The sequence below is a fragment of the Dipteris shenzhenensis genome, chromosome 17, assembly GCF_047967505.1.
Source record: "Dipteris shenzhenensis isolate YYH24624 ecotype China chromosome 17, Dip_SZ_1.0, whole genome shotgun sequence".
Taxonomy (NCBI): Eukaryota; Viridiplantae; Streptophyta; class Polypodiopsida; order Gleicheniales; family Dipteridaceae; genus Dipteris; species Dipteris shenzhenensis.
In genome coordinates this window covers 47,756,501-47,900,679 of record NC_141612.1, presented here as the reverse complement: position 1 = coordinate 47,900,679, position 144,179 = coordinate 47,756,501, and the positions used below count along the sequence as shown (strand labels likewise).

Sequence of the window (144,179 nt, the reverse complement as noted above, 5' to 3'; positions counted from 1 at the left end):
TGTGTGGATGAAGCTCGATCAAGCGACTTCAGAAAAAGAAAGAAAAGAAGAGCCTAACAAATTAATAAATGCAACTATGCCACCCAGTACACATGACACATGTCAAGCTAGTTCAACCCCATCAGAGGCCGACGAGAAGTGCCAGAATACTTCAAGAATTATACAAGTCACGGCAGTGCGCCAGTAGCAATGCCACGACCACTCAGAGAATTTGAAGTTCAAGAACCTGATAGCATTGAAGAAACTCCAATCTATGAGGGACCGGCAAAAACATGCACAATAAACCTCGCCCTTGAAGGGGAGGAAGAAAAATTGGATTTCATTGGGAAACAGCTCCGTCAAGAAGATGAAACCAAACTCAAAGACCTCCTAATGGAATACCATGACTGCCTAGCATGGTCATACAAAGAGATGAAAGGAATTTCACCAGAAGCGGCAATACACACGATACTTATAAGGGAAGGTGCTCACCCTAAGATATGTGGACCTTATCGCACAAATCCTAAATATGGCACCATGGTTTATGACGAGGTGGAAAAACTCCTAGATGCCGGATTCATTTATGAGATAGAGCACACTGATTGGGTTTCACCCATTGTCATTGTACATAAATGCAACAAGAAGCTCAGAATATGCGTAAAGTTAAAAAATATGAATGCCGCCACAATTAGGGATCACCTCTTGCTGCAAGAATTCAACTTCAAAATTGTGGTCCGCAAAGGTGCCCAACACTACATCATCGATCACATGTCTCGAGTCAAGTTAGGAGAAGAAGCCACTGGAGTAGAAGACAACTTACCAGATGCCACACTATTTCAAATAGATGCTGTTCTAGAGTGGTGTGGAGATATCATTGGGTACTTGATGGCAAGAAGACAACCCCCTGACATGAAAGCAGTAGATGCCAGAAAATTGATTCTAAAGGTTGCACCCTATCAACTCATTGCAGGACAACTGTACAAGATGGGCAAGGACCAGATATTAAGAAGATGTGTAATGCCTCATGAGATCATGCCAATCTTGAGTGAAGTCCATGAAGGCATTGCAGGAGGACACTTCCAAGGGGAAGCCAAAACAAGAAAAGTTCTCCTCGCAGGCTACTGGTGGCCAACACTATGGGCAGATGCCTATGAATATGTAAAAGGCTGTGATGTATGCCAACAGACTATTAAACCACAACACAAAGACTTCAATCCCCTAACACCAATTGTTGCACAACAACCATTTGAAAAATGGGGGATTGACTATGTGGGTCCCATACATCCAGCAGCAAAAGGAACACAGGCACGCTACATCATTGTGGCCACTGATTACTTTACAAAATGGGATGAAGCTAAAGTAGTCAAAAAGGCAGATGCCAGAAGCCATGCCAGAAGCACAGCAAGGTTCTTATATGAAAATGTGATCACCTGATTTGGATGCCCCATTGAAATTGTGTCAGATAGAGGCACACATTTTGTCAATGAGGTAATCCAAGAACTCTTGTCTGGCTTCATGGTAATCCATAGAAAAAGCACACCCTACTACCCCCAAGGGAATGGACTAGCAGAATCCACAAACAAAATCATATGCAATATCCTCACCAAGGTAGTAGAACCATAATGTTCTGATTGGGCAGAGAAACTGAATGCAGCCTTATGGGCATATAGAACCACATTCAAGATCAGTACAGGAAACACACCTTTTCAATTGGTGTAAGGCCTTGAAGCCGTGGTCCCACTCGAATTTGTAATACCAAGTCTACGCATCGCAGTACAGGAACACAAGGAACACAGTACAGGAACACAGTACAGGAACGCATGGGTGATCATGAGTCCTTGAAAGAAAGGCTTTGTCAGTTGGAAAAGCATACAGAGACAAGACTAGTCACCTACCATGCCATGACAACAGAAAAACGCAGAAGAAAGGCATGGTTTGATAGGAATCTGAAAGCCAAAGACATCAAGGAAGGCGACTTAGTCCTGTTATACAATGCCAAAGTACACAAGGGGAAACTGAAGTATCTAGGTCAAGGACCATGCAGAGTATGAAAGATGAATCCCATCAGAGCTATGCTACTTGAAACATTGGATGGAGTCCAATTCAACACAACAATAAACGGGAGCCGATTGAAGCACTACTACATCAACACGCAAGCCATCCCCGACAAAAACGAAGATTTGGGAAACCAAGTCTTCCTTAGTTAGGATTAGATTGTATCACAAGCACTCACTCGCATATGCACATTTTTGCACATATAGTTTGCACTAGCTTGTTATATGCACACTCATTGCATATGCATGTTTTTTGCACATTAGGGATGTTTGAGTCTTAGTTTCCCTATCAAATCCCACAAATAAGCATATAGCTAGACACATCACATGCACTCACATGATTTTGCATAGGCACATAATAGATTACATAAAAAATAGTATCACACACTTTCATTCCATACTCCTAAAGCATGCAATGAATTCACAAGCAGTACACGAAACTATGCCAAAACTCAAGATGAATTGGCAAAAGAGTCTGCAGCCTCCACAATGAGACCCCCGCCAAACATCACAGCCGTCTCCTATATGCAAAAATATCAAACTTGCATACTAATTATCTACAAGCTCAATGCTATGGGTGCAATCTCATCCAACATGTATGCAAGATAGCAAGAAATGCCAGCCTCAACAACGAGACCCCCGCCAAACCTCTTCCCAAGAAGATTCGATGGCAGAGTCTGCAACCTTAGCAACGAGATCCTCTCTGACATTCATAGTCATCTACCCCTCATTAAGAAGAGATAAGCTTCTTGACCAACATCCTTTTATACCAATCCTCCACAACGAGACCCCCGCCAAACATCACAGCTGTCTCCTATATGCAAAAATATCAGACTTGCATACTAATTATCTACAAGCTCAATGCTACGGGTGCAATCGCATCCAACATGTATGCAAGATAGCAAGAAATGCCAGCCTCAACAATGAGACCCTGGCAAAACCTCTTCCTAAGAAGCTTCGATGGCAGAGTCCACAACCTCAGCAATGAGATCCCCTCTGACATTCGCAGTCATCTACCCCTCCTTAAGAGGAGATAAGCTTCTTGACTATTGACTACAAATTGTATGGTGCAAAAGCATTACAGCAGGAACGACTTGCATGCCACAAGCTAAACAACCACTGGATTACACACATGGCATCCCAACTCTGAAACCAAAATAAGCCATAACCTGAGGACGGGTAATAAAATGGATCCGAGAGTATGTTGACTCTGTGCCAACATGAACTTATGTAGAAAGGGAAGGTGATACAACTTTGTGATACAACTTTGTGTTACAACTTCTAGATACAACTTTGTGTTACGACTTTGTGACACAACTTTGTGTAACAACTTTGTGTTACAACTTTGTGTTATAACTTCTACATGTAGAGAGATAATGTGTTACAACTTTGTGTTACAACTTTGTGATACAACTTTGTGTTACAACTTTGTGATACGACTTTGTGTTACAACTTTGTGTTACATGCAGAGAGAGAAGCTCTCGAACTTGTATAAATACCCCATAATGGAATGAAGCCCAGATTCTTTGGGGCATTGTGTTGAGTCTACTTTAGTATTCCAAGCATTTGTCTCAAGTGTCCATGCTTCCTTGCACTGCACGTTCAAAAGCATGTCCTAACCTTGCAACTCCTCCTCCCCTCTCCTCCAACCTTGCAACCCATCCTCTCCCTCTCCTCTTCCCTCCTCCTCCTTCCTCCTCCTCCTCCCTCCTCCTCCTCCTCCTCCCTCCTCCTCCTCCTCTCTCCTCCTCCTCCCTCCTCTCTCTTCTTTCCCCCATGCTCTTACACCTTCTTCCTCTCCCACTCCTATGCTCCCCTAAACCCTTTGTTCCTCAACCCTTAAAACTCCATGATCTACGAGGGAGACGAGTTCTCCACCATGTACTCTACCCTAACCTTGGAACCTTCTTCTAAACCCTGGAACCTCCTTCTGAACCCTGGAATGTCCTTCTAAACCCTGGAACTCTTTCTAAACCCTGGAACCCCCTTCTGAACCCTGGAATCTCCTTCTAACCCCTGGAACCTCCTTCTAAACCCTGGAACTCTTTCTAGACCCTGGAACCTCCTTCTGAACCCTGGAACCTCCTTCTAACCCTTAAACTCCTCCTAAACCCTACAACCCCCAATGAAGGCAAATGCCTTCATTACCTCAACAAAGATGATTTACGTTCCTTTTACACATGCATGCACTTTGTTTGCTTACCACACTTAAGCCTACGTCTCTCATCGGAATATGAGTCAAGGTCCTAAGCTACACATATACTACAACCGACAATCCCAATATATTTGTAGGTGACAAAAAGCCTCAGAACCCTGCAAACATAGAAAACCCAACTCTTCCTATGAAAGCAGTAGGAAAGAGCCAACAGCTACATATTCTACTGGGGGCTCAAGGCACCCACCAACTTTCACCCACTAGCGGATGAGGTGCCTAGAGAAGAGTTTTGGTTGATTTTATTTTGACTAGCATCTTGTATGAATATAGCTAGTCTTGATAGAATCTTGTATGCATATAGCCATCTATTGGCTTATTTTTTTGTTGGGGAAATTTTGTATCGATATTGCCATATACTCGATATTGTATGAATATTTCCATGTTTTGGCTTCTTTTCTTGATGGGCTCACTTTGTATGGATATTGCCAGGTCCATTTTTTATAACAATAATATTTCCTGACAACGGAGGCGCAATCTCCAAGTCACTAATAAACATCATATAACTTGAAATATATAACAATGTGTTGCTCCTTATAATAACACGTTTTGTCAAATTATTATTGTAAAAAGGCTGAAGTGCTCCATGTTGAATTGCCATACATTTTAAGTAAAATTGTAAAAGATGCAATGATTGTTGAAAATTGTTGAAGTAATTAACGTGGATGAATTATTATTGTCATACTTTGAAGTGGAACTTTAAATAATGCAACATCTACTCCACTTAAACAGGGACTACTCGAGGAACTTTAATAAGGGATCATAGTTTGCAAATGATAATTTTGTTACATCCTGTGGTCAACTTGCAAAATTAGGAATAAGTGCAATTGTTGAAGTAATTATTATTGTCATACTTTGAAGTAGAAGTGTAATAATGCAAAATTAGTTTCACCATACGTCAATTAAAAGGAAGATTTACAATGCCTCAAAACACTAATGTTGGACAAGAAGCCCCAAAATGGTAGCCACAATGGTTTGCAGGGCCCTAAGCTCTTAACCCCTTGCATTTTGCAATTCCTCTATGCACATCACCCAAGAAATGCAACCTCATTCTTAAGTGAGAGCCAAGGTATACATGTGGCAAAAATTACATCACCATCTACCGTCTAGCATCATAACATTATTCTTCACGTTTACACAACTTCAACCACATCTATAGACTATGTTGTTATCTCAACGTCAATACTAGTAGGTTGCTGCAAGATGGCCCCCACTCTTTGTGCGTTGTTGCCTCTGCATTGTGGCATTGCCCTATTAATATCTCCCACGAAGTGCCATAACATTCTCACTAGCGAGGCTCAGAATTCTTGATGGTAGATATCACATCTCCAACAATTACCTGCTATCATCATAATGTATTTGCATGCCACTATTGAATGTGTAGTTCTCTCTGGAGCCATTGGGTGTTTTCAAATTAAGGATTGCAGTTAATTCAATTGCTTTCAGAATCATAAAATTTTTTTGAACCCTTTGAAATGCATTGTAGTCCTAACTTCCAACATGTGAGTACTGCATGCAAGCTTGCTAGACCGAGAGAGAGAGAGAGAGAGAGAGAGAGAGAGAGAGAAATCATCCAATTGTATTGCCCCCTCCCAACGTAGTTGGATGATTCTGAATGTGGTAATCTATCTATTAAAACTGGTGTGGGATGGCAAATCACCTTTTCCCACATTCTTCTCTCTCCTAAGTAAGCATCTATCTACACTATGATCATATGCACGACATCATGCCCTATTGATGGATGCCGGTATATCACACACACTAGTACAATAGCTAGTGTCACTTACACAAGTACATACATGTGCAAGCAATTGGATAATACTTTCCAAGTTTGACCATGGAAATAAAACAATTGTAATACCATCTAAATGCTTTAACATAACTTCCAATTGGTATGACGTCAATCAACAAAATTGAAATGGCACAATATTTAATAATTCAGAATGTAAGCATGACTAGCAGTGTATATACTATTTCAAGCCTATGCATTTTAATACATCACAAAGTTTCCCCATCCTCATCCTCATCATCACTAGAGCTTGCTTTGGCTGTGACTTGCACTTGTTTACCAACAATGGGAGGATCATGCAATGGGTCTGGGAGATCACAATGTACCCACTTGGCTAAATCTCCATCATTACTTTCTCCCTTGACATCATCCAAAACTCTACCATTTGCATAAACATATACCGATTTCTCTACTCTTTCTATCTTCACGCGATTTCTTGTGAGTGACTGAATGAACAAACTTGTAATTACTCCAATTTCATTCACTTGATGAATTGCTACAAGGCTAGGATAGCACTTCAAAGCCAAGGTTTGCAAATTAGGTGTCAAGGCTCTACACTTTTCCCACCATCTCCATGCAGGCATCTCCTTTGCAAGGTCTTGTATTCTTGTTTATGCAAACAACCCTTCCCTATTTCAAAAAGTGGATAATTCCCTGACACTAGCATCATATTCAAATCCATCCTCAAAATATGGTCCCAAGAGATTATGCCAAGGCTGCATTATGCGTTCCAATGTTTCCAGACAATACTCTTCCTATTGAGGATCTAAAATATGACCAGCATAGTGAAGGTCATTGTGAGCATGATTCCATTGCTTTCAAAACATCTTTTTCAAAGTGACACGACGATCGGCACTGTAGCCAACGCCATCACTTGTGGATCTTCTATTTTCTTTTAATCGGTATCGTTCAGCAGTCCACCAAGCCATGTAAGCATTGCCCAAACTTGGACCTTTCACGTCTAGTTTTTGAATGGCAAACCCTACCGGCCTCATTGCATCAGTCGCACTAGCTACTCTCTTCCAAAAGCTAGCAATGTGAGCGATTTGCTTCATCTCTATGAATTCATTACGGGCATTTTGTGAGGTTGACTCAGCTATCCACTCGCTAGCTTCTACACTAAATAATGTCTCCATTACAACTCCCTATAGCTTGAGCAAATGGTCCAACATTATATAGTTTGTTTCAAAATGTAGTTTGCCAAGTTTCAAAAATTCTAGTGGATGCTCAGCAGGTTGGTGGTTTCTGAATATGCTCAACAATCTCTCATGGTTGAGGAAGTATAACACCAATATTCTTCCTTCATCTACAGTTGTTTTGACCTAAATTAAAACAACTTAAATACTAAAGAAGGAAGCATGCAACCTAAAAATTCAAAAGTGCTAAGGACAAAGGTGGGTTGTGATGTATTGAAACCTAAAGTTTTATGGGAGTCGCAAAATGGGGTGAAATTTGAAAGGGGGGAGATAAAATTTAAGGGACTAGAGATTAATTTTTAATAGGGTGAAGGATAAAAATTCATAGGGGGGGAGAAAAGCAATGTTAAATTTCATAGGGGGGGAGAAAAGCAAGAGGGGGGGGGAAATCCCTACCCTAGCTCCACCTACCTAGCCTACCTCCTACCAACCCCTAACTCACCTCCTACCCTAATCCTCATGCCTACCCTAAATATCTTCTTCCTCCTACTTGCTGCCTCCTTTCCCCTACCTTACCTGCTACCTCCCCCCTCACTGCCCTCGCTCCCTCACTTGCCCGCTCCTAAACTCAGCAATTGTTGAGAGCCTTAGAGGCCAAAAGATTGCACACGTGTGCATCTCTCTCTCTCTCACACACACACACACACACACACACACTTTTTTTTTTTTTTGGTAAAATCCATTGTATTTATATCCTCATAAATTTACAATATGGGAAGTCTCCCACACACTAGCAATGAACTCCGAAAGAGAGCCCAATAGAAGAACTCAAAAACAAGTAGAGAACACTTCAAGGCTAGTAGCATCCAAATCCCTTGCAGCAAGACTGTCATGTAAGGATTGCTTGAGGGACATTCTGAAGAAAATATATGCCTGAGGAAACTGTTGACCCATCCTAGAATGCAGTCTCTATGTCCAAATGGTCCATAATACCCAAAAGCGAGTCCAGTGAAAGAAAAGGAGTAATGGAGACATCTGAGATGAGAGGCATCCAAACATCCAGAAAAGTTTCCCAAATCTGATAGAAGGGAACCGAAGCCGCAGTAAATGAGAGACATGAGTGATCAATGTGCGAGAGTGCGGGCAAAACCATAATAAGTGAGGAACTGTCTCGCGGGGATGAGAGCAACGGGGGCAGAAAGGAGAAGCAATGCGGCATGCTGCCAATTTCACCCCAATGGAAAAGGCTCCCACTATACATCTCCAAAAGAAAAGCCTCTGTTTCAATGGCAATTTGGCTTTCCAGATTTTCATGAGTCGGGATTGCCACCAAGATAAAGGCCTATCCAAATTCCAAAGAGTGTTGGCATGCTTGTCAATCCATGGCTGTGGAAGAAGAAATCTGTAAACCTTCGAGGAGGTCAGATTGTGTATTGAGAGCGTATGGGTAGCAGGAGGTATGGAAGTCAAATTCCAGTCCATTAATCTGTCCTGTGCAAACAGTTGAGGAACCGGAACAAATGGCTGCAACATAGTTGAAAGTGTTCTCCAAATGGATCTATGATGCAGACCCAAGGAGAATGTCCTGCAAGCTTGTGGAAATGAAAGTATATAGCCTTGTTGATCCACAACATCACCAACAAATCTTATGCCCAATTTCATGAGATTGTATGCTTTGATAGGTGCCTGTAAAGCGAGAGGCGATGCAAACACCTTGCTCCAATGGATGCTTTCCAATCGAAAAGAATTACCATGATAAGAGGAAGCACCTGTCCATTTTGCATATGAAAGAATTCTCTTCCAATCATGAAGAAAAGCAGTAGAAACAGGGCAACCAGGAATTTTTCCCTGAAAGGAAGACAAAACTGCTTCCCAGTGATCTGTAATCCAATGCCCATATGCATGGGAAGCCATGTTTCCACACATAGCTGCTAACATAATAGCCCATGGTTGTTTTTGCTGAAAAAAATCAGCAATCATAGTGCTCTTTCTTGCCAACATATGAACCTGGAGATTGAGAATATTCAGCCCCCCATGAGTCTTGGGTGAACAAATAGACTGCATAGGTAGTAGTCGCAAAGCTTTTTTATGAGATTTGCTTTTCCAAAATATCTCCATAGCTTGGGACATATAGGAAGCCAAATGCTTGAAAGACCAAGGAAGAAGAGGCAAATAAAATTGCACATATGCCATAATGATGGACTGTACTATCCGGAGTCGAACATGTAGAGGCCAAGTGGACAAATGCCAGTATTCCAGCTTCTTGTTGATCTTTTGAAGCACCCATTTGAGCTGTTGTTGCGGAGTAATATTCCAGCCAATGGGGTATCCTAGATGTCTGACAATAGTAAGGGAAGAGATAATGTGGCCTGGCCAAAAAAGTGCATGCCAATCAGCTTCTTTCAAAGCTAGAAGTTTTGATTTCTAAAAATTGATATGCAATCCAGCAGCTATGCCAAAATCATTCAGTGTATGCATCAAATGAGAAAGATCACTTTGAGAATTCCTTGGCATGAAGTATGAATCATCAGCATAGGCCTGTGCAAGAAAAGACTGTGCCGTTGGAATTTGCAAGCCATGAAGCTGTCCTGTATCTGCCAGATAGTCCATATGCAAGAGTAACGGATGGGTAGCAATGGCATACAGTAAGGAACTAAGAGGGCAACCCTGTCTCACTGAGCGAGTCATAGTCCAGGTTCTTGACAACCCGCCACCAAGCAAGCACTGTGCCGTGGCGTGAGAATAAAGCCAGTAAATGATGTGGACGAGCCGAGGGCCAAATCCCAATTTTTGCATAGTTTGAGAGATGAAATCCCAATGGACAGTATCAAAAGCTTTCGCAATGTCTACTTGCAGAATGAGAACATCTTGTTTAGAATATTTGGCATACTCAATCGCAAGCAAGGCATTGGAGATATTGTCAGTGATCTGCCTTCTGGGGACAAACCCATACTGCCTAGGATGAAGTCCTGCTTGCAAGAGGAAGCGAACCCTGAGGACAATCATTTTAGCAATGAGTTTGTAAATGACAGGCATGAGGGATATAGGCCGCCAATCAGCCATCGTCTCACACAACCTTTTTTTGGGAATCAATTTTACTAGGCCATGTTTCCAGGATGGAGGAAGAGATTGTTCTGCCCAAGCATGATTGATCATTAGAAGGAGAGTGTTCTTGAGATCACCCCAAAATGCACGGAACAATTCAACAGTCAGTCCATCCCAACCAGGGGAGCTGCTTTTGCGTAGATGACTCAAAGCATCTTCCAGTTCACTAAGCATAAAAGGCTGCTCCAATGCATGGGCCTGTTCCCGAGATAATATGGGCTGAACATGCATAAGGAATTGAGACCTGGCTGCATTAACTTGCATCAAATGATCAGGTTGAGAAGAAAGGAGATGCTGAAAATGACTAGAACATTGCAATTCCAAGTCTGATTTGGAAGTGGTCCAGGTGCCATCATCTTTTTTGATCCTGCAAATATCCTCCTTTCGCCTATCCGCATGGAGACTTTTAAAAAAGGCTTTGGAGGAGCAGCCCTTATCCAAAAGGGGTTTTATACGAGCTCGGATTTGCCACTTCTTTAATTTGCGAAGATCATTTTGGTGGATGATATGAACCGCATAAGCACAAGAATCCTGTTCAGAAGAAGTAAGCTGCCTATGAGAACTGATTGCATCCATTTGCTGCTTGTGAGATTGAGCCCATTTTATCTTAAGCCGAAGGTTTTCCATGTAACTCCATCCGTAGTCTTGAATAACAGCCTGTAAGCGATGAGCAAGACTGATCCAAGCAAAATCCATATCCTCCTGAGCATGTAAGAGGAGGGGACGGACAGCCACTCTCACCATGTTCTGAAATTGTTGATGAAGCAAGTAGGCACTATTAACATGGAGCAGGCGATGACCAAAAAACGGCATATCATCTGTCAGACGTGCTATTGATAATGTCAAGCATACTGAAAAATGATAAGATAGCAGGAGGGAGTGATCAATCCGCAATGTACATGTAAAATCAGCATACTGCTGAGCATGCAGCAAATACCATCTGTCAAGTCGAGCCCAGTAATGAGTAAAGGCATTGTGATGATATGTATAACCCATATCTGTGTCCCTTGTTGAGAGCCATAGATCTTCTGCATGCAGAGATGACAGCATATCTTCCCAATGTCGGGACTCAGTGGGGATCATGTGAGAGCGATGAGTAGTATTGTCTTGGGAGGCAGGCGAATTGTTAAAGTCTCCACACAAAAAAGCATTGGAAAGCCATGGGTATTGTTTGAGGGAGGCCCACATTTGAGCTCTAGTCGCAGAAGTTTGTGAGGCATAAACAGATGCTATTTCATAGAGAGTATCCTGCCAGGTGCACCTGATCACTATCCATCGACCCTGAGGATCATTGTGGGCCACCGTGGGCTGTATATCATGTTTTACCAGCATGCAAACCCCCGAAAAGTGCATTGTACCAGCATAAAAAATATCATAACCAGCATAGTGGCCTTGCTGGCCAGCCAAGAAGTGTTGGTTGTGTTCTTGTAAGGAGATCACATCGGGATGCATTCTATGTACATAATGCCAGAAAAGTCTCCACTTATTGACATTGCAAAGACCCTGAACATTGTATGTAATGCAAGTAATTGAAGTAGACATAAAAGATATGTACAGTCAAACCAAAAGGCAGAATAGAGTATAAACTGTCAGGCCTCAGCCATGACATCAACATCCACCTGGGCTCTTGGATCATTAGCTCTATGATCCTCATCATTATCACATACAGGGATGCCTCTTTTTAGCACATCAACCCACAGTTGAGAAGCAAGGCTGTCAGCAGGGGAAGAGGTCTGACCAGGGGTAGAAATTGAAGCATCCCAATGGCGAGATTGTAGTGGACGTGGTTTGAGAGCAAATACCTTTTTGGGTTGCTGCCAGGCACCCTGGGGAGAGACATGAGATTCTGAAATTTTGCCCTTACCCTTATCCTTTTGCTTAGCTGAAACCTGAAGTACATTTTCTTTGGAAGGGACAGATTTGAGAGCCACATCACCCAGTTTGGTAGGCATTGCCTTAGACCCCGAGGCATAAGTCGGAGGGGGAGTATTTTCTGGAGCAATAGCTGTGGGTGGGAGCTGATGCAGAACTGCAGGACACTGTGAGGCTAAGTGGCCAAACTTATGGCATGTGAAACAAGCACCTGCAAAAACTCCCCATTTCAAGTCAAAATATTTTTCACCAAGGGGAACATCCTCCACTTCTACCGCAATGGAAGGAGGGGTTGGGTGATCTGTATCCCAAAGAATACAAAAGCGATTGCGATTACCCGAAGGGCGGGGTGGGCATACAACTTGCCCCAAAGTGGCTGCCAAACTTGGTAACTCAGCCCTCATATAGTCTGGAAAATCCACTACCTCAACCCATACGGGGCAGTGATGTCGAATGAGGCTGTGGTAATCTTTGTTTGGCGACCATGGCATGACATGCACCATTTGTCTGCCATAGAAAAGGGGCGACATCTCCAAAATCTGCTAGCGATATGAGGCATCCGAAAAGTGCACCTCATAAAAACCCCTAGAAGCAAAATATACCCCTTCAACAAAGCAGCCTCCCAACAATGCCTGAACCCACTGAGCCACATCATTTGCTGAAGGTAACTTTCCTGGAAAGAAGATGATAACTGCTTGCTGAGAGAATTTTCGAAGAGGAGCAACCAATGATGGAAGCTTCAACTTGTATTTGATGGCCGGGGGAGGTTTGGCCCACTCCTTCCGGCTGTATTGAAATTCATCTTTAAGCATATCAAAAACATAGTGAGCGTCGACAGAATCTGTAGTAGAAAAATCAACTTGTTGTCTTTTGGAGTCCCGGGTCGACTCCTTGCGAGAGTAGCTTTTGAACTGATCTTCCATGAAGAGAAACAGGGCAGGATTGAAGGAAGGGCAGAGACAAAGAAGGGCTGTACGGACGAAGAACAGGCTAGAGATGCGAGGTGTACGGAATGAAGGAGGAGGCAGGGAGAGTAAAGACTGTACGGATTTCAGAGGTGGAAAGGGCGGCTGACGCAGCAGGCAAGACTATATGTACGGAAAAGGACGAGTGGTACGGCTGTGCAACGGGGAAGATGGCGTAGGGCAAGCAGACGCGACGGAGCAATGCAGAGAAAGAGAGGTGTGGCTGTACGGCGTCCGTACAAAAGTACGGCGTCCGTACAGTTGTACGGGCAGAACGCAGGAGCGAGCGGAATAACGCAGGGATGAACGGAAACGTGACGCGGGCATGTACGGAGAGCGCAGGGATGAGCGGAGACCCTCGACTCGTGTCTTCTCCTCGACTCGTCGCCTTCGTCTCTCTCGCACACTTCGTCTCTCTCGCCGTCGTCTCTCCTCCTCGACTCGTCGCCTCACCTCCTCACCCACACACACCAACGTGCGCTGTCTCTCTCTCTCTCCACAGACACACACACACACTACACACACACACACACACACACACTCACACACACAGAGACACACACATTGACATTAGTAGGCTTACGAATTAACACACACACACACACACACACACACACACACACACACACACACACACACACACTGGGGGGGGTTCACTAAGAAATATGTAAGATAGCACGTGCGATGAATGGAAGAGGTTTTATATTTTTATGGAGCTACCAAAATATACATACATAAGGGTTTTTTAAATTCAAAGAGTGAATATTTTCATACATAAGGGATACTTTAATCATCTCAAAATTTACAAAAGGGGTGTATTTAGGATATAAAAGTCCATAGGTAGGGGGTTTTTTAATACCCCTTGATCGCACATGCTATATGCTACTTTTACATAGTGGCCCCCACCAGGACACCAACACCTTGAGAGGTGGGAAGTAAGTTCCACATGGTGGGTTTACTCCCCACCATGTGAGTCTTACCCTTTGGGTTGGAGGTGGGGGCCACACACACACACACACACACACACACACACACACACACACTCACATTTTGATAAGTAAACTAATTTCTTCTTTAATCAATTTACTCCTTCTTTAAATGCAACTTTAGTCTATTGGTACATTTTGTTTAAAACTAAGTTAATCCATTATTTATTAGTGCTTTCAATTTTTTTGGATATCACTCAGGCAATCTATTTATGATTGCCTCTATGTTCATGAGATAGATTCCTCTGTCTACTTGTCTTATGTTGAAATTTCTTGATGTTGTAATTGCATGTTTCCTCTTTGGGGACTACTTCTTGTAATATAGAAAGACATGTATTTCACTATTTAAAAAAAAGTGTGTGTGTGTGTGTGTGTATATACATACATACATACATACATATATATATATATATATATGTATGTATGTATGTATGTATGTATGTATATGTGTATGTGTGTGTGTGTGTATATATATACATACATATATATATATATATATATATATATATATATGTACACACACACACACACGCACACACACACACACACACACACACACACACACACACACACACACACACACACACACACACACATACATACATACATACATACATACATACATACATACATACATACATACATACATATATATCCCCATGAACCACTTCTCCTCCTTTTTCTCATTTACTGAGCATTTACTCCCTATAACTACTTTGAAACTATTATTTTTAACGTTTTACCACAAGCTAATTACAATACTATATGTTAATAACCCACCCTTGTTAGAAATGGTGGAATAGAATAGATGCATGATGACTCAAGGCAAGAGGACACAAGATAACGCCAAATAGTGTTCCATCCATTGTCAGAGAGGTAACTCTCTTTTATAGAGTGTGTGGGAGGTTGGCCTAAATCAAAGTCTCCTCTCCTACATCAAAGGAGATCACTCACAACAACACAAAGCAACTATAGACGCACTTGGTAGATGCGCAAAATAGCGGGCGCATCTATAGGCGTTGCTTTAGTAGAGAAATTACAGGCGCGTCTATAGGTGCGGCTAAACGCTCATCTATTTGCGCGTAAATCACTGCGTCTATTTGCGCGTTTGACGTGAGAAAATACGGGCCCATTTAACATCCAGTTTATTAGCGCATCTATTTGCACGTGTATTTGCGCATTTATTTGCGTGTTTACACTGAGACTCAAACGCGCATTTAGATGCGTAAATAGACGCGCTCCATAGAATACAGAAAGTGAGATTTTGGTGTACATCATTGCTTTCCAAACATTGCCCATGATTACCAAAGCACATAATTTTTTGCAAGCCCACATATACAAGAATTAAGTGAAATGAGGAGAATGAGACAATATGTAAAATAGTTTTGCCAATATCAATTGTGGGGCTACGGTTCAATCTCATCCTCAATGAGATCAACCCTTGCCAAACTATCTACTTCAAAATCCAAACAAGTGTTTAGATCTACAAATACATTCAACCCACTACTACTTGTGCCACTCATGTGCTCATCGAAATCAACATCTCCAATGGTAGGCTCGTCCTCACGGGTAATGCCGGCCTCAATATCTATATCTCCTATCTCATGATCATCCTCCTCTCTTGTATCACGGTCATCATCACGTCCATGGCCATGATCATCCTCCATACGCTCCATATTAGTAAATGTACTATACATCACTTTGGAACGTGGCATAATAGGTATGACATGCCACCATCTGTTATTATCCACCATTGGTTGATAAACAACCTAATTCAAACACAAATACAATCATGTTACTTTTCTTGCATCAAATATTTAAAAGCGAGTATTTTTATGTGTGTGCACAGTACCTGTTCACATTGTTGCGGTAGTACTAGTGTGTCCTTCCTACTTTGCCAAAACTTTGTGGAGTCAATAGTTACAAAGCCACTTGCATGGCGTTTGATTGTTGCATTAGGGCCTCTTTCGACCACGTCCTTAAACCACTTTACATCCAAAACATACACAAAGAAGCGTCGAAAGTCAAGCATAATGAAATCTTGGATTATGCCACAATAATCATCCATGGCTCCATTGGCTCCCTCAAAGCTAGCAATGATGCCGCAATCTTGTGTGTTTCTCTTATGATCAATCCGTTGTGTTCGAAAATGCTTGCCCTCACACCATATAGCATTGAACATAGTGCACTACACCAAGAAAAAATCAATTAAATAAGGAATCTAAATTATAAAAAGCTCCTAACTTATGCATAACATTCTATATACCGACCTTGCTCATGCATCCCCTAGCATACTCCCATTCTTCCATTGTGATATGCATCCCCTCGTCTTTCTCTGCTTTCTCCATTTCATCAAGTAGCCAATCCACATGAATATCCTTTGGAAGTGCTCTTAGATGCTGAGGGTATGGCACACGAGATCCGTGGTGTGTACGAAAGAGGGCCCTTTCTTCTTGTCTTCTTGCCTTTGCATCCTCGTATCTTGTCACCCATCTTTTCATCACATCACTATTAAGCACGCAAAAGGAGGTTGATACTATTATGCAACTCCGTGTCTATTACTTTGTTGCGTCCTTTTCCTTGAGGCACAATAGAGGTCATCCTTAGGTCTTCATCATCTCTCCATAGTCGTGGGAGAGAGCTATCCACATCAACAAGAAACTCAGAAATATATACAAGTGACTCTTGTACCAACCAACCCTCGGCCATGCTACCTTCAGGTCTTGCATTTTGTCTCACGAAGCCCTTCAACGTCTTCATGAAGCGCTCGAGGAAGAACAACCATCGTGCATGTATAGTACCGCATATAGCAATCTCATCCACCAAATGTACTATGAGATGTAGTTGGCTTGTGAGAATAGAACGTGGAAATGTCTCCTCCACTAAACAAACCGCCTCCATTGACATAACTCGAGCATTCTTAAGCATGGTGGGATCTATTTCCTTTGAGCTCACATACCTCACAAGCTCGCCCATCTTGTAAATACAATCTTTCATGTCCTTTAATGCACTACGTGAAATGCTAGTAGGTAGTATGAACTGAACCCGCGAGGAGGTGGTTGATTAGGTGCTTATAGCTATTCACTCACAAATTTGAAAGGAAAAAGATATTATGCATATAAAATACTTACTTGGAGCATCTTGTGCCAATCATGAGATTTCAAGCCATATAATTGCTCTACACCTCTTTTCTTGCTCTTTGTAAAGGCTCCCTTCAAACACCTCATGCATCCAGTGGGAGTACGAATTGTAGTAATAGCACGCTTCACCGTCGCCATCTCTAGCTTTGATAACATCCACAGTGCACGAGGTAAAAAAACACGCCCATTTGGTCTCTCTTGAGGCCAAGCTTCACGCATCCTCCCTGTGGTACGTAGATCCTCCCTTATGCCTATCTCGTGTCCCATTCAAATGCTCCCAAATGGTAGATGCCACATTCTTGAAGATATGCATGGGATCGAGTAGGTGATTGATCTTGAGGTGGGACCAATATGGTAAACGACAAAAGTGGAGTATCTAAACAAAATAAAGTGTTAGCGTGCAATCTTTACTTTCAACCAATATAGCCAATCTTTACTTCCAGCCAATAGTTACAAATCCTTACCGGCTCATGCCAAGTGGTGGAGGAGTCGTGGAACCATCCCAAATTCTCATCCAATCTCCCACGGTGAGTGATTGTGGGAGGACTTCATTCCAAGGGGCAACATATCTAGGATGCATCATCCACAACTGCTTTGTAGTTGAAGTCTCGAGATGAGGGAGGCCTGCTCACATCATGCACCTCGATACCTCTCCAAAGTATCTCTAGCTCATCAATCAAAGGCTCCAAATAAACATCAGGGTTTTTGACTTTATGTTTCTCTGGAATTAGAAGGGACAGCATGACATGTCCTTTCTTAATAGCCATAGAGGGTGGAAGATTGTAATTCACCAATACCACTAGCCATACACTGTAAGACGTGCTTTTGAGACCAAAATGGGTTCACACCGTCCATACCCAATCCAAGTCTCAAGCTCCTAGGTTCTTCCTTGAAGCTTGGCCATGTGTCTTCAATATGCTTCCACGCAGTAGAGTCCGCAGGAGTTCTCCACTTGCCATCGGTTGATCGATGGGAGGAATGCCATGACATGAGCTCTGCAATAGATTTGCGCTTGAACATATGTTGGATGCGAGGGATTATGGGAAAATGTCGCAATACCTTATGAGGCACGTCCAAGGTTTTGAGATCTGCTCTATATCTTGCCTCTCCACAAGTAGGACACTCTCTTGCATCCTTATGTAGTCCACGAAACAAAACGCAATCGTTGACACATGCATGGATGTGCTTGTAATCTAATCCTCCAAGAGAGGTCACATGTTGCCTTGCCATATCTCTTGAGGTCGGTAATTTATTCTCCCTTGGAAGCATTTTACACAATAGCCTGCACGTGAAGACCATAAATGAGGAAAAGCATTCGAGTAATTGACCCACGCGCATAATTCACCATGTACTTTAAAGCTTACTTGAGTAATGCATTCAAACTTGCATTGCTCCATCCATAGATGGTTTGCAAGTTTAGTAACTCAAGGGAGGCACGTAGAACAGAGAATGTGCACCCCTCAAACAGTGGAGTCGATGCTGCGGTAAAAAGATCATCCTGCTCCATGCTATTATCCCTCCCTTGATGGACATATAAATCCCGCACCATATCATCAAACACCTCCTCCTCCATGGCTTCATGAGGTAATGGCGGAGGGCTACTATCACCATCACTCTATGCATCCGTAATGGTCCCTCCTGAAGATCCCACCTCATATCGCCGATGCGCATAGGGTAACATGTGCGGGTGTGGCACTGCATCCTGTATCAAATTAAAACGGGATCATAACTCAAACATATGAACACCCATAGGTATCTCAATCAACCTTAACTTACAAACCGGAGCGCGTCTATAGGCGCGTCTCAGAGCACGTCTAAAAGCGCATCTGCAGGCGCGTCTATCCGCACGTCTGGCTTGTTGCAGACACACACAGACGCATCTGTAGATGCTCACACAGACGCCCTGTTAAACGGACTTTTAAACGCATTGTTAGATGCGCTTTTAAACGCACTGTTAGACGGACTATTAGACGCGATTTTAAACGAATTGTTAAACGCTCTGTTAGACGCGTCTATAGACGCACAAATCAGACGGGTCTATAGATGCGCTCTGACAGAGCCTCTTTTTTCTTCCCCTTTCTTCTCAGCTCCCAAAGTAATAGATTTGTTTTCTTTTTTCCAGTTCAACATGTGGGGAGGAAGTGCTTCTAGCTCACCTGATCCGCGGGAATCGATTTGGAAGGACTTATATAATCTTTTAGGACACCCTCCTAGTCCTGCGGAGTTATACGGGTATATGACGGGTACCCTTAACACTCCCTAGGAGTCAGCACTACAGACTCTGAGCCACCCCACACCGCCTGAGATCACCCCAGCGGAGTCCGCACAGCCATCTTATGCCCCTTCCCCCGTACCGTCTTATGCCCCTTTCCCCATGCCGTCTTATGTCCCTTCTGCCATCCCATCTTATGCCGCTTCCCCCATGCCGTCAGGAGGTCCTTCTATCTCAGCGAGCCGTCGACGTACTCCCCAGCCATCGAGACTCGGTTCTCCAGCTACGAGTGGTCAGCGTAGTCCCGTGCAGTCCCCAGCTACGAGTGGCCAGCGTACGAGCTCGACACGATAGGGTAGCAGGCGTAGTAGCAGGGAGAGCGGTAGCGGATGCATGGCAGTGTGCTTTGGGCCATGTGGCGGTGAGGAGGAGGATGATTCAGATGATTTAGACGTGCCTCTGGGTGATGGTACGATTTATTATGACATCACTCAGACAGGAGGCATCTTGATGGATGCGCGGGGGAAGGACATCATGGCCTTCATGCGCTCTGTAATTGCTAACAATTACAGAGATTGCTTTATCCACTATAAAGACCACCCAAAGAGGTTGGCTGATGAGACCCTCGCTACTGTTCGCTCTAGGTATCCTAACCCCCCCAATCGCCAGTTCACAGATAAATGGGGGAAGTCAAAGATTGTTACGATACTTAGCAATAAAAGATCTTCCCTTAAGAGGCAGGCACTAGCGGAGCTTGCCAGGGGGCTCGCCCCACACCGCTCACAAGCATGAGTGGAAGAAGGCAATGAAGTCAGCGAGGGAGGAGCCCAGTCTGTAGCACGTCGTGGAGGCACGGAGGATCTAGATGGAGGAATATGGAAGCGCACATTTTGGAGCAGGGGGTGTTGAATCATGGGAGGCCCAATTTGTAAGTATCGATCTCAAATTATATTGCTTATGTAGTTTATTAGGAGGTTGGTTGTTTCTTTGTACTAATCCCTCCACAAAGTGTATCGTGGTCATGCAGCTTGAGATCGTGGGCAGATACCCTACTCCAGTGGAGACAGCCTACCACCGCCACCATCGCAGAGGAGATACATGGAGGCACTTCTATGATGATGGGTTGATTACTGAGGAGCAGTATACCCGAGCTACTGGACAGCCCCCCAGGTATTTGAAAGTAATTAAATAATGCCAAAATTATAAGTAAAGATTTGATTTTTCATACATTGATATATGTTGTCCCTTGTTTACAGGCCCATGCACAAGACGACGAGGAAGACGAGGAAGGAGGTGCAGAAGGGAGCGCAGAAGGGAGCGTGGAAGGCAGCGAGGATTAGTCGTAGAAGTAGTGCTACTATTCTTTTTTGTACTTAAAGCCACTGGCTTGGCTTCGTGCCTCTTGTATATAGACTCCTCTTATTTTTTGTACTTGAAGCCACATGACATGGCTTAGCTTCCTTATTTTTTGTACTTGAAGCCACATGATGTGGCTTAGCTTCGTCCTATATGTATATACAAGCACTTTTTGAGCTTTCAATTTTATTGCGTTTTGGAGTTGTAATATTTTATTTGGAATTGTAATTAAAATGCGGTTGGCTGTAAGAATTGAATTACAGAATGTGGATATAAGATTCTTGTAACTATATAGCATACACAACATACACAGTATTCTGTAAAATTTAAATTAAAAGAAAGGCGCGTCTATCAGTGCGTTTAAAAACGTGTTTATATTCGCGTCTGTCTGTTCGACTTGCGTCTATACGCATGTCTATAAAAGCGTTTATAAGCGTGTCTATTTATGCATCTTTGTGCGCATCTATACGCGCATAAGTCTGATATATAGACGCGCAATTAGACGTGGGTCTCCAGACATGCAAATAGACATGCAAATAGATGCGCCCGTAAGTTTTTTATTTAGTTCATGAAACGCATCTGTGCGCGCGTCTATGGGTGCTTTGTCTTGTTGTGACTCCTATATCATAGGCACCTCCTTAAGAGGAGGCCTTGCATTACATCATCACCTATGTCGTGGTCCATAGTAGTAAGTGTGCTTCACTACATGCACACACACACACACACACACACTCAATCATAGTTTACTACCAGTGTCTTGCTCGGTCAGATATATAAGGTAATATGTATTTATACAACATATATACCATCACATGAGTACTCATAACTATTAACCCTTCTCCCATATGACACTGATTGGACTTACAACTTAATTCCTATGTTTGCAACCAAGTCTAACTCCTTAGTTTCACCTCACTCTTACCATAGATGTAGTAAGTTTCTTAGGATTTATCCTCAGTTAATGTCACCATATCTTGTCAATCTATTAAAATGACTATTTTTACCTATCCTCCAAAAGAAATAATCTTCTTCTTCCCCCGTAATTAGTCTTTAGCCAATAATGAGACATCGTTGAGAACCTTTGAGTGAGTATAGCACTTATTTGTCTTTTCTTCCCTTGGATTCCCATCATTCTCTTAGATAGACTAAGTAGAGTGTTCTCTAAGGCTCTTTTAAATTGCTAGTTAGGAAGTATGCTTGGACATATGGTACATGGCAGTTAACTGATAATAGTTAGCTAGAGGCCATAATTGGAATTTATGGTAATGGCCTTCCCATGGCGTATACCCAGCCTATATCTGACCCTAAACTCCTCACCTTATGACTCATAATCTAACGGCTACTCTTCTCTCCACTGAGCATCTATCTATGGCAATTTTCTCTATGATCTATCTATGAAGGTCGCTTCTTCAGATGCCATATGCAACCCTCTAAGACCCGCAACTCCCTACTAGTCTCCACCTCGTGACTCCCTACTAGTCTCTACCTCGCGACTCCCTACTAGTCTCCACCTCTAGCAAAGTTGTTTGAAATCACCTCTAGATTCTTCTTCCTCTCATATACCATTTGCCTCTACTGTCCCCTTACCTCTCTTCTCTTTACTTTGTTACTCTATCAAGCATTCTCATCCCTATTCCTTAAGAGAACACATCAGTATCAGATAATGTCATCTGTGGAGGTTTACCCCATTGAAGCAACTGAGCAATATAGCACAACTGGCAGCATTCCTTCCTCCTCTTCTCAGGTCCGCTTCCTTGATCTCTCTACGCATGCACTACTGATTAATGGTGGCTACACTGCGATTTGGTTGTGAGGTCGTGCTTTTCAAAGAGGCTAATGATAAAGTCATGATGGCCATCCTCACGTTTGATATGAACATCTCTTGGCTTGATACTTCAATCATTTGATTCAATCTGCTTCTAACATTTGTTTATTTATTGCTGTAGTACAGTTATATCTCACTTTCCTAGATCAGTTTAGAATTGCATGTGTATGCTCGATTCTCTCCTTTCAGTTATACTTAGTGATACCAAGAAGACGGTAGATGATGTTTGTTCAATGCTACAACCTTTAGACTTGGATGGCATGCTAGACGTCTTTATGCCATATTATGAGAAGTATCATTTCAATCTTTCTTTTACTCTTTTATTTGTAATATTTTGTCAATTAATACTTAATACTGTCATAAATCTCATCGCTCTTTATGTAGCTCACATTGGAGCTTGATGGTATGGGATCTTGATGACAACCATTGTTGGTTTGTCAATTCATTTACAGGCTTTCACGAGGTATTCAAGTAAGTGTTCTTTTATCATATCATTATGAACATGCATCTTACTATTTACTACACAAATTCACTTTGTCATATGTCATGATGGATAGGTCTACAAATAAGTTAGTATTTGCGATTATGAAAATCAGGGAGCATCAAGACCAACCAAATTTCCAGACACGCCTTGCAGTGGAGCAGAAAGACAAGTTTAGTAGTGGGTGGAGAGTTGCCGATAGCTTCATGTTGTTCCTCAATGAAATTTTTGAACATGTCTCAATAGAAGCATATACAAAGCTCGAGCTACATTTAGAACTTGCATATAGAAGTTGCATGTTGCATGTTGCATGTAGGAGATTGTTCACTACTAATTGCTACCATTGGGAAACAACATGATGGACACAATGAAGAACCTGAGGGAGCCAAAGAAAAACAAGAGACAATTCAGTCTCCTTCTACATCACAGCCTCAAGCAGAAGCATTACAGTCTCCACTTGAATAAAAGACTCAATGAATCCTTCCTACACAAGAAGTAGAGGCTCAATGTGCATTTACAACATCACATCTTGCAAAGGAGGAAGAGATTGAGTCTATCCCGATTGCACCAGAAGTAGAAACTCAATGTACACCATCCACACAAGAAGTAGAGACTCCATGTACACTTAGAGCATCATAGCCTCAAGAGGACTCATCTGACTCTATTCAATTGTAAAGCATGCAGAAAGAAACACGAGTCCTTGAATATTTTTATCTTGTTTGTGTTGACCTCGTGTTGACTAATGATAGTGTTTCTTTAACTTATGTTAAATGTTACAATACATTAGGATATTTACTTATGATGTTTATTCAATTTGTATTATTATTGTATTAGCAATTCTAAAAAAATAAATTGTATTAGCAATTCTAATATGATCTGCTTAACCCTACCAGGCTTGTTGCAGAGAATACAAAACTATTATAAGCCAGAGAGGCTGAGATCACACTAGAAGATCTCATCATTAGTATCTCTTATCTTCTCAACAATCCAATCTTCCATAGACTCCACATCCATATCCTCAACATAATTATAATGAGGGAAGAAATTCAAGCAGTCATGATGGATAGGCCACAGAGGCCGATATCACACTAGAAGATCTCATCATTAGTATCTCTTATCTTCTCAACAATCCAATCTTCATGGACTCCACTTCCGTATTCTCAAAATAATTACAATGAAGGAAGAAATTCAAGCAGTCACAAATTGTTTCTTTATAATCTCTTTGGGAGGCCTTTATTGTTCTTTCAGCATCCCGATCAAATCGGCCATATCAAGTGCTTTGATAACGTAGGTTGCTTAAGAAGTCCAAGAGATCTTGTCGTGCTTTTATAATACATTGTAAAAGTCTTTTGCTCTCTACTATCTCCTAATCAGTGGAGAGCCTTGTCGAATTCTTGCATCTCTCCTTGCTCCTTAGTCAGCAATCCATTGTTTGAGATTGTCGATTCCAAACTCCACGTCTCCGACGATGCCAAGGACATCCATAGTGGGTGGAGAGATGATAAATTAAAGGTGATAAACGAAGAATATGCTTGTAGAAGGACTAGGATGGATGAAAGAAGGGAGTCTAATTATATTATTATTGTCTTCAATCACTTTATTTCATAGATTTAAACCGATTTAAAATCTATCATCTCATGTGTCTCTCACATTTACGGTCTTTTATTTTTTACTTCACTCAATGGACAACTCACCTCTCTAAATTTATTAAATCGGTTTTACTTTTTTTGAAGTCTAACTAATAATATACAATAAATATCTTATGACGAGAATGTAATAATTATATCATTCTTGTGTTCCATCACTTTATTTTATAGATTTCAATGTACTCAAAATCTATCATCTCACATGTCTCGCATTACGGTCTTGCATCAGCAAGTCTAACTTATTATATTAAAAAAATATCTCATGATGAGATTCTAATAATTATACCATTCTTGTGTTCCATCATTTTATTTTATAGATTTCAATGTACTCACTGTCTTACATGTCTCACATGTCTTGCATTACGGTCTTGCATTGCATCATTTTATTTTATAGATTTCAATGTACTCATTGTCTTACATGTCTCGCATTACGGTCTTGCATCTATTACTTCAGATAATCTAGTCATCTTAGCCTCTACCAATTCTTTATTCTAAATCTTTTATCTCAGATTATGAGTCTGCAGTTCTATAAATCCCTTAGTAGTTGTTCATCTTCTATATCTCACTCGTAGCAAACACTTCTTCCACTTTGCTCTTCTTACCTTACTCCTCTCCTCAAGCTTACTCCTTTCATCTCACATTATGAGTTTGCAGTTCTATAAACCCCTTAGTAGTCATTCATCTTCTATATCTCGCCTGTAGCAAACACTTCTTCCACTTTGCTCTTCTTACCTTACTCCTCTCCTCAAGCTTACTCCTTCCATCTTCCCCGCAGCCTTACCTCCTCTCCTTAAGCATACTCCTTCCATCTTGCCTTACCTCCTCTAGTTACCTTCCTCACTCTCGTTACCTTCCTCCTCTCATTTCCATGGATCTTTTTGAAGTAATTGATTCCGTCGAGGAAGCCATTGGCAACACCAAACTATGGATTGCCGAGAACCAGGGAAAGAGAGAGGAGAGAAAGCAAAATCCAGCTCCGTTAACCCAGTACAAGAAGGATGACTTTGCTTGTCAGAAGGGATTAGAGAAGGAGGAGAAAAGAAAAATAAGTATGGCTACTAGTGAAATAGATAAATTGTAGTCATAGAGGAGAGAGCTGACAGAATTTCAAAGTGAGATATCTTTGCGTGTGGCTCATTATGGAAGATTTCCACCCCAGGAAGTGCAAACCATTCGGAATCAACAAAGTGTTATGTAGGAGAAAATTCATCAATCCTTACTTCTCTTCTGTAATTTTAACTACATCAATGAGGGTGAGATGAGCTAAGAATGGGTTGAATTTAGGATAGAGAGAGAAAATAGATTTGCCTTCCAGTGAGAGGCTTATTGTAACTTTTGGTGTAGGACTACCCCTGGTCCGACTCCTCTTGGACCTAGCACTACGACTACCCCTGGTCCGACTCCTCTTCCATGTAGCACTGCAACTACCCCTCGAGGAACTCCTTTGCTAGCCATGCAAAGCTTTGTCGGGAGTCCCGACGAGCTTGTAGCGCAGATGAGTGATGAGGAGGCAGCGAGATTCTTCTCTCTGCTATCTCAGAGGACCTCAGCAATTCCCTCCCCTACACTGATGGGTGGACGTACTGCCCAAAAGTCCCCTCGTGCCCCTTTGACCGTGGGGTCATCACCTGCACATGCCTCTCATAAGGGAAGGAAGAGTAGGAAGGGCGGCTCATGTTGTGTTGACTCAAGAGATGTAGATGAGTCAGCACACTCACATTCCTATAGGTCTCCACTTGGTCTAGAGACACAATACCAGTTAGGTCCCTTTCCCTCTCCTACTCCCACTGCTACTCGTCGCTCCGAAAGCGCTCATGCAGCTTCCACTCCTTCTGACTCTGCTACCGTCAGTCCTCCTTACTCATCAGGGGATCTCTCCTATCAAAACACAACTGCCAGAGAGATAATAGAAGATAGAAAGGGCAAAGCAGTGATGGCCACCATGAGGAGGTTGATGAGTTATCACTTCAAGAGCGGCATTGCTACCGATTGGCGGTATCAAGATGGCCAAAAGAAGCAGGCGGTCATCGATGAGTTAAAACAAAGATACCCTAACCCGCCAAATGTGGAGTTTAATCAGGATTATATGTGAGAGCGCATGGGTTTGGTCTTGAAGCATTGTAGATCAACCTTGCGTACTTCCATCACAAAGGGTTTGGCTAAACCCAGCTGGGCAGACAAAGCTGATTGGAAGTACTTCAAGAAGTAAAATAGGGACCATCTCAAATTGTTCGAGGGTCAGAGGAGGGCTGCGAAGAGACGGATGGACGTCGTAGGTACTTTGCACTTTGGTGCAGGCGGACGGTATGCGTTCGAGGCAACTGTGGTAAGTCTACTTCTTCTCATTTAATGTATTGTTCTATTTGTTTTACTACATATTACATGCACTTTAGCTAACTCTAACTCTTGTAAATTGGATCCATAGCAAGCTGCGATGGGTCGTCTTCCTACAGATGCAGAGACGCGATGTGCATTTCAGATAGGAACAAAGCTATAATTCATTGAGCAAGAGGCAATGGGAGCGACGGTCGATTGGGCTGAGGTGGCTGCTCACACGGTATAAGTTTACTCCTACTTGTAATCTCACTTTTTAATTTAAGTTCCAATCTAATTTTCGATTTATATGGTTCACTCTTAGGATCAAAGCTTAAGCGTCCCATCATCAGAGGCAAGTGATCAACAGGGCCAAGGATCAAACACATGTGACAAGGAATAGGCCAACAAGATGAGGACGATTTGGATTCAGATGAGTAGTAGTGGTAGTAGCATTTTCTTCGCCCTGTATGTTATTTTGTATATCCGCTCGTTTGAGCAATTTTGTATTGCCCTTTCGAAAGGGTAATTTTGTTACATATGTCCGACATGTATATGCTTTTGTTGCTTATCATTTCACAAGAGCGATTTTGTATCACCCTTTTCACAAGGGAAATTTTGTTATAAAAAAACTTTGTAATGTAATTACCAAAAAAAAAAAGGGTTAGTGGGGCTAAACAGGGCCATAGCAAGCCCTGTTTAGCCCCACTAACCCTTTTTTTTAGTTCTGTTAATCGTCGCTATATAGCGACGTTTACCAGTGTCGCTATATAGCGACGATTAACAGTGTCTCTATATAGCCACGCTTTCCCCTCTTCCAATCTCTCTTTCCTTTCCCTCTTCTTCTCTCTTCCCCTCTTTTCCCTCTTTCATGCTCATGCTCTTATGCTCATGCATAAGCATAAGCATGAGCATATGTCTCATTCTCTTATGCGTATGCTTATGCTTATGCATAGGTCTCCTCTTATGCATAAGCATAAGCATAAGCATAAGAGAAGGAGACATATGCTCATGCTTATGCTTAATATGCATGAGCATAAGAGAAGGAGACATATGCTCATGCATAAACATGAGCATATGTCTCTTTTTCCCTCTTCTTCTCTCTTTCCCCCCCTCTTTCCCCTCTTCCAATCTCTCTTTCCTAAATTCCCTCTTCTTCTCTCTTCCCCTCTTTCCCCCCCTCTTTTCCCTCTTTCATGCTCATGCTCTGATGCTCATGCATAAGCATAAGCATGAGCATATGTCTCATTCTCTTATGCATATGCTTATGCTTATGCATATGTCTCCTCTTATGCATAAGCAGAAGGAGACATATGCTCATGCATAAGCTCGGGGGGGTCACTCATGATATGTAACCCTATCATGTGAGTTTAACAGAAGGACATTTTTTATTTCTAAAATTTACAGAAATAAATATACATAAGGGACTATTTAAAATAGTTTTGGGAAAACTTTACAGATTCGTATAGAAAAGGGGTACATTTTATTAATGAAAAATGTACAGATAGGGGATTTTAGAAATAGGCCTTGAACGCATGTGGTATAGAGGGTTTATACATAGTGACCCCCCCGAGTGCATAAGCATGGGCATATGTCTCTTTTTCCCTCTTTCCTTTCCCTCTTCTTCTCTCTTTCCCCCCCTCTTTCCCCTCTTCCAATCTCTGTTTCCTTTCCCTCTTCTTCTCTCTTCCCCTCTTTTCCCCCCTCTTTTCCCTCTTTCATGCTCATGCTCTTAGGCTCATGCATAAGCATAAGCATGAGCATATGTCTCATCCTCTTCTACTTATGCTTATGCTTATGCATATGTCTCCTCTTATGCATAAGCATAAGAGAAGGAGACATATGCTCATGCTTATGCTTATGCATGAGCATAAGAGAAGGAGACATATGCTCATGCATAAGCATGAGCATATGTCTCTTTTTCCCTCTTTCCTTTCCCTCTTCTTCTCTCCTTTTCCCCCTCTTTCCCCTCTTCCAATCTCTCTTTCCTTTCCCTCTTCTTCTCTCTTCTCCTCTTTTCCCCCCTCTTTTCCCTCTTTCATGCTCATGCATAAACATAAGCATGATCATATGTGTCATTCTCTTATGCTTATGCTTATGCTTATGCATATGTCTCCTCTAATGAATAAGCATAAGCATAAGCATAAGAGAAGGAGACATATGCTCATGCTTATGCTTATGCATGAGCATAAGAGAAGGAGACATATGCTCATGCATAAGCATAAGTCTCCCTCTTATGCATATGTCTCCCTCTTTTGCCCTCTTTCCCCCCTCTTTCCCCTCTTTCCTCTCTTGAGCATATGTCTCCCTCTTTTCCCCCCTCTTTCCCCTCTTTCATGCTCATGCTCTTATGCTCATGCATAAGCATAAGCATAAGCATATGTCTCTTTCTCTTATGCTCATGCATAAGCATAAGCATGAGCATATGTCTCCCTCTTTCAATCTCTTTTTCACTTTTCCTCCCTCTTTTCCCTCTTTTCCTTCTCTCATGAGCATGTCTCATTTTCCTCTTTCGATCATAAACATATGTATTTGCCTATGCCTATGCCTATGCCTATGCTTATGTTTGTTTTTTGTTTTTTGTTTTCGTGTTTGTGTCTATGTTAGACATGGGATCATGTCGCACGTTCGATGAGTACGGACAGCCTCGCAGGAGGAGACATCACGATCTCTATGCTCCAGAGGACTTTGATTCCTCTCAGGTGACACCTGAGGGGACTACCCCTCGTCCGACTCCTCTCGGATGTAGCACTATGACTACCCCTAGTCCGACTCCTCTCAGACCTAGCACTGCGACTACCCCTCGGGGAACTCTTTTGCTAGCAGCACATGGCTTTGTTGGGAGTCCCGACGAGTTTGTAGTGCAGATGATCGATGAGGAGGCAGCGAAATTCTTCTCTCTGCTATCTCAAAGGACCTCAACCATTCCCTCTCCTACACCGATGGGTGGACCTACTGCCCAGCCGTCCCCTCGTGCCCTTCGACCGAGGGGTCATCACCTACGCATGCCTATCATAAGGGAAGAAAAAGTAGGAGGGGCTGCTTATGTTGTGCTGACTTGGGAGATGTAGATGAGTCAACACACTCACATCCCTACAGGTCTCCACTTGGTCCCGAGACACAGTTTCAGTCAGGTCCCTTGCCCTCTCCTACTCCCATTGCTACTCCTCGCTCCGGTTGCGCTCGCACAGCTTCCACTCGCTCTGACTCTGCCACTACCATTAGTCCTCCTTACCCAGATGAGGACCTCTCCTATCAAATCACGACTGCCAGAGAGATAATAGAAGATAGAAAGGGCAAAGCAGTGATGGCCACCATGAGTCGGTTGATGAGCCATCACTTCAAGAGCGACATTGCTACCAATTGGCGGTATCAAGATGACCAAGCAAGCAGTCATCGATGAATTAAAACAAAAATACCCTAACCCACCAAATTGGGAGTTTAATGAGAATTATATGCGACAGGGCATGGGTTTGGTCTTGAAGCATCATAGATCAACCTTGCATACTTCCATCGCAAAGGGAATGGCTAAACCAAGCTAATTGAAAGTTCTTCAAGAAGCAGAATAGGGACCATCCCGAAATGTTTGAGGGTCAGAGGAGGGCTGCAAGGAGACGGCTAGACACCGTAGGTACTTCGCACTTTGGTACAGGCAGACGGTTGGCGTTCGAGGCAACCGTGGTAAGTCTACTTCTTCTCATTTAATGTATTGTTCTATTTTTTTTACTACATATTACATGCACTTTATCTAACTCTAACTCTCGTAAATTGGATCCACATCAAGCTGCGATGGGTCATCTTCCTACAGATGCAAAGACGCGATGCACGTTTTGCATAGGAACAAAGCCGTGGTTTATTGAGCAAGAGGCAATGGGAGTGACGATCGATTGGGCTGAGGTGGCTGCTCGCATGGTATAAGTCTACTCCTACTTGTAATCTCACTTTTTAAATTGTTTTATTCTTTAAGTTCCAATCTAATTTTCAATTTATATGGTTCACTCTTAGGGTCAAAGCTCGAGCATCCCATCACCGGAGGCGAGCGATCACCAGGGCCAGGGATCAGACGCACGTGACAAGGGTCAGGGAGAAGGTGCAGCTCACGAGGACCAAGGAATAAGCCAACAAGATGAGGACGAGGACGACGAGGATGATTCGAATGAGTAGTAGTAGTAGTAGTAGTAGTAGTAGCAGTTTGCATATACTTCACCATTTATGTCATTTTGTATATCCGCTCGTTTGAGCGATTTTGTATCACCCTTTTAGAAAGGGTAATTTTGTAACAAACAATGTTGTATATGTTCGACATGTATATGCTTTTGTTGCTTGATCATTTCATTTGAGCGATTTTGTATCACCCTTTTCGCAAGGAAAATTTTGTAATAAAAAACTTTTTTTTGTAATTACCAAAAAAAAAACATTAGTGGGGCAAAACAGGGCTTGCTATGGCCCTGTTTAGCCCCATTAATGCTTTTTTTAAGTTCTGTTAATTGTCGCTATATAGCGACTTTTACCAGTGTCGCTATATAGTGACGATTATCAGTGTCGCTATATAGCGAAGTTTGTTAGCGTCACTATATAGCGATGGTTTATAGCGACCGTTCTTTTTTGACGCTTTTAATGACTTTAATAACGACGTTTGCGCTCGTTTAAAAAAAAAATTATGTAAAAAGTGTCGGTATTTTCGTCGAAAAAGGGCCTATGCCTTGTAGTGCGTCATGCACCTCGATACCTCTCCAAAGTACTTCTAGCTCATCAATCAAAGGCTCTAGATAAACATCAAGATTTTTGACTTCATGTTTCCTTGCAATTAGAAGGGATAACATAACATGTCCTTTCTTAATCACCATAAACAGGGAGCCATAAAAAATGATAGCAAAATCATGCAAACGACAACACAACTCTTTTTTTGGAAAAAAAACAAAAAAAGTACCTTTTTCCCAAACTATGGAGACAAAATACGCAATTTTATGTCAAACATTTTTTTAAAATAGCTACTTTTATGGCAAAAACATTACTTACATCTTACTCTAAAACTTAAAAACGTCCAATATTTTGCCATTAGTGAAAGCGTTCTAACCTAAAATTTAGAAAACATGACAAATTACAAAGGAGAAGTAACTATTCTATTCAACTAGGAAAGTCTTTGGACTTTTTTCTTCCAAATATTAATAATTTTTTGGTGCTTCATTATCCAAATTTTTTTATGTTAAAACCATACACAAGAATTTCTACAGCTTGTAATTTACACATTTCTACACATTGATAAATTCCACTTTTCTTTTATTCTTATTTTTTAAAAACATCTTTGAATTAACTTTCCATTGAGCACTTTTGTTGAAAGATTTTTATATTAATTACTTCCATACAAGTAACAACATTGCCCTCAAGTATAAGCTTTGCACCAATATATGTTTCTAAACTCCATGTTGTATGTAATGTGCTATCCGTAAACCTATAGGAATGCATTGTCATTAAAAAAATCTTTCTTTTTATAAAGTGTTGATCCACTGATTGAATTTAAGGATATGTCAATATTAACATATGAAATTTCAATTTGTCGACGGTGATGGAAAGAAATTTCATCGACGGAAATTTTTTTATGAACGGAAATTTTCCTGTCAGCATAATTTTTAGGATGATCTATTTTTCATCGGCGAGATATTTTGGCGTTGAAAGTTTCATTGGATGAAAGTGCGATTTTACACATTTTGAAATGCTTCTTTGTTCACTTTTGTTGGACGCAAATTTCACTCCGTCGATGGAAATATCAATTCCTCACACAATTTCAGATGTTCATAACATTATATTTTAGTAATAATTGTTGTCATCTTCATGTTCTTATAAAGTAAACTCAAATTGTTGTTGCTATATTTTTTTGATGGCTTAGATCGAATAAAGTAAACTCAAAACTTACTAGCATCTAAATATTGACCATTAGGTTGAAATTGAACCATTAGGTCCAAATGACAATAGATTATATTACTTTATTCTCTTAACTTTGACCATTTAGATATTTTAGTTACTATCTAATTCTCGAGACATTTTAAGTTTCAATAAACCTCTTCTATGAGCATGGACTCCATATACTTATTTCTCTACGTGCACGATACATGTTTCCTTGACATCGATCACACATACATTTGATTTTTTGCTCCAATCACATTTCACGATGGTGGATACGGAGGGATTCATCCTCACTGGAGCTACTTGTTGAAGATGAAGACATCCTATAGATAAACAACCCAAAAAATGTGTTCTAGCATGAATTGTAAATGTCAAAACTCTATATAGCATCCAAAAGCGCATTTGTATTGTGGAACGCATCTATAGGCGCATTCAAAACATAGTTTGGATATGTTGATAGATGCGCTTTTAGACTTGCAAACTGCGAACAGATTTTTGAACCTACTTTTAGTGCGCTTGCTTTCCTTACGATACTTTTAGTGTCGCACGGCTCGCTTTCCTATTAACACACATAGCTCTAGGCATCCATACTCATCTCCAAGCACCCACACTCATCTCTAGGCTTACACACTCATCCCCAAGCATACAAGAGAAGAGGGTGGACAAGGAAGAGAAGAAGGAGAAGCAGCTTTGAAGAAAGATAAGAAGCTTCCATACCTCTATCCAAGGTAAGTCTCTTGGTGGTTGGTCTTCTCTGGAAGTTATCTTGTCCTCTGTTGTATGCAGGGAAGGGATGTTTTTGGTACTAGTGTTGTTCTTTTTGGGGTCGGGCGCATGTCCTTTTCACATTTTTTTGAAAAAGTCTCTCGAAGCCGTCTATAGATGCGTCTAATAGTGCATCTAATAGAGCATCTAATTTTTGGAAAAAAACAGATAGCCGTGTCTGCAGACGCACTAATAGACGCATCTATAGACATGTAGATAGATGCATCTATAGATGCGCTCCGATAGTTTTCCTTTGTTGCATTCCCCTTCCTTCCCTTCCCCTTCTCCTTCTCCTTTCCCCTTCCCCTTCCCCTTCTCTTTCCTTCTCTTTCCTTTCTCCTTTCCCTTGCATGCATGTTTAAGTCAAATTGTCAATGCCTTAAGCATTCGTGAGGAAATAAGGGATTGCATGAATGATGGAAAAAAATGATTGCATGAGGGAAATTGGACTGAAGCATGAGGGTGGGATAAAGAAAGAGGGCATGCATTCTCTTTTCGCCTCTCTTTCCTTGTCTTTGTTTCTCTCTTTTCTCCTCTCTTTCCTTCTCTCTCTTTCTCTCTTTTCTCCTCTTTTTTTCTCTCTTTTTTGTCCTCTCTTTCCTTATCTCTTTTTTCCTCTTTTTTTCCTCTCTTTTTCTCTCTTTTTTCTCCTCTTTTCTCCTCTCTTCCTCTTTTTCCCCCTCTCTTTTCCCCTCTCTTTTCCTCTCTTTTTTCCTCTCTTTTTCTCTCTTTTCTCCTCTCTTTTTCTCTCTTTTTTCTCTTCTTTTTCCTCTCTTTTCCTCTCTTTTCCCCTCTCTTTTCCTCTCTTTCCCCCTCTCTTTTTCGCTCTCTTTTCCTCTCTTTTCCTCTCTCTTCTCCCCTCTCTTTTCCTCTCTTTTCCCCTCTCTTTTCCCCTCTCTTTTCCTCTCTTTTTTCCTCTCTTTTTCTCTCTTTTCCTCTCTTTTTTTCTCTCTTTTCCATCCCCGTGAAGATTCAATAGCCTGACATTGACCAAGTAGATATAGACTTCTGTCACTCTAATTCAAAGAATGTAGGAGTCTGTAAATGCTTGCTCACTCTCAAAATATCTTTTTCTCTCTTACCTTTTCTTTTTTTTTCTTTTGCCCCAATGATTGCATGCATGATGGAAAGAGGACATGCGTGATGGAGATCTTCTTCTCTTCTTTTTTGCAATTCATCATGTGGCCAGGAAGCTCTTCAGCCTCGCCTGATCTTTGGGATGCCATCTTTCAGGAGTTATATAACATTTTGGGACACCCTCCCACTCCTGAGGAGTTACACACATACATGATGAGTACTCTAAACACCCCCTAGGAGTTAGTAGTATGGACTCCAAACCACCCCAACCCCACACTAGATGAGATTACTTCTGTGGATTTGAGACAACCTAGCAAGCTACAGAGCCGCGCCCCTTCTGCCCAATCATTAGGAGTCCCTTCTCCCCTGTGGTCTAGTGTCCCGTCTCCCTAATCATTAGCACTCCCTTCTCCCCTGCAATGGTTTGGAGCCCCTTCTCCCCCCCTACGGTCAGGAGGACCTTCTGCCTCACAGAGCCACTAGTGTACTCCTGTGCAGTCGATATTCCCTTCTCCAGATACGAGTGTCCAGCATACTAGCTCATCACGACAAGGCAGTAGGCATAGTAGCAGGGAGAGCTCTGGGGGATGCATGCCACAGTGTTGGGGGGGGTAATGGTGGGGGTAGGGATGATTCAGATGATGCAAACATGCCAGAGGGTGATGGTATGATCTTCTATGACATCACTCAGAGAGGAGGAATCGTGATGGGTGCATGGGGGAAGGACATCATGGCCTTCATGCGCTTTGTAGTTGCTAACAACTACAGTGATTGCTTTATTCCATACCAAGAGCATCCAAGCAGGTTGGTTGATGAGACCATTGCTGATGTACACTCTAGGTATCCCAATCCCCCCAATGTTGAGTTCATAGATAAATGGGCAAAGTTAAAGATTGTTATTATACTTGCCAATAAAAGATATTTGCTTAAGAGGCATGCACTAGCTGAGATTGCCAGGAGAGAGGGAGGTTAACCACCAAGGGGCCAGCCCCACACCACTCATAAGTGTGAGTGGAAGAAAGAAATGAATGCAGCAAAGGCAGACCCCAATTTGCAGCATGTGGAGGCACGAAGGATCCAAATGGAGCAATATAAAAACGTGCATTTTGGAGCAGGCAGTGTTGAATCATGGGAGGCCCAATTTGTAAGAATCGATCTCAAATTATATTATGTTTATGTGGTTTATTAGGAGGTTGTTTCTTTATACTAACCCCTCCGCAAATTGTGTCATCTTGCAGCTTGATATCGTCGACAGGTACCCTATTCCTGTCGAGATAGCCTATTATTGTGGACATTGCAGAGGACATACATGGAGGCACTTCTATGATGAGCGGTTGGTTACCGAGGAGCAATATATCTAGGCTACTGGAGCGCCCCCGGCCAGGTATTTAAAAGTACTTAAATAATGTCAATATTATAATTAATAGGGATTTGATTTTTCATGCATTGATACATGTTGTCCCTCGTTTACAGGCCCCTGTGGATATTCAAGAGGAAGAAGGTGAGGATACTAAGCAAGAAGAAGGTGACAAAGGAGGGAGAGAGGATGCGGATGACTTAGATTAGTCGTAGAAGTAGTGCTAGCTACTCTTTTTTGTACTTGAATCCATTGGCCTCTGGCTTCGTGCCTCTCTTATATATACACTCTTATTTTTTGTACTTCAAGCCACAAGACATGGCTTGGCTTTGTGCTATATGTACATACAAGCACTTTTTGGGCTATGAGTTAATATACACTCCTCCTTTTATTTTTTTGGCTTCCAATTTCCTTGTGCAATGTTCTATCAATGAATGCCTTGTGAACTAAACGTTTGGAGTAGTAATGTTTTATTCAGAATTATAATCATCGTCTATAGACGTGCTTGGAATCATGCTATTTAAAATGCCAACCGTGCTAATTAAAATGCGGTTGGCTGTAAGAATTGAATTGCACACTATGGAAATGGGATCCCTGTAACCACATAGCATACACATCATTCTGTTTAACCACACAAATTTCTACTTTAAAAAAGAAAAAGAATCTGTATCTAGAGCATCTATAAGCTCATCTATAAACGCGTCTTTCTATTTTTTTAAAATTTTAATAGAGCGTCTAATAGCATGTCTATAGGCGCGTCTATATGCGCATCTATCTATTAATATATACATGTGCCTTTGGATCCAAGTCTGTAAACGTGCTCATAGATGCACAAATAGACGCGCTTGTAGATTTTTTTAAAGTTAAGGAAACGCATCTGTGTGCGCATGGATGGATGCTTTGTGTTGCTATGATATTGAATTTTCATAATCTGCATGGGCATGTTGCCCAGTGAAAGGTGGCAAAGCTGCAACAAAAGGTTGCATGATGATAGGTGGTCAGGCCAACAGTGCACAATGTAGTGCAGAGATGCACGATATAGTGCAGAGCTACCATGTAGAGCATTGTGATGTTCAAAATAACTAGGTTGTGTGTCATTATTATGACACTCTAACATCATGACATCGGGAAAATTTCCAGCGAGAGCGCAAGTCTGCGCAAAACTCAAAATATCACATAGGAGCGCGTAGCGTTGTGGCCCCAAAAATAGTTTCATGATTGGCTACACCCAAGAAAACGTTGATCCCAAATTAAATAACTGCTCTCAACTACATCGTGGCACAAAAGAAAGATAAAAAAATCAACATCAGGCAAAAGTCCAATCCTAGCTTGCCAAAAAGGACCAAATGAATCTCCAAATAGTACATAGCTTAATTTCATTTCTTGTGCTCCAAAAGCTCCAACTAGTCCCACCCTTCCACAAGAGTGGGCCAAAAAGGGTTTAGTTTAGGTACCATAACAAAATGCAGGCAATAATGAGGATTAGTTTTTATAGATAGTATAAATAACATGCGAGGGGAAGTGTGTGGGGGTAGCGGGGGCTATCTAAAATAAGTGTGTGTGTGTGTGTGTGTGTACATGTGTGTGTTGGGTTTTCACCTCTTCCAAGGTTTTCCAGAGAGAAATATGGGATTTGACTTTATATATATATATATATAAGAGTGTGTGTGTGTGTGTGTGTGTGTGTGTGCATAGGTGCATCTATGGGTGCACACGTACATATGTGTGCATGTGTACATGTGTATGTGTGTCACAAAGAGAGAGAGAGGGGGGGGGCATCATTCACATATCTGTGCATGTGTGTATGTGTGTGTGTGTGTGTGTGTGTGTGTGTGTGTATGTGTGTGTGTGTGTCCATAAGAAAGAGACAGAGGGGGGGGGGGATCATTCACATATGTGCGCATGCATGTATGCGTGTGTCCATAAAAGAGAGAGAGAGAGAGAGAGAGAGAGAGAGAGAGAGAGAGAGAGAAGGAGAAGGAGGGGGCATGGGGGAAGGCATCATTATTGAAAAGAATTGGAAGCAAGATGAACAAACTAAGCTCAAAAACCGTTTGATGTGAGAGTGTGAGTGCTATAACAGTCGATACTAAGTTTTAAAACATTAATGAAGGAGGGGCATATTTGTTTTTCTATTAATGAGAGCTTTAGTTACAATACATGTAGACAACCATTTTTTTAAATCCTTATTAAATGTGATTCCCATATAATCTTCTCAATTATAAGAACCCTTCTTTAAAAGTTTCGTAAACGTAACATGAAAAACCATTAACTACTAAATATGAAATGTAATTAAATAATTGGTGAAGATTGTGTGGATATATGTCATGAGCGAAATGTCCTCCTGCACGAAACAGACGGCAAAGTGGTGACCACTCTGCGCTGAAATAGCTAGAGAAAACTCACAGAGCTAGCATAAAAAGACGTTAAAGAAAGGGCAAATGCGTGACGTGAAAGCTTTGCGCCAAATGTCCAGTGTCCTAGACTATCTCATCATTTTTCCAGGAATATAGAAGTTGATCAGATGCAGTGGACCTTGTACCGATGATATTCATCTGTGGCAATATTTCCGTTCGCATTATCAAGGGTGTCCCCTGAAAGATTTCAGACACAAGCACATTTTTGAGCGTACGCGTCTTGTGTAATATGCCAGTAGCTTAACCATCCACGCACCTTTCTTGAGCGAGAATGTGTCCCAAATGCTGGGTCCTCTTCCTCCTGAACGCGCAGCAGCTTCATACTGTAAAGCAAAATACAGCAGATTTGACGTTTAGCTAGCTAGGGCTAATGATCTGTATGGTATAATTTGATTAATATGCAAGGACTCTGTGTGTGTGTGTGTGTCTGTGTGTGTGTGTGTGTGGTGAGTCTGCGGTGGACCTGATAGGCAGAAGATGAAGTGCCGAAGACGAGAAACCTGGAGGGAAATCCGCTCTGCTCAGTTCTGTGGCATAAATGGTGTAACTCAGCTCAAGCAATGCTGCCAGAGCGACAATGAGGAAGAGGGGGAGGCTAGTTTTGGAAGCCATTGGATGTTGTGGCTACTGACCACTGGAGATGAGGAAGGGCGAGGTCGATATTTAAGTAGTAAATAGTCAATATACTAGGATATGCATAGTGAGGAGGAGGCTTTTACTTTACGGTACCTTGATGTCTTTCCATTGACCAATGGAACATGTCCCGAAAAGCCAATTCAACAATCTATCCAAAAGCTTTGTCCAAACTAAGAAAACGTGGTGTATGACAAAGCAAGTTTTCTCGTGCATGGACGCATCAATGGTTTGATGTATTTAAAAGTCATGGGATGCCTATCAATTGATGTCTTACCACATGGGGGGGAATAGGATATGAATGGAAAAAGGAAATCCCATTCATACTCAAATGCATTTTTAACGTATTCCCATCCCACCATGTGCTTCTAATCAATAGAAATGGGATAAGTTAGGTGGGGCACATTGCATCATTTCACATGTTTAGGAGCTAGGGACAAGGATATATGTCATCATTCCATGCTTTTCAAGGATGTTCTTTTCAGGTCCCAAGTTCTTTAGTCCATGGGCCATAATGGAAGAAAAATTGGCGATTCGCATTCTAAACGTGTCCTAGACTAGGTCTAGAATGAAAATAAAGATGACAAATATCTCTTATCCTAGTCCCATCCATGTGCTAAGGCCATCAAAGCCCTTCGTGCCATATTTCACTCATTGAGTGGCAATTCCTTTTTTCATCCTTTACATTAGTTTATTCTCTTCTGATCTAGCGTAGTATCCAAATTCATGTGGACAAGATTCCTGATGCATGTATTATGCCTTAATTATCAACAAGAACAAGTCATCTTACCACAAAGTGTCTCCTTTAATTGAAACACCTTAGGGGTCACTATACAAAAATACACCATAGCACTTGTGTTCAAGTGGCAGTACTGTAGATATGGGCCTATTTCCATTGCTTTCTTTGTATGCTTTCAACAATTAGATTTTTTTTAAAGCACTGAAGAAAGATGGACCATTGTAAAAGTTGGATAGTGCCAAATTTATATTCCTTCTAAAAATATCAACATCATTATGTTTGACAATAATACTTCTGGTATTTACAAATTGGTATAAGAGTCTTTCTTTTGATAATAAAAAGTAGTTTTAAAAAACTCGAAAAAAAAGTTTGTGCTGGTCCAATACCTTCATATATTCATCATGAAAGCAATAAATTAATTGTCAAAATGCAAGTAAAAGTTAATGGAAAAAGAACAAGTTGAATAGCTCCAAAAAATATATTGCTTTGGATTTTTTACCATTTCAAAATTTGTGAGCAATCCCACACCAAGTTTGGATTGAAATATAATGAAATGAAGAAATCAATCATCACAAGGCAAGTACAACCATTAAAGGACAAGGATGAAAAACACTCTCATGTAGGGAGATACATTATTGCTAGGATATGCATGATTTTCTACAATTCCAATAGAATTCCATTGTGCAATAGAGCTTGCTAGGGCTCTCAATAATCTGGAGAGGTAGTCCTCCAAACTTTTTAGATCAAGGGTACGCATATGGTGACTTTCTTGTAGGATGACTTTAAGGAGATTCTGAAACAATTGGAGCATCCAAATGTAGTTATTGCTCGAAACAAGCATTATGTAAAGTTGCTGAAGAAGAATATCCACACTCTTAGGTTAAGAGATGTAGCAACCAAGAAATAACCTACTAGTGAAAATGCCTAATAAGAAGTTGAAATGCAAATTTTGTTATGAGGAGTACTCAGGCTCCAGCATAAGAATGCAAAAGAACTTATTGGGTGATGCCAACAACCAAATTGGAAAATGCAAGGGGCTAGGAGTTGAGAGAGTTATAGCCACTCTAGGTGGACAAATGCCTAAAAGTACAGACAGCCAGGTAGATGATATAGTTGTCACCAATCCCAACCTTGTGAATCCATAACTGATGATATACTCACACCTCAAGCTAGTCAATATGTAGATGTGCCACCTCAGAGTAGTGGTGTGGCCTCAATGACACAGATGGCAAGTTGCTCTATGATGTATATGGAGAGTGGACAAGGTAGCAACGTGGCTCGTTTGCAACCGCGTGCATGTCTGGACAACAAAGATCTTTGGAAGCATCCTTCAAACTACAATATCTTATATTCCTTATTGTAGAGATTGACGTGCCACTCAAATGTCATGCCACATGTCATGCAAAGGATGCCCTTCTCATAGTCATAAATTGTGGTAGTCACCTTCCCCAAGCAGGGCTAGATAGGTGGAAGGTTTAGGAGAAAAGTAGAAGGCAACACCAAAGAATGAGTGATTCACATTCACAACTCATGGGTCATGCCCCAAGGAACATCAGTATTTCCATTTATCATTGAGTATTGTAATTATATATAAATTCATATTAATACTAATAAAAATACTCTTAACAAAAATATCAATGTTTCATCATTAAAGACTAATTCTGCATCATTCAAACTTAAAATTTTTTATTAAGTACCAAAAGTGGTAGAAAATAATGTTGAAATTTGTCATGGTATCCAATAGTGCTACTCTATCTTTTTATGTCCCTTTCTCCTATGTAAGATATATTGTAGGAACAATACCATTGAAGAGAGTTTGGAAGGCTAAGAAAATTTGGACATCACCTCCTCTTAATTACCTACATCATGTTCTTTTTTTAAAAAATCTATCTAAATCTTAATTATTGGAAAAAGGACTCAAACATGAAGGGGGTGCATGTGCGCAAGGGACAAAAGGGGGGGTGGCACATGCATGCAAGGGACAAAGGGGAGGCACAAGAGGCAATGCATGCAAGCAAGGGAAGATGCATGGACACAAAGGGTCAGGGTTCGCACATGATGAAGACGAAGGGCAGGAAAGTTGTGCAAGCTCACAAGAAGGAATGGGAGGTGGTGAAAGAAAAGCAAGGGAGTGTGCATCCTCACAAGGAGGCAAAAAACCCCACCAAGGAGATAGATACAAGGAGACGGGCCACGAGGGGCCATGCACTACAAGGCATAGGCCCTTTTCTGACGAAAATACCGATGCTTTTTCCATTAATTTTTTTTTAAACGGGCGCAAACGTCATTATTAAAGTCATTAAAAGTGTTGAAAAAGAACCGTCACTATAAAGCGTCGCTATATAGCGACGCTGTTAAACGTCGCTATATAGCGACACTGATATTCATCGCTATATAGCGACACTGGTAAACATCGCTATATAGCGACAATTAATAGAACAAAAAAAAAGGATTAGTGGGGCTAAACAGGGCTTGCTATGGCCCTGTTTAGCCCCACTAATCCTTTTTTTTTTTGTAATTACAAAAAAAAGTTTTTTTATAACAAAATTTTGCTTGTGAAAAGGGTGATACAAAATCGCTCAAATGAAATGATCGAGCAACAAAAGCATATACATGTCGAACATATACAACATTGTTTGTTACAAAATTACCCTTTCGAAAGGGTGATACAAAATTGCTCAAACGAGTGGATATACAAAATGACATACATGGCGAAGAAAATGCAAACTGCTACTACTACTACTCATCCGAATCGTCCTTATCCTCATCCTCGTCTTGTTGGCCTAATCCTTGGTCCTTGTGAGCTGCGCCTTCTTCCTGATCCTCATCACGTGCGTCTGCCCTAGTGATCGCTCGCCTCTGATGATGGGACGCTTGAGCTTTGACCCTAAGAGTGAACCATATAAATTGAAAATTAGATTGGAGCTTAAAGAATAAAAAATTTTAAAAAGTGAGATTACAAGTAGGACTAGACTTATACTGTGCGAGCAGCCACCTCAGCCCAATGACCGTTGCTCCCATTGCCTCTTTCTCAATAAAGCACAGCTTTGTTCTTAAGCGAAATGCGTGTCATGTCTCTGCATCTGTAGGAAGACGACCCATCGTAGCTTGCTGTGGATCCAATTTACGAGACTTAGAGTTAGCTAAAGTGCATGTAATATGTAGTAAAACCAATAGAACAATACATTAAATGAGAAGAAGTAGACTTACCACGGTTGCCTCGACCGCCAACCGTCCGCCTACACCAAAGTGCGAAGTACCTACGATGTCCAGCCGTCTCTTCGCAGCCCTCCTGTGACCCTCGAACATTTCGGGATGGTCCCTATTCTGCTTCTTGAAGAACTTCCAATTAGCTTTGTCTGCCTAGCTCGGTTTAGCCAACCCCTTTGTGATGGATGGAAGTACGCAGGGTTGATCTACGATGACCAAACCCATGCACTCTTGCATATAATCCTCATTGAACTCCCAATTTGGCGGGTTAGGGTATTTTTATTTTAATTCATCGATGACCACCTGCTTCTTTTGGTCATATTGATACTGCCAATCGGTAGCAATGCCGCTCTTGAAGTGATGGCTCATCAACCGCCTCATGGTGGCCATCACTACTTTGCCCTTTCTATCTTCTATTATCTCTCCAGCAGTCGTGATTTGATAGGAGAGATCCCTTGATGAGTAAGGAGGACTGATGGTAGCAGAGTTAGAAGGAGTGGAAGCTGTCCAAGCACTTCTGGAGCGAGGAGTAGCAGTGGGAGTAGGAGAGGGCAAGGGACCTGACAGATACTATGTCTCCGGACCAAGTGGAGACCTGTAGGAATGTGAGTGTGCTGACTCGTCTACATCTCCCGAGTCAACACAACATAAACTGCCCTTCCTACTCTTCCTTCCCTTACGAGAGGCATGCACAGGTGATGACCCCTCGATCGAAGCAGCACGAGGGGACGGTTGGGCAGTACGTCCAGTTGTCGGTGTAGGGGAGGGAATTGCTGAGGTCCTCTGAGATAGCCAAGAGAAGAATCTCGCTTCCTCCTCATCGCTCATCTATGCTACAAACTCGTCAGGACTCCCGACAAAGCCATGCGTGGCTAGCAAAGGAGTTCCCCGAGGGGTAGTCGCAGTGCTACATCTGAGAGGAGTCGGACCAGGGGTAGTCGCAATGCTAGGTCCGAGAGGAGTCGGACCAGGGGTAGTCGCAATGCTAGGTCCGAGAGGAGTCGGACCAGGGGTAGTCCTCGGGGTAGTCGCCGGAGAGGAATCAAAGTCCTCTGGAGCATATATATTGTGAACTCTCCTTCTGTGAGGCTGTCCATACTCGTCGGATGTGCGACGTGATCCCATCTCTAACATAGACACAAACACAAAAACAAAAAATAAAAAACAAACATAAGCATAGGCATAGGCGTAGGCATAGGCATAGGCAAAGGAAAAGAGGCAAAAGAGGGAAAGGAAAAGAGGAGACATATGCATGATAAGCATAAGCATAAGAGATGGAGACATATGCTCATGCTTATGCTTATGCATGAGCATAAGAGCAGGGGGAAAGGAAAGAGAGATTGGAAAAGGGGAAAGAGGGAAAGAAAGAGAGAAGAAGAGGGAAAAAGAGACATATGCTCATGCTTATGCATGAGCACATGTCTACTTCTCTTATGCTCATGCATAAGCATAAGCATGAGCATATGCTCATGCTTATGCTTATGCATGAGCATAAGAGAAGGGGGAAAGAGAGAAGAAGAGGGAAAGGAAAGAGGGAGAAAGAGGGAAAGAAACTCGAAAGAAAGAGAGAAGAAGAGGGAAAGAGGGAAAGTAAAGAGGGAAAAAGAGACATATGCTCATGCTTATGCATGAGCATATGTCCACTTCTCTTATGCTTATGCATGAGCATAAGAGAAGGGGGAAAGAGAGAAGAAGAGGTAAAGGAAAGACGGAAAAAGAGGGAAAGAAAGAGAGAAGAAGAGGGAAAGGAAAGAGGGGAAAAGAGGAAAAGAGAGAAGAAGAGGGAAAGGAAAGAGAGATTGAAAAATGAGCATAAGAGAAGGGAAAGAAAGAGAGAAGAAGAGGAAAAGGAAATAGGGAAAAAGAGATATAAGCATAAGAGAAGGGGGAAAGAGAGAAGAAGAGGGAAAGGAAAGAGGGAAAAAGAGGGAAAGAAAGAGGGAAGAAGAGGGAAAGGAAAGAGGGAAAAAGAGGAAAAGAGAGAAGAAGAGGGAAAGAAAAGAGAGATTGAAAAATGAGAAAGAGGGAAAGAAAGAGAGAAGAAGAGGGAAAGGAAAGAGGGAAAAAGAGACGTATGCTCATGCGTATGCATGAGCATATGTCTACTTCTCTTATGCTCATGCATAAGCATAAGCATGAGCATATGCTCATGCTTATGCTTATGCATGAGCATAAGAAAAGGGGGAAAGAGAGAAGAAGAGGGAAAGGAAAGAGGGAAAAAGAGGGAAAGAAAGAGAGAAGAAGAGGGAAAGGAAAGAGAGATTGAAAAATGAGTAAGAGGGAAAGAGAGATTGAAAAATGAGAAAGAGGGAAAGAAAGAGAGAAGAAGAGGGAAAGGAAAGAGGGAAAAAGAGACATATTCTCATGCTTATGCATGAGCATATGTCTACTTCTCTTATGCTCATGCATAAGCATAAGCATGAGCATGCGGCTCATGCTTATGCTTATGCATGAGCATAAGAGAAGGGGGAAAGAGAGAAGAAGAGGGAAAGGAAAGAGGGAAAAAGAGGGAAAGGAAGAGAGAAGAAGAGGGAAAGGAAAGAGGGAAAGAGAGAAGAAGAGGGAAAGGAAAGAGGGAAAAAGAGGAAAAGAGAGAAGAAGAGGGAAAGGAAAGAGAGATTGAAAAATGAGAAAGAGGGAAAGAAAGAGAGAAGAAGAGGGAAAGTAAAGAGGGAAAAAGAGACATATGCTCATGCTTATGCATGAGCATATGTCTACTTCTCTTATGCATGAGCATAAGAGAAGGGGGAAAGAGAGAAGAAGAGGTAAAGGAAAGAGGGAAAAAGAGGGAAAGAAAGAGAGAAGAAGAGGGAAAGGAAAGAGGGAAAGAGAGAAGAAGAGGGAAAGGAAAGAGGGAAAAAGAGGAAAAGAGAGAAGAAGTGGGAAAGGAAAGAGAGATTGAAAAACGAGAAAGAGGGAAAGAAAGAGAGAAGAAGAGGGAAAGGAAAGAGGGAAAAAGAGACATATGCTCATGCTTATGCATGAGCATAAGAGAAGGGGGAAAGAGAGAAGAAGAGGGAAAGGAAAGAGGGAAAAAAGGAAAGAGGGAAAAAGAGGGAAAGAAAGAGAGAAGAAGAGGGAAAGGAAAGAGCGAAAGAGAGAAGAAGAGGGAAAGGAAAGAGGGAAAAAGAGGAAAAGAGAGAAGAATAGGGAAAGAAAGAGAGAAGAACAGGGAAAGGAAAGAGGGGAAAAGAGGAGGAAAGAGATTGAAAGATTGAAGGAGACAAGAAGGAAAGGAGGGAAAGAAGAGAAGAGAAGAGGGAAAGAAGAGGAAAGAGAGGGAAAGAGAGGGTTCCTATGCCCATCTTTGCAGCTAGCGCTTAAGGCGCTAGCTACAGGCCAATGCAAATAACAAAAATAACAAATGGAAAAAAGAGGAAGCACTTACCTAAAGTAGTACGTCCCGCTCGGTGTTGTGGACTGGCCCTACAAAAGAGAGGAAACATACCATTTTTCAAATAAGATGTTAGAAGAAGGAGGAGATTACAAAAGTAACTTCTTGAAAGGAGGAGATTGAGGAGACAAGGAGAAAGAGAAGGAAGAGAAATACAAAAAAGGGAAAGAAGAGGTTAGTCTTCTTTCTTTCTTGAAATCTCATTTTTTGTTTCAATCCTTTGAAAACAAGCATGAAAACTAGTTTATAGGTTTAGCAATACAAGGAGAAGCACTCACAAAACTAAAGCTAACAAACAATTAACCTACATTGTTGAAATAGACTCACCTCTTGAAAAACTTCCTTTCAAGAAACCAAAGAGGGAGAAGGGTGGAGAGGGAGCACAAGAGCTAGGAGAAGGGTGAGGAGTGGAGAATAGAGTGGGAGGTTATCGGAAATAGGTGGGAGGTCATCGGAAATAGGTGGGAGGAGAGATTGCCTTGCTTACTTGAAAGATTAGAGAGTGCTAAAGAAAGTGCCGCGCGTAGCCGCCGGGTTTCAGTTTTAACCCACAGCGTCGCTATATAGCGATGCTTTTCCGTTGCTATATCGCGACGTTTTTAATTAAAAATGTCGCTATATAGCGATAGAACAGAGCAAAACATCGCTATATAGCGACGCTTTAAGACACTTTTTGTTCTAAGTTGAAGGGAAGCTCATAGATGCTATTTTATAACTATTAATATATTTTCTTGCAACTTATGTTGTGATTTTATAAGTGTAGATGGAAGGGACTCGTCCGATGATGCGCCAATGCCCAGGAGCACAAAGTGGCTTACGGAGAGGTTATACTGTCATTGCACTCATTGCAAGCGAGAAGTATGACATCAATGTTGTATTATCATGCGCCGTGCGGATGTATGGGGAGGAGCCGAGAACCAGTACCCATCGTTGGTGTTGCACGTGTTGATGGACTATCAGTAAGTCAAAGCTATTTAAGTTCGCAGTCTTATTGGATAGTCTTATTGGATACTAGGAAATACAAGATCTTATATTTACAAGAAATCTTAAAACAGGATGAGGAGGCTGACGAGGGTACGCATATACCTTCACACTTTGAGCAAGACTATAGTCTCCCGGATGATGACGAGGGTATGGTCGACATGATGGATTCTAGTTTTAGGGGCACTACATCCCATGTACACGTGATGTCAGAGTCTGAGGTCAAAATGTGAGAGTTGCAATCAACACAATTGTACGAGGGTGCTAGGACGTCTAAACTACATGCTTGTCTCTCAATCTTGAATCTGCAAGTAAAGTATGGGTGGTCGGATACAAGTGTCTCGGCCTTAATGAGGTTAGCTCTTGCATTAATTTGACTCATTATTTGGATATTGTTTGTTTTGAGAATCATCATTTGGATAGTGTATACCGAATCATCATTGTTCGAAGCCTATGTATGTTTGAATTGTCATAGGTTGCTCGAGAAGATGTTACCTGCACCAAATACCATGCCTGCATCAAGAGATGAAGCGAAAAAGATGCTAACAACGGTGGGTATTAATTATGATACCATCCATGCTTGCCGTAATGATTGTATTCTCTTTCGTCGTGAGCATGGACATTTGGCTAGTTGTCCAAAGTGTGGGGAACAACAATATAGAGATGACTTATAGGGTGAGCGGATACCGGTAAACGTCTTGAGACACTTTCCCATCATTGCAAGAATACAACACATGTTCTGATGCAAATCCATAACAGAGTTGATGACATGGCATGCATCTCATCGGTCCAACAATGACACATTGAGGATTCCCGTAGATTGTGTAGCTTGGAAGCACATAGATAATCAATGGCTGGACTTTGCGAGGGAGCCACGCAACTTACATCTTGGGCTCGCCATGGACGGCATGAATCCTTTCAGGTTACGCTTGACATCTTGGCCGACATGGCCCATAGTCGTGGTGAATTACAATATCCCACCATGGCTAACAATAAAAAAGGGACACCTCATGCTTGCACTACTTGTGCCAGGAAAGTACAAGGCAAAAAATATGCACGTGTACATGGCACCTTTGATAGAGGAGTTACAGATATTATGGAGAGAAGTGTAGGTCTTTGATATTTCCAGAGCTCCTAGACATACCAATGACATTTTGGTCAGGGGTATCTTGATGTGGACAATGCATGACTAGCCAGGATATGGAGAGTGCGCAAGTACGTGGTTGTGTCTCTACATGTATAATGAGGGATTATGCTTTTATGACTCTCTTTCGCACGCATGTCTTATACTAACAGATTCATGCATGCCTGCAGGACTTGTTACAAGTGGGTACCATGCTTGTCCTATTTGTGGACCGGGTTTGAAATCGCTTGCATGCTACTCCAAACATATGAGGAAAAATGTTTATGAAGGTCATGCTCAATACCTTCCACTCGACCATCTCGCACGTGGAGGTTAGCTTGATCCACCACCATCATATTTGAAGGCAAGTGACTGGATTCAAGCTTGGAGGGCGAATGGAGAGGAACCTCCTCCTGGTATGAAGAGGCTATCGATCTTTCATGAGCTTCCTTATTGGGGTCAGTTACAAATCAATCATCTCTTGGATCCCATGCATATCTTCAAGAATGTGGGGGCTACTTTTTGGGCACACTTGGTTGGTTCCAAAGACTCGAGAGGAGTGCAATAAGCTTAGTGGGCTCAAGTCCCATGATTGGCACAAGGTCTTACAGGTATTCTAAGTAGAATTAGTGTACCGATAATCGTGATACGTTAGCATAATTATGATTATGTTATATTGTTGACATGACTTCTTTATTGCTTTGATAGTTCATCCTCCCAATTACAATAAAAGGGTGCTTACAAGAAGATGTTAGAAATGCTATATTCAAGATCAGTGGTATTGTGAGGTATGCTTACTATCAAATCGCATTGATTGCATTTTCTTCAATTTAAGCTGATTAATCTGTAGACTGATTATGAAAATATCTTCCATGGACATGTGAAATAGGTGGATATCTCAAAAAGAGATCTCCATATCGAGCATCGAGAAGGCTAGGGTGGAATCCATCAAAACCGTATGCTTGCTTGAGAAGCACTTTCCCTCGAGCATTATGACAACTCAAGCCCACTTGCTTGTGCACATAGTTGATGAGGTGGCTAGTAGTAGGTACCGTTCATAGTCGATGGATGTTTTTTCTCAAGCGGTTTATGAAAACTTTATTTGTAAGACAAAGAGCAAGACCAGAAGCAAGCATGGCAGAGGGATGGCTTGTGCAAGAGTCATTAGTATATATCACAGAGTTTCTTGCATCCACGAATCCCGATGTGCCGCAAGCTTGGCATAACAAGGATGATGATCGCATCGTTGGCGAGGTTCCGCAAGGAAAAGGGATTGAAAGAAAGTAATGTATAGGCGATCACAACCATATACATGGGATCTGGCTCTTCTCTCCATGCACATGTCACTTGATTGGCTACAACTGCCTCTATGTAATGCCGAACACGATGGAGAGACAATAAAAGAGGGCGAGTGAGAGTTATCATCTGGATGTATGGTGCATATAAGTTTCTTACCACTTGACGTAATTAAGTAATTATTTGTGGCAATATACGCTATAAAATAGATGCATCTTCATTGTTATAATGATGCTCTTTTATAGTACAAAAACTACAGTGCATTATGGTCATATGGACGACATTTTTGTGTGGAACGCATCGATTCAAAGAGAGTCACGTATGATTGTGCAGTCATGGCTAACTTCACACAAGATAGCCGAGCAAGTGCTTCAGATACCAATCTTCTCTCCTCACAGTTGGATTATTGTGGAACCATACACGACATCTATGAAGTTGATTTCAGACGATTTAGTATTTTCATTCTTGATATAAAATGGTTTAGAACTATTTACAACGGTCCCCATGCGATAGTGAGAAAAGATAGTAGTAGCGGTTTCTTTGCAAAAGATTCCACCAAACATTGGACCAATGAAAGTGATACTTTTGTTCTTCTCGAGCACTGTGAGCAGGTGCATACTAATGATTTAATTAATCGAATCTTTCGTTTTTAAAGATCCATTGATACATGTACTTGAGCATAATTTCATATATATAATTGACGACATTTGGCACCCATCTTCAATATAGGTGGTTTTTCATCCGGATCGTTCTGATCCAAGATGGTGGTATGTGATCCAAGTTGTACCACGAAGTAAGCAAATTTTTGAAGATAGAGATGTGGATATGGAGATGCCACTACCAATGCCGGATCCAATTGATCCCGATGAATCTAGCGAAGAAGACGAGGATCACAATATGAGCCAAGAGGAAGATGTGCATAATGACATCGCACAGGAGGAAGATGGAGATCACGATATTGAGGAAGAAGACAACGATCATCAAGAATCACCACACTTTATTGAAGAAGATGACCAAGTACTTTTAGGTGAACATACGATGCTAGAGTACGATGATGATATAGGAGATCAACTCAGTATAGAGTTGGAGATAGACTTGTTTGGCACCTTAGACTTGGCTCAAGATGAAACAATTGATGTAAATGCTCTTAATTGATTTTTTTCATCTCAAACTTGGACATGAATATATGAGCTTCAAAGGCTTGATGTACATGCTCTCATATTTTTATTCTCTATGAGATGAAACATGTATGAAAATTAAAAAATTTTGTCATTGGAAAAAACTAACTTTTAAGGCCTATATGAGTAAAAAACCTCTCTGGAAAATGTCGCGATAAAATAGTATCTCAGTGTCGCTATATAGCGACACTCATAAGTCGCTATATAGTGACTTTTGTAATAGTCGCTATATAGCGACGCTTTACGGGATGCGCTTTTCATACCGACGATTAGCACCCGCACGCGCTAAACGTCGGTATGTAAATGTCATAGTAGGATCCATGTGTAGTAGAAAGAAACAACAATATATTGTTATTGTCTAACTGATGACTAGCATAGTGGTTGAAATTGCTATGGAGAGGAGGATGGGACAAATCAGTGCGGTGGTAGGTTGAACCTCAGTGGATCATAGCAGCAAGGCTACTCTACCACTGGCAATACTTGGCCACATATTTAAGTCCTCTGCAAAGGATTCATCTCCTCGGTCATTTGGAATTGCCTCTCAGAATCCACGAGGCAGCTCCTTCGGCCACCTTGAGGGAGGCTCTTGACACATGCTCTCGGGGATGCACAAGCATCCCTACTATTAGTCGAGTAACAACCGAGGAGGTAGAGAGAATTGTGTCTATGATGGATTTTGACTTAGAGAGGTTCAATCATAATCAGGGGTGTTTTTATCGAAGATATACTTATATATTAATATAAAATCTTGGTGAAAGTTTATCGAGCTAGTTTTTTTAGTCTCACAATATTTGTAAAACATATTACACTTTTATACATTTTCTTTTTAATTTTAAAGAAAAAGTTGTAAATCCTGGCGAAACTTTAAATTTTTTCTCATAAAAGTTTCAAATCTTGGCGAATTTTTCAACCTTTATTTTTATCAAGGCATAACAAACATTCCACACCAATTTAAAAGTTTTGCTTCTTAACGAAACTAAAAGGAAAAAATCATCCATGATCATAATCCTACACATGGTAGCTTTGCACCATTGTCTTTTCAACCAAGCACAATGACCAATTAGGTGCAAAGTGGCTCATGGCATGTTTGATTTTTTTCCCCCCCCAAGAATTAGAATCATTATTTTAGCTACTATGTTAGGTTGGAAAAGATTAAAGATTTTCACAAATATTTTGATGAAGAAAGATGAGGAGCACATCGAATGCTACATTTTATTTCCTCATCATGGTACTGTACAAGTTATTTCCAAGGCTAGATAGAGACAATTTTGTATTTTCATTTTTGATGTGAAATGGTTCAGAATTTTGGTAATGAGCCAAATGCTACAATGTGAAAATATTATGATGGCCTTTTTGCCATAGAGTCCACCAAACTCTAGATAAATGAAAGTGATGATTTTGTTATTCTAGAATAATGTGAGCAGGCACATTATATAGATTAAACTCATTACCTTTTTTTCAAGCATTTAACATAGATACATGTCATATTTAATAATGTATTTCTTGTTAAATATAGATGGTCTTTCATTGTAGATTGTTCTAATCCAAGATGGTGTTATATGCTCCTTGATTTGGTGCTTGAAGTAAATTGATTTCATGGATACAAAGACAATTGTTCTTTCAATGGATGGACCAAATGCTATAAAGATGATGGAGATTGTAGTTCGTCATCTTCTAAGGAAACCATGGCTGGTACATCTCATAATGTAGCTTTTATATCATCATTGCCATCATAAGTTAGCTAGTACAGATCCCAAGGATATAGATGAGTTGGGGATAGAACTAGAGTTAAGCTTATTTGGCATGCACTACAAGGCATAGGCCCTTTTTTTATGAAAATACTGACGTTTTTTACACTATTTTTTTAATTAAAAACGGGCATATATAAAGGTCATTATTTATGTCGTTATAAGTGTCGAAAAAGAATGGTCGCTATATAAGTGTCGCTTTATAGGGACGCTAATAAACGTCGCTATATAGTGACACTAGTAAACATCGCTATATAGTAACGATTCATAGAACTTTAAAAAAAATATTAGTGGGGCTAAACAAGGCCACAGCAAGCCCTGTTTTGCCCCACTAATGTTTTTTTTTAGTAATCACAAAATAAAGTTTTTTATTACACAATTTTCCTTGCAAAAAAGGTGATACAAAATCGCTCAAATGAACCGATCAAGCAACAGAAGCATATACATGTCGAAGATATACAACATTCTTTGTTACAAAATTATCCTTTCAAAAAGGGTGATACAAAATCGCTCAATCGAGTCGATATACAAAAGGATATACATGGCGAAGTATATGCAAACTACTACTACTCATTCAAATTGTCGTCCTCCTCCTCGTCCTCGTCTTGCTGGCATGTGATCCTTGGCCCTCATGAGTTGCGCCTGATCCCTGGCCCTCATGAGCTGCATCGGGGATCCCTGGCCCTCATCATCGCTCACCTCCGGTGATAGGACGCTTGAACTTTGACTCTAAGAGTGAAACCATATTAATTGGAAATTAGATTAGAACTTAAAAAATAAAACAATTTAAAAAGTGAGATTACAAGTTGGAGTAGACTTATACCGTGTGAGCAGCCACCTTAGCCCAATCGACCGTCGCTCCCATTGCCTCCTGCTCAATAAACCACGGCTTTGTTCCTATGCGAAACACGCATCGCATCTCTGCATCTATAGGAAGGTGATCCATCGCAACTTGCTGTGGACCCAATTTACGACAGTTAGATAAAGTGCATGTAATATGTAGTAAAACAAATAGAACAATACATTAAATATGAAGAAGTAGTATTACCATGGTTGCTTGAAACTCCAACCGTCCACCTGCACCAAAGTGCGAAGTACCTATGGCGTCCAGCCATCTCCTCGCAACCCTCCTCTAACCCTCGAACATTTCGGGATGGTCCCTGTTCTGCTCCTGTTCTGCTTCTTGAAAAACTTCCAATCAGCTTTGTCTTCCCATCTGGATTTAGCCCTCCCCTTTGCAATGGAAGTACGCAAGGTTGATCTACAATGCTTCAAGACCAAACCCATGCGCTCTCGCATGTAATTCTCATTGAACTCCCGATTTGGGGGGTTAGGGTATTTTTCTTTTAATTCATCGATGATCGCATGCTTCTTTTGGTCATCTTGATATTGCCATTCAATAGCAATGCCACTCTTGAAGTGGTGGCTCATTAATCACCTCATGGTGGCCATCACTGCTTTGACCCTTTTATCTTCTATTATATCTCCAGTAGCCATGATTTGATAGGATAGGTCCTCGACTGGATAAGGAGGACTCATGGTAGTGGCAGAGTCAGAGCAAGTGGTGTTTATGCGAGCGCTTTTGGAGCGAGGAGTAGTAGTGGGAGTAGGAGAGGACAAGGGACCTGACTGGTACTAGGTCTCGGGACCAAGTGGAGACCTATAGGGATGTGAGTGTGCTGACTCGTCTACATCCCTCGAGTCAGCACAACATAAGCAACCCCTCCTAGTCTTCCTTCCCTTATGATGGGCACACCCAGGTTATGACGGCTGGGCAGTAGGTCGAGCCATCGGTGTAGGAGAGGGAATTGTTAAGGTCTTCTGGGATAGCAGAGAGAAGAATCTCGCTACCTCCTCATCGATCATCTATGCCATAAACTCGTCGGGACTCCTTACAAAGCCATGGGCTGCTAGCAAAGGAGTTCCCTGACGGGTAGTCGTAGTGCTACGTCCGAGAGGAGTCGGGGCAGGAATAGGCCCTTGAGGTGTTGCCTGAGGGGAATCAAAGTCCTCTGGAGAATAGAGAATGTCTCCTCCTATGAGGATTTTCGTACTTGTCAGACGTGCGACGTGATCCCATGTCTAATGTAGACACAAACACAAAAACAAAAAACAAAAAACAAGAGAATACATTGAGAAAGCATATGAGAATACATTGACAAAGCATAAGAGAATACATTGAGAAAGCATATGCTTATGCCTATGCATAAGCATATGAGCATATGCTCATGCATAAGCATAAGCATAGGCATAGGCATAGGAATAGGCATATGCTTATGAAAAGAAGAGAAAAAGAGAGGAAAAAAGAAGAGAAAGAAGGAGAAGGAAAAGGACATGCATACGCATAGGCATAGGCATAGGCATATGCTTATGAAAAGAAGAGAAAAAGAGAGGAAAAAAGAAGAGAAAGAAAGGAGAAGGATATGCATAGGCATTGGCATAGGCATATGCTTATGAAAAGAAGAGAACAAGAGAGGAGAAGGAGAAGTAAAAGGACATGCATAGGCATAGGCATAGGCAGAAGAGAAGGAGACATATGCTCATGGATAAGCATAAGCATAAGAGAAGGAAGAGGGAAAAATAGCATAAGCATAAGAGATACAGAAAGAAAGCATATGCTTATGCTAAGCATGAACATATGAGCATAAAAGAAAAAGAGAGAAAGCTTACACATAGGCAAATATATATGCTTATGCAGAAAAGAGATCAAAAGAGGGGAAAGAGGGGGAGAAAGAGAGAGGAAAAGAGGAGAAGGAGACATATGCTCATGCATAAGCATAAGCATAAGAGAAGGAAGAGGGAAGAAGAGCATAAGCATAAGAGAAAACGAAGGAAAGGATATGCTTATTCTTATGCATGAGCATATGGGAAAATGAGCATAAGCATAAGAGAAAAGGAAGGAAAGGATATGCTTATTCTTATGCATGAGCATATGAGCATAAAAGAAAAAGAGAGAAAGCTTAAGCATAGGCAAATACATATGCTTATGAAAAGAGATCGAAAGAGGGGAAAGAGGGGGAGAAAGAGAGAGGAAAAGAGGAGAAGGAGACATATGCTCATGCATAAGCATAAGCATAAGAGAAGGAAGAAGGGAAAAGAGCATAAGCATAAGAGAAAAGGAAGGAAAGGATATGCTTATTCTTATGCATGAGCATATGAGCATAAAAGAAAGAGAGAGAAAGCTTAAGCATAGGCAAATACATATGCTTATGAAAAGAGATCGAAAGAGGGGAAAGAGGGGGAGAAAGAGAGAGGAAAAGAGCAGGAGACATATGCTCATGCATAAGCATAAGCATAAGAGAAGGAAGAGGAAAAAGAGCATAAGCATAACAGAAAAGGAAGGAAAGGATATGCTTATTCTTATGCATGAGCATATGAGCATAAAAGAAAAAAGTGAGAAAGCTTAAGCATAGGCAAATACATATGCTTATGAAAAGAGATCGAATGAGGGAAAAGAGGGGGAGAAAGAGAGAGGAAAAGAGGAGAAGGACACATATGCTCATGCATAAGCATAAGCATAAGAGAAGGAAGAGGGAGAAAGGAAAGGATATGTTTATTCTTATGCATGAGCATATGAGCATAAAAGAAAAACAGAAAAAGCTTAAGCATAGGCAAATACATATGCTTATGAAAAGAGATCGAAAGAGGGGAAAGAGGGGGAGAAAGAGAGAGGAAAAGAGAAAAAGAGGAGAAGGAGAAAGAGAAGGAGACATTCATGCATAAGAGAAAAGGAAAGAAAGGATATGCTTATTCTTATGCATGAGCATATGAGCATAAAAGACAAAGAGAGAAAGATTAAGCATAGGCAAAATACATATGCTTATGAAAAGAGAAAGCATAAGCATAAGCATAAGAGAAGGAAGAGGGAAAAAGAGCATAAGCATAAGAGAAAAGGAAAGAAAGGATATGCTTATTCTTATGCATGAGCATATGAGCATAAAAGAAAGAGAGAGAAAGCATAAGCATAGGCAAATACATATGCTTATGAAAAGACATTGAGAGAGGGGAAAGAGAGGGGGAAAGAGAGAGGAAAAGAGATTGAAAGAGGGGATGAAAGATGGCAAATAGAGAAATTCAATAAGTTTTGTATCCTCAATAGCAAGGAGATCCAGAAGTGGATTGCGAATATGAAGCAACCAAAGAAGAAAGAATAAATGCAAGGACGAGATTCATAGTAATGTACAGGCGATTGCAACCATATCCATGGGATCTGGCTCTTCTCCCCACTCACATGTCACTTGATTGGCTACAATTGACTCTACGTAAAGCCGAACGCGATGGAGAGACAATAAACGAGCACAAGCAAGAGTTATCATCTTGATGTCTGATGCATTAAGTTTCTTACCTCTTGACATAATTAAGTAATTATTTGTGGCAATATACGCTATAAAATAGATGCATTCTCATTGTTTTAATGATGCTCTTTTACAGTAGAAAAAGTACAGTGCATTATGGTCATATGGACGACATTTTCACGTGAAACACATCGATTCAAAGAGAGTCACGTATGATTGTGGAGTCATGGTTAATTTCACACAAGAATATAGCCAAGCAAGTGCTTGGAATACCAATCTTCTCTCCTCACAGTTGGATTATTGTGGAACCATATGCGAAATCTATAAAGTTGATTTCATACGATTTAGTATTTTCATTCTTGATCTAAAATGGTTTAGAACTATTTACAATGGTCCCCATGCCACAGTGAGAAAAGACAATAGCGGTTTCTTTGCAATAGCTCCACCAAACTTTGGACCGATCAAAGTGATACTTTTGTTCTTCCCGAGCACTGTGAGCTAGTGCATACTAATGATTTAATTAATCGAAGCTTTCGTTTTTAAAGATCCATTGATACATGTACTTAAGCATAATTTCATATATATAATTGATGGCATTTGGCACCCATCTTCAATATAGGTGGTTTTTCATCCAGATCATTCTGATCCAAGATGGTGTTACGTGATCCACGTTGCACCATGAAGTAAGCAAATTTTTGAAAATAGAGATGTGGATATGGAGATGCCACTACCAATGCCAGATCCAATTGATCTAGATGAATCTAGCAAAGAAGATGAAGATCATAACATGAGCCAAGAGGAAGATGTGCATAATGACATCGTACGAGAGGAAGATGGAGATCACGATATTGAGGAAGAAGATGACGATCATCAAGAATCACCACACTTTATTGAAGAAGATGATCAAGTACTCTTAGGTGAATGTACAATGCTAGAGTACCATGATGATATAGGAGATCAAATCGGTATAGAGTTAGAGATAGACTTGTTTAGCGCGTTAGACTTGGCTCAGAATGAAGGCTCAGGATGAAACCGGTTATGTAAATGCTCCTCATTGATTTTTTTCATCTCAAACTTGGACATGAATATATGAGCTTCAAAGGCTTGATCTACATGCTCTCGTACTTTTATTCTCTCAAAAGATCAAACATGTATGAAAATTAAAAAAAAATTATCATTGGAAAAAACTATCGTTTAAGGTTGGTATGGGAAAAAAAACTCTCTGTAAAACGTCGCTATAAAAAACTATCTCAATGTTGCTATATAATGACCATTACCAATCTGATAAAAGTTGCTATATAGCGACTTTAGGCAAACGTCGCTATATAGCAATGTTTTACTAAAGTCGCTATATAGCGACCCTTAACGAACCCCCTTCCAACACCGATGATTAGCGCCCCGCGCATGCTAAATATTGGTACTTAAGCATTGCAATAGGATCCGTGTGTAGTAGTGATGATGGAGTTGGCTCAGGATGCAACCCTTGATATAAATACTTTCTCATGATTAATATATCTCCAAAAGGGCATTTCACTTTGATATGTACTTGTATTATGAAAATTCATTTGTTGGTATAATCATAAGTCAGGCATAAGTATATGAAGTTATTTTAATCTCATATTTTATGTGGATGCTCAATATTTTTATCCTTCGAATTATAGTATATTAAAAGATTTCATTTGTTGATCAAAAGTAGGGCATAAATATGAATGTGTTTTAGTCCCCTCTTTAGTGTGGACATGTGCTCACTATTTTTATCCTTCAAATGATATAAAATCTTGGATAAATGATGGTTTTTGGAGGTATACAGAATCACTTTTTGTTTAAAATTTTGAGTACCAATGTCAGTATCTATGGAGTATAGATGTTAAAAGAAATCACTTTTGTTAAAGAAATTGAGCACCAGTGTAAGTATACATGTTAATCAATATTTGTTCAATATCTTTGTAGGTAAATTTTGTATTAAAATACACATTAGAAATTATGTTGTTATATTCATTGGTAATACCAACATGTATAATGTTAATAATATTGATGCAAAGGGGATGCAAATAAGAAGCAAATAACAACTAAAATATTGGTAGCTTTCTTGCATTGTAAACGTTTTCGACAGTCTATCATTTGCATTGTAAACATTTTCAACGGTCTATCATTTGAGAATAATAAATATATGCATGCCATGAAAGCATCAAAAGAAAGTAACAAACATGGACCCATATATATAGCAGTTTATAATATACTTGTAGTCATTTTTTTAAAGCCTATTTAAATTGATGTGAGATGATTGCAATGCGATGTGCAAAAAAGTAACCAATGAGTAAGATCAGAGGTTTTGCTTAGCTCAAGGCATGTGGGTAAGAGGTCATTCAAGAGTTCATTCAAGAAGGAGTTTTGAAGAGAATGCCAGTTCTTACAAAACTATATATATATTAGGGGTTTCTTCATTTTTTTAACGAAAGCATTTTCATCAGGGATACACATGTGATGGGACTCGGGAGGTTCCATAGTAACTCCTAAATGGACTTCATTTAAAGGCACATGATTTTGGGATAAATATCTATTGTGCTTGACACCCTCTAATCTTTAGTGACCATGGCCTCATGAATTCAGATGATAATATGTCTGAAGTAGACAACTAAAATAATGTAAAGGGGGAAAATTGGAATCATCTTGGCACTAAGTTCTCAAAATCAAAGAGGTGGACAAGTTTCAATTTGGAGAATAATATTTTCTATCAAAGAAGGGGAGTGGTTGCAAGGTCTCCCATAAACTTTAAATATTAAAATCCATTGTCGCATGAAATTACTTGATTTATTTATTTATTTTAATAAAAAATGCCTACACCCCAAAACTTGTCATGCAATCCAGCTGAAAACGCCATATAAACTGAAAGGAAAATCTCAACAAAGTGATAAAAGTAGGCTTGGTTTCTATCCAAAGCCCTTGTGTGCTCAATTACTAGCATCATTTTCTCACCACCTCCTCTTTTGTTAGACTCCATTTACTTGGGCACAATATTGTTTTTCCTATGTAATAAGTGAGTTTTTCTCTTTAGATCTCTTTAGATAATGCCTTATGTGAGAGAAATCACGAAGTCTTGAAAACTTAACAAGTTATAGAATACTAAGAAAACCCCTTCGTTAGAATTAGAAGAAGATTTTTAAAAGAACTCACCACAAATTTTTATACCACGTGAGCTCAAGGGGTATTACTAAAACCCCTCCTCTTTTAATACAAATTTGTCAATTTAAAAACCCCTCTATTCAAATTTGTCAATTTGAAAATCCCTCTATTCAAACCACGTGCTATAACCACATATGATGAGTGACCCAGCAGAGTGACACGCCAGATAAACGCCGTGGGTTCTCTTTGAAATGAGAGAGAGTTGGAAAAATATCTAATAGTCAAAGGTTGCAAGGGCAAGTTCACGTAAATAGTGGGCACGCCTCGTCACTGTTCTTATCGACCGACGTCCCCCTTACGGACGATTTAATATTTAGTCACACCATTCGCCCTCAAGGCTCAATCTTCCAATGGCAGCGTCCAAAGCTTATATCGTCTCCCCTCTCCTCGTTCTCGCAGCTCTTGCCGCATTGCTTCAGCTTCCTCACCCCACTCTTGCCACGGAATTGAGCAGAGCAGATTTCCCTCCAGGTTTCGTCTTCGGTACTGCATCTTCTGCGTATCAGGTTCACTACAACTTACCCCTTCCAACTGACTGAAGAACACACACACATACACAGCATTCACCCTGCTTTTCCAGCTAAACACCGAATCTGCTTTGGTTTTGCTTTCCAGTATGAAGGTGCTGCTTACATAGGAGGAAGAGGACCCAGCATCTGGGACACATTCTCCCTCAAGAAAGGTCCTTCGCAGCTGGTGCAATTCCTGCGATGCGCAATTTCGTTGCTGAATGTACTCATGGCTAACATATCTATGGCATTGCTTGCAGGTGATGTCGTTGGTAATGCGAACGGAAACGTTGCCACGGATGAGTATCATCGCTACAAGGTGAACCATCTATTTCAACGCTAGTTCTGCGAACGTAAGTAAGTGCGCGTTCATGCTAATTGCAGCAACGTATCTGTGCCTCGATCCTACAGCAGGAATTATAGCTGTAGAAAACCGGAATTTCGGCGCGGACTTATGTTGTGGTTCGCCTCGTTTAACCGAATGTAATGCTAGCTGGATAGCTTCCTCTACGAAGCAGCCGGCCTTTTGGCACACTCTTATCACCAGTTTGTCCTTGGTTCCCTGCACAGGAGGATATTTCGCTCATGTCGACGATGGGAATGGATGCGTACAGATTCTCCATATCCTGGTCACGTATTTATCCAGGTAGAAACGGTAGAGAATGCCCAGCCGTTCCCAATATAGATCGAAAATTTATTATTCTCTTTGCGACGTTCAATTTTTGATGATCGTGAGACCGTCCTTCTAGTCGGAATCCAAGCCAAGCCCGCCTTCCTCCTATGACCTCTCTTTGTTTTAAGGGATATATAATTCGACTGTGATGACCTAGCAACTGTATACAGCTCCGTGTTCTCATGATCTTGCATCCCCAGTTACTACGTCATGGGAAGTCGAAATCGTTGTATGATGTTTCTCTCTTGAGGATTTCTAAACAAAATCGATTTTATAAATTACCAATGATATCAACGGTGAAACGTAGGTGCCGTACCGCGACCGCATCGGATAAGTTTCATTTGCAACTGATTTAACTATATCCAAGCTTTGATAGATTCCTGGTGTACTATGGCGCAGATGGCAAAGGTCATATCAACCCGATCGGCATATCATATTACAATAATCTTACAAACGGGCTTCTCGAAAAAGGTATAAGTATGCCTTTGATGCCAGCCCTTGATGCAGGGCATGCAGGGCCGATATATAGGTTTGGTTTTGTTGAAACGGATCTCATCTTCTGTGGATAGTTCGACAAGCAAAGAATTAATTCGCATTCGCAGACCATCTCTCTCCATAAAGTAGTGGAAATTTTGTATCATCCTTCCACTTACAATGAGTTTCATCTTCATCATGGTCCAGGCATTCAACCTTACGTGACTTTATTTCATTGGGATCTTCCACAGAAGCTTCAAGATGAATATGGCGGATGGCTCAGTCCGTTGATTGTGTAAGGCTTCCTTCCGCAATATGACTACTTCAGTCTAATCTATAACCCTCACGTGAGAAAAACACAACAAAAGAGAAGTTTCTAATTTGCTGTGGGCTGATCGTCTCTATATTGACATAAAAATTTTCCAGAGAGGACTATGCAAACTACGTTGAGACATGCTTTAAATATTTTGGGGATCGCGTCAAGCATTGGATAACATTTAACGAGCCGACCAGTTTTATCCTCGACGGTTACAACTCGGGGACATTTCCACCACAAAGATGCTCGCCATGGGTTGGAAACTGTACCAGTGGAAACTCGGCGACGGAGCCTTACATTGTAGCGCATAACGTGCTACTCTCTCATGCGGCTGCGGTAGATAGATACAGAACTAAATATCAGGTTTAAAAATCAGCCCTTGCTATAATTTTTGAATATTTATGTCCGAAATTGAGATCCGAATTCGTAGTTGGCTTCCAAAGTAGAACTAGTGCACAGTAACTGACTTAGGATTCCCTACTAGCAGAAACAACAGAAGGGTCAGATCGGCATAACCTTGTATGTCGGTTGGTACGTTCCGTTGAGTAAATCAACAGAAGACGCAAAAGCAGTTGAGAGATTGCTCGATTTCACGTGCGGATGGTAAGCGATTCTTCCACGGTGCGAGCCTGCTATATGAGCAAGTCGGGAAATACCTCAAGGAGCAATATCTGTGATATGGGCCGCAGGTATTTGGAGCCCTTGTTGTATGGAGAGTATCCGACCACCATGCGCACGCTGGTGGGCGATCGATTACCGAGGTTTACAACAGAGCAGCAACGCAAGCTTCTTCACTCGTTAGATTTCGTTGGGATCAACTATTACACAACCAACTACGTGGCCGCCATTCATTCCAATCCCAATACCATCAAAACAGACTTCTATCAAGACAGCATGACCAACACAACTGGTAAGCTCTCATGTCTCTTCACCTTATGGTCACAAACTACCACCATTTCATTTAATGTGTGTGTGTGTGTGTGTGTGTGTGTGTGTGTGTGAGTGAGTGAGAGAGAGAGAGAGAGAGAGAGAGAGAGAGAGGGGACACATGCTTAGGTAAGTATGTTTTTATTAAATGTTTATATAATATTGATCTAATTTTTGTATAATATTTTTTAAAAAGAGAATCACTTTCACACTTAGCCTCTATTGTGACACTCCAACACCCAAGGGCATTGGAGGAAGCATTCTCCTCATTCAGCTTAACTAATTATCCTCATTGGAGGAAGCATTCTCCTCATTCAACTTAACTAATTATCGATTGCCTTGTACACCTTCTAATACAGGAGAGCGTGATGGGATTTTGATTGGACCCCAGGTACCCACTTCCTTAAGCTAAGCAGTAATTATCAATTATGCAAAAGTAGCACTATTTATGCATATACACTTTTGCAGGCAATCGATATAATGCATCTTTCAAATGTATGCATGTAGCTTTTTAAGTATCTAGCAAAACTTACTGTTTCTTTATGTTGAACTTTAGGCGGGATCGAGTTGGCTATATATAGTTCCATTAGGCATCTATCATCTCATGAAGTACATTAAACAAAAGTACAATAGCATCCCACCAATCTACATCACAGAGAATGGTAAACTTATTTTCTTGATAAATAATGATTAAATCCACATATTTAAGGTCAAAGTAGCTATTTCGACCTATATACTTAGATATCCTTACACATAGTTGATATTTATTTCAAATAATCATAGGTGTGGATGAAGTAAGCAATTCCTCGTTGGCTTTGAAGCAAGCTTTACAAGACCCTACAAGAATCAAATATCACAATGACCATCTAACATATTTGGCATCATCCATCAAGTAAGGCTTCTTTTGTTTGCCAAATTCATGTTCTACACATGAGAGTTGTGTATAATTTCCATGTGATGAAGTTTTTCATTTTTAGATGTACCATTAATATTTAATAATGTCTCTACATACTCATGCTTGATTTTACAGGGAAGGAGTTAATGTGCATGGGTACTTTGTATGGTCTCTTCTTGACAATTTTGAGTGGACATCAGGATATAGTGTGCGCTTCGGCCTACACTTTGTGGATTACAACACTTTAACAAGATATCCAAAGGCCTCTGCAAAGTGGTTCCAAAGGCTTTTGAAAAGAAAAAATGTGTAGATGATGGTTGATCTCAAATAATACAAAGAGGACATGGAAGTTACCCTCTTCTATTAAAATATATATTTACTAGCTATGTGCATGTAATAGAAGCAATTTATGGCCAAATAGAGTGTTCAACACACTATTCAAAATTTTTGGACTTGTGTAAAGTCCAATTTGAGAAATGGACTAAAAAACAGTCCAAATTTTTTGAATATACTAGTAATGTTGTTTTTTGAACTAGATTTGACAACTGAAAATAAAAGATTTAGTGATTACGTACTAAGAACATCAATGCATAACCAAATCTCTTACAAAGGTGGTCTACATAAACATCTTCATAACTTCTTATGAGTTGAGCTACTGTCACCTAAGAACATCAATAGATGACCAATTCTCTTAAAAAGGTGGTGTAAATAAACACCTTTATGACCATTTCTTTTAGAAAGGTGGTGTAGATAAACCCCTTAGAAAGGTAGTGTACATAAACCCCTTAGAAAGGTAGTGTACATATTAAATCCTTTTATGTGTAAGTGGTGTACATATACACCTCACTTGGTATTAAAAAGCACCCTTAACTATAAAAATACATTGACATAAAGTTTAAAATACACCATTAAGTATAAAATGGACCTCATAAACAATCTTTATACACAATAATGAGAGTAAAAATATCAAAAAAGTAGTTAACTTTTTATTAGATATTCGCATTACATAGAAGTTCAAAACTTGCAAAGTTCAAAACTTGTGATTACAAAGCTGTCAGCCATCATGTTCCTCAATACCAATGTCCTCAATGCCAGGCCCTTGACTACCAGGGTCCTGACTAATAGGCTGCTCTAAGACAGTACTAATGTCCTTAATGTGCCCTTGACTACCAAGGTCTTGACTAATAGGCTGCTCTAAGACTAGAGTCTCAGTAGCAAGGTCCTCAGTAGTTTGCTCTTCAATTCCAAGCACCTAGCTAGTAGGCTGCTCTGGAGTCTGTAAGGTCATGATTGAAGAACCATCTATGCCTCTTGGTAACTCCTCCTAGTCATGCTTTGCCTCTCGTCCATACCTTCTTTGGGTAAGGCTTCCTTACTTGATCCACTTGCATGTCCTTCACCCAAGATCAAGGGTGCCTTCCTCACTTTTAATTTCAAGGGAAGTGCTTCCACCCCTTTAGTCTTACCTTTTCCTATGACATGATGTACTACTACTTCTTGCTACCGCGGGCCTTCTCGTATGACACAACAAGACAAAGCACCCATAGACGCGCACACAGACGCATTTACTGAACTAAATAAAAACTACGGGCGCGTCTATTTTTGCGTCTGGAGACCCGCGTCTACCAGCGCATCTATATATCATACACACGCACGTATAGACGCGCACTTAAATGCTTAAATAGATGTGCTTATAAATGTGTTTATAGATGCAAAAATAGACGCTTGTCGAACAAACAGACGCGCTTATAAACACGTTTATAGATGCACTGATAGACACGCTTTTTTTTTTTTTTTAAATTTATAGAATGCTATGTATGTTGTATATGCTGTATAGTTACAAGAATCCCATATCCACATTGTGTAATTCAATTCTTACAGCCAACCGCATTTTAATTACAATTCCAAATAAAACATTACAACTCCAAAACGCAATAAAATTGAAAGCTCAAAAAGTGCTTGTATATACATATAGCACGAAGCTAAGCCACGTCATGTGGCTTCAAGTACAAAAAATAAGGAAGCTAAGCCACGTCATGTGGCTTCAAGTACAAAAAATAAGAGGAGTGTATATACAAGAGGCACAAAGCCAAGCCAGTGGCTTTAAGTACAAAAAAGAGTAGCTAGCACTACTTCTATGACTAATCTATGTTCTCCAGTCCTCACTCCCTTCCACGCTCCCTTTTGCGCTCCCTTTTGTGCCTCCTTCCTCGTCTTCCTCATCGTCTTGTGCACGGGCCTGTAAACAAGGGACAACATATATCAATGTATGAAAAATCAAATCTTTACTTATAATTTTGGCATTATTTAATTACTTTCAAATACCTCGGGGGCCGCTCCAGTAGCCCAAGTATACTGCTCCTCAGTAATCAACCCGTCATCATAGAAGTGCCTCCATGTATCTCCTCTGCAATGGTGGCGGTGGTAGGCTGTCTCCAGAGGAGTAGGGTATCTGCCCACGATCTCAAGCTGCAAGACGACACACTTTGCGGAGGGATTAGCACAAAGAAACAACCTCCTAATAAACTACATAAGCAATATAATTTGAGATCGATACTTACAAATTGGGCCTCCCATGATTCAACACCCCCTGCTCCAAAATGCGCACTTCCATATTCTTCCATCTGGATCCTCCGTGCCTCCACGTGCTGCAGACTGGGGTCCTCCCTCGCTGACTTCATTGCTTTCTTCCACTCACGCTTATGAGTGGTGTGGGGCGGGCCCCTTGGTGGTTGACCTCCCTCAAGCCTGGCAAGATCTGCTAGTGCCTGCCTCTTAAGCGAAGATCTTTTATTGCCAAGTATCGTAACAATCTTTGACTTGGCCCATTTATCTGTGAACTGGCAATTGGGGGGGTTAGGATACCTAGAGCAAACAGCAGCGAGCGTCTCATCAGCCAACCTCTTTGACTGGTCTTTGAAGTGGATAAAGCAATCTCTGTAATTGTTAGCAATTACAGAGTGCATGAAGGCCATGATGTCCTTCCCCCACGCATCCATCAAGATGCCTCCTGCCTGAGTGATGTCATAGAATATCGTACCATCACCCTGAGGCACATCTAAATCATCTGAATCATCACCGTCCCTACCGCCACCCCTCCCAAAGTAGTGTGCCATGCATCCCCCACTGCTCTCCTTGCTACTACGCCTGCTATCGTGTCGTGTTGAGCTCGTACACTGGCCACTCGTAGCTAGAGACTGCACGGGACTACGCTGACCACTCGTAGCTGGAGAACTGATTCTCGACGGCACAGGAGTACATCGACGGCTCTACGAGACAGAAGGACCTCCTGACGGCATGGGGAAAAGGGCATAAGACGGGATGGCAGAAGGGACATAAGACGGCATGGGGGAAGGGGCATAAGACGATATGGGGGAAGGGGCATAAGACTGATGTGCTGACTCCACTGGGGTGATCTCAGGTGGTGTGGGGTGGTTTGGAGTCTGTAGTGCCGACTCCTAGAGAGTGTTTAGAGTACCCGTCATATACCCGTATAACTCCGCAGGACTAGGAGGGTGCCCTAAAAGGTTATATAAGTCCTTCCAAATAGAATCCCGGGGATCAGGTGAGCTGGAAGTGCTTCCTGGCCACATGTTGAACTGGAAAAAAGGAAAAAAATCTATTATTGATGAGCTGAGAAGAAAGGGGAAGGGAAAAGAGGCTTACTATCGGAGCGTGTCTGTAGACACGTCTGATTAGCGCATCTATAATCGCGTTTAACAGCGCGTCTATAGACGCATCTGTTTGTGTCTGTAAACAAGCTAGACGTGCCTTTAGACGTGCCTGTAGATGTGGTTTTAGACGTGCTCTGAGACACGCCTATAGACGCGCTCCGACAGACGAAATTTCTAAAAAGTAGAAAAGGACATTGCACCCGACACACAAACGTGACACTCATACCCAGATCATGCATTTCTTGGATACGAGAAAGTACAAATGTAAAGAGAGCAAACTTCCAAACAAGATCAACTGCAAAAGGACTTACCTTGGATAGAGGTATGGAAGGTTCTTCTTCTTTTTCAAAGTTGCTTCTCCTCCTTGTTCGTCCTCCTCTCCTTTAAGCTTGGAAGTAAGTGTGGGTGCCTTCCTCTTAAGTGTAAGCTTGGAAGTAAGTATGGGAGCCTTCCTCTTAAGCATCAAAACTGTGGATGTGCTAATAAAGAAGGAAGCAAGCCGCGCGAAGTATAAGTAATGTGAAGAAAAGCAAAGCGAGCACGCTAAAAGCAGGTTTAAAAGCCGTGTCTATACTCGCGTCTAATGGCGCGTCTATAGGCGCATCTAAATACACAGAGTAGATGCGCCTTTAGACGTGACTGTAGACATGCTTTTAGATGTGCCTTTAGATGTGCCACAGAGTTTAAAATTAAACATTTGAAGAAGAGCAAATTTGGTGGGTTGTTTGTTGTAGGATGTCTTCATCTTCAACAAGTAGCTCTAGTGAGGATGAATCCCTCTGTATCCACCATTGCAAAATGTGGTTGGAGCAAAAAATCAAATGTCTGTGTGATTGATGTTGAGGAAACATGTATCGTGCATGCAGGATTACACTCAATCATATCTCAAAGTATGGACAATGGGATGTGACCGTAAACAGGGTAAGGGTTTGTAAGTTAAGGTTGATTGAGATACCTATGGGTGTTCATATATTTGAGTTATGATCCCGTTTTAATTTGATACAAGATGCAGTGCCACACCCGCATATGTTGCCCTATGCTTGCCGTGAGGAGGAGAAGTGTCGGCGATATGAGGTGGGATCTTCAGGAGGGACCGTTACGGATGCATGGAGTGATGGTGATAGTAGCCCTCTTCCATTACCTCATGAAGCCATGGAGGAGGAGGTGTTTGATGATATGGAGCGGGATTTATATGTCCATCAAGGGAGGGATGATAGCATGGAGCAGGGTGATCTTTTTATAGCAGCATCGACTCCACTATTTGAGGGGTGCACATTCTCTGTTCTACGTGCCTCCCTTGAGTTACTAAACTTGCAAACCATCTATGGATGGAGCAATGCAAGTTTGAATGCATTACTCAAGTAAGCTTTAAAGTCTATTTTGCAAACATGGTGAATTATACTAGTGGGTCAATTACTCGAATGCTTTTCCTCATTTATGGTCTTCACGTGCAGGCTATTGTGTAAAATGCTTCCAAGGGAGAATAAACTACCGACCTCAAGAGATATGGCAAGGCAACATGTGACCTCTCTTGGAGGATTAGATTACAAGTGCATCCATGCATGTGTCAATGATTGCGTTTTGTTTCGTGGACTACATAAGGATGCAAGAGAGTGTCCTACTTGTGGAGAGGCAAGATATAGAGCAGATCTCAAAACCTTGGACGTGCCTCATAAGGTTCTGTGACATTTTCCCATAATCCCTCACATCCAACATATGTTCAAGTGCAAATCTATTGCAGAGCTCATGTCATGGCATTTCTCCCATTGATCAACCGATGGCAAATGGAGAACTCCGCGGACTCTCCTGTGTGGAAGCATATTGAAGACACATGGCCAAGCTTCAAGGAAGAACCTAGGAGCTTGAGACTTGGATTGGGTATGGACGGTGTGAACCCATTTGGTCTCAAAAGCACGTCTTACAGTGTATGGCCAGTGATATTGGTGAATTACAATCTTCCACCCTCTATGGCTATTAGGAAAGGACATGTTATGATGTCCCTTCTGATTCCAGGGAAACATAAAGTCAAAAACCCTGATGTTTATTTGGAGCCTTTGATTGATGAGCTAGAGATACTTTGGAGAGGTATCGAGGTGCATGATGTGAGTAGGCCTCCCTCGTCACGAGACTTCAACTGCAAAGCAGTCTTGATGTGGACGATGCATGACTTCCCAGGCTATGGTGAGTGTTCAGGTAAGCATTGCACTTCTAATTATGAATAGGCAAATGATGTGGCACCCTAAACCCACCTTCAACTCTTAATTGCATCTATTGTTCAGGTCTCACTACATCGGGTTACCATGCATGTCTTGTTTGTGGTCCTTCGCTAGTTGCCTCACGGGCAGACGCATTGAATAAGGTCATCTATGAGAATCACCATCGATTTCTCCCACCTGATCATCCTAGATATGTTGCCCCTTGGAATGAAGTCCTCCCACAATCACTCACCGTGGGAGATTGGATGAGAATTTGGGACGGTTCCACGACTCCTCCACCACTTGGCATGAGCCGATAAGGGTTTGTAACTATTGGCTGGAAGTAAAGATTGGCTATATTGGCTGGAAGTAAATATTTCCCGCTAACACTTTATTTTGTTTAGATACTCCATCTTTTATCTTTTACCATATTGGTCCCACCTCAAGATCAATCACCTGCTTGATCCCATGCATATCTTCAAGAATGTGGCATCTACCATTTGGAAGCATTTGAATGGGACACGAGATTCCGCAGGCATAAGGGAGGATCTACGTACCACAAGGAGGATGCATGAATCTTGGCCTCAAGAGAGACCAAATGGGCGTGTTTTTTTACCTCATGCACCGTGGATGTTATCAAAGCTAGAGATGGCAACGGTGAAGCGCGCTATTACTACAATTCGTACTCCCACTGGATGCATGAGGTGTTTGAAGGGAGACTTTACAAAGAGAAAGAAAAGAGGTGTAGAGCAATTATATGGCTTGAAATCTCATGATTGGCACAAGATGCTCCAAATAAGTATTTTATGTGCATAATATCTTTTTCCTTTCAAATTTGTGAGTGAATAGTTATAAGCAACTAATCAACCACCTCCTCATGGGTTCAGTTCATACTACCTACTAGCATTTCATGTAGTGCATCGAAGGACGTGAAAGATTGTATTTACAAGATGGGCGAGCTTGTGATGTACTTTACATGATACAAAATATAATGCGTATCAATGCTCCATGCAAGTTTGAATGCATATTGCTAATATGCTGTACTTTTTCATTTCTAGGTATGTGAGCTCAAAGGAAATAGATCCCACCACGCTTGAGAATGGTCGAGTTATGTCAGTGGAGGCGGTTTGTTTAGTGGAGGAGACATTTCCACATTCTATTCTCACAAGCCAACTACATCTCATAGTGCATTTGGTGGATGAGATTGCTATATGCGGTACTATACATGCACGATGGTTGTTCTTCCTCGAGCACTTCATGAAGACCTTGAAGGGATTCGTGAGACAAAATGCAAGACCCAAAGGTAGCATTGGTTGGTACAAGAGTCACTTGTATATATTTCTGAGTTTCTTGTTGATGTGCATAGCTCTCTCCCACGACTATGGAGAGATGATGAAGACCTAAGGATGACCTCTATTGTGCCTCAAGGAAAAGGATGCAACAAAGTAATAGACACGGAGTTGCATAATAGTATCAACCTCTTTTGCGTGCTTAATAGTGATGTGATGAAAAGATGGGTGACAAGATACGAGGATGCAAAGGCAAGAAGACAAGAAGAAAGGGCCCTCTTTCGTACACACCACGAATCTCGTGTGCCATACCCTCAGTATCTAAGAGCACTTCCAAAAGATATTCATGTGGATTGGCTACTTGATGAAATGGAGAAAGCAAAGAAAGACGAGGGGATGCATATCACAATGGAAGAATGGGAGTATGCTAGGGGATGCATGAGCAAGGTCGGTATATAGAATCTTATGCATAAGTTAGGAGCTTTTAATAATTTAGATTGCTTATTTAATTCATTTTTTCTTGGTGTAGTGCACTATGTTCAATGCTATATGGTGTGAGGGCAAGCATTTTTGAACACAACGGATTGATGATAAGAGAAACACACAAGACTGCGGCGTCATTGCTAGCTTTGAGGGAGCCAATGGAGTCATGTATGATTATTGTGGCATAATCCAAGATATTATTATGCTTGACTTTCGACGCTTCTTTGTGTATGTTTTGGATGTAAAGTGGTTTAAGGACGTGGTGGAAAGAGGCCCTAATGCAACAATCAAATGCCATGCAAGTGGCTTTGTAACTATTCACTCCACAAAGTTTTGGCAAAGTAGGAAGGACACACTAGTACTACCGCAACAATGTGAACAGGTACTGTGCACACATATAAAAATACTCGCTTTTAAATATTTGATGCAAGAAAAATAACATGATTGTATTTGTGTTTGAATTAGGTTGTCTATCAACCAATGGTGGATAATAATAGATGGTGGCATGTCATACCTATTATGCCATATTCCAAAGTGATGTATAGTACATTTACTAATATGGAGTGTATGGAGGATGATCATGGCCATGGACATGATGATGACCGTGATACGAGAGAGGAGGATGATCATGAGATAGGAGATACAGATATTGAGGCCATTACCCATGAGGACGAGCCTACCATTCGAGATGCTGATTTCGATGAGCACATGAGTGGCACAAGTAGTAGTGGATTGAATGTATTTGTAGATCTAAACACTTGTTTGGATTTTGAAGTAGATAGCTTGGCTCTGATCTCATTGAGGATGAGATTAAACTGTAGCCCCATAATTGATATTGGCAAAATATATTACATATTGTCTCATTCTCCTCATCTCACTTAATTCTTGTATATGTGGGCTTGCAAAAACTTATGTGCTTTGGTAATCATGGGCAATGTTTGGAAAGCAATGATGTACACCAAAATCTCACTTTCTATATTCTCTGGTTTGCATCTATCTACGCGTCTAAATGCGCATCTGATTCTCAGTGTAAACGCGCAAATAAACACGCTAATACACGCGCAAATAGACGCGCCTATAGACGCGCTTATATTTTCTCAATTTAGATGTGCAATGAGACGTGTTAATACACGCGCAAATAGACGAGTTGTTAGATGTGCTTTTAGATGCACCTATAATTCCTCTACTAAAGCAATGCCTATAGATGCGCCCGCTATTTTGCGCATCTACCAAGCGCGTCTATAGTTGCTTTGTGTTGTTGTGTGATGAGTGGAACCTCCTTGACTCTAGTTGACAATTGATCACCCTTATTCTTTGTGTGGATTTCTTCTTGGTGTAAGTCATTGGATTCAAAGCTTTCATCCTCATCATCACTTGAGCTAGAATCATCACCCTCAGACTCACTACCCTTGTCTTCGACATTTTCCTCACTACCCTCTTCTTTGACATTTTCCTCTTCGAAGAAGGTAGTGCAACTGTAATATGTGTCAAAGAACTCAATCTGATGGGGGGTATCAATGACATTTACATTTCTACCTTGGCGTAGCAATTTCTCTTCGATACAATGCTACTTCCCATCCATCATTCAGTAAATTCTTTGTCATCTCTAGTATCACATTAGGATGCATTGGCTTTCTATAATCCACCATTGCTACATCAAGCTTAACCTTATTGTCCTCAAAGTAATGAAGCTCGAGAGTCCTTAATGGAATTTTGATTAGATTGCCACCACCCTTGGATAAGAAGCACCTCAAGAAAGGCTGCAAGACTTGAATGGCACTGCCTTTCAAGACAGTCATATGATTACGTAGGACTATACCATGGTATACTTTTGAAAGTAAATAGCCAAATGCAGATGTCAAACTCGCATACAAGGCATCCCTTTGTGATTTTGTCACGAACAGGACCAACGTTGATCTTTTCTTATCTGCCATAGGACCTTCTATGATAAACCGCACAAGTTCAACTATTCGTGACACTGCAAGGTCTTGCAATTCATCTATGAAAAATACACATGTCTTCTCCCAAGCATGACTGCTCATCGTTATGAAATGCTCTATATCAATGCCATTGATGTGTGCAAAATTTGTATCATTCTCAGATAGCAAGATATCATAGGAGAAGCTGAATGGAGAACCATCATGTAAACCACCAATTACTCTACCTTGGGTAGTGGACTGCAAGGCCTCTTTCTTGATGTCCATGTATTCTGTCTCAACAACCTTTGGCATTTTAGCTCTTAAATCCTTTGTTGGTATGGCATCTGCATCCATTGAAGCCAACCACTTTCTAGGGCCCATGTCTTATCAAGGAGTTGACCTAGGCTAAGTGCTTTCTTCTTATCCACATCAATTGACTTGCCAGCTAACTCATCATCAGATTTCAATAAAAACAATAGTGCCAAGAGAGCAGCCTCACTTTGAATCATTCAGGTGACCACTTCATCCAAGTTGCTATGAGCCTTGCTCTTCTTTCCAAAGAAGCAGTCACCGCTTAGGATCTTCTTGCATACTTCTTCTATTATTGCATCTGGAACAAACGTTAATGCTCTCCACCAAACAATAGACATCGGTTTCATCAATGAAGCTCGATCAATAAGCATTGTGGCCACGCTAAATTGTGAAAATTCCCAAATGTACCCCTCATCCTCTGGAGGATGTAAGTCTGCCACACTTATAGAAAAGTTTGCGAGACTTGTATCTTCTTCTTGTGGATCCTCCTGATCATCACTATCCAATTTTTCACCTGGTTTTAAATAACCTGCACTTGAACGATCTGCACGTGGAGTAGGAGTTATTTTGACTCTCTTTCTGAAAATAGCTGTGGAACTTGAATCTACTCCACGATCACTCCTTCTTGTTCATGTAGTTGCAGCAGTCGATGGTGTACGTACAGTTAGAGATACTATAGTTACTATCGCAAATATTATAGTTACTCTTGCCGGAGATATCGTAGTTATTGCCACAGATATTGGCGGTACAACTTGAGGGCTTCATGTTATAGATGGCATACTTACTGCTACTGAAGGTAAAATACCACCACTTGGAAACACATCCCACACTTTCTTCAATGCTTCCAAGGCACTAAGTAATTCTTGGGATCCCTCAATTGAATCTGGTAAGGGCTTCAAGAAGTGCTTGTGCGTAACTCGTAACTTGTAGACCACATCGTCATTCTTCCCTTTGCACATAACTTCTATCAAATTATTTTCTTTAATGTTGATGGTTGAGACCATGCCACCATTTCTTACTGCCTCTGGAGAATATTTCATGCTTGACATATTCTTGGTAGTGATCACCAAAAAATACTTTGATTTGCGCTCCATAAAATACCAAGCATGTTCAAGATATTTGAAAGACACCTTGGAACCAAAACTCGAAGCCATAGTTTTCTGCAAAGCAATCAAAAACAAAAAATGAGAATTACAATTATTTTCAAACTTAAAATATTAAAAAAAAATTACTAATTAAATATTTAAATATTAAAAATTAAAAATTAATTGAAAATTCAAAAGTTCAAATATATTTTTAAAAATATATTTTATTAAAATTTCAAAAGTTTAAATATATTTTTATATTTTTAGATACTATTTTTTTATCTAATATTTTTTTACACAAATAATTTAATTTAAAATATTTTATAAACATACATAAAAATTTTTAATTTTAATTTTCTAAAATTTTATTTGATTTTTTTAAAATTTATTTTATTTATTTATGTATTTATATATTTAAAATTTAATTTAAATTTTCTAAAATTTTTTAAAATTTTATTTATTTATTTAATTTTTATTTAAATTTAATATAATTTATTTTATTAATTTAAATTAATTTATTTTATTTTTTAAAAATTATTTCATTTATTCAAATTAATTACTTTATTAAAAATTTAATTTGTTTTTATTTTTTTTCATTTTTATTTTTATTTTTTTATTTATTTAATTTGAATTTTTTATTTAAATTTAATATAATTTAATTTATTTTTTAAATTTATTTAATTTAAATTATTTAAATTTATTTTGTGTGTGTGTGTGTGTGTGTGTTTGTTTTTTGGGTGGAGACCCAAAGGGCCCCCCTTAAGGGAGGGATTAATCCCCTCCCCTAAGGCCCTTGCGGGCCTCCTGTTGCACGCACAATAGGTTGGCCCTCGCGGGCCGACCTATTGCACGTGCAACAGGGGCCTTAGGGGAGGGGATTAACCCTCCCCCGCGCAACAGGTTGGGGGGGGGGTAATCCCCCCTCCTCCCTCCCGTCTCCCTGCCTCCCCCCTCCTTCGCCTCCCCTCCTTCCTCCCTCGCGCCGTCCCCTGTCCCCCCTCCCGCCTTCACCTCCCTTGTCCCCCGTCCCGCCTCCCACCTTCGCCTCCCTTCTAGCTTCCCCCTCCCCACCTTCGCCTCCCCCCTCGCAGCTCCTCCTTTGCCTCCCCCCTTGTGCTTTTGCCTCCCCCTCCCACCTCCTGCCTCCCACCTTCGCTTCCCCCTCCTACCTCCCACCTTCGCCTCCCACCCGCCTCTACCTCTCCTTCCTAAAACCTGTCCCTACCTCCCCATTCCCAAGAAAAAAAAAACCTTATGTCTCTCCACTCCTAGCCTCCCCGCTCCTTTAAAAAAGACAAAAAAAAAGATCAAAGGGGAAGGGGAGGGAGGGAGAGGATGCAGGAGAAGAGGGGAGGGGGAAGCAGGAGGAGAGGGGAGGGGGAAGCAAGAGGGGAGGGGAGGGGAGGGGAAGGGAGGAGAGGGGAGGGGAATGCAGGAGGAGACGGGAAGGGAGGGGAGGGGAGGGGAATGTGGGAGGAGAGGGAAGGGAGGAGAGGGGAGGGGAAGGGAGGAGAGGGGAGGGGGAAGCAGGAGGAGAGGGAAGGGGAGCAGGAGGAGAGGAGAGGGGAAGGAAGGGGAGCGGGAGGAGAGGGGATGGGGAGCGGGAGGAGAGGGAAAGGGAGGGAGAGAGGGAGTACCTGGGTGGGGAGGTGGTGGAGGAGCTCTAGGAAAGTTGTGAGAGAGAATGAGGAGAAGTAGAGTTTTATAGGAAATGGGTAGCTTTTCGGGCAAGTCAGCTTTTTTAGGTCAAGTCAGCTTTTTTTAGTTTTTTAGGTTTTTTTAGTTCTTTTAGGTTCACTATAAGTAGAACATTCTTCACTCTCTCTTTCATTCAAAGTTCATTCTTTCACACTCCATGCTTCTCTCCTCTCATTAACCTGTTGCAGGATTCTAAAATTTTCAAAATGTTGCAAGAGGTGAGTTCATTTCCAATTTATTGTGTACGCAAGAACTTCTAAGAATCAACTTTTTGTAAATTTAAAATTTTTTTTAAAATCCGATTCTTTTCTCAAAAACCTATTGCGTACGCAACAATTTCAAAAAACCTTTTTTTTCAGTAAATATTTTTTTCCAAAAATTTTCCTCTTTACCTCAAACTCTCACAACCTATTGTCACAAATTTCTCTCAAACTCAAACTCTCCCAGCTTATTGGCCATGCAATAATTTTTCAAAAAAAAAAAAAACAATCTATTACAAATTTCTCTCTCAACCTCAAAACCACTACTCAAACCTCCCTACCTATTGCGTATGCAACAACTTCAAAACAAAATTTAACCATAAATCTCTCCAAAAGCTCTTATCACGACACTTTATTAATATGAGAAATCCATTTATAATATTTTTACTCCATAATATAATAAATTTTTATTAGCTAATGTTAAAATATAAATTTACTAAAAATATATATTATTAATCTATAAATTAATATAAATATTATATAATTATTATATAAATACATTAATTAAAAAAATATAACAATGAAAATATGTGCTTTATATAATACTTATTCTTCAATAGTGAATGTATTTGTAAGGTAGTTCTTAATCTAAAAAATCTCTACAACATTCTTCCTGCTATTAACTAGATAAATATATATAAATTATTAATATTATACTTTAATAACATTTAAAATTATGTATATTATATAGTAATAACCTTTAAATTTTAAAAAGTAGTCAATCAAAGAATTGAATTAATTTAAAAAATTAAAAAAATATTAAATTTTACACATGTGCTTTTAGCATGTTACACCATGCAACATGAATGTAAGAAAATATGAATCGGTGTGCTTTTAATACATATTTCTTTTGAATATTTCTTATCACATACTTCTGATACACCATGCAGCATGAATGTAAGAAAATATGAATCGGTATGCTTTTAGCCTATGTGCTTGTCCCTAATCAGTAGGATACTTTGACTAGGTAGACTTATAATTACTTAAAGTAAAGTCTTTGCAAAGGATCGTACCTAGTATTGGATATAAATAAAACACTTTGGAAAGCATATAATATATAGTCTATATATATATCTAAACTAAATACTTTGGAATGCATATTTTATATAGTCTATATACCTTAAATCTTACACCCTAAATCTTAAATGCTAAAGTTTCCTAAATCTTAGGTTATACAATCTAAGCTCTTAAACTTATATAACACTTCTAATCCCTAAACCTTAAACCCTAACCCCTATAGCTTAAATTCTAAAACCTAATTTCTAGATCCTAAGCCCTAGATTCTAGACTCTAAGCTCATGACCTTATATACTAAACCCTAAATCTTAAATCTTAAACCCTAAAACCTAAACCCTAAATCCTAAACCTTAAAACAATAATCATAAACCCTAAACCCTAAATGCTAAATCCTAAATCCTAAACCTTGAACCCTAGATCTTAAACCCTAAACCCTAAATCCTAAACCCTTAGCCCTAAACCCTAAACCCTAAAACCATAATCATAAACCGAAAACCCTAAATACTAAATCTTAAATCTTAAGCCCTAAATCCTTAACCCTAGATTCTAAACCCTAAATCCTAAACCCTAACCCTAAAATACAACCAAAATTTAATGTTTTTTTCAATTTGTGCAATAGGTTTGATATATCCCCCAACCTGTTGCAAGTGGAACAGGTTAATGGTGCACCCAACCTATTGCAAAAATCAAGGAATTTTCTTGATTTATGCAATAAGTTGGGGGGTATATCCAACCTGTTACACAAATCAAGAAAATTCTTGATTTGTGCAATAGGTTGGAGATATATCCAGCCTGGGGACCCCAACCTATTACTTGAGCAACAAGTTGGGGGATATATCCAATCTGTTACACAAATTAAAAAAATTCATTAAATTTTGGTTGTATTTTAGGGTTAGGGTTTAGGGTTTAGGGTTTAGGGTTAACGATTTAGGATTTAGGATTTAGGGTTTAGGATTTAGAGTTTTGGGTTTAGGGTTTAGGGTTTAGGATTTAGGGTTTAGGAGTTTAGGATTTAGGGTTTAGGGTTTAGGGATTAAATGTTTAAAGTTTAGGATTTACGATGGTTAAGATGTTTTGGTATTAATTGTTTAAAGTTTAAAGTAATAATATGCTCAATGATTATTTATAGTGTCTTTTTTGTTGCTAATCTATTTTTGTACATAAAACAGGTATTCACCCTAACAGAGGGTATGGATGTGGTGTTATATAAGAAGAATGAAGTGGTGGCTTTTGGACGAATTCATAGTCTTGATCCTATGAATGTGTGTCATTTCCAACGTTGTGGTGAGAGAAGATGTGTAGTGATAATCACCAACGTTGTAAATCCTGAAGTACATTTAAAATATCCACATGGAGACTTTGAAACATTGGGAGATATCTTACAATGTGACATATTTGATATGCAAGCACACTGAATGCTTTGGGACCAAGACAAAATTGTTCCAAAGACATACTTTCAAGATATCAAGAAAACTTATTTTGAGGGGAAAAAAGTAGAAATGTTATCTTGCTTCGGAGAAGTTTTAGCAATTGGCAACTTTAAGGGCTATGCTCAGAGTTTTCTTTGTATAGTGGAGATAATTAAGTTGACTAGTGCAGGTGTTATTCAAAATGCAATGGATAGTACTTCATATCTAGACGTCCATAATACTATGTCTCATCTACAAGCTCATAGTACTTGTAAATGGGGGTTAGCTTTCTTGAAATCAAGTTTGCCCAAGACAGTTTCCTTCAATGTCATGGAAGACACAACAGAATATTATCAGAAGAAAAGGACTATAACACAAATGGGATCCAAATTGATAAGAAGCTATAGTAGTGATCAAGAGTATCATAGTGGCATGCTCACAGGTATTGAGGACATTATAGTAACAAATGTTGATGCAGAAAAGGTTTCTTGTATTGCACGTGACTCAAATATACTCACTGGTATAGAAGACTTGTCTTGTGTTGCAAGTGACTCGAACAGGCTCACTGGTATAGAAGACTTGTCATGTGTTGTAAGTGACTCAAACAGGCTCACTGATATAGAAGACTTGTCCTGTGTTGCAAGTGACTTGAACAGGCTCACTGGTATCATTTGGAAAAAGGGAACTCATTTTGGGGCCTTGTAAGAAATTCACTATTTTTTGATTTATTTCTTTCCTAAAAGACCTCAAAAATAGTAAAATACGGAAACGTGGCTCAGAACTCTGTCAGTAAGGACTACAGAACTGTCAATTCAAAAAGGAATAAGAAAATCTTTTGTCTGACTAACACGATTTTGCAATAAATATCTCCTTAGATTTTTTTTTGTTTACCAAAGATTCCGCATCTCTTTTGCCGACGTGTGCAAGCCTTTCATAAAGAATCCATCACTGAACTTGGTGATTGCAAGTTTTCAAAATATTCACATGGATACCACCACACTTCCACGATTCATGTTACAAAATGACTATGAGACTGACAAGCAAACTTCGCAACCTCATAAGCACAAAAAATGGCCAATACTAGTGAGTTTCTATCTCAAAAGAAGCGATTATACCATCTTCACATCGACTTAGAAGAACAATATGCTCCAGCACAAAAAAGACGAAAGGATACGGTGCTGAATGCTCAACAGCGGGAAAATATGAGAAGAGAAGGGCTTCAACATATTGACTTATGGTGCGATGGAAGCATATATCCAAAATGTCAAGTAAAAAACTCTACACCTCCATTTGTCAATCCCACCACATTACTGAGGTTTGCCGGCGATGGACAAAATGGACTTCTTGGTTATATTTCAGCACAGTCTGCATTTGCGGAAATGTATAAAATGATGTACCTACAAGAAAAGGGGGCTAAGATGTAGGAGATAGCCATTCGTGCAAAATTGGAGCAGTAGTTGCAGAATGAAATTGAGGAGCATTCAAAGAGTAAAAAAGAGTTGACAAGAGCAAGAAAGAAGAGAACCCTGCTTGGAGACAGACTACGTAGCAGGAAGATTAAAAACATTGCAAATTTGAAGGCTGGGACTGGTGGATGCAAGCGACGAATTCAGGAAGCAAGGTTAGATTGAAATTTATCATTTTGTATACTCAAAAAGGCTCTCAAATGACTATATCTATTTCGTCCCTTACCGCAAAACAAGAATGGAGGTGCTGAATGATATAGGCATATTGTGTTGTTACTATAGGAAATTATTGGAGCCTACAAAAGAAAATATGGATCCGAACCTTCTTCCTTTTGAACAAATGAAAGGATTGCTTTCTTGTGGTGTAGCAAAAGGTTTGATTGAGGAAAAAAAATACAAAACAGTCAAACACAATGTTGTAGAGGACTTTGTATCCAATAATCAAGTTGATGGCACTACAATCCAAGAGGCTCTTGATGTTAGTGGAGTTAGCAGGAAGGGATATAGTTCGATTTTCCATGTGATATCCTCAACTTTGAAAGATCAAAGGATTAAACGAGTTTTACTGCCAAATCCAACAACCGTGTGGAGGATAAGAGTTCATTTGAATGAAAGTATAGATGAATTTATTGGGCAATATATCCATATTGAAGAAATATTTCATGGTGGTAAAGGAACCACTATGTATGATCCTTGGAACAATATATTTGTAGATCTACAACAACTTCAAAGAAGAATGGTCGAGTTTTATGGAATAACATTTGAGGAGTGCAAAGGCATTTTGAAATTTGTTATCAAACTGGATGAGTGTGAGGTTGTAAAGGAAAAGAAAATGGAAAGAGTTACTATTACATTGATGAATGGAGCAATTGATACATCATTGACTGAAGCGAGTTTGAAGTATTTTAGTGTGCAGTCAGAGAAACACATATGGTGGTTAGGCTCGTTCCAGGTATGATCATTTTTTGTTTTGTACTTGACTTTGGTCATTGTTTTCAAATCTATTATAGTAAGACTTTTGTTTTCTATAATCTAGCAGGTGAAGACAAAAGACCATGAAACACTAGATTGGGTGTTTCACCATACGGAAATACCAAGAATAATCAAAAGAAGACAAGTGCAAGGCGAGAATCTCCATGTTGCAGGAAAAGGTGATTTTCAAGTAGAGTGGCACATGGCCAGGGATCTTAAAACACTTAAGTGCATGTATAACGTTAGTAAAGGAGGCAACTCAAAGTCTCCTTGTCTTTACTACAAAGAATCTGCTCAAGTAATGGATTCAAAATGGTGGAAGAGAGCACCTAATAGAGATAAAGTTGACCCTAACTTCAAGGCCATTCTGGACATTCCCATTAGGGAAAAAGGGAACTCATTTTGGGGCCCTGTAAGAAATTCACTATTTTTTGATTTATTTCTCTCCTAAAAGACCTCAAAAATAGTAAAATACGGAAACATGGCTCAGAACTGTCAGTAAGGACTACAGAACCGTCAATTCAAAAAGGAATAAGATAATCTTTTGTCTGACTAACACGATTTTGCATTAAATATCCTCTTAGATTTTTTGTTGTTTACCAAAGATTCCGCATCTCTTTGGCTGACGTGTGCAGGCCTTTCATAAAGAGTCCATCACTGAACTTGGTGATTGCAAGTTTTCAAAATATTCACATGGATACCGCCACACTTCCACGATTCATGTTACAAAACGACTATGAGATTGAAAAACAAACTTCGCAACCTGAGAAGCACAAAAAATGGCCGATACTAGTGAGTAACTATCTCAGAAGAAGTGATTACACCATCTTCACATCAACTTAGAAGAACAATATGCTCCAGCACAAAAAAGACGAAAAGATACGGTGCTGAATGCTCAACAGTGGGAAAATATGAGAAGAGAAGGGCTTCAACATATTGACTTATGGTGCGATGGAAGCATATATCCAAAATGTTAAGTAAAAAACTCTACACCTCCATTTGTCAATCCCACCACATTACTGAGGTTTGTCGGCGATGGACAAAATGGACTTCTTGGTTATATTTCAACGCAGTCTGCATTTGCGGAAACGTACAAAATGATGTACCTATAAGAAAAGGGGGCCAAGATGCAGGAGATAGCCATTCGTGCAAAATTGGAGCAGTAGTTGCAGAATGAAATTGAGGAGCATTCAAAGAGTAAAAAAGAGTTGACAAGAGCAAGAAAGAAGAGAACCGTGCTTGGAGACAGACTACGTAGCAGGAAGATTAAAAACATTGCAAATTTGAAGGCTGGGACTGGTGGATGCAAGCGACGAATTCAGGAAGCAAGGTTAGATTGAAATTTATCATTTTGTATACTCAAAAAGGCTCTCTTCCAGACTATATCTATTTCGTCGATTGTCGCAAAATAAGAATGGAGGTGCTGAATGATATAGTCATATTGTGTTGTTACTACAGGAAATTATTGGAGCCTGCAAAATAAAATATGGATCCGAACCTTCTTCCTGTTAAACAAATGAAAGGATTGCTTTCTTGTGGTGTAGAAAAAGGTTTGATTGAGGAAAAAAAATACAAAATAGTCAAACGCAATGTTGTAGAGGACTTTGTATCCAATAATCAAGTTGATGGCACTATAATCCAAGAGGCTCTTGATGTTAGTGGAGTTAGCAGGAAGGGATATAGTTTGATTTTCCATGCGATATCCTTAACTTTGAAAGATCAAAGGATTAGACGAGTTCTACTACCAAATCCAGCAACCGTGTGGAGGATAAGAGGTCATTTGAATGAAAGTATAGATGAATTTATTGGGCAATATATCCATATTGAAGAAATATTTCATGGTGTTAAAGGAACCACTGTGTATGATCCTTGGAACAATATATTTGTAGATCTGCAACAACTTCAAAAAAGAATGGTCGAGTTTTATGGAATAACATTTGAGGAGTGCAAAGGCATTTTGAAATTTGTTATCAAACTGGATGAGTGTGAGGTTGTAAAGGAAAAGAAAATGGAAAGAGTTACTATTACATTGATAAATGGAGCAATTGATACATCATTGACTGAAGCGAGTTCGAAGTATTTTAGTGTGCAGTCAGAGAAACAGATATGGTGGTTAGGCTCATTCCAGGTATGATCATTTTTTGTTTTATACTTGATTTTGGTCATTGTTTTCAAATCTGTTATAGTAATACTTTTGTTTTCTATAATCTGGCAAGTGAAGACCGAAGACCATGAAACACTAGATTGTGTGTTTCACCACACAGAAATACCAAGAATAATCAAAAGACAAGTGCAAGGCGAGAATCTCCATGTTGCAGGAAAAGGTGATTTTCAAGTAGAGTGGCACATGGCCGGGGATCTTAAAACACTTAAGTGCATGTATAACATTAGTAAAGGAGGCAACTCAAAGTCTCCTTGTCTTTACTGCAAAGAATCAGCTCAAGTAATGGATTCAAAATGGTGGAAGAGAGCACCTAATAGAGATAAATTTGACCCTGACTTCAAGGCCATTCTGGACATTCCACTATGTAATGTTCACATCTACACATTGCATGGTCTATGTCGAATTATTGAGAAATTGGTATTTTTATATATTGGATTTGCTTGGAAACTCCATCCCGAAAAAAATAGAAAGGATGCTCTTCAAGCATTGGAAAAAGTGTTATCCGATATAGGTCTGCATGGAGGAGATGTTCAAATCACAAAGGATTTTAAAAAGTCTACCAATGGCAAGGAGGTACCAATCAAGCCCTCTATTGGTGGTGTTAAGGCAAGAAGATTCTTGTCTCGACCCAAACATAGTAAGCAAGTAAGGCAAGGTAGAACAGTTTCAAAGATTAATTATGGATTGTGGAAGCAAGTCCATAATGATGTGAAAGATCATGAGGCAGATGGGGAAGCACGAAATAGGAAGTCAGAGGTGTGGAGGTCTCTTGATCAACTCTTCATGTTCTGTGACAAAGTAACATGGACAAAGAGTGATTACAAGAACTTTGAGGAGGCAATTAAACATTTTGGAAAGTCAATGAAAGACGCGTGGACAGCCTGCAATATAACTCACTACATGGTAAGGTTATGTCTTTTTCTTTTACTTAAGTGTGATCGTCTTTTTTTTAATTACTTACTATGCATTCTTATGTCTTACAGCATATCATATACAACCACCTTCCCTATTTTGTCAAAAAGTATGGATGCCCAGCTATTTGGTCTACCCAAGGCATGGAGAAGTCTCACTACATGGCACGTAATGCATTTTTTAGACACACACAACACTATGGAGGGAGTCAGAAGGCAAATAGTCTGAAGGAAGTCTTCCAATGGTTTTACCGAGGCATACTACAGAGGCTGCATGCTAAAAGAAAAGTTGCTAGCTCCAAAATCAAGCTTGCTTTTCTTCTAGCCCAAAAGCAAAGACGAAGACAATTCAATTGCAACAGAGAGACATAGACAATGGAGGGAATCGAAGATATTTAGAAACCATAAATGGACAAGTAAACATGAATAGGACTCATTTGTAACTTATTGGTGTTATGTCCACATGTTTTCAAACTCATTCAATAGAAATTCTTTTACTGGAACAAGTGACTCTTGGTGTTATGCATGAAAAGTATTTCTTTTGTGAAACATATGATCTAAACTTAATACAATTTGTTCACAATTTCAATATATTGTTCATTTAATATTTAACGACACCACTCTATGTAAATGTACAAATCATTTCATCATCAACTTATTAATCATTTATACAAGATCATACCAGATATCAAAGACTTTATACAAATCAGTTCAAATTTAATATAATGTTTGTGCTATATTCGATGACTAAATCCTATTTCTCCCAGGGCCTGCCGATCGGAATTCTCTTTTTAATCTTGATTGGAGTCTTTTTCTTCTTTATTGGCTTGATGTCGACTGTCTTTTTATTCTCATTTTCATCAGCAACAAGCAGTTCATCTTTCCAAAGATTTATCCCTCTCCCCACTTGTCCAGCCTCTTCTTTAGGCTTTTCTGTGTATAGTGCTGAGAGATTCATAGCTTCCTGTGTGAGCTGGAAGGCAGCTTCATCTGGATCTTGGAACTTTTCAGCCTCTTTGAAACAAAATGAAAGGGCCTCTATGGGATCAAACATTGTTTCCAAAGCCAGTAGTGAATGGTCATCCTCTATGCCAACCTCCTTGTCAAGCCTTGAAGCCTGGGCAATAAGGGAAATGGCATAGTCCTCCCTCAAATTAAACATAAACTCTATATCATGGAGGAAAACATAATCCTTTCCACCAATCAGCACACCTGGAAGCATGGGCACTGCATAGTTGCTGCTCTAAACATCAAAATCTTCAATTGGCTCTGCTCCCCTCAGAGTTTTTGTCCTCGGTTGAACAAGGTCAAGAGCAGCCACTTGCAGCCCCTCATCCTGAAGGTTGATATCTTCTTCTTGCTCTGCCATTTCTGTGACCAAAGAAACATCCTCCTTTTCCTCTGCTTCAGATGTGTCTTCTTCTTCTATTTCCTACCCTTGTTCATTCAAAGACTCCTGACTGAAGACAATGTACATAAGAAATGCCATGCTCTCCTCCAGCACTCTGCACTTTCTGGTGTGCAAAGTACAGTTGAATTTATATTGATCAGGCAGGCTATCAAATCTTCTGTTCACATGGTACCTCAGCCTGTCATTGGAGACAATATGATTTATATGCACAAAAAACCTTTTCTCCTTCCACACTTCTTCCTGCCTCTGAAGGTATCCCAATAGTCTGAAAGAAAATCTTTGTGCTGCTCTAGCACTCGTTGTGAACTCCATGTTGAAAATACTGTGGTATATATGGAAGTTACTCTGAGCCTTGCATTTGTGAAGAAACTCAAATAGGAGCAAATCTGGAGAATTGTCCTCTTCTGGTTCCATTTGTTTTTTGATGGAAGAATCAGCACTCTACTCCAGTCTCTTCTTTTTGCCTGTTCAAAAACTTATATACTATGAATTCTATATGCTGACATATGCAATCAGTGAATGCATTGTATATCACCAGATAATTCCTTCATGACATCTCATGACTCACCTGGTGATTGCTATGGTCTAATAATAGCAGCAAAAAAGTCCAGCTTCCTCTTGAAAGGTGGGGCCTGGGAGCCAGCTGTTCCAAAACAAAAACATTTCTCATCATCAAGGAAGATTTCCACAGGGCTAAAGATAGCAAATTAATGAGGTAGAAGTGAGAACCAAATCAAACACAGGAATTTGCAGCAAAATGCGATATGGGCTATTTAGAGATATATAAACCACTCTCCTCGCATTTTGTTGCAAATTCTCAAGTTCTGTTCATGTGCATGTCAAATCAAGCACTTGGTTCATCTCAGTGATTCCTGGACACTATGATCTCATATGCAAGAGAAATAATGGAATGAGTGAAACTTTTCATGAGGAATGTGTCAACAGCAGGAATTTGCAGCAAAATGCGATATGGGCTGTTTAGAGAATTATAAACCACTCTCCTCGCATTTTGTTGCAAATTCTCAAGTTCTGTTCATGTGCATGTCAAATCAAGCACTTGGTCATCTCAGTGATTCCTGGACACTATGATCTCATATGCAAGAGAAATAATGGAATGAGTGAAACTTTTCATGAGGAATGTGTCAACAACAGGAATTTGCAGCAAAATGCGATATGGGCTGTTTAGAGAATTATAAACCACTCTCCTCGCATTTTGTTGCAAATTTCTAGTTTCTATTCATATCCAACTCCAATCTAATTTCTGGGTGATTTACCACATTCTTGAACAGTATAAATTGAAAATGTAACAAGAAGGATGGAGCTGAGTGAAGACATTTCGACATCTAAAATCCAATGGATGGAAGAAATATATGTTAAAAAACATTGAAACCAATCTAGAATTCTGACCTTTTTTTTCCTTTTCGATGCTGATGGAGTTGCACTAGTAAATCTCCTGCTCTTTCTCTAGCTTGAACTTTGCACTCTAGGTAACCTGGAGATCTGGCAGTAGTAGTAGTCTTCAGGCAGCTGGATGGAGTGTGCTGGGTAGGAAAGGATCAGAGAGAAGGAAATGGAAGATGTGAGGGTCGTGGCAGGGATGAAAGATTGGGAGGCAGGGGAGGGAAAAGTGGTTGTGGTATTGATTATGAAATCATGAATGGCACAAGTTCCAAGGCATAAAGTGTACTTTCACACGTGCCAAATTTCAAACTCCAAGAGATCTGGGTCCCATCCACACGTGTGAAAAACAACTACATTCCACACGTGTGGGATTTAGAGATGCTTTATTTATATTTGCACTTATTTGTGGTATCCTGTTTTAGACCTCTTGCCCTCCAGTCTCTGCTCTCTTGCCTCCCTACCTCCATACTCTGCAACATCAGCAGCACAGGTTACTCATCAGCAGCACAGCACATCCACAGATAGATTCCAGGTCAGTGACAGTGGGTTCTCCCCTTAGTCTCTGCAATCTTCTTGCCTACAATAGAAAAAATCCATCCTGCATGGAAATGCATAGACTCAAGTCAAGACAGAGAAATCACTGTAGGAATGCAGATCTTCAAGTGTGATATTTGCATGTGAGGGTAAAACTGTACTTATGGGTTCTCCCTTCAGTCTGTGCACACTTCTTGCCTTCCATAGACTCAATCCATCCTGTATGGTTATGCAAACACCTTCAAATGACTGAAGGCATATTCCAGCATGCTGCCTCATGAATTTGCAGCAAAATGCGAGGAGAAGGCCTTAGGAATTTCAAACAGTTGAAATCGCGTCTTGTTGCAAATATTGAAATATTACTTCATCAACCCCTGTCATTCTAGTTTTGTGACTTCCATAGCTATCCATAGCTGTAATCTTCTTGCATAAACTCCATTCATACGGTATTTAGTTGGAGAGATAGAGAAATCACTGTAGGAGTGCACCAGCATGTCATTTCAAAAATTTGCAGCAAAATGCGATGTGGACCTGTTTGAAATTCCAAACTGCTCATATTGCATTTTATTGCAAATTTCTCTATATGGCTTCATCCACCCCTGTGATTGCCTTTTCTTTGTTAGAACATGTTCTCCATGCCTGTGATCTCTTTCCAATCCTTTGTATGCAGTTTTTCAGAGTGATGGCAAGAACCAAGTCAACTGCAAGGAAAGTTGGCAAAGGGCCAGGGCTTGCAGCAACAGCAGCTAGGGCAGGTACCAAGAAATTTAGTGTGCCTCCAAAGGGAAGAGCTGCACATGGCAGGAAGGGTAAGCCAATGAGCTTGCTCAAGCAAAAGGCCAAAAGATTGAATCATGGTGCAGGCGTGCTAAGGGAGATCAGGAGGCAACAGAAAGCTATAGGCTTTGCAATACCCAAAGCACCCTTTCAAAGACTGGTGAGAGAAATTTGTGACAGTTGGAACCTTGGGTTCAGGTGGAATAGAACTGCCATTCTTTCCTTACAGGAAATGGCAGAGGATTACTTGGAGAAATATTTTGAAGATGCAATGCTTGTAGCAGCCCATGCTGACAGGGTGACTTTGATGGCCAAAGACTTCAACACTTTGTCCAGAGTGAGATGGAGGTATGACAAGCTTGTTCATCCTGTGGAATGGCAGGACATCAAAATGAGAGACATATTGCTAATTCCACCTACAAGGAAGTTGAAGGTTGATGAGGTAAAGGTTGTTGAGGTAACACACTCAAAGAACACCAGAGGGAAGGCTGCTTATGAGGACTCACTGAAGCAGCAGATAAAAGAAACAAAATCTGTTATAGATGTGGAGACTGGAAAGAAGGAGCTACAGATACATAGAAGGTTGAAGGAGCTGGTGGGTCCTGATGTAGTTGTTCATATTGAGGATGAAGTTTCAATGAATGATTTTGACTTGACAAAACAATGCTTAGCAGCATTGGCTCATAAGAATGAGTATTGCTTAGATACTATCATTCTTGCAATGCTCTAGTAAGTGTCTATAAATTTTACATTTTTTGCAAATCAATCCTCCTTGTACCTCCTTTATAACCTACCCTAATTATTTTCTAATCCTATGCAGCATGATGAGAAGCTGGCTTCACCCCTTTGTACAGCATACAGTCCATATTGTTGATCCAGCCATTTCTTCTAAATTAAAAGATGCAAAGGAGACTCCCATGAGTATTTCCAGCTGGTTCAAACACTGCAATTTTGAAGTAATTGATGTTTTTCTACTTCCATACCATTGCAGGTATGTGGGTGACTACTTCTTTTAAGATTCTTCTTTAAGATTGGGAACTCTTGTAGCCTTTGATTTTCTTATGCTTTTTTCCTTATGCAGTGACCACTGGAGTTTTGTTTCTATTGACATCCAGCAGAAGCAATGCTTTCTATTCAACTCTCTTAAAAACCACACACAGAGAGCTGAAATTGTACGTGCTGTGTGTGCTTTTTGAACTTAAAACTTCATTATTTTGATATCATACTAACTAAATTATACATATTGTAGTTGTATTAGAAGGCTTTTAGATGCATTGGATCACTGTCCTCCAAATGTCTCTCTTTTGGATTCAATAGAGCCAATAAGTCTAGAGGTAAAAAGTCTATTAAATGCTATGTCTTTGAACTTATTGAATAATTTTGTTTTGTGCTAATGCTAATAGTTTCTAACATATCTTTCTAACTGTACAGACACCACAACAAAATGATTCAAGTAGCTGTGGATGGAGAGTGCTGATCAATGCAAAATATATACTTTCAAGCTACTTTGAGAGGGAACAGCCAGACCTGGTAAGGAAAAATACTTTTTATTTAGCTTGAAGATAATTCATAATGATACAAAGTGTTCTAAATTATCCTCTGCCATTGCAGATGAAAGAGGATAGCTTCAGCTCCAACTATGTACATAATTTTAGAGCTCATACAATTTGGAGGTTTTTGAGCTATGCCTCCCCCAAACCTATTGTACCAGCTACTGTGGAGCTGGGTGAAATCTCTAAAGTACAAGAAGGTGTCATACACCTTGATCCCACAAATGAAGCACCTAATGCTGAGGACCAGAAGCCACAGGAGCAATCACATAGTGCTGAGGAGGAGCAGACACAGGAGCAAAGACCTGCTACTGATGTTGAGGAGAAGGTGGAGAAGCAGCAAAGAGATGCTCCTGGGACAGTGGAGGAGACAGGATGGAGCACGGACAGGATGGAGCAGCAGAGAAAAGATCCTCCAAAAAATGTAGAGCAGCCTCTGGATCAAGCTGTACATAAATAGAAAATGGATGTCAGAAATATGTTGTACATATTTAGCTAAATAGTTCTGTACAAAATCTTACTTGATTGAATACAAAACCTTTGTTTATGGAGTCTGTGTTATCTCAATTTTTAAATTTTCGATGTCTTTGCATTTTATTGAGCTCTCTCTTCTTTTGAGTAACTGCAAAAAAGCAATATGAATCAGAGTGGTAAATTAAACTAATAGCAATGCTTAATGAGACTAGGATAAATCAGATGGTGTACCTTTCTGTTGTTGTAGATAAATAAAAAGTCGTTTGAGATAGAACCTTCAGTCTCAAATAGAATGTCACTGTGCAATTGAGCTAGGGTGCAACATTCTCTTAATGAGATATTGACTAGCACATCACCATTCTCAACAACATCAATATCAATAAGTTTATTTTCTGCACCAAAAGACTCTTCATCTTGATCCATTGGGACAAGCTTTGTGCCTAGCATTCGACTGCGCTTGTAATAAAAACAGAAAATAAAATTTTGTGATGCAACCATGTACTTCAGTTGCATAGAAGGTTGGACAACCTCACAAAACACTGAACTACATGTCTTCTTATCCCAACCTTTATCCAAAAATTGTGGCATGCATGCCGAATTTGTTGCTTTAACTATGAACATTGTTTTTGAAACCTTCACTAGAAAGGTATTAAACAAGTCCACAAAAACTGTGAGAGGCATGCACAAAGAAATTTTTACTATCCTAGTGGCAATATTGGGCCTCAGAGCTTTCTGTACTTCTGTAAAAAGCTTTGCCCTATATGCCTCTATAACACTAGAATGTGGGTGAGGCCAATCCACTGAATTCCACGCCGGAAGGTCTTGTTTTATTAATACACCATGTGTGTCAGCTTTGTCCAGCAACTGATAAAAATGATCAGTAAAAAATATACCCGATTGAGCTAGCTCTGTTGCACATCAACCTTGGTATTGTTGTTCTCCTATCGATCCATGCAGAACATCTATAAATCCCAGAATACAATCGATGTTGTGCCATGTCTCATACGATGAAGGATATAAATCTGAAATAAAACAACACAAGAATGTCAATAAGTTAAGAGAGAAAGCTTCATCTTAAAAATCCATACACCTCGTAAAGAAAAAAGCCACAGTAGGAAAATATACAATTAGGCCTATGTTGCGGAAGATTTTTTGGATAGTCTCACAAGACAAGTTCTTTATGCATGTACACGTGCTGAATCAAAACTTCTTTCATGGATATCTTCCCTTTGGTGATTTTAAAATCTCGTACTCTTCCCTTCCATGATGCCCAGAAAATGTTTTTTGTCTGGGGTCTTTTTCTTTTGCTAGGTTGCATGAGCACCCATGCTCCTTTCGAAACACTAAACCTTTCCCAAGTTCCTTCCGTTTTGACTGTACTTGAATTCTCTACCGACGAAATAGAAGAAGCAGGTCGACGGGGTAAGGATGTTTGGTATAATTCTGCCTTCGTAGCATTATCATCCACAGAGCGTCTTCCACAAGAACGGCCGTGGTTTTGGTTCACCATGGAGATTTTTTGAATCTGTAACAATAGCAAAGTAATGTAACTAAGATAACAATTTGAAGTTTCAAGAAAGATAAAGTGGGCAGACAGACAGTTGATGAGAAACATCTTACTCTACGCCAAATAGGATCAAGGGAGCAGTTTTGGAAAAGAAAGGCTGCTGCACAATGAGGCAATGGTGTAGAATGGTAGACCTTTCGCACGAAAGGCGGCACAAAATTTGAAAGTTTAAAGGAAGGTGGAAGCGGGAAGGATCTTGTCAGATAAAATGTCAGTTTAGATTCTATCTTCTTGTCCAAAGATCTTCTGAGAATAAAAAACCAATCTCCACATTAATGTAGCACGCTTGTACCTACATAAAGTATTGTTTCTTTTTTCTATTTTCTCTTATTTTCATGAATTTTCAACGTTACGTTAGCCCTCTATTGATTGGTTGAGAGCTTATCTTTCCTAACCGTAAAAGGCCACAAAATGAGCTCCCTTTTCTCCTAATGACTATGTAATGTTCACATCTGCACATTGCATGGTCTATGTCAAATTATTGAGAAATTGGTATTTCTATATATTGGATTTGCTTGGAAACTCCATCCCGAAAAAAATAGAAAGGATGCTCTTCAAGCATTGGAAAAAGTGTTATCCAATATAGGTCTGCAAGGAGGAGATGTTCAAATCACAAAGGATTTTAAAAAGTCTACCAATGGCAAGAAGGTACCAATCAAGCCGTCTATTGGTGGTGTTAAGGCAAGAAGATTCTTGTCTCGACCCAAACACAGTAAGCAAGTAAGGCAAGGTAGGACAGTTTCAAAGATTAATTATGGATTGTGGAAGCAAGTCCATAATGCTCTGTGAAAGATCATGAGGCAGATGGGGAAGCACGAAATAGGAAGGTAGAGGTGTGGAGGTCTCTTGATCAACTCTTCATGTTCTGTGACAAAGTAACATGGACAAAGAGTGATTACAAGAACTTTGAGGAGGCAATTAAACATTTTGGGAAGTCAATGAAAGACGCATGGACAGCCTGCAATATAACTCACTACATGGTAAGGTTTTGTCTTCTTCTTTTACTTAAGTGTGATCCTCTTTTTCTTATTACTTACTATGCATTCTTATGTCTTACAGCATATCATCTACAACCACCTTCCCTATTTTGCCAAAAAGTATGGATGCCCAGCAATTTGGTCTACCCAAGGCATGGAGAAGTCTCACTACATGGCACGAATGCATTTTTCAGACACACACAACACTATGGAGGGAGTCAGAAGGCAAATAGTCTGAAGGAAGTCTTCCAATGGTTTTACCGAGGCATACTACAGAGGCTGCATGCTAAAAGAAAAGTTGCTAGCTCCAAAATCAAGCTTGCTTTTCTTCTAGCCCAAAATCAAAGACGAAGACAAACTCTAGACAATTCAATGGCAGCAGAGAGACATAGACAATGGAGGGAATCGAAGATATTTAGAAACCATAAATGGACAAGTAAACATGAATAGGACTCATTTGTAACTTATTGGTGTTATGTCCACATGTTTTCAAACTCAATCAATAGAATTTTTTTTTGTGGAACAAGTGACTCTTGGTGTTATGCATCAACAATATTTCTTTTGTGAAACATATGATCTAAACGTAATACAATTTGTTCACAATTTCAATATATTGTTTGTTTAATATTTAACGACACCACTCTATCTAAATGTACAAATCATTTCTTCTTCAACTTATTTTTCATTTATACAAGATCATACCAGACATCAAAGACTTTGTACAAATCAGTTCAACTTCAATATAATGTTTGTGCTATATTTGATGACTAAATCCTATTTCTCCCAAGGCGTGCCGATCGGAACTCTCTTTTTGATCTTGATTGGAGTCTTTTTCTTCTTTATTGGCTTGATGTCGACTGTCTATTTATCAATGCTTGCCTCTATTGCTTGTTTAGGAGGGGTATCCTTTTCTTCAGCTGTCTCCACATGTTCTTCTTCTTGGATTGTGTGGCCTGATGCAATCATGGGTGGCTCTCGAAACCTTATGAGCTTGTGTTTTCCATAGCCCTCCAGCCAATTGGGCTCCTTAACACCACATGCTAATGCATAAGAAGTGTAAGACAAAAAGTAAGCGGCCCTAGAGGCCTGCTTATTCACATAATCTCCAAATATATCTATAGCAGACAACCTCTCTATCAAAATGATCTTTTCCTTTTGCCATGAAAGATCATGTCCACCTAAAACCCTGGACAAACATTTTAAGAAGTAAACAATGGCTTCTCCATTGTTGCTCAACTGCCTATGGTAAATCAAGATCTTAGCACTGCCTAGATCATGAATATAATGAGCTAGGCCTGACAGTTTGCAAAACCCAACTGGCCTGCTTCCACTTGATCTCTGGAGGAATGTGTCATCCTCAATTTGTAGCTGCCACATATCAAAAGATTGGAGTGAGACAATACACAACCTACAAAACATTTAAGCAGAAGACAAAGTATTTGATTTGAAGTACCTTCTCATTTTCATCAACAACAAGCAGTTCATCTTTCCAAAGATTTATTCCTCTCCCCTCCAGTCGAGCCTCTTCTTTAAGCTTTTCCGTGTATAGTGCTGAGAGATTCATAGCTTCCTGTGTGAGCTGGAAGGTAGCTTCATCTGGCTCTTGGAACTTTTCAGCCTCTTTGAAACAAAAAGTAAGGGCCTCTGCAGGATCAAAAATTGTTTCCAAAGCCAGTAGTGAATGGTCATCCTCTATGCCAACCTCCTTGTCAAGCCTTGAAGCCTAGGCAATAAGGGAAATGGCATAGTCCTCCCTCAAATTGAACATACACTCTATATCATGGAGGAAAACATGTAATCTTTTCCACCAATCAAGACACCTAGAAGCATGGGCACTGCATAGTTGCTGCTCTGAACATTAAAATCTTCAACTGGCTCAGCACCCCTAAGAGTTTTTGTCCTCAGTTGAACAAGGTCAAGAGCAGCCACTTGCAGCCCCTCATCCTGAAGGTTGATATCTTCTTCTTGCTCTGCCATTTTTGTTACCAAAGAAACATCCTCTTTTTCCTCTGCTTCAAATGTGTCTTCTTCTTCAGTCTCCTGCCCTTGTTCATCCAAAGACTCTTGACTGAAGACAATGTACATAAGGAATGCCATGGTTTCCTCAAGCACTCTGCACTTTCTGTTGTGCAACTTACAATTGAATTTATATTGATCGGGCACGCTATCAAATCTTCTATTCACATGGTACCTCAGCCTGTCAATGGAGACAATATGATTTATATGCACAAAAACCTTTTCACCTTCCACAATTCTTCCTGCCTCTATCAGTTCTTTGAAGGTATCCCAATGGTCTGAAAGAAAATCTTTGTGATGCTCTAGAACAGAGCTCATTGTGAACTCCATGTTGAAAATACTGTGGTATATGTGGAAGTTACTCTGAGCCTTGCATTTGTGAAGAAACTCAAATAGGAGCAAATCTAGAGACTTGTCCTCTTCTGATTCCTCTTGTTTTGTGATGGAAGAATCAGCATTCTGCTCCAGTATCTTCCTTCTGCCTGTTCAAAAATTTATATACGTTGAATTCTATATGCGGACATATGCAATCAATGAATGCATAGGATATCACTAGATAATTCCTTCATGAGCTCTCATGACTCACCTGGTGATTGCTGTGGTCTAATAATAGCAGCAGAAAAGTCCAGCTTCCTCTTGAAAGGTGGGGCCTGGGAGTCAAACTGTTCCAAAGCAAACACATTTCTCATCATCAAGGAAGAATTCCACAGGGCCAAAGATAGCAAAACAATGAGGTAGAAGTGAGAACCAAAAGAGACATAGGAATTTGCAGGAAAACGTGATGGGGGACCATTTGGAAAATATAAAGCACTCTCCTCGCATTTTGTTGCAAATTCTCCAATTCTGTTGATATGCATGTCAAATCAAACACTAGGTTCATCTCATTGATTCCTGGATAGTATGATTTGATATGCAAGAGAAAGGCTGGAGCTGAGTGAAGCTTTTCATGAGAAATGTGTCAACAACAGGAATTTGCAGCAAAATGCAATATGGGCTACCTAGAGATGTCTAAACCACTCTCCTCGCATTTTGTTGCAAATTTCTAGGTTCTATTCATATCCATCTCCAATCAAATTCCTGGGTGATTTACCACATTCTTGGATAGTATCAATTGAATATGTAACAAGAAGGGTCGAGCTGAGTGAAGACATTTGGACATCAAAAATCCAATGGATGGAAGAAATATATGTCAAAAAACATTGAAAACAATCTAAAAATCTGACCTTTTTTTTCCTTTTCCATGCTGTTAGAGTTGCACTGGTGAATCTCCTGCTCTTTCACTAGCTTGAACTCTGCACTCTAGGTAACCTAGAGATCTGGCAGTGGTAGTAATCTTTAGGTAGGTTGCAGTCTGGATGGAGTGTGCTGGGTAGGAAAGGATCAGAGAGAGAAGGAAAAGGAAGATGCGAGGGTCCTACCAGGGATGAAAGATTGGGAGGCAGGGGAGGGAAGAGTGGTTGTGGAATTGATTATGAAATCATGAATGGCACAAGTTCCAAGGCATAAAGTGTACCTTTCACATGTGCCAAGTTTCAAACTCCAAGAGATCTGGGTCCCATCCACACATGTGAAAAACGACTACATTCCACACGTGTGGGATTTAGTAGCTACCTTATTTGTATTTTGCACTTATTTGTGGTATCCTGTCTCAGCCCTCTTGCCCTCCAATCTCAGCTCTCTTGCCTCCCTACCTCCATACTCTGCAACATCAGCATCCTGACCAGCAGCACAGGTTCATCCCCAGCACAACAGCACAGCACACCCACAGATAGATTTCAGGTCAGTATTAATGGGTTCTTCCCTCAGTCTCTGCAATCTTCTTGCCTACCATAGAAACAATCCATCCTGCATGGAAATGCATAGACTCAGTCCATATTTTATTTAGTTGTCAAGACAGAGAAATCACTGTAGGAATGCAGATCTTCAAGTGTGATAATTGCATGTGAGGGTAAAACTGTACTTATGGGTTCTTCCTTCAGTCTGTGCACAGTTCTTGCCTTCCATAGACTCAATCCATCCTGCATGGACATGCAAACACCTTCAAATGATTGAAGGCATATTCCAGCATGCTGCCTCATGAATTTGCAGGAAAATGCGAGGAGAAGGCCTTAGGAATTTCAAACAGCCAATATCACGTTTTGTTGCAAATATTGAAATGTTGCTTCATCCACCCCTGTCATTCTGGTTTTGTAACTTCCATAGTTATCCATGGCTGTACTCTTCTTGCATAAACTCCATTCATACTGTATTTAGTTGTAAAGAGAAGGAAATCACTGTAGGAATGCACCAGCATGTCACTTCAGGAATTTGTAGGAAAACACGATTTGGACCATTTAGGAATTTCAAACTCCTCGTATCGCGTTTTATTGCAAAATTTTCAATGTTGCTTCATCCACCCCTGTGATTGCCTTTTTGTGTCATACCATGTTCTCCATGGCTGTAATCTCTTTCCATTGCTTTGTATGCAGTTTGTCAGAGTGATGGCAAGAACCAAGTCAACTGCAAGGAAAGCTGGCAAAGGGCCAGGGCTTGCAGCAACAGCAGCTGGGGCAGGTACCAAGAAATTTAGTGTGCCTCCAAAGGGAAGAGCTGCACATGGCAGGAAGGGTAAGCCAATGAGCCTACTCAAGCAAAAGGCCAAGAGATTGAATCATGGTGCAGGTGTGCTAAGGGAGATCAGGAAGCAATAGAAAGCTATAGGCTTTGCAATCCCCAAGGCACCTTTTCAAAGACTGGTGAGAGAAATATGTGATAGTTGGCACCTTGGGTTCAGGTGGAATAGGACTACCATTCTTTCCTTACAGGAAATGGCAGAGGATTACTTGGAAAAATATTTTGAAGATGCAATGCTGGTAGCAGCCTATGCTCACAGGGTGACTTTGATGGCCAAAGACTTCAACACTTTGTCCAGAGTGAGATGGAGGTATGACAAGCTTGTTCATCCTGTGGAATGGCAGGACATAAAGATGAGAGACATATTATTAATTCCACCTACAAGGAAGTTGAAGGTAGATGAGGTTAAGGTTGTTGAAGTAACCCACTCAAAGAACACCAGAGGGAAGGCTGCTTATGAGGAGTCAATGAAGCAGCAAATAAAAGAAATAAAATCTGTTATAGATGTGGAGACTGGAAAGAGGGAGCTGCAGATACATAGAAGGTTGCAGGAGCTGGGCCCTAATATAGTTGTCCATATTGAGGATGAACTTTCAGTGAATGATTTTGACTTGACAACACCATGCTTGGCAGCATTGGCTCATAAGAATGAGTATTGCTCAGATACTATCATTCTTGCAATGCTCTAGTAAGTGTCTATTATTTTACATTTTTTGCAAAACAATCCTCCTTGTACCTCCTTTATACCCTACCCTAATTATTTTTTGGTCCTATGCAGCATGATGAGAAGCTGGCTTCACCCCTCTGTACAGCATACAGTCCATATTATTGATCCTGCCATTTCTTCTAAGTTAAGAGATGCAAAGGAAACTCCCATTAGTATTTCCAACTAGTTCAGACACTGCAATTTTGAAGTAATCGATGTTTTGATACTTCCATACCATAACAGGTATGTGGGTGACTGCTTCTTTTAAGATTCTTCTTTAAGATTGAGAACTCTTGTAGCCTTTGATTTCCTAATGCTTTTTTCCTTATGCAGTGACCACTGGAGTTTTGTTTCTATTGACATCCAGTAGAAGCAATGCTTTATATTCAACTCTCTTAAAAACACACACAGAGAGCTGAAATTGTAAGTACTGTGTGTGCTTTTTGAACTTTAAACTTCATTATTTTGATATCATACTAACCAAATTATATGTATTGCAGTTGTATTAGAAGGCTTCTAGATGCATTGGATCACTGTCCTCCTAATGTCTCTCTTTTGGATTCAATAGAGCCAATAAATCTAGAGGTAAAAAGTCGTTCCCTCTACTGATGTCTATTTCATGCTTTGCCTTTGAACTTATTGAATAATTTTGTTTTGTTCAGATGTTAACAGTTTCTAACGTATCTTTCCAACTGTACAGACACCACAACAAGATGATTCAAGTAGCTGCGGATGGAGAGCGTTGATCAGTGCCAAATATCCACTTTCAAGCTATTTTGAGAAAGAACAGCCAGAGCTTGTAAGAAAAAATAATTTTCATTTAGCTTGAAGATAATTGATAATGATACAAAGTGTTCTAAATCATCATATGCCATTGCAGATGAAAGAAGATAGCTTCAGCTCCAACTATGTATATAATTTCAGAGCTCATACAATTTAGAGGTTTTTGAGCTATGCCTCCCCCAAACTTACTGTACCAGCTACTGTCGAGTTGAGTGAGAGCTCTAAAGTACAAGAAGGTGTCATATACCTTGATGCCACAGATGAAGCTGATGTGGTGCCATAAGAACAAGCACCTAGAAGCCACAAGAGCAAGGACTTGCTACTGATGTTGTTGAGGAGAAGATGGAGCAGCAGCAAACAGATGCTCCTAGGGCAGTAGAGGAGACAATGGAGCAGCACCAACATACTGTACAGGACAGGATGGAGCAGCAGAAAACAAATTCTCCAAAAAATGATGATAAGGAGAGCTTGGACCATGTAGAGCAGTCAAGCTGTACATAAATAGAAAATGGATGTTAGGAATATGTTCTACATGTACAACTAAACACTTCTGTACAAAATTTTACTTGATTGAATACAAAACCTTTGTTTATGGAGTTTGTGTTATCTCAATTTTCAAATTTTCAATGTCTTTGCATTTTATTGACCTCTCTCTTCTTTTGAGCAACTGCAAAAAAGCAATATGAATCAATAAGGTAAAGTAAACTAATAGCAGTGCTAAATGAGACTAGGATAAATCAGATGGTGTACCTTTTTATTGTTATAGATAAATAAAAAGTCATTTGAAATAGAACCTTTTGTCTCAAACAGAATGTCATTGCACAATTGAGCTAGGGAGCAACATTCTCTTAATGAGATATTGACTAGCACATCACCATTCTCAACAACATCAATATCAAGAAGTTTATTTTCTTCACCCAAAGAATCTTCATCTTGATCCATTGGAACTAGTTTTGTGCCTAGCATTCGACTGCGCTTATAATAAAAAGAAAAAATAAAATTTTGTGATGCAACCATGTACTTCAGTTGCATAGAAGGTTGGACAACCTCACAAAACACTGAACTACATGTCTTCTTATCCCAACCTTTATCCAAAAATTGTGGCATGCATGCCAAACTTGTTGCTTTAACTGTGAACATTGTTTTTGAAACCTTCACTAGAAAGGTATTAAACAAGTCCACAAAAACCGTGAGAGGCATGCATAAAGAAATTTTTATTATCCTTATGGCAATATTGGGCCTCAGAGCTTTCTGTACTTCTTTGAAAAGCTTGGCCCTATATGCCTTTGTAACACTAGAATGTGGGTGAGGCCAATCCACTGAATTCCATGCTGGAAGGTCTTGTTTCCTTAACACACCATGTGTGTTAGCATTGTCCAACAACTGATAAAAATGATCAGTAAAAAATATACCCGATTGAGCTAGCTCTATTGCACATCGACCTTGGTATTGTTGTTCTCCTATCAATACATGCAGAACATCTATAAATCCCAGAATACAATCGATGTTTTGCCATGTCTCATACGATGAAGGGTATAAATCTGAAATAAAACAACACAAGAATGTCAATAAGCAAAGAAAGAAAGCTTCATCTTAAAAATCCATACACCTCGTAAAGAAAAAAACCACAATAGAAAAATATACAATTAGGCCTGTGTTGCGGAAGATCTTTTGGATAGTCTCGCAAGACAAGTTCTTTATGCATGTACACATGCTGAATCAAAACTTCTTTGACCGATATCTTCCCTCTGGTGATTTTAAAATCTTGTACTCTTCCCTTCCATGATGCCAAGAAAATTTTTTTTGTCTGGGGTCTTTTTCTTTTGCTAGGTTGCATGAGCACCCATGCTCCTTTCGAAACACTAAACCTTTCCCAAGTTCCTTTCATTTTGACTATACTTGAATTCTCTACCAAAGAAATAGAAGAAGTAGGTCGACGGGGTAAGGATGTGTGGTATAATTCTGCCTTCATAGCATTATCATCCACAGAGCATCTTCCACAAGAACAGCCATGGTTTTTATTCACCATGGAGATTTTTTGAATCTGTAACAATAGCAAAGTAATGTAAACAAGATAACAAATTAAAGTTTCAAGAAAGCGAAAGTGGGCAGACAGACAGTTGACAAGAAACATCTTACTCTATGCCAAACAGGATCAAGGGAGTAGTTTTAGAAAAGAAGAGGTTGTTGCACAATGAGGCAGTGGTGTAGAATGGTAGATCTACCTTTCGAAGGAAAGGCAGCACAACATTTCAAAGTTCAAAGGAAGGTGGAAGTGGGAAGGCCCTTGTCAGATAAAATGTCAGACTAGATTCTATCTTCTTGTCCAAAGATCTTTGGACAAGAAGATAGAATCTAGTCTGACATTTTATCTGAGATTGGAGAATAAAAAACCAATCTCCACATGAATATAGCACGCTTGTACCTACATAAAGTATTGTTTCTTTTTTTTATTTTCATGAATTTCCAACATTACGTTGGCCCTCTATTGATTGGTTGAGAGCTTATTTTTCCAAACCGTAAAAGGCCCCAAAATGAGCTCCCTTTTTTCCTAATGAGAAGACTTGTCATGTGTTGCAAGTGACTCAAACATGCTTACTGATATAGAAGACTTGTCTTGTGTTGAGAATAATAAGATGGGACCACAGAAAAATACATGCAAAGATCGATGGGAAAAGTGATGCAATAACAGGAATTGATGATATTAGTGACAATGATCATGATGTTACCAGTCGAATGTAGGGAAAACGGGGCAGAGAATCTGAGACTTGTCATGTTGTTCGTAATATTGGTGCTAGCATGCCAGAGAATATATATGGTAGAATCTTGAGTTACGAAGGAGAAAGAGTTCAACCACAAAATTCAAGAGGTATTGGCAACAAATTGACATCAATGAACCAACATGTCTACCAGATTGCCATTTCCAAGATATTATAAGGCATCAAATAATTCTCAAGCCCACATAGCATTTGATTATAGAGATGAAGATTCAAGGGAAATGGATTTGAGGTTTGAAACTGGAAAATGCAAGACACTATTTACAAAAAGAAAGTATGTGAGTGTGAAGAGGCGAAGAATCATGGCATCAATTCCAGAACCAAAGAGACATGTAATGTTATCTGAGAAGAATATGGAAAGGATGCTTATGCGAGTTTGTTGCAAGAGACTTTCCATTAGAAAAGTTGGGAAAGATGATTGTGCAGCCATATGCCTTGGTATTTGGAGTAAGAAAGTGCCTAATAGACATAACTATCTTCTTCAAGAGTTTTCATGCTTTCTTCATCAAGGCACTGATCAAGATTTGGGCACAAGACACTGTAAACCTAGATTGAACCCATGGTTAATGGGAGACCCATTTGCAATCGACGATATCAATGGTTAACTGGACTATCACATGGCACATACAGGACCATCTAGGCAGAGGTGAAAGAAAAAGTAGTTCATACAATTCATGGAAATATCTACAAGCTTAAATGCCATGGAAGCACAACATTAAAGCAAGTTCTCCAAGACCATGCGTTACCACAGCCTCATCTTCAACAAACAATGCTAGATGGACATGTCGAATGTCAACAACATCTTCCTTTGGGAATGACAAAGAAGTTCGTCCTAGAAACTGTTAATAAAACTTTACAAGACAGAGATGAGAGCATGATTTCACGGTCAACCTTGTACAAAATTTGGCGTAGAGATTTTTGCCATGTCAAGACACCATCAAAGAAAAGGATGTCAAAATGTAAGACATGTGATGAATTAAAAAATGCCATTGAACATAGTAAATGTGAGCAGCAGCGAGGAAGATATATTAAATGGTGATCAATCCATTTACATCATGTGCAGGATGCTCAAACATTGTATGCTTCTTAGAGAGAGGAAGCTATTTCACATGTCGATAAGTCCATGTGCATCACCATTGATGGCATGGACTAGAATGCAACAACTTTGCCATGATATAGACGTATCCCACCGGCATTGAGGGCAAACGTGGACTAAAAACACACTTGTATGGAGTATTAGTACATGGATACCGAATCTTTTGTGATGTATGGATTGATAGTTTGCATGACCATGATAGTAACCAAGTTGTTACATCAATCATGAAAGCAATAAGAAAGGTTAGAGATGCTTGCAGATGTTTACCTAACACATTGCGAATACAAGCTGATAATTGTTGGAGAGAGAACAAGAATAAATATATATTTGCTTTATCTCTATGCTGGTTGGTTTGAAAATATTTGAAGAAGTGGAAGTTGGCTTTCTTCTTGTCAGCCATACACATGAAGACATAGATCAAATCTTCAGTGTTATCTCTGGTGAGTTGAAGTCAATGGATGTTTTGACAATGGAGGATATGCTATTTTGAATTGGGAAAAAAATTGGAGGTTCTCGCAAGGAAGAATGAAAAGTGGCTATCTTAGAGAGGATGGTAGATTGGAGAGCATTCATAGAGCCACATTTACAAACAGGAGATGATGCCCTAATAGGACACACAAATCGACACTACTTTCGGTTTCACATGCATATAACAATATTCCAATGATGCAATGGAAGCACTACTCAGTAGATGGAGATCATTTATGGAGTGAGTCATATGCTTTATTACAACGAATAATTCATTGGAGGAAACTAGATTTGTTCTTGCAAAAAACAAATCACTTGACATAGGTGAAATGAAAGGCTTGAAAGCCTTCATTAAACATCTTCAAAGTATGATGCAAAAATATCCTGAGCAATCAACTAAGAATTTGGAGACAATTAAATCAACTGAAGCACTTATCCAATCTTTAGAAAGATAAGAAAAGTTAATGAGCATTGAATACTGTGAATCCTTTTGGCCAAAACAAGCTAGGTCACCAAGTTTTCCTTTGGATATAAATATGTTAGTAGATATGGAGGAAGCAGAGGAATGCCTTTTACCTCGAAAATATTGTGGCAGGAAGGGAGACAAACACTTACCAGAGTTTATACCATCTAATGAGATTAAAGAGGGTCTATTTGTTGCAGTTTAGGCATCTGATCTAGGTTCAGAGTTGGATGACCAAGGTGGCCCAATCTGGGTTGCAAAGGTTGCTAAGATAGAAAGGGATGACAAGGGAACTCCTATAACATTCACAGCTTTATGGTATGAACCAAAGCCATTGAAAAATCTTTCGAGAAGATATACAATTAAACAACTCTATGAGGAATGCTTGCAAAATAAACGTGAATGGGTTCCAAATAATGAGGGATTAACAGAGGTGGAAGTCAGTAGCATTATTCATTGCTAGAAATCAAGGACACGGAGTTTTAAAAAGAAGCATGGATACAATGTTGAAAAATGTATCACAATCCTTGATCCAAGTCGTGCCCATATTAAACATCATTTGGCAAGACTTGACCCATCAAGCGCAAATACATTACATGAATCTGATGACTCTGAACGAGATTCAAATGCATAAGATAATGTTTTGTATGCTTTTTTCCATACAAATGGTGTATCTATATACCGCCAATAAGATAATGTATTGTATGGTTTGTTTTTCAAAAAAAGGGTGTATCTATACACCACTTATATATCGAATTCAACAAACTCTTTTTTTTCAAAAAAATGGTGTATCTATACACCACTTATATGTTGAATTCAACAAACTCTTTTCATATGGTGTCATATTTTCACTTCATAGTGTTAAAATTGAACTAGAGCTAGGAGACTACTATTATTATTATTATAGTTATTGGATGGGGGCATCATGCACAAGTTTGGGAATTATAGCTTCATTGAGCCTTTTTTTTTTAAATTTGAGGTCATCACTGGACTTTTTAGCTTAATAAGGCCATATTTATATATAAGTGACCCATTTAGTGCTCTAAAAAACCCAATTTTTGAGCTCACTAAGTGAAGTTGAGTGGAGAGGATATGCTCCAAAAAAAAGTCCAAACCACGAGAGAAAGTCCAAAAATTTTGAATAGTGTGTTGTCCTATTTTAACAAGACAAAGCCACAAACTTGATTTATGATATATTAACCATAATATGCATCTCTATTGACACCCCGATTTCATGGCTATCGAGTTAGATTTTACTATTTGAAAGTTCATGAAATTTTTATGCTAGTTGACTATAGTGACAGACATGGATGACACCTCAACAACCAATGTCAAGTTGTGCCACATGTATACAATCAATGCTAGCTCACACCCACTCCGTGATCTAAAATTGATCATTTCTTGATGTAATTAAATGGTCATATAGAGCCTTGATTTAAGGGCCTAGAATAAATGAGTTTGGGCAGTCTTTTTTCACATTCCTATCTTCTTGTGTTTTCTTGCATCATTTCTCTTATCGTCTTTCACTCCTTTATATTGGTTATTTCAATTGGTGGAGACTTTGATCAGTGCAGTTTGAGAATGTTGAGCAAGGTTTGCCTTCACAACAAGCCACTTCACAAGTCCTTGCAATGTTACTCTTAGAGCTTGTAAAGTCCAACATGCATGTCTAGCCAATCTTACAGCATATTTGATATCGATGCAAGTCAACAACTCTGGGTCATGATTCACATGTTTATCCAAAACTGGTCAATTCACGATCGGGTGTAGCCAATTGCAAAACTATTTTAAGGGCTGTTTTGGGGACACGATGGGACATGTTGACAATCGATATTTTGAATTTTAAGTAGACTCGTGCTCTGGCCAAAAAATTTCTAGCGTAATGATTGCCTTACTGGCGTAGTAATGAGATGCAATGTAATAATGAGACGAAATCTGTCAAAATTTGCTATTCTAAACACTCGGAGAGCTCAACATATGTCACTACACGAGAAATTCTTCACAACAACACAATGCATCCATAGACGCGCATACAAACGTGTTTCCTTAATTTAAAAAAAAGTTACGAGCGCATCTATTTGCGCGTCTATTAGTGCATCTATAGATCCACGTCTATAGGCATGTCTACATAACATACAATGCACCTATAGATGCACTATTAGAGACTCTGTATAAATTTTTTTTAAAATAGAAAGATGCACTAATAGACAGTGCTAATAGACGCTCTGCATAATTTTTATTAAAAAAAGGGAGAATTATGTTTAGTTGAACAGAATGTTGTGTATGTTGTGTGGTTGCAGGAATTCCATTTCTACTTTGTGCAATTCAATTCTTACAGCCAACTACATTTTAATTAGCACGATTCCACGCATGTCTATAGCTGATGATTACAATTCCGAATGCAAGGGAAAGGAGAAAGGAAAGACAAGGGAGGATGGGAGAATGGAAGGAGGAGGGAGAACGGAAGGAGAAGGGGGAATGGATTAAGGAGAAGGGAGATGGGAAGGGGAAGGGTAAGAGGAAGGAGAAGGAGAAGGAGATGGAGAAGCAAAGCTCAGGATGTGTCTATCGAAGCGCATCTATATACGCAGCCAACAATGCAGTTACACTATTTTTCCAAACAACTGACGCACTCCAATAGATAGATTTCGACAAAACGCTGACAATGGTAGATGCTTGATCCCAAAAAGAACAAAAGTACCAAAAACATCATTTCCTACATGCGACAAAGGAGGAATCTGAAGAGAACAACTTCCAGAGTGTACCAAAAGCATCATAGATTGAGAGAGAAGACTCAACTGACAAGAGACTTACCTTGGATAGAGGTATGAAAGCTTCATGTCTTTCTTCAAAGCTTCCTCTCCTTCTTCTCTTGTGGCTTCCTTCTTCACCCTCTTCTCTTGTATGCTTGGGGATGAGTGTGTATGCTTGGAGATGAGTGTGGGTGCCTAGAGCTATGTGTGTATGCTTGGAGACTCGTGTATTGAAAGGTTTGCAAGTGTGGTGGATTTGAAAATGAGCAAAAGGTAGGTTTAAAAACCCGTCTGCACATCTAGCAGCATATCTACACTGTGTTTTAGATATGCCTATAGATGCGCTTTTAGATGTCCTACAGACTCTTTCTCATTAAATCCTCAAGAAGGAACATATTTTTTGGGTTGTTTATCTGTAGGATGTCATCATCTTCAACAAGTACCTCCAGTGAAGATAAATCCCTCCATATCCACCATCAAGAAATGTGGTTGGAGCAAAAAATCAAATGTATGTGTGATCGATGTCAAGGAAACAAGTATCGTGCACGTAGAATTACACTCAATCACATCTCAAAGTATGGAGAATGGGATGCAACCGTATCGAGACCGTATCTTGGGTAAGTGTTAAAGCATTGAGGTTGATTGAGATACTTATGGGTGTTCATGTGTTTGATATATGATCCTTTTTTAATTTGATATAGGATGCAATGCCAGACCCGCATATGTTGCCCTCTGCTCGTCGTGAGGAGGCGAAGTGTCGGCAATATGAGGTGCGATCTTCAGGAGGGACCATTATGGTTGCATGGAGTGATGGTGATAGTAGCGCTCCACCATTACCTCATGAGGCTGTGGAGGAGGAGGAGTTCGATGATATGGTGCGGGATTTATTTGTCCATCAGTCCTCAAGTAGGGATGATAGCATGGAGTAGAATGATCCACGTGCCTCCCTTGAGTTACTAGACTTGCAGACCATCTATGGATGGAGCAATGCAAGTTTGAATGCATTACTCAAGTAAGCTTTAAAGTCTATTTTGCAAACATGGTGAATTATGCTAGTGGATGAATTACTAGAATACTTTTTCTCATTTATGGTCTTCACGTGCAGGCTATTGTGTAAAATGCTTCCAAGGGAGAGTAAATTATGGACCTCAAGAGATATGGTAAGGCAACATGTGACCTCTCTTGGAGGATTGGATTACAAGTGCATCCATGCATGTGTCAATGATTGCGTTCTATTTTGTGGGCCACATAAGGAGGCAAGAGAGTGTCCTACTTGTGGAGAGGCAAGACATAGATCAGATCTCAAAACTTTGGATGTTTCTCCTAAGGTTCTGCAACATTTTCCCCCCTCACATCCAGCATATGTTCAAGTGCAAATCCATTGTAGAGCTCATGTCATGGCATTCCTCCCATCGATCAAGCGATGGCAAATGAAGAGCTCCGGCAGACACTCTTGCATGGAAGCATATTGAAGACACATGGCCAAGCTTCAAGGAAGAACCTAGGAACTTGAGACTTGGATTGGGTATGGACGGTGTGAACCCATTTGGTCTCTAAATCACCTCTTATAGTGTATGGCCAGTGATATTGGTGAATCATGATCTTCCACCCTCTATGGTGATTAAGAAAGGACATGTTATGTTATCCCTTTTAATTCTAGGGAAACATAAAGTCAAAAATCTAGATGTTTATCTAGAGCCTTTGATTGATGAGTTAGAGGTACTTTGGAGAGGTATTGAGGTGCATGACATGAGCAGGCCTCCCTCGTCATAAGACTTTAACTGCAAAGTAGTCTTGATGTGGACGATGCATGATTTCCCAGGCTATGTCGAGTGTTAAGGTAAGAATTGAACGTTTACACCCTAAAACCACCTTGCTTACGCAATTGCATCTATTGTTTAGGTCTCACTACATCGGGTTACCATGCATGTCCTGTTTATGGTCCTTCACTAGCGGGCAGCAGACGCGTTGAATAAGGTCATCTACGAGAATCACCATCAATTTCTCCCACCTGATCATCCTAGATATGTTGCCCCCTCGGGGGGGTCACTCATCATATGTAACCCTATCACGTGAGTTCAACAGAAGGATATTTTTTATTTCTAAAATTTACAGAAATAAATATACATAAGGGACTATTTAAAATAGTTTTGGAAAAAATTTACAGATTTGTATAGAAAAGGGGTACATTTTATTAATGAAAAAATTTACAGATAAGGGATTTAAAATATAGGCCTTGAACGCACGTGATATAGAGGGTTTATACATAGTGACCCCCCCGAGGTTGCCCCTTGGAATGAAGTCCCCTCATAGTCACTCACTATAGGAGATTTTGTGAGCTATGCTTGATCCCTGGTCCTCATGAGCTATGCCTAATCCTTGGCCCTTATTGAAGCCATGTAAGCCTAATTCCTCATCATCACCACTCACCTCCACTGATGGGACATTTGAGCTTGCACTCTAAGAGTGAAACCATATTAATTAGAAATTAGATTGGAACTTAAAGAATAAAACAATTTAAAAAGTGAGATTACCCCGAGTAGGAGTAGACTTATACCATGTGAGTAGCCACCTCAGCCCAATCGACCATCGATCCTATGGCCTCCATCTCAATAAACCACAGCTTTCATCCTATAGAGTTAGATAAATTACATGCAATATGTAATAAAACAAATAGAACAATAAATTAAATGAAAAGAAGTAAACTTACCACAGTTGCATCGAACACCAACCATTTGCCTGCACCAAAGTGCGAAGTACCTACAAAGTCCAGTCATCTCCTCATAGCCCTCCTCTGACCCTAGAACTTTTTGGGATGGTCCCTGTGCTCCTTCTTGAAAAACTTCCATTTTGCTTTGTGTGCCCAGCTAGGTTTAGCCTTCCCCTTTTCGATGGAAGTACGCAAGTTTGACCTATGATGCTTCAAGACCCCACCCATGCGTTCTTTCATGTAAGAGTTACTGAAATCCCAATTTGGGGGGTTAGGGTATTGCCTTTTCAAATCATCAATGACTGCATTCTTCTTTTCATCATCGTGGTACCGCCAGTCAGCAACTATGCCACTCTTGAAGTGGTGGCTCATCAACCGCCTCATGGTGGCCATCACTACTGAGCTCTTTTTATTTTCTATTATCTCTCCAGCCACCATGATTTCATAGGACAGTCCTCAGGCGGGTAAGGAGGACTCATGATAGTGGCAGAGCCAGAGCGAGGGGTGGTGACTACAAGCACTTATGGAGCAAGGAGTAGTAGAGGGAGTGGAAGAGGGAAAGGGACTTGACTGGTCTTGGGTCTCATGACCAAGTGGAGACCTGTAGGAATGTGACTATGCTAACTCATCTACATCTCCCGAGTTAGCACAACATAAGCAACCCTTCCTACTCTTCCTTCCCTTACGATGGGTACACCCAGGTGATGACCCCTCAGTCGAAGGGGCTAGAGGGATGGCTGTCGAGTAGGTCCAACCATTGGTGTAGGAGAGGGAAGAGCTGGGGTCCTCTAGGATAGTAGAGAAAAGAATCTCGCTACCTCCACATTGGTCATCTATGCGACAAACTCATCGGGACTCTCGACAAAGCCATGGGCTACTAGCAAAGGAGTTCCTCAAGAGATAGTCATAGTGCTAGGTCCGAGAGGAGTCGAAGGGTAGGCCCCTGAGGTGTCGCCTAAGTGGAATCAAAGTCCTCTAGAGAGTAGATATTATGATGTCTCCTCCTATGAGGGTTTTCATACTCATCGGATGTGCGACGTGATCCCATGTCTAATTTGGGGGGATTGGACAAATGTACACACAAACACGAAGACAAAAATATAAAACAAGAGTGGGTAAGAAGCAAAAAGAAAATTAAGTACTTAAGACAATTATGAAATTCAAACTTAAGAAATTATGAAAAGTCAATTAATCACTTCTAAAAATTATGAAATGACATCAATGCATAAAGGATAAATATGAAAGGAAAAAGAAGAGAGGAAAAGAAGAGAAGGAAGAGGGGCAAAGAAGAGAAGGAAGATGGCAAAAGAGATTGAAAGAGGGGAAAAAGAAGAGAAGGAAGAGGGAAAAATACATTGAAAGAGGGGAAAAGAGCATAAGCATAAGAGAAAGAAAAGCATATGCATAAGAGAAAAAGAGAGAAAGCATATGCATATGCTTATGCATCAGCATATGCTCATGCGTAAGCATGCATAGGCAAATGCATATGCTTATGAAAAGAAGAGAAAAAGAGAGGAAAAAAGAGAGGGAAAAAGAATAGAAGGAAGAGGGGAAAAGATATTGAAAGAGGGAAAAAAGAAGAGGGGAAAAGAGCATAAGCATAAGAGAAGGAAAAGCTTATGCATAAAAGAAAAAGAGAGAAAGCATATGCATATGCTTATGCATGAATCAAATTTTGGCATCACAATATGCATTTGCCTATGCTTATGCTTATGGTTATGCATGAGCATATGCATTTTCCTATGCTTATGCTTATGCATGAGCATATGAGCATATGCTCATGCATAAGCATAAGCATAGGAAAATGCATATGCTCATGCATAACCATAAGCATAAGCATAGGCAAATGCATATTGTGATGCCAAAATTTGATATTTTTTGTTTAGCATTGGTATTGTTTTTCTCTATGTTTGATAAGAGTTTGAGTATCAAGTGATAGCCTAGCGGCTCTCACTTATTTCTATTTTCTAAGATATTGTATGGGATTGAGAGGATGAATGGAATGGATCATTGTAAATACCATGTGTATGAATGATAAATAACTTAGTATGGGGTGAGAGTTATTTGTGTATGGGATATTATGGGGTTTTTAGAAAATAGGAGGAGTGAGTCATATAAAGAGGTGGGCTCATGTCCATGTGTTCCAAAAATATAAGAGAGAGCACATGCCAAGCGTGTGGAAGGCATGTGGAGGAGTGTGGAGTCAAGAGGAATCCTTCTAGAATTCCTATGTGGAATAAGGAGGATGTGGACATATGGAAAAGAGAGGGTCCCTATGGGCTCCATGTGGGGAGACTCTTGACTTTCTCAATATTTTAAGAGTCTTAAGCATCTTTCGATGGGACACATGGCAATAGTAGCCAAAAAGGACATGGATGGTGACATACTGGCTTATGTGATTAATGGGGAAAGGAATCTACAAGCACCAATTGTAAATGGGTGAAGGAGGGTGATAAAATCTCTACAAAAGGAGCCCTCCTCTCCCTTGTTCATCATCTCTTCTACCATTAGGCCTCATGTTGTAGCTCTAGTCTACTCAAGCCTCTTCCATGAGCCTTCTCTCCCTCTTGTAGATATTCTCTTATGTAGACTCTTGAGTCCATCTCTCTCTAGTTCATTCTCTCTCTCTGAGTAGTCTTAGAGCTTTCGCTCCCTCTTGGACGTATGAAACCTCTTCTTCCCCCTTGTGTTTGTAGTATTTTGAGTTAACATTGGAGTGGACTCTCACTCTCTTGACAATGAAGATCACTTCATATTCCCTCTCTTGAGTCTCTCTTTCCTTTTCTTTCTTTCAAAGCCTTAAAAGTTCTTTCTATTCGGCCGCTCATTGCACACACATGGTCCATCCATTTCTTGAGCCACCAAGGGAGTTACTTACCCTCTTCTAAGAGAAATATATGAGTGGTGGATCATTGATGAAGGTGTCGTCTTGAGGGAGCATCCTGCTCAGGCGAAATTAGCATGGGTGGAGGGCAGTCTTTATGACAGTTTGACCCCCTATTAGTGTTTTGCTCATAACTTTCTGCTCAATAGTCCAATTTTGATGAAACTTATATTAATGCGAAGCTCTCATCAAGGCACATGTCTCTATGTGATCATAGATTGAATCAAATACTACTACAAAAAGTTATGAGTCTCTGTGTCTGACAGTCTGTTTTCATTACAATTTTTACGCGAGGATTACTAGAATTCGAGCGACTGTATTCGAGCAAGGTGACAGTTTGAGTGAGGATTTTCATAAAATTGAAATTCGTGTGATGATTAATGTTAAAAAAGTAGCATGCATTGCTTACTTTTATAGTTGTTGTCCTACCCTTGATATTGTGAGGAATCAATTGTCTTACATACAAACAACAATTTCTAAAAATGTCTGGCAATGTTTTTACAAGGGTCAAGAAGAAGTAGGGGTGGAAGAAAGAGGTCAGAGTATGTGTTTTTCTTGTGAAATTTCCATTTTCAAGGAAAAAAATAATGGGAGGAAGAGCCTCCAAGGAGGCCGCGATATTGCGGCCTCCTGGGAGGCTCCTCCTATCAATTTTATTTGGGCCATAACTTGGTCAATCAAAATCCAAATATGGTCATGTTTGTAGTCAAAACAATCAAAATGATATGAATGAATCCATTTATCATGTTGGAGTGTCAAAATTCTAGAGCTTTAGAAAGTTTTTACTTATCTTTGTTTCATCAGAGATAAACCTTATCAAACTCTATATTTTCTTAAATTTTTCTCATATAGAGTTCGGGTCCTTGGTTCCCTCCCTCCATCCCATAGATATACACATGGTCATGGATATATGGAGGTGATCCATATTTTGTTAGCATCATGGTCATAAGGGAACCAATAATTTATTAGTTCCATCATTTCATGTACAAAATGGATCAAATCATATAGGTAGCATAAAAATCAACGGGCTACAAATAGTTTTTTGTGAAGGATTTTTCTAGGAGGAGCTTCTATATCATGGGCGGGACTATTGTTGTTTGTATGTAAGTCTACAAAATAAAGAAACCTATTCAACTCACGTGCTACCTTACATAATTTTGAGTGACTACCTCGAGGTGTGGACATTGCAGCATTTCCCCTTTTGTATCTATCAGTGAATGATTTCTAACTTGCATGGATTTATTATTTATCGAATAATAGGTTTTCTCTTTGTGTGTTACCAATATTTTTTCATTTAGTATTCATTAAATCATTGCTAACTTGCATGGACTATTTATCCTTGTATGTTGCCAAGAATCATACATAAAATTAGTGAGAACAATCTTTAATATTGTCATGTAGATTCAACCATTTCTAGTAAAAAACTATTGCTACTATAGGTTTAGAAAAAGTTCATCGTCGCAAGCATCGATCGAACTCTGGGCTCGCTTGAACACAGTCACTCGCATGTTTCAACTTACTCTTTTTACCCCCATCGAGTAAACCGCCCATAACTTTCTAGCTGGTTCTTTGTTTCTTACGAAACGTATATCAGCGTGAAGCCCCCATCTCAAGGCACATCTCTTTATGTGTTTGAATATTTGATATCATGTCTCTACTGAAAGTTAGTGGTTTGCACAGTGTTTTAAGCTAATTGTAAAGGTACCTATGAAGGAGGTGCAATGTTTCCTTAGAACCTGCCCATCTGACCCAATCAGCCCCTTTAAACTCCTTTATATATATCAATTCATGTCATTTTGAGCCGCAAGATCTTCTTTCAACAACGTATTGCTCCTCTCTTTGGTGAAGACTGGCTTGCTGAGATTATGGCCTCTGCTGATCCTTTCCTTCTCCCTATGCTTAAGTACAACCTCACTTGGGATGTTACCATCTTCATTCTCATCTGGGGGAGGAAAGTATGGTGTTGTATCTTGGCTTAAAATCTTCATTTTAATGTCCCTTTCTCAATGATAAATATCTTTGTCACTCAGTTCAAAAGTAGTAGGAAGTGAAGAGGTGCGTGAAGTTTATTACCCCCAACTTCATGTCACATCTTTTGGTGGACACACCGGGTATGATTGGTATTGGATTCATCCCACCTTAGTAAATGGTCTTGGGTGTACTTGATTGCATGTTATGCCTATAGGCATGTATTTTTTGATGTGATAAAGAAGATGTCTGGAAGAACTCCATTAGAAGAGATTGTAGCCCGTTTAAGAGAACTAGAAGATTGTGAAGGTGATGCTCAAGCTATTCGCACGGTCATCATGATCATATCCTTTATGTTTGAACTCTTGAATATGTTGGTGAATTGACAATGCCGAAATTAGGTACAATGATAGATTGGGGATTGTTTCATGCACTGGCAGCTTGGTGTGAAGAAGAGTTGAGTCTTTGGGTAGTTTTTTACTATAACAGTGGGCTGGTGATTCTCAATTCTTTCAAATTCTTTTGCTATGAAAATGATGAAGAGTATAATATCTTGAAGCTGTTATGTGCACTTCTAATTGTGACAAGGGTGATTCTTGAATGCATGTAAACACAATGTTTTCATAGTGCTGGTTGGTCACTTTGTTGAGGATCACATTGTGGAGGGTTTTCAACAAGTGGTTATGCATAATAAGTTGGTCTTGGTATACTAAGGCTCCATGGGATCTTGCTTGGAATATTATTTGGATCTTGGTGTTTCCTTTTTGTGTTTCATCATGGTGAAGATTCCAATGTTTTGAGGGACCCAAGGGGAAGACCCGGAGTCTTATCTTCGGGATTTTGTTCGAGGATGCCGGCTTTTTGGATGGTCCATGAAGGCGAGCTAAGATTTTGCCTGATTTTCTTGAAGCTGTAGCCTTGAGTTGGCATGTGGCCTTGTCGGACTCTACCAAGGAGGACTAGGACTAAGTAATGGCTGTAATAAAGTAGAGATTTGGGGCAATGGAGTTGCCAAATGCTTTGATGTTGCAGTTGGACCGGTTCTATCAAAAGGAGAGGGTGAGGTGGTCTCTATGTTGGCAATCCGATATGAAACTCTATGGACAAAGTATGAAAGGGAAGCTTTGCGAGCTGTGGCATCTGCATCATCGGCACCTCAAAGTCTCGTAGGGATGGAGCACTTGATGAGAAATTTTGTTATGGCTTTAGAGCCTCATCTTCGCTCAAATGTAATGAGTAAAGATCCAACAACATACATGGAGGCACTTCACATTGCGACCAAGAAAGAACCTTTGCTAAAGATTGAATCCTCTTTTGTGTCTTCAACAGCTTCAACTTCTAAGATAGAGGTAATGGGCACTTCTCAGGTACCAAAGTCCTCTGAGTTAGATCATAATATCTCCCAATTGATGGCAAAGTCTACTAATTTGAAATTGCATTTGGTTAATGCACGACAACCTAGAGCAACAAAGAGTGAGGATAGGCCTCGAGATAAGAGTGGGGTCACTTGCTCTATGAATGTAATGAAAAAGGTCACTATTGCCCCAAGTGTCCTAGATTGAGAAAGAAAGAAGAAAAACAAGTATCCTTGTTAGAAGCTTCTTCAAGGGATGAAGAAGGAGAGGTAATGATGGCTAAATGGGGGCATGGTAAAGCAAAAGAAGAAGAAGAAAGCAAGGAAGAAGTAGATGAGGAACATCAGGAAGAGGAATGCCATAGTAAGAAAAAGAAGGCATCTAGAAGGAGAACTACCTAGTCAGACTTTCCTTTAGGACAAGGCATTGGAAGCTATGACTTGTTGTCCGACCTTAAAGAAAAGGAAGCTCATATCACCTTTGGTCAATTACTTGCTTTGTCTCCAAAAATGGAAGGAATGGGGAAAGCTAGCAAGCACAAGAGTGTCAAAGAAGAAAAATAAGAAAAGTGCCATTCATGTTGTTCAAAAGGTAGATATAGATGTTGGTGATGATGTACATGTGGTTGATGTGATCATTGATGGTGGTCAAGTAATTTTTAATGTGTACATTGATGGAGGTGCATTGATTAATGTCATGAGTGAGAAGACCATGATAGATGCTGATTTAAAATACTCTAGTACTACCTCCTTATCGCATCAAATTGGTTGACAACACTAGGGTAAAGACCTTGGGAGTTGTGAAGAATCTAGAAGTAGATGTATGTGGAATTTCTATGCCGACTACTTTTCAAGTGATCCCTACCAAGCCAGATGCACGTGCCTATCCATTGATTTTGGGAAGGCCTTGGCTACACAAGGTGAAGGCTGTTCAAAAGTGGGATACTTGAGAATTGATTTTGTAGGGAAATGATAAGGTGTGCTATAACATCAAAAGTTGCAAAAAGGAAGTTTTCAAGGAGGATTCTTCAACATCAGAGAGTTTGAGCTCTGACTTAACTGATGAAGAAGAAGAGACAGGGTGTAGCTCCAAGGAGACTAGCTCAAAGGGTGAGGTGGAAGGAGTGGCCTTTGGTCTTTGTCTTCGTGCTGATCGAGATGAGTTAGGAGGGAAAAAGGTGGTGGTACAAGAAGATCCTAAAGAGACACTTCATGTGGAGGATGTGGAGCACACTAGATGATGCCAATGCAATGAACAGCTTCTTGGTGATTCTCTATCAGGTAGTCAGAATCTCCAGTACTTGGATATGTTATATGATTTCCCATATCTCTTTGCAACAAGCTATTCACAGGTTTGACCAGTCTCTCTTGTGGAGCACAAGATTGAGTTGAACCTAGAAAGCAAACCATTTGTGCAACACTTAAGGCGATTGGGAGTGATCCAACCTAAGGCACTAAAGAAAGAGGTAACACAACTACTTGAGGCAGGATTCATCTTTCCTATTGATGATTTAGAATGGATATCTCCTGTAGTTGTCACACCAAAGAAAGGAAATAAGTGGTGGGTTTGTGTGGACTTTTGTCCTTTGAATGCATGCACTAAGAGGGATCATTCTCCTTTGCCATTCCAAGATGAAATACTAGACCAATTAGGAGGGTATGAGATGTATTCTGTATGTGATGGGTATTCTTGGTACTTTCAAATTCACATTCGGGAGGAAGATCAAAAGAAAATATCATTTGTCACACCTTGGGGAGTTTTTGCTTACAGAGTAATGCCTTTTGGGTTCACCAATGCACCAGCTACATTTCAAAGGTTCATGAGTCAAGTGCTTGAGCCTTACTTGGGAAAGTTCATAAGGGTGTTTTTTGATGATTTTGCCATTTATTATCGGTGCATAGATCACATGGAGAAGTTAAAGATGGCCTTAGCAAAAGGGTGTCTAAATCCTAGCAAGTGCCATTTGGCTCAAACAAAAGTAGTCTTGTTGGGGCATATTGTGTCTGAAGAAGGCTTGTAAATGGATCTTAACAAGGTTCAAGCAATCATGGCATTGCCAAGTCCTGAGAGTGTCATTGGTGTTCATAGAATTCTAGGAAAAAGCAAGTATTGTCAATGCTTTTGTGATGATTTCACAGAGATAGTGCATCCCATGAACTTGTTGACAAGAAAAGGAGTTTCTTTCTAATGGGGTGTGGAGCAACAAGAGTCTTTTCGGCCATGAGTAACGGCCCAATATTAAAGCCCCCTGATTGGTCTCAAGACTTTTATGTAAATCCAAGTGTATCGAGAGTGTATCTTTGCATTCAATTGGTACTATATTGCTACAAAAAGGAGAGGCAAGTAGAATGCAACCCATCTATTATGCCAATCGATAGCTTGCAGAGGTGGAAACAAGGTATGAAGAAATGGAGTAGCAAGCTCTCTCTTTGGTGTTTTCAGTCAAAAAGTTTCGCTCCTATTTATTACCTCGACCATTTTTCTTCCTTACCTCTCAATTTGTATTAGCATATCTAGTTGGCAAGCCTAATCCTGGGGGGAGATTTGCAAAATGGTTGTCAGAGCTTCAAGAGTTCTCTTTCTCTTTTGTCACTAAAAATACCACTAGGTCCACTATGGCAGATTTGCTCACAAGACAGGAGGATCTAGGAGAAGAAAAGAAATGTAAGGAGAACATTAGAGATAAAAGGGGTACACCACCAGCAACTTTTGTTTTGTATTTTGATGGGGCTTTTATTCCTTCATGCCAACAAGGAGCTAAGTGAATGGTCTTGATGAAGAGCCCATCAATGGATAGACTACATCAGACATGGAGAAGGAATAAAGGTTAACAGCAGTGATGATTGAGTATTTCGGCAAAGAAGAGGAGCCAGAGAATGTGTACCTGAAGGTGGCAAACTTAAAGCAGTCAAAAGGTGAGACGGCACGTCGATATGTGGCAAGCGACCGTGCTCCTAGACCGTTTAATTGTCACGCAGGAGGACAATGCCCGATTTTGAGCTGGAATGACTCAGCATGTGCTGGGCTACCTTGTAGCAAGAGCAAGTCACGAATTTTGCCTCAAGCTTAAATGGGAGAATCCAGAAACTATGGTGCTATCACATGATATTGCTCAAAAGTTTGATAAATTTCAGTTTGACCCCGCTTCGAAGAAGACGATTTTCCCTCTGCAACCCCCTCAGTTCTTGCAACAACAACCTAGGGGGTCTAAATCAGGGGCATACCCCCACCCCTCATTAGGGATGTATCCATCGCCTCCACCTCAAATGTATGGTCCTCCCTTAGATGTTTACCCTCAACAAGTAGTATATCATCAACCTCTGCTTGGAAGATTTCCCTGGCCTCGCCCACGAGTCCCCCTCCTTCCTACTCCCCCGGCCCCTCCTGCTAAAGAACCCGGAGTCAATGACCTAGCCAAGGCCCTGAATGATCTTCGGCTTGAGATGGTGGGCATCAGAAATCAAGCCAATCGCCCTCTAAGAGAACATGCCAATGTTGTGTGCTACGAGTGCCACCAAAAGGGTCATTATCGCACGGAATGTCCCAATATTCCAAGGGTGAATCTTCTAAGTGAATCAGGCACCGAGGATTCTGACATAGAGATCCTTGACCTCGGGAAAAGAAGTCGTACCACCTCGGACCCCTCTCTAAACTGTGGACCGGGCCGCCCCAGGAAGAAGGTGTCCTTCTCAGAGCCCTCAGATGCTGAGATGGTAGACCCACCAACAGAGAAGACTAAAAGATCTCGCAAGAGTAAGTGGTCGCCCTCGGATTTTCCCATCGCGGCTCGGGGAAAGAGGACTATTTGGTCGTTTAGGACCTTGCTCATCGATCTTTGAGCATCACGCTCCCTCAACTAATAGCATTAATCCCTAAGGTGAGACGTGAGCTACAGCAAGGTCTCTCAACAAGGAGGAATAAGAAAAAGGAAAGGTATGAGAGGTTTCTTCTATTTTTGAAGAAATTGATCAGCACCCACATACAGTAGATGTCATCATAGATAGTTGCCATGTCAAAAGTGTGTGTGTCAATGGGGGAGCTCCATGTAATATCATGGTGCCCCGTATCATGAAGAAATTGAATTTGAAATGCACAAAGCGTTCCTCCACTCAAATCAAGGTGGCAGATGGTCGACGACTCACCACCCTGGGAGTCATTGAGGATTTCCCCATCACTGTCAATGGGTTGACCACCACCGTCAATTTCTATGTAGTGCACATCGAAGATACAGGCAAGAGCTACCCAGCCATACTTGGGAGACCATGGTTGAGAAAGAGTGATGCAGTCAGCTATTGGAAGACAGGACACATGTCTTTTGGTGCTTCTAAGGAGAAGATCCCAGTGCAACCAGGTGCCATTGAACTAGAAGAAGAAGAGGAGCAAGACAGTGATACTCAAGTCTCATCCTCAGTGTCTGAATCAATGGAAGAATTAGACAAGGGGGAGGAGTTCTCAAAGGAGGAAGTTTACATGATGGGGGTGTCTCTGACCCCACCACCTGCAGAAAAGGTAACAGCTAGTCCTCAAGAGCTTGAATCTATGCTTTCCCCAGACCTCACTCCAAGTGAGAAAGACGAGTTCCTAGATATGTTCAAAGATTTCCTTGACCTCTTCACAACTAGCTACCACCACCTTCGCCATGAGGAGCACAAGATAGAGCCGAAGCCTGATGCAAAGCCTGTGGCTTAGAAGTATCAGAGATTAGGGCCCCTATAGACTGATGCTTTGCACTCAGAATTGCGAAAACTTGTAGAAGCTGGGTTTATTGTTCCGATTCACAATACTAAATGGGTTTCACTAGTGGTAGTCACCCCAAAGAAAAACAACAAGTGGCGGGTCTGCATCGACTATAAGAAACTCAATGCAGCCACCAAGAGGGACCATCATCCTGCTACCTTTCAAAGATTTATGCAGATGGTGTTTGCTCCTTATTTGGGGGTTTTCTTGGAGGTGTTTTTAGATGATTTCTATATGTTCTTGGCACATAAGGAGCACATCATGAAGGTTAGGTTGGCCTTCCAAAGGGTCAATGATGCGAATGGCAGCCTCAACCTTGATAAATGCACCATTGGAGCCACTCAAGGGAGGTTATTGGGACATATTGTCTCATTTGAGGGCATCAAGCCTAACCCCGAGAAGGTAGAAGCTATCCTCAAGCTCTCCCCGCCAACAACCAAACATCAGGTATGCTCATTTGTCAATCTATCATGATACTATTGCCGCTTCATTGATCAATATGCTGTTTTGACGCGACCCATGACTATGCTATTAAAAGATGGAGTTGATTTCTTTTAGGATGAGGATTGTGATCATGGGTTTGTACAAATCAAGAGTGCTCTGGCTTCAGAACCCATTCTATGAAATCCCGATTGGTCAAAGACTTTCTATATCAATACCAGGTTTATAGTGAGCACACTCTGGTAGGTATTCTTCTCCAGCAAGGGGAGGATCGGTTCATGTATCCCGTTTGATTTGCTTCTCGACAATTGCTCAAAACTGAACGACGATACTCTGAGGCTAATAAGCATGCTTTATCTTTGGCATTCTGCATTGAGAAATTTAAGCATTATGTTGCTGGAAAGTCCTTCATTATAATCTGTAGCAATGGTCTTGCAAAGCAGGTTCTTCAATCACCAAATCCCATGGGCCGGTTGGCCAAATGGTTGCCAGTTTTACAAGAATATGATTTTTCTTTTAAATTTGTAAAAGGGGGTTGTTCCAACTTAAAGAATGCTTTGATTGATTTAGAGGAGTCCCTCGATCTAACCCTTGTAGCGGCCATAGAAGTTGGGGATCCATGGTATGGTGGAATCTCTAGATTTCTAACCGCTTTCTCCTTTCCTCCAAAAAGTACTAGCTATGAGAGAAAGAAAATCCATAGAGATAGTAGGCGCTACACTCTCTTTGATGGGGTGTTATACCATCAAGTCCTGGATGGGGTACTAAGACAGGCCATTGATGCAAATGAAGTACCTAAGGTATTGAAGCATTATCATGATGGATTTTGTGGAGGCCACTATGCCGGTTATACAGCTAAGAAGATTTTACATGCTGGGTACTATTGGCTGACCTTGTTCAAGGATGTGACTATGTATTGCAAAACTTGTGAACCATGCCAATTCTTTGGTAGGAAGGATTTGCATCCCGGGCAACATCACCCAGTGATGTCCATCCATCCGTTTCAGAAGTGGGGAATAGATTTTGTTGAGCCCCTACCGATGACTGCCTGCAAAAAGAAGTATCTTTTGGTAGCCACTCAGTATGTCACTAAGTGGGCTGAAGCTATCGCCCTCCCTGCTTCAAATGGTAAGGCAGTTTCAGATTTCATATTTGAACATATCTGCACAAGGTTTGGGACACCCATGGAAATAGTATGTGACCAAGGGAGTCCATTCTTAAATGAAGCAGTGGAGTTGCTCATGGATCGCATGGGTATTGATCACCGCACTTCTAGCATCTATCATCTAGCATCCATGGGACAAACGGAGTGCACCAATGGCCTCCTTTGTAAATCCATGGGAAAAATGGCCACAGGGAACAGGAGCGAGTGGGATCAGAAGGTCATTGAAGTTGTGTGGGCTTACAACATCACTCATAAAATGTCTATAAGTCACACTCCTTTTGAGTTGGTGTATGGTACTGAGGCAGTTTTACCACTAGAGATAGAGATTCCGGCCTTGAGATTGGCATGAGAACAGAGGATGACAGAAGATGAACATGTAGAGGCAAGTTGGTAGATGAACATGTAGAGGCAAGTTGGTACAACTTAAGAAGTTAGATGAAACTCGATGCCTTGCACTACATCAAACAAGGATCCAAAAGAATCGACAAAAGGCCCACTTGGATGCTAAAATTCGCAAGGGATGGGAAAGAACTTTGCTGAGGGGGATGTTGTGCTATACTTTGATAACAGATTGGACCACCAAATGGATAAGAAGTTCCTACCACTGTGGACTGCTGGTCCATACAAATTCATCAAGGAACATAGCAATGGGTCTGTACAAGTTCAGGAGCTGCATGAGCCATATGGCAAGAAGGTGATCAACAAGTGTTGTCTCAAGCCCTTCTTTGTGCGTGATGGTCCCAGGCATGGAAATGTTGTGCATTCCCTGCCTGGGGGGGGGAACTATTATGGATAAATTTGACCAAAGTAAAAGGCATAGATATGTGTGTGTACTTGTATGTGCGGTAATAGTATAATAAAATATGGTGTGCATAAGGCCCAGGGTTGAGGTGGCAGGGCATGACCATGTGCCACCCTCCATGTAAGAGGACCCATAAGGTGTGTTGTACATAATCCATGGTAGTAATAATATAAAATGATAAGGTGGCTAGGCAGCCCCATGCACCAACCCTCCACCTAGGCAGCCCCATGCCTACATTTAGTGAGATATAGCCCAAGTACCATGGGAGAAGTAATATAAAATAGGTGGAGATAGATATTATATTGGATTATTCCCTCCATGTAGGATAGGCCCATGTGGGGGGGGGTGTAGAAAGTCTAAGAATGCAAGTTGAATAATGGGAAAGTAGGATGAGGTGGCAAGATTCCTTATGCCAACCCTCCACTTGTCCTCCTAGATGTTTGAACGTATTATAAAATTGGGAAGAGACCAAGGGAGTATCTTTGACTTGGGATATGGGGGTTGATGTATGTGAAAAAATGAGGCAAAGGGTTGTTGCACACAATTGAGAGTGCGTAACCGCCTAGCCCACATGGGACACTCTTCCACACACACCATGCATGTGGGAGGATGCATTTATTGGGAGAGACCCCCTCTCTTGGCTATAAAAGGAGGGGGCTATTCCTTGATGGAACACGCTCATTCTTGTAAAGCCACGTAGCTAGTACTTTGATTTCCCCCCCCCATCCTTCCTTTCAAATAAAGCATGACTCTCTTCCCTTGGTGTCTCCATCTCTACATTCCACCTCCCATCATGTACATGCTCCTCTTCCCCCTCTCCCTTCCCCCTTGTGGCATAGTCCCTCTCTTCATTCCCACCCCTCTTAATCCTTTTTTCCCCACCTATGTTAATGCTTCTTCCCTCATGTTCCCTTTTCCTCTATGGCCCTCGAGCATCGCCATGCCTTGCATCTAGCATCATGCCTTGAATTCTTTTCTAGTTAATAGTACACATAAGTTTCACTAAGACCTCAAACAAATAAGCATCACAAGGACAGAGAACTAAGAAGGTGTGGAAACTGTGAAGGCACCAAGCAAGTTAGAAGAGCTAGACTAGAAAAAGCAAAGCAACAAGCAAAGCGGCAAAAGGTTGTAGGGACAAGAGAGCTAGCATGGTGCATATAAAGCCACGAAGGTCTGGAAGCTTCTTACGAAGAAAGAGACTAAAGTGGTGGAATAAAGCTCGATTGCAGCAAGCAAGGGACCAAAGCACTAGGTGTCAAGCACCCAAGAATTCAAGACAGAACGACTAAAGAGTAGCACAGCCATACGGCCAGCTAGGATGGAGGGGAGCTGCAAGGGAGCTACAAAGGAGACTGGACGAAGAAGTGAATGTGCACCTTCAAGTCACTTAAACAACAAAAGGTCCAGAGAACCATGTCATAAATCTATATTACTAAGTGCAGTAGAGCTTAGCATTGTGGGTAGAGGAGGTAGATAAATTTATGAACGAGAAGAAGGTACCAGCAAGTTTAGCAACCACAAGGATCGCCAATGGGTAGTGTAAACTATTACCAAAAGAACGAAAATTGAGAAGAATATAATTAGTGAGACCACATGATTGCAAGAGAGGCCATCGTTGAGCACGCATAGTCACGTAGTACTAAAGTGCATGGTCAACAACCCAAGTTCTCACTGAGCTGGAAACTGGTAGAGAAGCTACATGCGATCGTTGGGAGCTAGGGAGAAGCAAAGTAGCACATACCATGAGGTAAGCAATGGAGGCAGGTAAGTAGCTGTGTATGAGCCAATTGCCTAGATAGCTTAAGCTAGCACGAGAAAGATATGCTTGGTGAATAGACAGCACTATAGTAGGCTGTACTAGAGCTATAAGGGGAGCTTCCCAACATCAAGTGCGGCAAAGGTAGAGAAGGAGAAGAAGGTTGTAGAAGAAGCAACAAGCACGCCGGAGGGTACACCATATTTTTTAAGGGAAGGGACAAGTAGAAGCAAGTGGGCACTATGCAAGGTAACAAGGTGGATGACGGTCGTGGAAGCCAATCAACTCATCAAGATAACATGCATGGGTGGTGAGTGAGTAGGCAGTGAGTGAGTAGTTATGAAGGTAGGCGATGCGTAGGTAGTTAGAAAAATAGGCGGTGAGTAGGTGGGGGAGGTCATATTTGGTTGAGTTAGGAAACCTAGGGGCTATTAGGTTAGATTTGCTTTGCATCATACATCCACCCATGACACAATAGTTATGGATTGAATGATGTGACCATGCTCATGATTTGGAGGATGCAACTCCGGTCATAGAGCAGATGATGTGGCACTAGATGTAGATCTTTAATGTGCTCATAGGCTCTTGGTCTTAACTATCGCTTGGACCTAGAGAATTGAGGCCTAATTTAGGCCTAGGATGTCTCTCTGATTTGAGTGAATGAATAACCATGTGATTCTCAATTAAAGCTTAATCCTTGAATTGTAGATTGTGAAGCCTTGAGGAACAGAATGGCTTTGAGCATGACCTAATGAAATGCACTCGAGGCCTCTTTTGGATCTATTTCAGGAGCTCATCTTTGCTTCCTTTAGTGTGTTTTGTAGGTGTTATGTCTTTATTCCACAGTGGTCTCATACACTCAAAGATCTAACATTGAGACCAAATTCAAGGAAAAAGGCAAAGGGAATCATTTTCAAGGGCAAAGGCAAGGGAAAACATGTTCACACTTCACATAATCATTGGTAGATCCCCCCCCACTAAGTGTGTGTGTGTGTGTGTGTGTGTGTGTGTGTGTGAGTGTGAGTGTGTGTGTGTGTGTGTGTGTGTGTGTGTGTGTGTGTGTGTGTGTGTGTGTGTGTGTGTGTGTGTGTACACACACATACATACATGCATACATGTCAATCTAAACCTTTTGCTAATCTAGGGTAGGTGTTATGGATAGTGCTACTTGCATCATACCATAGGGTCAAACACTAACCCTAATCTTAACCCTAAAGTGTTTCATGTATACATTCACGATTATGTTTAATGAAACATACCACATATTGTACATTGTACAGTTGTGCACACTGTCTCTCCTCTTGATCCTCCAACATGGTATCAGATCCACTCATGCTCTATTTGTTATGAGGGAGTGTGAGCCCTTGCTCTTGTAAAAAAATCCTAAGGGGGGTACAGCACACCCGAGTGAAGAAATGCATGAAATTATTAGTTAAAGAAGGGGGGTAAACCTCATCCCTAAGTGGTACTTGAGGGCCAAACAAATTAATTGTATTAAAGATGGGGGATGATCCATTCCCATGAAAGTTTAATTAAGGAAAAAATTAAAGTAGACAAATAAAATAATGAAAGCTTTTAATTGCAAAGAGAATCTACAAGGAGGGTAATCCATAAGGAGTACTCCACATAATTGTTTGTGAAAATAGAACCAAATTAATTTTTAGAAGTGGAGGGTATTGCACACTCATGCACAAAAAAGAATTTGAAAAGAAGCAATCAAAATAATTAAACTTTACTGAAGTCAATTAGCAATCTTTTTTACAAATACTAAATTATGTTTAAAAACTTAAAAGGGATTAATAAGTAGCTGAAATCATAGCACTTAAAGCAAATAAAATGTATAAAGTAATTAGTTTAAAAAGGGAAATCATTAAATTGAAGCAATGGACTTAGTAAAATTTTTAAAAATAATCCATCATCTTGCTAGAATTAGCTATCAAAAATAAATAAAGTACTTATAGGTTTAGACAACAATTTTTGCATATAAGAACCAAATTCAACTAGTATAACTTAAAGGTTTGTTAAAAGCTCCTAACTTATGCATATAACATTCTGTATACTGACCTTGCTCATATATACCCTAGCATACTCCCATTCTTCCATTGTGATATGCATCCCCTCATCTCTCTCTACTCTCTCCATTTCATCAAGTAGCGAATCCACATGAATATCCTTTGGAAGTGCTCTTAGATGCTGAGGGTATGGCACAAGATCTGTGGTGTGTATGAAAGAGGGATCTTTTTTTGTGTCTTCTTAAAAATCAAAACTAAAATTAATAGAAATACATAAGTAATAAAATGCACTATTAATTTTAATATAGCACTAGCTTAATTTACACACAAGTTAGCTCAATTTTAACAAGGGTCAATGAATGAACCAATGAACCAAGGTTAAGGGTTAAATTTTAGATAAAATGTGGAAGAAGAATTAAAAATAAAAGAGTCAAAAAGCAATGGTTATAGATAAAAGAAAGAAAAAAAGAGGAAAACAAAAATATAAATTGCATTATATAAATAAATATATATATATATTATGAAAGGATGTTGCAAGCATTAAAAGAAGGAAGAACGCCCATACATGAAGTATGAGCCAAGAAAAGCGACACAAAGGCAGAGGTGTGACGTAGGAAAGACCAGCGCAAGGGATCCAAACAGTAAATGACGTCAAAGCAAGAAGTTGCGATTGGGAATCAACTTAAACCACCGAAGGCATGTAAACTGAGCAAGTGAAGAACTCAAAGGAAGAAGCGACTAGCGAAAGGTTGCTTGCACCCAATCGAAAGGCGCAAGAGGAATCAAAGGGTTGCCAACCAAAAGAGCACATAGAAGTTAGCTTTAAATGGAAGGGACGCTACGCCGCCAAGCTAAGAGCAGAAGCAATCAAAACTAAGAGTGTACCATAAGTGTAAGAGTGGTGTTTTTGCACCAACCTCCTGAGAAGAGCCGCCATGAGCAGACAGACAACAATTAATGAGCTTAGTGAAAAGCGTGAGGAACTTAGCGAAAGTGGATGCGTCAATTTTACGAGCAAAAACCTATGAGCAGGTTTATACGAGCGTGTTTTTCAAGAGATTTTAAAAATAGTATTTCTTTAGGAAACATGGTTTTTACACTTTTATTTTCATTAGAACTAGATCCCTTTATCATAAAAATATACAAACTAGTCACCCATTCATTTTTACATAACATAAATCTTCTTATTTATAGACATCTCTTTATACCCTTGTTATTACCTTAAAAAAGTATTGAAAAATAATTCATTTAAGAAACGTCCCTCATAATCACTCTCAACATAATAATATTATACATAAATAATTACTTATTAAACACATTTATATCATATGGCAATATCTTTCAAGTGTTTTTATAGTATTAATAACAATATATTTATGGACATGTTTCTATAGAAGTTTAAATTACTGTAAATAAGTATTAACTTGGGCTTATATATCACTCTCATAAAATACATGTAATATTTAATACTATATATGCAAGGTTTTCCAAAATATAACCCCATAGATGTGCTCAAATGGGGTTTTCCGATCAATTTGACTGGCTGAATGACTATATTTGGACATTGGATGTGAAAGTTATGTCACTTTTAAAAGTGTTGTCCAAGGTAGTTTCGCCAGTGAAACTACCTTGAAAGACCTTGTTCAAAGGGGTTTCGCTGGCGAAACTACCTTGATGGCTTGCTTCAATGAGTTTTCTTCGGAGAAACTGTTTCATGAAGATAGGGTGAGAGAGGTTTTTCAATGTTACCCCCTATTAAGTAAAAAGTTGTAAGAAGGATCATAAGGGAATTTTCATAGAGAAGTCTACTCTACATGTGGGTTTCTTCAAAAGCTATCCCATTATGTTCTCACCATTCCCAAAGATTCACATAAATATTCGTGTATAAAATAGGCATTCCTATAATACTTTTCATATTTCTAAGTGAAACTATGTTTTCTTCTGATCCATTTTTGTCATATTTTTGCATAGTTGGAAGCTTTTTTTTTCCTTCGCTCAGACGCTCGGAAAATGCTCGTCTCCAGCGAAAGTATGTCCATCATCACCAAAAAGAAGAGACTAGTCGTTTGGTAGCTTCACAGGTAGAGTAAGAGAACATTAGACAAGAGGATGACCATGCGGAGGGAGGTGTGAAGGAGGCCATGAGAATGAGAAAGGGAGGCGAAGGGCATAGAGAGAGCAGCCTAGTGTGCGTGACACCAAGAAGGTGAGGAAGAAATAGAAATCAAGGTAGTAAGTCGAATGAGTAAGAGTATTTGTAACGGCAAAGGTCTAGAGTAAAGTCAATGTGAAGGTCGACATGGGCGGTGGAACAAAGGTGGGTTTGGGGGGTTAGTAGCTTAGGCTAGGTTTTAGAGACCTAAGTCTATGTGTAGTTGAAAGTAGAGTCTAAATGAAAATACTTGTGTGTGTAAGTCGAATATATATAACTAAATAGAACAAAAAGGGTTAATTATAATTTATCAATCAAATTAAAGAGGGGGAACAATCGACTAGGAATTTAGTTAGGGGGAATTATATATATAATTAAATAGAACAGAAAGGGTTAATTATAAATTATTAATCAAATGAAAGAGGGGAATAAAATCAACGAGGGAGTAGTTAGGGGGAATTAATTGGGGGAAGAAAGTGGGTTAAAAAAGCAAAAAATAAAAAAGAGGAGGTTTAAAATGTAAATAAAAAGGTTTAATATCTATACCTATATCGTAATTATAGTCAAATAATAAAATTATAAAAGGGGATACGGAATTTTAGGGTAACAATTACACAAAAAAGTATAGAAGGTAAAGAAAAAAAGAGAAGAAGAGGGGGGGCTTATAAAATGAAACATTACAGAGGGATGAAAAAGGGAATATAAAATCAAGGGGGCAAAATGAAAAATACAAAATAAAAAAAGGGCCTTTAAAAAAAGTTTACTATACATATATATATCTCTTGATTAGTGTCCTTTAATAAATTTATAAAAAGGGTGTGTGTGTGTGTGTGTGTGTGTGTGTGTGTGTGTGTGTGTGTGTGTACACATGTGCACGTCACCACATATATGCATGCATACGTGCATACATACATACATACATGCACGCACACACATAGTGGGCAGGGGGATCTACCCATGATTATATGAAGTGTGAACATGTTTTCCCTTGCCTTTGCCCTTGAAAATGATTTCCTTTGCCTTTTTTCTTGAATTTGGTCTCAAGTTAGAGCTTTGAGTGCATTGCTACCCTCAAGTCGATTCCTTATGGCATTTTGTAGGCCCTGGGTCCGTAAAGGTCAAATGCTCCAATTCGACATGTGCACCTCGTTATGTATGTGAAGGGGCAAAATACCTAACGAGGAAGGACATTGGTATGTCCAAGTGTTGAATTGGTGTGAAAATTTGCACGGGCCTTAAATACAATGGTTGTAATGTATGTGCAAAGTTGGATGTGCATCAGACACCTAATGTGGGCCCGGGAAGGTCAAATGCCCCAATTCCACATGAGTATATCATATGTGTGTGAATCGGTAAAATACGCAACAAGGAAGGACATTGGCATGTCTAGGGGTTACATTGGTAAGAAACTTTGCACAGGGCTAAGGCTTGATGGTTTCCATGAAAAGTTAGATGTCCATTGGACATCGAATGTGGGCCTAGGAAGGTGAAATCCCCCAATTCCACATGAGTATCATGTACACGTATGTAAAGGGGAAAAATACACAATGGGGAAGGACATTGGTATGTCCAGGTGTGTCAAATTGGTAAGAAACTTTGCAAGGGCCTTAGGCTTGACAAAATTCCATGTTCTTACAAAGTTGTATGTCCATCAAACACTGAATGTGGGCCCAGGAAGGTCAAAAGCCCCAATTCCACATGAGTATATCTTATGTGTGTGAAGGGGAAAAATACATAACGGGGAAGGACATTGGCATGTCTAGGTGTCGGATTGGCGTGAAACTTTGCATGGGTATTAGGCTTGATAGATTCCATGTGCTTGCAAAGTTGGATGTCCATCAAAAGCCAAATGTGGGCCCAGGAAGGTCAAATGCCTCAACTCCATATGAGTATCATGTGTACGTAAAGGGGAAAAATACCTAGCAGGGAAGGACTTTGGCATGTCTAGGTGCCGGATTGGCATGAAAATTTGCACAGGCCTTAGGCTTGATATATTCCATGTGCTTGCAAAGTTGGATGCCCATCGGACACTGAATGTGGGCCCAGGAAGGTCAAAAGCCCCAATTCCACATGAGTATATCATACGTGTGTGAAGGGGCAAAATACCTAATGGGGAAGGACATGTCCAGGTGTCATATTGGCATGAAAATTTTCATGGGCCTTAGGATTGACAGATTCCATGTGCTTGCAAAGTTGTATGTCCATTGGACACTGAATGTGGGCCTAGTTACATATACATGTGAAGGGGCAAAACACGCAATGGTGAAGGACATTGGCATGTCCATGTGTTGGAATGGCATGAAAATTTGCACAGGCCTTAGAAACAATGGTTTCCATGTCTGTGCAAAGTGAGATGTCCATCAGACATTGAATCTAGGCCTAGGATGGTGAAATGCCCCAATTTCACATGTGCACTTGGTTCCATATGTGAAGGGGCAAAAATACACAATGGTGAAAAACATGCAATGGTGAAGATTACATTCGACTCAACATGTAATGTTGAAATACATCTAAAAATAAAATCATATCACTGATACAATGAACATTAATTGATAAATACATGAAATGGTAAAGCTTTACAATGAAATCTACTCAATACATAAAATGGGCAACATAAGGATAATGTAAATCCTCAATAAAATTACATGGAACAAAAACCCTATATAATGAAACTATAGATCCTCAATACAAAGAAACTATAGATCATCAACACAATGATACAATATGAAATAATAGTACAATACACTACTCCATGGATCTACTCTCATGGCAATAGCCGCAAGTATGCTCTCATTATCTTGTACTACAAGTTGCCAACATGGACCCTTGTGAGATCAGATGCGATGAAGTTGGAGCTTGATTGCAATGACAAGATGGGAATACATGTATGCCTCATGATCAGCCATGTATTGCTGAAACTCGATCATGCTGCCATGCCTATGTACCTGCTGGAAGTAGTAACCACTGACCACCATGCTGTGAGGAGGCTGTGAGCATCAAAAGAAATCCCATGTCCATCGACTGAATCCTCATTGAGCACACTCTTTACCAAATATCATCTCAACAAGTAGTAATTCACACCCTCTACATTGCCCTAAGGAGCAATGATAGCAAAAATGTCATCAACGGGGCCAACAGATCTATCAACTCATCATAATACTTGCCAAATGTGAACCCAATATCTTGAACATCAAGCACTACCTCCCAAGGCTGGTAGGTAGAAAGCACATGCTATGTCCATGGATCAGTCCATGCTATCATGGAACATCCTCCCCAATTGCCATCAACACATGCAGAATAGAAACATGCAAACCGTCGAGAGAAGATCGTGGGATCCCTAGAGCATGTACTTGTAATAGAATGGAAATCCAAAGTACCATGCACTGATCGACAATCATAAGTAATGGACCGATAAATACTCCCAACATCCATAGACCAAAAGAAGTGCCTCACCACCGTATCTGTACATCATCAAATAAGAAGAAGTAGCATTAGTACTCAAGTGCTATCTGCACCACTCAACTACCTGATGTGCATCCCGATGAACACCATACTGCAACTGGTGGTGTCGTAAAGCATGCTTCATGCATTCACCTGCACCATCATGTTCTCCCTTCCCATGCCCAATCTTGAAGTAGCTCCAAATCACTGGGATGCTGGTGTCATGGTGCCATCTACAGAACCAAAAAACTATCTAGCTGATTTGAACTGTGCACCACATCCATCAGACAAAATCCAACACTGTTGCCATGTGACTCCCTGGTCTCTCAAGAAACTATCATGAAGACTGAAGCAATGATGTACAAAGTGGGCATTGTGTGAACAATCATAACTGATGTAGAAGTGATACTGTTTGATAATCACTCATGAGTCAGGGGTGCTATCAACCCCATCCAACTGTGCTTGTGCATGACGGTAGCTAATGTGCCGAATATAGCAACCTACAAAAAAAGACAACTATTTATTTAACATGTATAATATTGACATTCATGTACACACTTAGTTAACAAGTCTTTACACCTAAAACCTCACTAATTCATCTACATTAATATACACACTAACACTTAAACACCAACGAGGGAGAGCACAAACAAAAAGTGTTATCTGCTCAAAAAAATAATACTTCGACTGAATCTCATGCTGCAGTGTGAAAGTGTAATTCTCTGCAAATTCCACCACTGAGACAACCACCCCCAAGGTGAACTCTACAGATTAGTCTTGTTTTAGTTTTCTGATGAAGTTATCCTTGCTTCTATTCACAATGAGATCATCGCTCAGGCAAGTGTGAAACTATTGGTCCTCCCACTTTGCAATGTGCATGTGATGTATGTATGGGTAGATCTGTCATTTCTAATGATCAATGAACACAACACATGGAGTCTCCTTCTCCACAATCTACAACCTCCTGGACTGCTGTCCACCACCATCTAACATGTGTGTAACATACTCGTAACATTGCCAATGCACAATCTCCATGTCACTACCATCCTCTTGAATGGTACGAAGCAGGGCCAAATCATCGCATGTGGCACATCTCCCCTCCACACAATCAAGTGAATGGTACAATGCATCCTCCTCTCATGGACACAATATAGAGTGAATGAAGTCATGAGGACTAGTAGGAACCACTCCCTTGTGTCCAATGAGGGAATGAATGATGTCGTAAAACAATACAAAGTTGACATGGTATCGACAACAGCATGTATCCTGCTCCTTAGAACATCGCACAAACCATGGCTCACACCTCTCAAAAGATCTCTGCCCAATCCTAATGTGGGGATGTGCCTCTATAAACTGAGTATACAACTCAGTTTGGCTAACCTCAAGAAAGCATGCCCCATGCTCGATGTACACACCATGTGAGACCCTCTTTCTCAATGCCTTCTTGAAAATTGGTGATGCCCTACAATGCTCCTCCCAAAACTGTTCTATGAATTCCTTGTTGCTCTCAATGAGTAAACGATCACTTTGAGGTGCGTGACCACTAGAAGCCCATAGAGCCTCAATATCATTGGCATCCAAACTCTCCCTCTTGATCATGCCCACTCTCATTGTACGTGGTGGAATGTGGAGTAAGGGAGATGTAGCACGAACATGACCTACCATGCAGGTTCAAGTAATAGCAGCCACAATAGCATGACATGCTACTAAGGCATCTTCTGTGTTCCTCTTCTTAATAGATGCATAAGAATGACGAACACTACTAAGGACCTCACTACATGATGTCTTCCCTCTACGTGCACCAATTCCAGCAAGCTTTCTACACTCTACCAACTTAGGATGATCAATCAAGCAAGTGAGAAGGGTAGAATGTGAAGAAGAAGTAAGATCAACAAAGAAAGACTCTACGGTCCTATTGACACGATGGCAAATGGTTGTCATTTGTAAGACACGTGCTCTCGATCCAGCACTAGTGTGAGGTGGGGGAAGGGGATAAGATGGCATGAGTGGTGGAGGAGGATGAGGAGAGGTGGGAGGAGGGGGGCGAGAAAAGGGGGGGTTCGCTCATTGGCAGCATGGATTCTAGCTCTCGATGCTCTCTTTCTCTCACAAGCCTTCCTCTTTTGCTCTTCCTTTGCAACATCAGCGGTGGCAGGAGGTCTCCTTTTCCTATCAGCTCTATTAGTTCTACAGTTTTGAGAACCCATTCTTAATTAAGCTAGGGGGGAAGGCAACAAGGGCAAGGCTTCAAAATAGAAGGAGGTGTCAATATTATGGAGAGAAAATACGAGCAAGTCTTCAAACTAAGAAGGTAGAAGGAAGTGTCAAGCTTAGGAAATAAGGGCAAGGCTTCAAATTAAGAATGAATGAAATGAGCCTAAACAATGTGGCCTCTTATAGGAAAGTTAGACACTCCTACTTAGATTTGATTGGATTACATTTGATTTGATTTAATTAGATCATATTTGATTAGATTATTCTTTATTTATTCTTGTCATATCAATGAAATAAGTGGTTGTCCTAATTTGACATAATCTAGTAATTTGAATGGATTGGGTGGTTCCCTTAATTTTTGATGATATGAATCAATTGAGTATATGATGGAAAAAAAGCTAATTTGATTGCTTCTTACAATTTGGGGTGATTTTAATCTATACATACAACTATACAATATATGATTAAATATAAGTTTAATTACTTGATTTTAACTCTAATTAAATCGGCTTACTCGCAAGAGAAGAGGATCTGACTATATGACTATTCTAATGTAAATTAAGTGGGCATAAGATTTTAATATGTGATAACATAATACATCATTTTTCATGTTACAACATCATGCATGCATATACACTACATCATGCATTAGACCTTCCACCTTCCATGCCTTGCATGCATGAGAGCATGGCAGGACATTTTGTACATCCATGAGGGAGATGTTGATATGGCAAATCATAGATGATATGGCATCATGCATGCTGATGATGTGCAACCTACCAAGATGATGATGTGTGAATCTTGTATGAGGTGGCAAGTATGAGGTGGTAGAATGAGGTGGCAGAATGAGGTGGAGTGTAGGGGTTGATGTGGCCTATGATGTGGTATGATGAGGTGGCATGTGAGCCCCAAGTGGCACTAGGCGACCTACTGATGTGTCCTTAATGCCAGAGGTGGCAAGGTGCAAGAAAAGTTAAAGGCTCATGTGGCATGTTGAGGTGGCAAGACCACTCTTGAGGATGATGATGTGTTAGCCTTCCACATGGATAAGATACCCCACCAAAAATGTTGCCACTATGCTTGGTAACTCTCCAAACCTACACTTCCATGCCTAACACCAATCTTGTCTAGCCTTGGTTTTTGGCTAGTGTGACCCTTTTTACATACATGAAGGGGTTTTCACTTGGGGAAGGCAAAATTGACCCTTCCCTTATGCAAATTTCACCAATTTTCTTTTAATAGCTTCATCAAGTCAAAGCATAATATACATGTGATTTTGGGTGTATTACAAAACTTCTACAAGTTACTATATTTTTTTCCAATTTCCTTTACCAATCCTCTACAAAGTTGAAGGAAATTTCGAATGTAGATCCCATAAAATCTAGCCATTGGATTGGTAAAGTATCCACATACCCTTATGTGTCCATTAACCCTCTATCAAATCAAATGTAAAAAATAATTCAAACTTGGCCAAAAAAGCTATGGTGCACCAAAAAATACATTTTTCCTTAATTATTAAACATAAAAAATCTATTTTAATTAGATAAAGCTTTCAAAAAAATCTCCAAAAATCAAGTTAAGATCTACAATATGTGATGTATCTTCTTATCAATTTGTAGAACTATTTCATGTAGAATGAATAAGATATTAATGGTTTAATGTCACACTGTGTATTTGCTAAGAAGTGTGACCATCCTAGACATTTAGATGGTTATGGAAAGAATCATTTGATTAGGTTTAGAGAGCCACTTCAACTAGATTCTGAGGCTAAACAAATCAAAGGAGAGCAGCTCAATGTAGAAAATGTACAAGAGTATTGTCAAAAGTTACAAAATACACAAAGTCCTACAAGAAAAGATAGTCAACTCAGACTTTGTACTAAATCTTTTGGAAAATATTACAAAGCTTTCATTATTATAAATCTCCATAATTTTCCCAACTCTATCAATCCACTTGTGATTCACAAAGACCTTTGACTGCCTCCACTCTACGTGTTTCTTTGCAGCTGTTGAATTGTTAAGAATCTCCCTTCCTCTTTTCTTTTGTGCCATATTGTAGGAAACCTTAACTTGTGATAATGCAACTTTTTTTTGGATTTGCAACCTTTTTTCTGGAGTTACTTCTTTGAGAATATTTGCCTTATGTGCTCCTCCAAAATGCTATGTATGTCAAAAAAAAGCATTTTTGGCTATGTAATGAGACTTTTCCATTCCTTCTGAGGACCATATTTCAAGGCATCCATACTTCTTAACAAAATATAGAAGGTGGTTATATAGAATATGCTAAAATCACTAAAAAGATTAAGTCATATTTTGTAGACCATGTTTGAAAGTACAAACTATGCATACAAAACAAATTAGTTCAATTTACCATGTAGTGTGTTATGTTGCAGCTTGTCCAAGCTTGTTTCATTAATTTTCCAAAAGTTTTAAGCTTCTCTTCTCGGTGCATGATGATCACTCTTGGCCCATGTCTTTTTGTCACAAAGCTGGAAAAGTTTCTATACATCTATTTTAACATTTTGAGCAACACCATCTGCCATATCATCTTTAACTCCATTATGCACATGCTTCCAAAGGCCATATCTCACCCTTGAAACATATCTTGATCGTCTACCAAGCTTCCCTTCTCTTTGTGGTTTTGAAAAAAACCTTCTACTTTGAATCCACCAATTGACGGCTTGATAGGAACATCCTTCCCATTTGAGGACTTCTTGATGTTTGTAATTATATGAACATCTCCTCCATGGGGACCCATGTCAGATAACACTTTTTCTAATGCAGCAATTTCTTTTTTCCTATGCTTTTCTAGTTGAAGCTTCCAAGAAAATCCAATATATCAAAAACCAACTTTTTGATGATTCTACATAAAGCATGCAATGTGCACATATGTACATTGCACAAAGGAATATCAAGAACTGTTTTGAATTCGGGATCAATATTATCCCTATTAGAGATCTTCTCCACCATTTAGGATCCATGACATGGGATGGCTCCTTGCAGTAAAGGCATGGAGATTTTGAATTATCTCCTTTGCTTATGCTCAACATGCACTTGAGGGTCTTCAAGTCCCTTGCCATATGCCAATCAACTTGGAAACTGCCCTTGCCTTCAACATGAAGTTGCCCTCCTTGAACTTGGTTTTTGATGAATTTTGGTATTTTTGTATGGTGAAACACCCAAAATAAGGTTTGGTGGTCCTTTGTCTTTACCTGCCATTGGGAAATGAAACTCTATTGAAGCATCAAGATATAATAAATGAAATCAAACAGCAAGATATTTGAAAAATGAAAATTTATGTTAAGTGAAATTTCATGCTTACCTCAAATGCTCTCAACTACCAAATGTGCTTCTCTGATTGTACATTGAAATGCTCTGAGTTTACTTTTGTTATCGATGTATCAAGTGCCCTATTCATAAGTGTGATGGTCACTCTTTCAATCTTTTTCTCTTCAACAATTTTCACATTCATCCAACTTTATGACAAATATAAGTCATCCCTGACACTCTTCAAATGTGATTCCGTAGAATTCAACCATTCATTTTTGTAATTGTTCAAGATCAATAGAAATATCATTCCAAGGATTATACACAGTGCTCCCCTTACTGCCTTCAAATACATCCTCAATATGCAATCACTGTCCAATAAAATCATCTACTTGTTCATTTAGTAAAGCTCTTGAATTCCAGACTTCTGCAGGATTTTGAAGCACACATTTGATCCTTTAATCTTTAGAAGTTGATGAAATTACTTTAAATATAAAAGAATAACCTTTCTTGCTAGCTCCACTCTCATCGAGAGCCTCCTGAATTAAGTTTACATCAACTTTGCTACTTTCCACGGACTATTGCACAACATTGCATTTGGTGATTTTAAACTTCTTTTCCTCAATCACCCCTTTTGCTATAGTAATTGAAAATAGACCTTTCATTTGTTTTATGGGAATAGCATTCAGATCAACATTTTCCTTTTGGGACTCCAAAATTTTCCTATAAATAGGATGCATAAATAAGAGTTAACATAGGAAGATTTATCATAGCCACATTGCAAATAGCAAACACTTTAGAAAACCTTACAATGATTCTTGAACTCGACTATAGAAGAATATCTTGATTCTTTCATCCTCTGACATGTTTACAGTGCTTGTAAATATTTTAATGAGTAATTTATTATTTTCCCATATTTCGGACTCACAAAAAAAGAAGAAATTGTGAATTTCTCTTAGGGCCCCAAAATGAGCTCCCTTTTTTTCTAATGCTGTTAGGTGTGACTCCCAGCTCGCTTCTATGGAGCAACAGCCTCAAGGTTTTCTTCTATTGAGAAAGAGTCTCTAGGTTTGCTGGCATGAAGATGTCAACATTCACAAATGACATGCTTCTTCCATCCATTCTCTCTAGCTCCAAGTTGCCTCATCCAATGCTGTAGGAAACATGGATAACAAAATAGAAATGGATTTTAGCAGCTTTGATATAGATGAAGACTCATGCTCCACAAACGTTTGAGATCCATAGATTTCCTCCTCCAAGGCACAAGTGGGTGGGAATCGTGCTACATCAATGTCGCAAAGCTGGGTGCATGTTTGGATCATGATGGCTATATAATGTCCTACGAGAAGTTACGACCAATCTAAGTGTACGCAGTATGCATATTCAAACTAGAGAGACAAGACAGGTGTGAGAATATTAGGGCACCTCGAGGTGTTTGATCACCTTAGGATTGAATCCCGAAAGCATCTCCCTAGCAAACTCTTCGTCTGATTAGGTGCTCCAACGATGGTTGGGGGAGAGAGTCTATGACCTTGGCGTTGAAGTTGTTGAAGGGGTCTAATGTCTCTAGCTAGTGTTTGCTTAGGGGATGGGGTGGTCGTACATTATTTTAGGCTAGACTATTTTTTGAGAGCAAGAGAGATAGAAGGGTACCGACAATGCAGGCAACAGAGGAGAGAGAGAGAGAGAGAGAGAGAGAGAGACAGAGAGAGAGAGAGAGACAGAGAGAGACAGAGAGAGACAGAGACAGAGACAGAGACAGAGAGAGAGAGAGAGAGAGAGAGAGAGAGCATAGGCATCTCTTACTCATGAATATAATCTCTCTTTCTTGTTGCAAATGTTTGAATATCGTCTTGTATTGGTGAATATAATCCCCTGATCTGTGAGTATAATCTCTTTGTCTCTATCATTCATGTTTTTAAAAAAAAACAATATTGTCGAATGTATTAAAATCCTTAACAAAGGCCCTCTGCATAGTCCTTAATGTTCTTTTTGCTCTTGTTGGCCAATCTCTCTATGTTTCATGTAATATCTTGATGTGTGAATATGATTTTTGTGTTAAGAACATACTTTTTTTTAAATGTGAAACTTTTTTACCACTCACATACCCATGTGAATTTGGTGTGGAAATGTGTAGGAGCTTACTTTAGCCAACCATGTCCACCATGGTTGGTAAAAATTTCAAGTGTGGAGTGGATGATGAAGGGAAGTATTGGTTCAATGTTTTCTTGGTTAAAAAAATTCCCGCTTCAATGCAAGAAGGTTACAACTCTGAGGATAGGCACATTTACACAACATTTCTCCTATTCCACACTTGAAGTGTGGTCCAAAGTGTCAAAGAAGATAGCATAGCAGAAGCGGGAACACCCAGGTATGAGGAAGAACACCAGGAGGGCAAGCAGCCTCCAACACACTGTCTATTCCATACTAGAAGGAAAAAGACAGTACATCCACCAAGTGAACACACTAAAAAGAACTAAAACCACAAGATAAGACCTAACTGGATGGATAAGAACTAACCATGGGTATGAACCATGGTCTGACTACTACTTACTACTAACACACCAATCATAGTGCCGATAGGCATATCTAGCTATATGTAACATATCTGTGGGATAGCATACCTGAGCTTGTCTTCCAACCCTCCCCCTCAAGCTCAAGTAGGGAGTAAGACACCAAGAAGCTCTCGAAAGCATATGAACTTATCTTTACCCAAGGACTTGGTAAAGATATCTACAACCTGATCTTCAGTTCGAACATGAATGAGGTCAACTTGCCTCATCAACACCATCTCTCTGATGAAATGGTAGTGTACCTCAATATTCTTTGTTCTAGCATGATATACAGGATTACTTGCCAATTGGACACTACTCATGTTATCACAGTAGAGTTTGACTAGCTTATCCACATGTAATCCCAAATCTTGTAACAACTTATGAAGCCAAGCAATCTCACATGTAGCCAATGCTACACCTCTATAGTTAGCTTCTATACTAGACAATGCCACTGTGGGTTGATTCTTGCTACTCCAGCTAACCATAGTACTTCCAAGGCTGAATGCATAGCCACTAGTGGATCTCTTATCATATGCACATCTTGCCCAATCTGCATCTGTGTATCCAGCCAGCTCTATTTCCTTGCCATATGCATAAAAGAGCCCATGTTCATATGTAGCCTTGACATACTGTATAATCCTCCTCACTGCATCCAAGTGAGGCTTTCGTGGCTTCTGCATAAATTGACTAATGAGTCCCACAATATATGCCAAATCAGGCCTAGTGATAGTCAAATATATCAAGCTACCAACCATCTGCCTGTACATGGTAATGTTCTCAATCTCAGCTGCAGAATCACTTCAAGTTTTGCTCCAAAGGTGTATCCATAGGTTTGCATTCCTTCATGCCAAACCTCTCCAACATATTCAAGGCATACTGCCTCTACATAAGCCAAATGCCATCAGATGTTCTCAACACCTCTATGCCAAGAAAAGACTTCAAATCTCCCAAATCCTTCATGTAAACTCCATTTTCAGCATGCTCTTAATTCCAGCAATCCCATCATCATCACTACCAGTCAGAATTAAATCATAACCATATATAACAATCACAACATAACCGGTATCTATCTTCTTCACAAACAATTAGTGATCAGCCCTGCCAACCATAAAGCCAAGACTTTGTAAGTACTGACTGATCTAGGCTCATGGAGCTTGCTTTAGCCCATACAAGGCTTTCTTCAATTTGCAAACATGTTGCAAAAAATCAAGATGGACATATCCTTCTGGCTATGACATGTATACCTCTTCTTGCAAATCACCATTGAGAAAGGCATTCTTAACATCCATTTGCTGTAATTTCCATCCTTTTGCAGTAGCTAAAGCAATTACCATCCTCACAGTAGCCATCTTTGCAACTGGACTAAAGATTTCCTCATAATCCAAACCATACTTCTGTGCATAACCCTTTGCGACCAGCCTTGCCTTATACCTATCTACTGATCCATCAAACTTGCATTTCACTTTGTATACCCATTTACATCCAATGGGTGTCTTTCCTGTAGGACCAAGTCCCAAGTTTGATTCAAGGCAAGGGCATCCATTTCTTCATCCATGGCTATCTGCCATTGCTCATCATGCACATCATCATTGAATCTAGATGGCTCTGTATATCCCACAACTTTTGCCATGTATGCACAATGTTTTTCCACAAACCCAGTGTATGTCAACCTGTCAACAGGGTATCTTACCCTTTGAGATCTTCTCACAGACTTTTCAGACATTGAATTTACAGCTTCTCCTCTCTCATGAGGCACATACCTACTGCTTTTCACACCTGGTGTGGAAATAGAAGGAATGCCCAATTCACTATCCAAACTGTCATTACCAAAAGAATCACAATCTGAATTAGATGGTCCAGGGGACATATCAACATTAATCTCAGGCACTAAAACAATGGATGACTTCACAAGAATCGAAATCATGAGAGAGAGTGAGAGAGACATAGAGAGAGAGAGAGAGATAGAGAGAGACAGATAGACAGAGACAGAGAGAGGGAGGACTTAGGACTTATGTTGGGTGTTCTTCAATGTTCAATTTAGCATCAATTAGAATTTCAAGGATGAAGGCTACTACCAAGAAGAAGGACAAGGGTCTACCCATAGCAAAATTGGCAGTATCAAAAGGACGAGATGCAAATCCATGAAAAGGAAAGCCAATGCATCTTCTCAAACAAGCAAAAAGAAAAGATTTACACAAAAGGTCAATGTACTAATGGAGATAATAAGGGCTTAGAAAGCCATGGGAATGTGTATTCCCCTCAATCACCTTGTTCTTCCCTTGAAGAACACAACCTACCTGACTCACAGTGGAATCACCACTGGCTGTAGGTCTTGACATAGAAGTAGTATGTGGCTGATTTTTATCATTCAACTGAGCATCTGAGGCTTAATGTGGAACCACTATATCAAGTTTTCCATACCAAGATCCCATCTCATCAAAAATAACATCACAGCTGATCAAAGTCTTCCTAGTAGAGGGATTGTAACACTTATAGCCTTTTCGCTTTTAAGCATAGCCTATAAACACACATTTTTCAGCCTTCGGATGTAATTTTATCCTCTTCTCATTTGGTATATGCACATATGCCAAGCTACCAAACACTTTTAAATGACTGACATTAGGCTTCTGTCGATACAATTTCTCATATGGTGTGAGCATATGAATGCCAGCAATAGAAGTGCAATTCAGCACATACACTATAATTGCAAGTGCTTCTGCCCAATAATAATCAGGTAAGTTCCTTTCATTCAACATGGCTCTACCACATGAACCAATCACCCCATTCTTACGTTCAACCAGTCCATTCTGCTGTGGTGTATATGGGCATGTAAGCTCCCGTCTAATCCCATGATAGGCCAAGAAGTCATCAAATTCATTTGACAGATATTCACCTCCATTATCTGATCTCAAGCATGTGATATATGACCCAAACTCCTTTCCAACATGTTGCTTGAAATGCTTGAAGGCAGGTAGGACCTCATCCTTATGTTTCAAAAAATACAGCCATGTATACCGACTGAAATCATCAATAAATGTGACATAATATGATGAACCTCCCATCGAGGTAGTCTGAGTTGGACCCCAGACATTAGTGTGAATCAACTGCAAGGGTCTATTACTTTCGCGCATATGCCTAGTAAATGGCAACTTGGATTGCTTCCCAAATTGGCATGCAGGACATACATGCTCCAAAGCATTATGCTTAAACTTTGGTAGGCTAACAACAATGCCTTTATGCTGCATATTTTTCAGCTTCTGAATATTAATATGACCAATGCATTTATGCCAAATTTCCAAGTCTTGAACAACACCTGTACCATGGGTGAACATG

The 144,179-nt window shown here is 40.1% G+C and overlaps 1 protein-coding gene and 1 long non-coding RNA gene across 2 annotated transcripts; one reads left to right on the top strand and one right to left on the bottom strand.

Moving 5' to 3' along the window:
* Positions 1–38,499: 38,499 nt before the first annotated feature.
* LOC147892210 (uncharacterized) lies at positions 38,500–39,203 on the bottom strand. Its single transcript, XR_015542477.1, has 4 exons — positions 39,055–39,203; positions 38,848–38,914; positions 38,710–38,768; positions 38,500–38,518 (listed from the first exon to the last, which is right to left on the bottom strand). It is a non-coding gene; the product is annotated as an uncharacterized LOC147892210 (long non-coding RNA).
* A 21,494-nt stretch (positions 39,204–60,697) lies between these two features.
* On the top strand, positions 60,698–106,018 carry LOC147892209 (beta-glucosidase 13-like). Its single transcript, XM_087388172.1, has 14 exons — positions 60,698–60,877; positions 60,987–61,053; positions 61,141–61,199; positions 61,451–61,526; positions 61,953–62,024; positions 62,235–62,322; positions 62,454–62,706; positions 62,831–62,946; positions 63,033–63,253; positions 63,630–63,661; positions 63,827–63,932; positions 64,054–64,162; positions 64,301–64,593; positions 105,788–106,018. Exons 1-13 carry the CDS (start codon positions 60,722–60,724, stop codon positions 64,473–64,475), a joined length of 1,530 nt encoding a protein of 509 aa, XP_087244298.1. The 5' UTR covers positions 60,698–60,721; the 3' UTR covers positions 64,476–64,593; positions 105,788–106,018.
* The last annotated feature ends 38,161 nt before the right edge of the window (positions 106,019–144,179 follow it).

Coding starts and splice junctions, on each gene's coding strand:
- LOC147892209 (XM_087388172.1), top strand. CDS start 60,722: ATGGCAGCGTCCAAAGCTTATATCGTCTCCCCTCTCCTCGTTCTCGCA. Junction 62,025..62,234: donor AAACGGGCTTCTCGAAAAAG/GTATAAGTATGC, acceptor ATCATGGTCCAG/GCATTCAACCTTACGTGACT. Junction 62,323..62,453: donor TGGCTCAGTCCGTTGATTGT/GTAAGGCTTCCT, acceptor AAAATTTTCCAG/AGAGGACTATGCAAACTACG.